This window comes from Diabrotica virgifera, chromosome 4, assembly GCF_917563875.1.
Source record: "Diabrotica virgifera virgifera chromosome 4, PGI_DIABVI_V3a".
NCBI classification, from domain to species: Eukaryota; Metazoa; Arthropoda; class Insecta; order Coleoptera; family Chrysomelidae; genus Diabrotica; species Diabrotica virgifera.
In genome coordinates, this window is record NC_065446.1 from 61,522,700 (window position 1) to 61,666,878 (window position 144,179).

Genomic DNA, 144,179 nt, shown 5'->3' on the forward strand with positions numbered 1-144,179 from the left:
ACAGAACAGAACCATTTTTCTTATAACACCTAGCATAGGTGTAACCAGGGGGGTTTTAAAATATTTAAATGTAGTGTACATGTATTGTTTAAAGTATTTAAATACATTAAATTGGAAATTAAATGTATGTATTTAAATGAATTGTGAAAGTAGCATTAAAAACCGTGACATTCCTCAATCCCATTAGTCTAGTACTTTCCTCAATATATATTTAGAATAGCTGTTGAACATTAATGGGATAGTATGCAGCTCTGTCTAGTTCCATTCATTGTTTTCAATGCATTTAACCCGGAAGCAGTCGCGCCGTTAGAAAAAATCTAACATTTTATAACAAAAAACGTGAACAAATTTTGTAACATAATAACTTTCCACTCGTTAGTGCCTCGAGGAAGATTGTAAGTAGTAATGCGTAGGCATTTAAAAAAAATTTAATTTAAAAAAAAATTTTAAATTTTTTTGTGGGACTTCATGGCTTTGGTGAGAACAAATTACCTTTCAAATTGTTAGAAATAAATTTTTAACATACAAAGTAAATAAAAATATTATTAAATAAAAATTTGTTTTAAATTCGTATTTAAATCCGTATTGTTAAATAAAATCTAACGCGCGACTGCTTACGTGACAGAAGAAAGTGCGACTGTTCCCGGGTTAAAAATTATATTCCATGTACTTTAACTTTTGCTGAGTTTTAATCATACAGATATCTTATCAGGTTAAGTCGGTGGTTATGTATTCTCCTATGTTATGTTATACTCCAAATGGGATCCCATTTTACTGAATTGAAGGCCTTTATGGGATCTACGAAAGGAGCAGCAATGGTATATCGTACTCCCTTGCCTTTTCTATTATCTTGTTCAATATCTGATCACGCATTCTGCATTCTTTTCCTGGTACTAATTCGCATTGTTTTTGGTTTTCTCTGTAAATAGAAAGTTTTAAGTCGTTGATTGGTTGTATCTAGCAGGATTTTGCTTGCATAAGGAATATAGGCAAAGGTTCTGTAATTTCTGCATACAGTTAGTGATCGTTTTGTATAGATAGGGATAAAGGTATCCAGTATTACATCTACGCCAATCTCGCCCCTTCCTTTTAAATTTATCCGCTGGTATGCCACCGATCCCTGCGGTTTTTTGGTTCTCAGTTAGTCCTTCTTAGAGAAGGGCCCCTTTCTATTTCTGCTCTTAAAATGATTGGTTTAGCCCCTCGGCACGTTTCTTGTATTCTGAGGCTGACGTATCTTTTTAAGTAATAATTTACTGCCCAACGTCTGGGCAGTTGGGCAGTAATTTTACAAGGTCTCTGCAATGCTCTCTATGTCTGTTTTTACTTCTTTATTATGGTTTTTAAAGGCTTGAAGTTGGAACTTGAACTCTCAGGCCAAATATTTAACTTTTTTTTTTAAATAATTCATGACTTTTATGGCAGTTGTAGGTTGCTATATCTGGTTGTGTTTATCCCTGATGCACATACATTTTTTACCTAATGTGCACTCTTTTCCGCTGAATGTATCCTGCGTTTTAATATATTCCATGTTGTATTTACGTCTTCTAATATTTGTGGTTTTTCCTTGATTGTCAATTTCACCTGGAATTACTTTGCATTAATTACCCTTAGCTGTTTTGTCTGATGTACTTTTCTAATTATGGGTCTGCAGTTCATTTTTAGCAGCTTATGATCTGGAGCTACAGTATGCTACAGGCATAGCTTTTACGTTTGTTACTGAGGTTTTACGTCTTTTATCAGCCTGTCGACGTGTCCTGCCCAGTTCCATTTGAGCCTGGTGATACGTTCTACAACATCTGCGATACCGGTTGTTTGTCTGAGATCTTCATTTCTTATTTTATCCCGTAGAGTTACGCCCAGCATGGATCTTTCCATGCGCCTTTGAGCAACCCGCATTTTCGACGCTGTTGCCTTGGTTAGAGTCAGTGTCTCTGCTCCATATGTCATTACCGGTAGCACACATTGGTCAATCACTTGTCTTTTTAAACCGATCGGTATACTGCTCCTAAATATGTCTCTCAGAGCTCCGTAGGCTGCCCAAGCAAGAGTTAATCTTCTTTTTATTTCGCATGTTTGGTTATCTCTGCCAATTCTAATTTCATGACCCAAGTAAATGTACTTTTCCACTAGTTCTACTTCTTGTTCGCGTATAATCAGCTACAATGGTTTACAATAAATATCTGTGCAGGTATTTTTGATATTGTATTAATTTTCGATGATTGTGTTATTTTCGATATGGAAATTGATAACGAAAAACTGATATCATTCACGTGATGTTCAAAGTAAATTGTGGTCGAAAGTTGCAGAAGAATTAGGTACTAGTGATGGGCGGATGTAATTTCGGCCGGAAAAAGGGCAGGTACTAAAAGCCGGTAGGTAAATTCGGCCGGAGGTTTTAAGTTGCTTCTTAATTACTTCTTATTCGTTTTGAACCGAAATTTTGCTAATTTTAAAAAATTAATATATTATATTATATATTACACAGTACAATTTTCAAAGGAGGAAGACCTAACGCTTCGTCAAAACCTAACTTTCGGGTATTAGAGTGTAGAGTACCCCAGGAGTGTAATTACCAATATTTTAATCTCATCGTAAACATCAACCCCTCGGCCGAAATTACCCCTGTCATAAATGGTACCCCTTGATTTATGCAGGTAGGCCAAGGGATTACCGGCCGAAATTACGCCCGCCGCTAGTGATATGAGTTTTTAATATTATCATTTTATAATACATAATTACAGTGTAAAGGAAAAATAAAAAAATAGAGCGTGGCACTTGCGAGTGCCGACCGAGATGAATACTTATAGTTTTAGGATTAACAAACTTTCGAAAGAATTTTTATCTGAATTTTTTAAAATAATAAACGTCTTACATCTAAACCAAGTAAATATAAAGTTATATAAATCTTTAAATTATTTTTATTAGCAAATTACTTAATGTTTTTTTTTCAATTTAGTGTAAAATGTAATTATGTGAAAAAATATTTCGTGTAAATTTGAATCGCCAACAATATATGGAAGAGTTGATTCCCGTAAGGGGAGGCCATTGTACAAAGGTACAAACCTTTTTAAAGTTGTTAATAAATAACATACATATTTGTGTAATAAATTATTCCTTTGAAACTATGCTTTCTGTGTATATTTTACGATATTCACAAAAATACACTTTCTTTTGATGACGACAGTCGCGAACTAAGTAGTATACAGTCGTCTGCAGTGGATGATACCAGTCGCTCAGTCGCATGATCGCACATACACGGACGTATACGCGCTACCTACGAGTCGCGCGACTACGCTTCCAATGGACGACCGGCCTTAGTTCTACGATATTACCACATTTCGAACGCATCTAATTTGTTCATACAGTGCGGTGGAATAAGTGTTGCCCCCCCCCCTGTTAACTTGTTTATTTTAAGAATATAGGCAAAACGCTCGGACAGGTCGATTTTTAAACTAACCATAGTATATTATAGCATCAACGTTTCGAACTTTACGCGATCCCTCTTCAGGTGACAGCCATAACTTTGATTTTTTTAAATGGTAAGGTACATCATGTGATACCTCATTTAACAGATTTTAAAATACTGATTTCAAAAATGTATAATACTTTAATCCTTTTTGAGATCGTACGGGCAAAATTTCGGTCGAACTCTTTTTAAACGCATTAATTTTTTTCGAATTCTGAGGAAACTAATAATTATTTTTGAAAAATTTAAACGCAGAATGAAAGATTAGAATATTACCGAGGGCTGACAGCCCCTTAGAATAAACAAAAAGTTTCTTTTGAATGATATATTTAAAATTAAAAATCACACTAAATTTTCTCTTTTTCACCACTGTGACTTATTAAAATAAACATTATAGGAGTTCTCAAGGACTTTGGACCATCGAGAATACCGTAATATTTCATTCTGCGTTTAAATTTTTCAAAAATATTCATTATTTTTTTAAGGATTCGAAAAAAATTATTGCATTTAGAAAGAATTCGGCCGAAATTTTGCGCCTACGCTCTCAAACAGGATTAAAGTATTATACATTTTTGACATCAGTATTTTAAGAGCTTTTAAATGAGGTGTTACATGATGTACTTTCTTGTTTAAAAAAATCATAGTTATGGCTGTCATCTGAAGAGGGATCGCGTAAAGTTCGAAACGTTGATGCTATAATATACCATGGTTAGTTTAAAAATCGACCTGTCCGAGCGTTTTGCTTATATTCTTAAAATAAACAAGTTAACAGGGGGGAGGCAACACTTATTCCACCGCACTGTATATTAACCTTTATTATCTAGGTTTCATATCTTGATTTCACATCTTTTACAACTTGATTCTTAGTTGAATGTAAGTTCTGCTGAGAGTTGCACAGTATACCCAGATTAAGTTTTATACAGGGTGGTTCATCTTATTCGCCTCGGTGTCTGTACGGAAAACCACTTGATATTTTAAAAAAATTTCTTCACAGAAATATGCAAAGCCATAAATACTACAATCTAAAAATAATGTGAATTATACAGGGTGCTCCAAAAAAGGGTGGTATATCAAAGTTATATTTTTTCTTATGGAATACCCTATATTTGATGACATTATTGAATTGACCTTAAAAAATAAGCTATACTTTCATAAGGGTTCCCTATACCTAAATACAGGGTGTTTTGATTTATTTCGATTTTTATGAATATGTAAGGTTTCAGAATGTAAGGGCCGGACATGTGATAAGAATGGGAGGGGATAGGCTACCAAAACGAGCACTGAATGCTAGAATGCAAGGAAAGAGACCGGTTGGGAAGCCACGAAAGCGCTGGGAAGACACAGTAAACAGCGACGCACAAGCCCTTTTAGGAGTCCGTGTATGGAGAAGAGCAGCCACAGACAGGCAAGGGTGGAGGCAAAAAATAAAGGAGGCCAAGGCTCAATTTGGGCTGTAGTGCCGTAGAAGAAGAAGAAGAAGGTTTCAGAAAAAAATAAATATCTACGAATCTAAGAATCAGTAACAAATTCTTTCTTGGATATTAATAATAGACTATTTAGCATACTTAAACAGATGCTTATTGTAACAAAGTTTCTTACAGGGTGGTGAAAATATGAGATTGTTCTATTAACAAATTCAAGCTGTAATACCTTACTTATTTTAAATAGGACACCCTGTATCTTACTAGTCTGTCGCGTAGAAAATTTACTTAGCTTTCAATTTGTATTAGGGTTTTCTATACCTATCTTTTTACAGGGTGGTCAAAATATTAGATTGTTATATTAACAAATTCAAGCTGTAATAACTTACTTATTTTAAAAGGAATACCCTGCATCTCACTAGTCTATCGCGTAGAAAATTTATTTAGCTTTCAATTCCTATTGGGGTTTCCTATACCTATCTCCCTTAATTTTTTTAATTTTTAAAGATTTCCAAATTTGTAAGCTTTAAAAATTAGAATTAAGTACCTATGTCGTGGTTATGTACCTATACTTAGACAAGATACTGTCATTAATAAAATTTTCATTGTTACCATGTAATCACACAGAGTGTTGTATTATTTTAGTTGATTTTGGCCTATATGTGACATTGAATAATATGTTTATATGTATTAAAACCACTTTTTGTTTGAATAGTTGAATCGCAATTACAAACATTTAAATGCAATGGCTACTATGACGAAAACGAGCCTATTGTACAAAAATATGTAGGTAAAAATGGGTATTTACAGAATAACATCGGAATTTATATTTACAGAATAACATGTGTATTGAGAATGTTTATATGGAATTAAAGAGATTTTAAATATTTTCCATTATAAAGAATAGAATATCGAGTATGTCATTTAAAATAAGAGGACTCTGTGTGATTAAATGATAAAAATGTGAATTTTATTAACGAAAGTATCTTGACAAAGATATTTAAGTATATTGCCGGTGTTGGTGATGTGTTGTACATAACCACGACATAGGTACTTAATTCTAATTTTTAAGGCTTACAAATTAGGAAATTTTTAAATATTTAAAAAATGAAGGGAGATATGTATAAGGAACCCAAATATAAATTGAAAGCTAATTAAATTTTCTACGCGACAGACTAGTAAGATACAGGGTGTTACATTTAAAATAAGTAAGTTATTACAGCTTGAATTTGTTAATAGAACAATCTAATATTTTGACCGCCCTGTAAAAAGATAGGTACAGGAAATCCTAATAAAAATTGAAAGCTAAGTAAATTTTCTAGGCGATAGACTAGTAAGATACAGGGTGTTCCATTTAAAATAAGTAAGTAATTACAGCTTGAATTTGTTAATAGGACAATATCATATTTTAACCACCCTGTAAGAAATTTTGTTGCAGTAAGCATCTGTTTAAGTATATTAAATAGTTTATTATTAAGATCCAAGAAAGAATTTGTTACTGTTTCTTAGATTCGTAGATATTTATTTTTTTCTAAAACCTTACATTTTCATAAAAATCGAAATAAATCAAAACACCCTGTATTTAGGTATAGGGAACCCTTATGAAAGTATATCTTAATTTTTAAGGTCAATTCATTAATGTCATCAGATATAGGGCATTCCATAGGAAAAAATATATCTTTGATATACCATTCTTTTTTGGAGCACCCGGTATATTTCACATTATTGAAGATATACTTCTTTAGCGGCGAATCGATTGAGGGTAAAATTTGATTGATCCGCGCGCATGCGCACATCGACAGTATGCTATTAGTTGCTATACGGGCTCTGATTGAGTGTTGAAATTTTGAAATGATCTGTCAATCATTGTTCAATATGGAGGTTATCGGTAAACAAAAATATTGTATAGCATTAGTTTTTATTGTTGTGAGGACATAAATAAAATCAAATTTATAATTATAGTGACTTTTTAAATAGTTTTGAAAAGCCGCAAGTACGTAATTCTAAATGTTTCAGTTGGAAATACCTAATAGTTTCAATACCTATCTATTTGGAAAATGTAAACAAAATAATGTAGTTACCTATTAGTAGGCAATGCTTTAATTTACATAATCTGATTACGAACAAACTTTCTACAAATCTTCATCTCATATATCGTTTTCTTACTCTATATTTTGTTGTATTTTATTTCGACAAAAATCAAACTAATAATTTTATTAAATTCATATAAATTTATGGTGTAAACGTTTAGTTTGTGTATATTCCCACATGACGTATACGAAAGTTTAGTGCAGTTTGAAATTGCGTCAACTTTCGTACGGCGCGGTAGACGTGAAGTGGATTCAAGCCCCAAGCAAGTTATTATTTTTTTATTTTTTTTTATAGATTTTATGATTGTAAGTATATTATTATATAATTTTTGAAGATATTCTTCTTTTTTGAAAGTGGTAGATATGAAAGTTAGTTTGATTTTTAAATAAAATAAGTACAAATAACCTTTTAAGTATATTTACTTCGTTTAAATTACCTATTATATAATAGAAGAATATCTTCTTACGTACGTAAAAAGTACACACACATTCTTTATTTTTAGATTGTAGTATTAAAGACCCTGTATATTTCTGTGAAGAAATTTTTTTAAAATATCAAGTGGTTTTCCGTACAGAGACCGAGGCGAATAAGATGAACCACCCTCTATAATATGCTCCTTTTATAATTTCTATACGAATTTCAATTTTTGTATCCAGATTTATTGTCTCATTTATTCAACATCCTAGATATTCTTCTTCTTCTTATACCTGTTGCAGATATGTCGATCTGTTAATTTCAACGTTGAAGTATATCTTGAGAGGTAGACTGCCAGCTATCTCTCCATCTTTTTGGTGGTCTCCCCGATAGACCCTTGCCAGCTGGTTTTCCTTCTAGCGCAATTCTTGGTAGTCTGTGCTCCTCCATTCTTTTTACATGACTGAATCATTCTGTTCCTAAATATTAAATGATTAAATTTTATAAGAGGCTCCTAAGAACTCTTCTAAGGCATCGTTGAATATTATGTCCGAGTACACGTTAAACAAAGTTGGGGATAATACACAACCTTATCTCAGTCCTCTTTAAATGAAACTTTATTTGTCTGTTTCTTTGCCGTTTACCTGTACAGAACCGTTTTGATTCCAATATACGAGCAGGTGTTGTAAAGGTGTCAAATTTTTATCATCTATTTCAATGATACCTAGATTCTCACACAGCATAAATATAATGTTGAATCCCATCAAACGTCTTCTCAAAATCTATAAAGCATACGTAAAGTGGTTTCTGTATTTTCCATGATATGTGAAGTAATGGTACGAAGAGAGAGGCTTCCCTTGTTCCCAATACTACTCTAAAACCGATTAGTTTGTCTCCCATTATATTTTAACATTTCTGTTTAATTCTATTAAGAATTATTATCTTAAAAAGCAATTTGAGAGAGTGATTAGTTTAAAATCTTTACAAGGTGATAAATTAGGTTGTTCTTGGGAGTGAAATAAACGTAGACTCCAACCATATTTTTGGCATAATTCCAGTTCCAGTTCACGATCATCTGGAAATTACAGGTATAATATAATCGTCTTCTAGGCTGCTCAAACAAAGTATTTGTTATAATGCATTTCTCTTCTTGGCCGACATGTATTAGTCTGTGACCCCTTTCGTTCTTTTTCCAAGTCCATGCTGTTTGGTTACGTCTATTTCTATGTACATTTAGGCCAAGTATTCCGACTTCTTTTTTAACGAGTGAAAAACTATTGTGGCGTATTCGATGGTCATTTCGGTAAAAGGATTTTTTTGAAATGGTTTTTATATTCGTTCGTAATCACTTCTGTTTTCTATATAACAGCAGGTGTATACTGATATTAAAAACCCTGCGTATTATAATATGTTTCTTGGATATCTACTTAACTGTCTCTACACATTTCCTGTAGTTAGCCAGGGTCGACCCTATTGTTTTCCTTGCCTGTGTTCAACAACACTGATAAATATTTTGTGGGAATATGGCATAATAATAAAAGAGTGCATTATGTTATTAAGGTTTATTTATTCATGGAACGTACAATATCAACACTAGTGATAACCAACTGTTGTGTGACCAGCTGCAACAAAAAATAATAATATAAGTAGATATACAACGTTTGCCTCACTACAGAGATAGGGAAATCAATGTGTTAGAGAGAGAAGTACCTTCCCAATGAGTAAGAGTGAGATAGATGCTGACGTCACAGCGATGGAATCTACCATAGTTATTTTCCGCTAGATGACACCAATCCGCCATTTTTATTCCATTTCAGTATTTTTAGATGGCGGCATAGCCAAAACGGCACTAAAGCATATCTCCGTTGTTATTGGTCCGATCGTGACATGTGAGGTATCATAGGAAAGGGGAGGGGCTAACGAATACGTTAACATAAAAACAAAGATGGCGGCATAGCTAAAACGGCACTAAAGCATATCTCCGTTGTTATTGGTCCGACGTGTGAGGTATTGGAAAGGGGTGTGTTGGATCGTGACGTACAAATGGATCGGTGGAAAGGGGCACGTTGCATATACTATATTTTATCTACGACCATAACATAATATGTTATTTAAACCAATCACGTGCAGAAATCTAAGCATTACGAGTTGTATACTATATTTTATCTACGACCGTAACATATTCGGCATTTTTATTCAAATTCGCCATTTTTATTCAAATTCACCATTTTTAACCCAATTTTCCTTGACATTACGTCGAAGAAATCTACCATAGTTTACCTATTAGCCGCTGAATGACGCCATTTTTAGTCAATTTTTATTCAAATTCGCCATTTTTATCCAATTTTCCTTGACATTACGTCGAAGAAATCTACCATAATTCAGCTATTATCCGATAGTTGGCGCTATACATCTCGTTAGCATTGGTCTGATTGGAGATTGTGGTACGTTAAAGGTGTGGGTAGTAACGAATATATTCATCGATATGAAAAAGAACTTCGACTGAGTTGACAAAGACAAAAAAAATCTAGAAGGAAGATATTTAATAGAAAAAGATTGCAAATTTTCAAAGCAAAAGTCTTTTAGAGTAATTCGATTGAGAAAATTATATATACACAAGTAAAAAGAGAGGCATAGACAATAAAAGTTGTAGGTATGTAGTACCTAATGACAAAGACAAAAAAAAATCTAGAAGGAAGATATGTAATAGAAAAAGATTGCAATTTTTCAAAGCAAAAGTCTTTTAGAGTAATTCGATTGAGAAAATTATATATACACAAGTAAAAAGAGAGGCATAGACAATAAAAGTTGTAGGTATGTAGTACCTAAACGGCTTAACGTAGAGAGGCATATATTTTATCTACGACCGTAACATAATTTATGTGTAAGCGATGGTGACATCTCATTAGCATTGGTCTGATTGGAGATTGTGGTACGTTAAAGGTGTGGGGAGTATCGAATATGTTATTTAATCCATAAACTAACCGTTACGAGCTGCATACTATATTTTATCTACGGCCATAACATTTGGTGCCACCAATTCGCCATTTTTATTCCAATTCACCATTTTTATTCCATTTCAGTATTTTTAGTTAAACTCGCTATTTTTATTCCAATTTGTCCTGATACAGATATTACGTTGAAGGAATCTACCATAATTCGTTCTAAATGTGATCTCAAAATCCCATACATAAAACAAATTGAATTCATCGATATGAAAAAGAACTTCGACTGAGTGCATTATAAATGACAAAGACAAAAAAAATCTAGAAGGAAGATATTTAATAGAAAAAGATAGCAAATTTTCAAAGCAAAAGTCTTTTAGAGTAATTCGATTGAGAAAATTATATATACACAAGTAAAAAGAGAGGTATAGACAATAAAAGTTGTAGGCATGTAGTACCTAAACGGATTAACGTAGAGAGGCATAGACGTAAGGAGAGACGTGGACAATAAAAGTTGTAGACATGCCTAAATGGCGTAACGTAGAGAGGCATAGACAATAAAAGTTGTAGGTATGTAGTGCCCAACGGTATGGGCGCACAAAAAAATTTCCTAGATCTACTGACAAACTGGGCATTTCGCAACATCTAGCAACAGCGCCTCCCATAAGAGTCTGTGTATTAGAGTTAGATAGAAAATCAATTTTTCCCCAGATGCTGGGGGAAATTAAAAAAAATTTAAGGTCCATTCTGCTCATTTTTGTCTCGTTTTGTGGTGGAGGCCCGACTTTTACGTCACGATTGGACCAATAAAACAGAAGATATAACTAATGCCCTTTTGGCTGTATCCTGAAAATACGTAACTAATGCCCCTGATAACGTATAAGATATAATAGAAGCAGTATTTTGATATGTCCAATCCATCCCTCTCTGAGAGATATGCGAGGTATCATGTGATTTAACAAATTGAATAATATAGAAAAAATAAACATAACATCATGCCATAAAGACATTAGATACAAATGATTTAACCACCAGACACAGAAAAATCAAATAGAGCAGAATGTTAAAAAGGAGTTCTGTATCTTCGGTCCTCTTGGTGCAATAGGGACATACGAATTCTCAAATGATACGATTTAACCAATAGAGTTCAGTGACAGAAAAATAAAATACATCATGTCAAAAGGGTCTTAGATACGTATTTTCCGTCCAATCGTAACTTACAGTACCTCAACCAATAAAATACAATGGCATAAAAATCAAATACATCAGCATGTCAAAAAGGCTTTAGTATTTTCTTTTCTACTGAGAAACATCCAAATCTTTCGTAAAATATTATACACGGGCGTTCTTTCTATATGTCCAAACTAGTAAACCTCTTATTTTTAACACGCAACTCTCAATATTTACATTATTTCTTCCTAGAAAATATCAGTGTATCAAAATGGAATACAAATATATGCAAACCACCAATTGCTAAATCTATCATTATATCGCTAATACCTAAAATACATATCAGATAAATTCTTTCGCTAAGTCCAAACCACCGATATTTCTCACATTATTTTCAAACCAGATTTAGAGTTCTAGTCAAGCATAAAAATCAAATACATCAGCATGTCAAAAGGGTTTTAGTATTTTCGTTTCTATTAAGAAACATCCAAACTTTTCGTATACTATCGTGTTGTATACTTTTGTACACTATTGGTTTTTATAATTTGTTTAAATTTTTTTAATAAATGTAGCAATAACTTCGAAATTATGGCATTTAGTTGTAGGGAAAATAACATGAAAAATAATCAGTATTTCTTTAGGACTTCAAAACTCAAATAACGACTTCTTGTCCTATTAGAAATACGGAATTGGATTTCCAGAAAAACGGAAAATCTGACAACAATGTAATTGTCACTATAATATAGACCGCCTCAGAAAATTAATACCCATCAAAATCTATAAAAATCTTGCAAGCCGTTTCCGAGATAATTGAGTGTTTCCATACATAAAACTCACTCTGTATGCAAACCAGATTTAGAGTTCTAGTCAGACATAAAAATCAAATACATCAGCATGTCAAAAGGGCTTTATTATTTTCGTTTTTACTGAGAAACATCCAAATCTTTCGTACTCTATTATACACAGGCGTTCTTTCATTATGTCCAAACTAGTAAACCTCTTATTTTTACCATGCAACTCTCAATATTTACATTATCTCTCCCTAGGTGCAAAATGTCAGTATATGAAGCATAAATATATGCAAGCCACTAATTGCTAAATCTATCATTATATCGATAATACCTACAATACATATCAGATAAATTCTTTCGCTAAGTCCAAACCACCGATATTTCTCATATTATTTTCAAACCAGATTTAGAGTTCTAATCAGTTGGAGAATACAAATTTTTGTTATAAAGTACGTTTTAAATGTGATCTCAAATAAAATCCCATGCATAAAACAAATTGAATTCATCGATATGAAAAAGAACTTCGACTTAGTGCAATATAAATGACAAAGACAAAAAATATATCTAAAAGGAAGATATCTAATAGAAATAGGTCGCAAATTTTCAAAGCAAAAGTCTTTTAGTATAATTAGAGTAATCCGATTGAGAAAATTACTTATTATGGGTATACACAAGTTAATAATAAGCAAAAAATCGAACTTCTATTGATCCAATCAAAAAAATCAAATACATTTGTACTATGAGAATGATCTCCGAAAGGGAAATCGATAGGTCAAAATAAACTAATTTTAAAGTAAAAATGTGGCTTATTCACAATAAAAATAATAAATAATAAATTTTCTTGCGCTCCTTATTGTTTTACGAAAGATACAAAAAAAAAACACGAAAAATACACGATACGTAGGTAGAAAATAATGTCATTATTAATTATGACTTAATCATTCTTTCGAATGTTTTTAGTACGCATGACTCTAAGAATTTACCCTGGTATGATTCTGGTTTCGAAGGATCTTTGGACGGTTTTAAAATAATTCGAACTAGGTTTCGAAGGATCTTTGGACGGTTTTAAAATAATTCGAACTAAATATATTCTTACCAACCATCTGGAAACTTAAGGTGTGTGTCGATATAATTCTTTATTTGCACTAACGCCATTACTACAATCGGAAATTTTCTTAATCATTCTATAAGTACAGTATTTTAATTGCATTTTAAACAGGTTTCTAATTCACTTATGGAAAAATTAGAATTAGAATCAGAATCAGATTAGAACTTTCATATTGTGATACATTTGTATATGGAAGAAAATAATACGGTATGTATAAGATACAAAATTCAAGCATTGGAAAAGCCATACAAGAGGCACACCAAATTCAAAAATCTTGACTATTTCGTCTAAACATGAATTAAAATTTCTAGTTCTATCTTCTAGCTTCTCATCCAGCTTGAAATAGGATATTAGTATTCATATTTATTATTTCAAAAAATTTTAAGATATCGTGTCTTTTGTTGTAGGTATACTGTCACATTTTCAATACATATTACCCAATTTTTACTTACCCATCATCGAGTTAATTTATAAATGCAATAAGTAACTCCTTAAGATATTATGCTTTCAAAAAACGCTACCAACCAATCTCCTTCATATTGGCTAGTTTCAAATGTATTTCTACAATGACACCATTATTTGCCGAAATATTTTAAAGCAGTGTTGACAACGTCTAAAAAACTGTACATAATTTGGTACATAAATATCAAAAATGATGATCAAAATTGCTTTTATTAGATGATTATTAGCTCTCTTTATCCAGCTTAACAAAATGAGAAAAGTGCTCTGCACAAGAGATCTAAGGTTAGAGCTAAGAATAAGGTTGGCTAGGTGCTACGTTTTCTCGACTCTGTTTTACGGAATGGAAGCTTGGACCTTGAATGCTGCATCAATGAAAAAACTGGAATCATTCGAGATGTGGGTATATAGAAGAATTCTAAAAATATCATGGACAGAACACGTCACAAACAAAGAGGTTCTGAGAAAGATGAACAAAGAAATGGAAGTCTTAAATACAATTAAAACCAGAAAATTGGAATATCTCGGACATATTACACGTGGAAAGAGATACAACTTGCTCCAACTCATTATGCAGGGAAAGATTCAAGGAAAAAGAAGCATAGGGAGACGCAGAATATCGTGGCTGCGCAACCTGAGAGAATGGTACGGATGTACATCAAACGAACTTTTCAGAGCAGCTGTCTCCAAGGTCCGAATAGCTATGATGATTGCCGACCTCCGTCGCGGAGATGGCACTTGAAGAAGAAGATCCAGCTAAAATAAAATAAATAAAGAACTTACATCGTCATATCCATATACTGTTTTGAAAACCGAGGACTTGGAAGCTCCAATAAGTCATAACTCGAAGTTTGAAATAGTAAATAGTATATCAGTGAATGTTTATGCTTTGGAATTAAATCAAGTTAAGGAAAAATAATTTTACGAATTAGTGCCTGCTTGCCTAAACAAAACAAACTTGATAGACATGTAAATTTGAATCTTATTCAGGATAAATATTTTCTAAAATTAAATGATTACCTACGACTCTCATCGTAGTGACGATGGAAATATTGAAATAAAATATCATTACTTCTGGAAAAAAAGGTGTCTAGGTTGTTACACTATATAACCAAAAAAGAAAACTAATTCACCCAGATTTATTGGAAAAATTTACTGTTTCACCGTATCATTAAAATCTTACAAAAAAAGAAATATCGAATTAAATAAACAATACATAATAGAACTAAGAAGTAAATTACGAATATCAGAGTGCATGAGATACGAAATAAACATCTTACAAGCAAAACTATCGATACAACAAATACATATTATATACATTATTCACTTGAAAATTTTAAAGTAATGTTGGCTGAATGTCCAAGAAACTGAGTATATTTAGCCTCTTTTACAATATTTCTGAAAAACTTCAACGAATTTGTCTATTTAGCGAAAAAAAAATCTAATTCACGCAGTTTTATCGGAAAACTTTGCTATTTACCATTTTTATTCACTGTCTTTTTAATCTGTTGAGTAACATCTTTAATTTATTTTGATTTTTAAGAAGTTTTCTAACCTCCTCTAATTACGATTTTTTGTAGAATTTGGACTGGTTGTATTGAATTATGATAGGTATGTGTATCTGATTACGCAATAATTTCAAAGAGACATTCTTTGTAGCTTAGTATAAATTGGTCTTCTAATACTAAAATATTATAAAAAAATAATAGAGTAAAGCAATACAGGAGACTTAAAAAAGGTTTAAAATCTCATGAAATCTTGTTTATTTAGTCTAAACATGAATTAAAATTTATATTGTTCATACTTATTATTTCAAGAATTTTAAGATCGTTTCTAATTATCCATCATCCAGTTAATTTATAAATTATGAAATAGGTATCACTATGATATATTATGCAGCAATAACTATGTTTTCAAAAACTATACCAACCAATCTCTTTCATTCTGACGATGTATTTATACAATTACAACATTATTTACTTAAAAAGTTTAAAGCAATGTTGGCTGAATGCCCAAAAAACTGAGTATATTTAGCCTATTTTACAATATTTCTGAAAAACTTCAACGAATTTTTCTATTTACCGAAAAAAAAAATCTAATTCACACAGTTTTATTGGAAAAATTTACTATTTCACCATTTTATTCACTGTCTTTTTAATCTGTTGAGTAACATCTTTAATTTATTTTGATTTTTATGAAGTTGTCTAACCTCGTGTAATTACGATTTTTTTGTAGAATTTGGATTGGTTTTATAGGATTATGATAGGTATGTGTATCTGAAAACACAATAATTCCAAAGAGACATTCGTTGTAGCTTAGTGTAAATTGGTCTTCTAATACTAAAACATTATAAAACATAATAGATTAAAGTAATACAGGAGACTTAAAAAAGTGTTAAAATCTCATGGTACAAAAAAGAAAATGTCTCGAGTGTGAATTTAAAAATGGAGTTACTACAAAAAAGAAGATGGTACATACCTTTGAATATTAAAAAATATTTGAAAAATTTTAATTTTTTTTTTGTAGATTGTGTAGTTAATACTAAAAATTAGTAAGGAAATAAAAATGATTATAAATTAAAAAAATCTTCGACGTTTGTTCTTAGAGCATGTGAAACATTAATAATTACCAAAAAATTTCAGTAGGTACCTTTAAATATTAAAAGTATTTGAAAAATTTTAATTTTTGTAGATTGTGTAGTTAATACTAAAAAATTAGTATGGAAATAAAAATACATATCAATTAAAAAAAATCTTCAGCGTTTGTTCTTAGAGCGTAGTTCGAGTATGCCCGAACTTTCCCGATCCCCAATATATCTACTTCTTCTTGTAGTGCTCATCCATTTTGGATGTTGACGATTATCCTAGAAATATATACTTTGCATACTAATGTACTGAAAAGATTTGTAGTTGTTGTGCTGCACCACATATATAGATTTTTTAGCCAGAAAATCCTTCACCTTCCTGGTTTTCTTCTACTTTTCTCTGTAAAATTAGTTGCAGCAGTTCATATCTTCGCTCTTTCTTACAATGTGTCGGATGTATTCGATTTTAACTGTTTTATTGTGGGTACCAGCTCTTTTTCTTTTTTAATTCTTAATAAAATAATCTAATTAGTTATGTGATCTGAGTAAGATATATACAAAAATAAGAAAAAAATGTTTTATTTCTTTGGAATAAAATAAAAAAGCCAAGTTGGTTGACTGGTTTAAAGTATTGCAGTGCAGGGGATTTGAACCTATGATCCAACACTTACTTATTTTCAATGCAATGTAACAAAGTCTTAAATCGCTCGACCAACGTGGCTTTGGAACTTTGCTCTAAAAAACAACGATGATATTCACATGTTATGACATTCCTATTGACAATAAAAAGAAATAAAATGTTTTTCAAATAATATTTTATTCAAAATACTGTTATTTAGAGTGTGAGCTTTATGATTATAAATAAAAAAATCTTTGACGTTTGTTCTTAGAGCATGTGAAACATTAATAATTACCAAAAAATTACGGTACCTTTAAATATTAAAAGTATTTGAAAAATTTTAATTTTTGTAGATTGTGTAGTTAATACCAAAAATTAGTGTGGAAATAAAAATAAATATCAACTAAAAAAAAATTTTCAGCGTTTGTTCTTAGAGCGTAGTTCGAGTATGCCCGAACTTTCCCGATTTCCCAATATTAGCTGTGAGTTTTGGCTTAGGATACCCATATAAAAAGCATGGAAAACGAAAAGTTTCAGCGTTTGTTCTTAGAGCGTAGTTCGAGTATGCCCGAACTTTCCCGATTTCCCAATATTAGCTGTGAGTTTTGGCATAGGGTACCCATATAAAAAGCATGGAAAACGGAAAGTTTACCTTGGACAAGTGACGGCGTCACTGCAATACTTTAAACCAGTCGACCAACTTGGCTTTTTTATTTTATTCCAAAGAAATAAAACATTTTTTTCTTATTTTTGTATATATCTTACTCAGATCACATAACTAATTAGATTATTTTATTAAGAATTAAAAAAGAAAAAGAGCTGGTACCCACAATAAAACAGTTAAAATCGAATACATCCGACACATTGTAAGAAAGAGCGAAGATATGAACTGCTGCAACTAATTTTACAGAGAAAAGTAGAAGAAAACCAGGAAGGTGAAGGATTTTCTGGCTAAAAAATCTATATATGTGGTGCAGCACAACAACTACAAATCTTTTCAGTACATTAGTATGCAAAGTATATATTTCTAGGATAATCGTCAACATCCAAAATGGATGAGCACTACAAGAAGAAGTAGATATATTGGGGATCGGGAAAGTTCGGGCATACTCGAACTACGCTCTAAGAACAAACGCTGAAGATTTTTTTTAATTGATATGTATTTTTATTTCCATACTAATTTTTTAGTATTAACTACACAATCTACAAAAATTAAAATTTTTCAAATACTTTTAATATTTAAAGGTACCTACTGAAATTTTTTGGTAATTATTAATGTTTCACATGCTCTAAGAACAAACGTCGAAGATTTTTTTAATTTATAATCATTTTTATTTCCTTACTAATTTTTAGTATTAACTACACAATCTACAAAAAAAAATTAAAATTTTTCAAATATTTTTTAATATTCAAAGGTATGTACCATCTTCTTTTTTGTAGTAACTCCATTTTTAAATTCACACTCGAGACATTTTCTTTTTTGTACCATGAGATTTTAACACTTTTTTAAGTCTCCTGTATTACTTTAATCTATTATGTTTTATAATGTTTTAGTATTAGAAGACCAATTTACACTAAGCTACAACGAATGTCTCTTTGGAATTATTGTGTTTTCAGATACACATACCTATCATAATCCTATAAAACCAATCCAAATTCTACAAAAAAATCGTAATTACACGAGGTTAGACAACTTCATAAAAATCAAAATAAATTAAAGATGTTACTCAACAGATTAAAAAGACAGTGAATAAAATGGTGAAATAGTAAATTTTTCCAATAAAACTGTGTGAATTAGATTTTTTTTTTCGGTAAATAGAAAAATTCGTTGAAGTTTTTCAGAAATATTGTAAAATAGGCTAAATATACTCAGTTTTTTGGGCATTCAGCCAACATTGCTTTAAACTTTTTAAGTAAATAATGTTGTAATTGTATAAATACATCGTCAGAATGAAAGAGATTGGTTGGTATAGTTTTTGAAAACATAGTTATTGCTGCATAATATATCATAGTGATACCTATTTCATAATTTATAAATTAACTGGATGATGGATAATTAGAAACGATCTTAAAATTCTTGAAATAATAAGTATGAACAATATAAATTTTAATTCATGTTTAGACTAAATAAACAAGATTTCATGAGATTTTAAACCTTTTTTAAGTCTCCTGTATTGCTTTACTCTATTATTTTTTTATAATATTTTAGTATTAGAAGACCAATTTATACTAAGCTACAAAGAATGTCTCTTTGAAATTATTGCGTAATCAGATACACATACCTATCATAATTCAATACAACCAGTCCAAATTCTACAAAAAATCGTAATTAGAGGAGGTTAGAAAACTTCTTAAAAATCAAAATAAATTAAAGATGTTACTCAACAGATTAAAAAGACAGTGAATAAAAATGGTAAATAGCAAAGTTTTCCGATAAAACTGCGTGAATTAGATTTTTTTTTCGCTAAATAGACAAATTCGTTGAAGTTTTTCAGAAATATTGTAAAAGAGGCTAAATATACTCAGTTTCTTGGACATTCAGCCAACATTACTTTAAAATTTTCAAGTGAATAATGTATATAATATGTATTTGTTGTATCGATAGTTTTGCTTGTAAGATGTTTATTTCGTATCTCATGCACTCTGATATTCGTAATTTACTTCTTAGTTCTATTATGTATTGTTTATTTAATTCGATATTTCTTTTTTTGTAAGATTTTAATGATACGGTGAAACAGTAAATTTTTCCAATAAATCTGGGTGAATTAGTTTTCTTTTTTGGTTATATAGTGTAACAACCTAGACACCTTTTTTTCCAGAAGTAATGATATTTTATTTCAATATTTCCATCGTCACTACGATGAGAGTCGTAGGTAATCATTTAATTTTAGAAAATATTTATCCTGAATAAGATTCAAATTTACATGTCTATCAAGTTTGTTTTGTTTAGGCAAGCAGGCACTAATTCGTAAAATTATTTTTCCTTAACTTGATTTAATTCCAAAGCATAAACATTCACTGATATACTATTTACTATTTCAAACTTCGAGTTATGACTTATTGGAGCTTCCAAGTCCTCGGTTTTCAAAACAGTATATGGATATGACGATGTAAGTTCTTTATTTATTTTATTTTAGCTGGATCTTCTTCTTCAAGTGCCATCTCCGCGACGGAGGTCGGCAATCATCATAGCTATTCGGACCTTGGAGACAGCTGCTCTGAAAAGTTCGTTTGATGTACATCCGTACCATTCTCTCAGGTTGCGCAGCCACGATATTCTGCGTCTCCCTATGCTTCTTTTTCCTTGAATCTTTCCCTGCATAATGAGTTGGAGCAAGTTGTATCTCTTTCCACGTGTAATATGTCCGAGATATTCCAATTTTCTGGTTTTAATTGTATTTAAGACTTCCATTTCTTTGTTCATCTTTCTCAGAACCTCTTTGTTTGTGACGTGTTCTGTCCATGATATTTTTAGAATTCTTCTATATACCCACATCTCGAATGATTCCAGTTTTTTCATTGATGCAGCATTCAAGGTCCAAGCTTCCATTCCGTAAAACAGAGTCGAGAAAACGTAGCACCTAGCCAACCTTATTCTTAGCTCTAACCTTAGATCTCTTGTGCAGAGCACTTTTCTCATTTTGTTAAGCTGGATAAAGAGAGCTAATAATCATCTAATAAAAGCAATTTTGATCATCATTTTTGATATTTATGTACCAAATTATGTACAGTTTTTTAGACGTTGTCAACACTGCTTTAAAATATTTCGGCAAATAATGGTGTAATTGTAGAAATACATTTGAAACTAGCCAATATGAAGGAGATTGGTTGGTAGCGTTTTTTGAAAGCATAATATCTTAAGGAGTTACTTATTGCATTTATAAATTAACTCGATGATGGGTAAGTAAAAATTGGGTAATATGTATTGAAAATGTGACAGTATACCTACAACAAAAGACACGATATCTTAAAATTTTTTGAAATAATAAATATGAATACTAATATCCTATTTCAAGCTGGATGAGAAGCTAGAAGATAGAACTAGAAATTTTAATTCATGTTTAGACGAAATAGTCAAGATTTTTGAATTTGGTGTGCCTCTTGTATGGCTTTTCCAATGCTTGAATTTTGTATCTTATACATACCTTATTATTTTCTTCCATATACAAATGTATCACAATATGAAAGTTCTAATCTGATTCTGATTCTAATTCTAATTTTTCCATAAGTGAATTAGAAACCTGTTTAAAATGCAATTAAAATACTGTACTTATAGAATGATTAAGAAAATTTCCGATTGTAGTAATGGCGTTAGTGCAAATAAAGAATTATATCGACACACACCTTAAGTTTCCAGATGGTTGGTAAGAATATATTTAGTTCGAATTATTTTAAAACCGTCCAAAGATCCTTCGAAACCTAGTTCGAATTATTTTAAAACCGTCCAAAGATCCTTCGAAACCAGAATCATACCAGGGTAAATTCTTAGAGTCATGCGTACTAAAAACATTCGAAAGAATGATTAAGTCATAATTAATAATGACATTATTTTCTACCTACGTATCGTGTATTTTTCGTGTTTTTTTTTTGTATCTTTCGTAAAACAATAAGGAGCGCAAGAAAATTTATTATTTATTATTTTTATTGTGAATAAGCCACATTTTTACTTTAAAATTAGTTTATTTTGACCTATCGATTTCCCTTTCGGAGATCATTCTCATAGTACAAATGTATTTGATTTTTTTGATTGGATCAATAGAAGTTCGATTTTTTGCTTATTATTAACTTGTGTATACCCATAATAAGTAATTTTCTCAATCGGATTACTCTAATTATACTAAAAGACTTTTGCTTTGAAAATTTGCGACCTATTTCTATTAGATATCTTCCTTTTAGATATATTTTTTGTCTTTGTCATTTATATTGCACTAAGTCGAAGTTCTTTTTCATATCGATGAATTCAATTTGTTTTATGCATGGGATTTTATTTGAGATCACATTTAAAACGTACTTTATAACAAAAATTTGTATTCTCCAACTGATTAGAACTCTAAATCTGGTTTGAAAATAATATGAGAAATATCGGTGGTTTGGACTTAGCGAAAGAATTTATCTGATATGTATTGTAGGTATTATCGATATAATGATAGATTTAGCAATTAGTGGCTTGCATATATTTATGCTTCATATACTGACATTTTGCACCTAGGGAGAGATAATGTAAATATTGAGAGTTGCATGGTAAAAATAAGAGGTTTACTAGTTTGGACATAATGAAAGAACGCCTGTGTATAATAGAGTACGAAAGATTTGGATGTTTCTCAGTAAAAACGAAAATAATAAAGCCCTTTTGACATGCTGATGTATTTGATTTTTATGTCTGACTAGAACTCTAAATCTGGTTTGCATACAGAGTGAGTTTTATGTATGGAAACACTCAATTATCTCGGAAACGGCTTGCAAGATTTTTATAGATTTTGATGGGTATTAATTTTCTGAGGCGGTCTATATTATAGTGACAATTACATTGTTGTCAGATTTTCCGTTTTTCTGGAAATCCAATTCCGTATTTCTAATAGGACAAGAAGTCGTTATTTGAGTTTTGAAGTCCTAAAGAAATACTGATTATTTTTCATGTTATTTTCCCTACAACTAAATGCCATAATTTCGAAGTTATTGCTACATTTATTAAAAAAATTTAAACAAATTATAAAAACCAATAGTGTACAAAAGTATACAACACGATAGTATACGAAAAGTTTGGATGTTTCTTAATAGAAACGAAAATACTAAAACCCTTTTGACATGCTGATGTATTTGATTTTTATGCTTGACTAGAACTCTAAATCTGGTTTGAAAATAATGTGAGAAATATCGGTGGTTTGGACTTAGCGAAAGAATTTATCTGATATGTATTTTAGGTATTAGCGATATAATGATAGATTTAGCAATTGGTGGTTTGCATATATTTGTATTCCATTTTGATACACTGATATTTTCTAGGAAGAAATAATGTAAATATTGAGAGTTGCGTGTTAAAAATAAGAGGTTTACTAGTTTGGACATATAGAAAGAACGCCCGTGTATAATATTTTACGAAAGATTTGGATGTTTCTCAGTAGAAAAGAAAATACTAAAGCCTTTTTGACATGCTGATGTATTTGATTTTTATGCCATTGTATTTTATTGGTTGAGGTACTGTAAGTTACGATTGGACGGAAAATACGTATCTAAGACCCTTTTGACATGATGTATTTTATTTTTCTGTCACTGAACTCTATTGGTTAAATCGTATCATTTGAGAATTCGTATGTCCCTATTGCACCAAGAGGACCGAAGATACAGAACTCCTTTTTAACATTCTGCTCTATTTGATTTTTCTGTGTCTGGTGGTTAAATCATTTGTATCTAATGTCTTTATGGCATGATGTTATGTTTATTTTTTCTATATTATTCAATTTGTTAAATCACATGATACCTCGCATATCTCTCAGAGAGGGATGGATTGGACATATCAAAATACTGCTTCTATTATATCTTATACGTTATCAGGGGCATTAGTTACGTATTTTCAGGATACAGCCAAAAGGGCATTAGTTATATCTTCTGTTTTATTGGTCCAATCGTGACGTAAAAGTCGGGCCTCCACCACAAAACGAGACAAAAATGAGCAGAATGGACCTTAAATTTTTTTTAATTTCCCCCAGCATCTGGGGAAAAATTGATTTTCTATCTAACTCTAATACACAGACTCTTATGGGAGGCGCTGTTGCTAGATGTTGCGAAATGCCCAGTTTGTCAGTAGATCTAGGAAATTTTTTTGTGCGCCCATACCGTTGGGCACTACATACCTACAACTTTTATTGTCTATGCCTCTCTACGTTACGCCATTTAGGCATGTCTACAACTTTTATTGTCCACGTCTCTCCTTACGTCTATGCCTCTCTACGTTAATCCGTTTAGGTACTACATGCCTACAACTTTTATTGTCTATACCTCTCTTTTTACTTGTGTATATATAATTTTCTCAATCGAATTACTCTAAAAGACTTTTGCTTTGAAAATTTGCTATCTTTTTCTATTAAATATCTTCCTTCTAGATTTTTTTTGTCTTTGTCATTTATAATGCACTCAGTCGAAGTTCTTTTTCATATCGATGAATTCAATTTGTTTTATGTATGGGATTTTGAGATCACATTTAGAACGAATTATGGTAGATTCCTTCAACGTAATATCTGTATCAGGACAAATTGGAATAAAAATAGCGAGTTTAACTAAAAATACTGAAATGGAATAAAAATGGTGAATTGGAATAAAAATGGCGAATTGGTGGCACCAAATGTTATGGCCGTAGATAAAATATAGTATGCAGCTCGTAACGGTTAGTTTATGGATTAAATAACATATTCGATACTCCCCACACCTTTAACGTACCACAATCTCCAATCAGACCAATGCTAATGAGATGTCACCATCGCTTACACATAAATTATGTTACGGTCGTAGATAAAATATATGCCTCTCTACGTTAAGCCGTTTAGGTACTACATACCTACAACTTTTATTGTCTATGCCTCTCTTTTTACTTGTGTATATATAATTTTCTCAATCGAATTACTCTAAAAGACTTTTGCTTTGAAAAATTGCAATCTTTTTCTATTACATATCTTCCTTCTAGATTTTTTTTGTCTTTGTCATTAGGTACTACATACCTACAACTTTTATTGTCTATGCCTCTCTTTTTACTTGTGTATATATAATTTTCTCAATCGAATTACTCTAAAAGACTTTTGCTTTGAAAATTTGCAATCTTTTTCTATTAAATATCTTCCTTCTAGATTTTTTTTGTCTTTGTCAACTCAGTCGAAGTTCTTTTTCATATCGATGAATATATTCGTTACTACCCACACCTTTAACGTACCACAATCTCCAATCAGACCAATGCTAACGAGATGTATAGCGCCAACTATCGGATAATAGCTGAATTATGGTAGATTTCTTCGACGTAATGTCAAGGAAAATTGGATAAAAATGGCGAATTTGAATAAAAATTGACTAAAAATGGCGTCATTCAGCGGCTAATAGGTAAACTATGGTAGATTTCTTCGACGTAATGTCAAGGAAAATTGGGTTAAAAATGGTGAATTTGAATAAAAATGGCGAATTTGAATAAAAATGCCGAATATGTTACGGTCGTAGATAAAATATAGTATACAACTCGTAATGCTTAGATTTCTGCACGTGATTGGTTTAAATAACATATTATGTTATGGTCGTAGATAAAATATAGTATATGCAACGTGCCCCTTTCCACCGATCCATTTGTACGTCACGATCCAACACACCCCTTTCCAATACCTCACACGTCGGACCAATAACAACGGAGATATGCTTTAGTGCCGTTTTAGCTATGCCGCCATCTTTGTTTTTATGTTAACGTATTCGTTAGCCCCTCCCCTTTCCTATGATACCTCACATGTCACGATCGGACCAATAACAACGGAGATATGCTTTAGTGCCGTTTTGGCTATGCCGCCATCTAAAAATACTGAAATGGAATAAAAATGGCGGATTGGTGTCATCTAGCGGAAAATAACTATGGTAGATTCCATCGCTGTGACGTCAGCATCTATCTCACTCTTACTCATTGGGAAGGTACTTCTCTCTCTAACACATTGATTTCCCTATCTCTGTAGTGAGGCAAACGTTGTATATCTACTAATATAAGATGGGGATGTGTACGAACTTTTAATTCTATTTAAATGGGATTAATTTTTTTCGAATCCTGATAAAACTAGTAAGTATTTTTGAACAATTTAAACGCAGAATGAAAGATTGCGTTATTACTGAGGGCAGAAAGTCCCTGAAAACTGCTATGTTTATTTTAATAAGTTACATGGGTGAAAAATTAAGAAAAAATTTGTGTGATTTTTAATTTCAAATATGTTATTCAAAAGAAACTTTTTATTAATTCTAAGGGACTTTCGGCCCTCGGTAAGAACGTAGTCTTTGATTCTGCGTTTAAATTTTTTCAAAAATACTTATTAGTTTTCTCAGGATTCGAAAAAAATTATTACATTTAAAATACATTGAAAATTTTGCATCTTGTTCCTTTCCCCTTAACACTAATAATACCATTAACGTATTATATAAAACGATTTTGTATTACATATGTACTTTAAAATTTTAATAATTATGATAATAAAAGTGATAAAAGAAATTCCGAACGGCAATAAATGAAGCCAAACGCTTATAAGAGATAAAACACGCAGATACCTACGATAGAGAAGTGGAAGTAAAAAATAGTATTATGGCAGTAAACATGAAAATTTACAATAGCTTGTGTACAAGAGCAAATGGGCTAGCACTTCATATTATAGAACGTGGGTTTTGAAGAAATTATAGATTTAAGAGAAATACCGCTAGTGTGGACATTTGCAGGTACATATATTTAAGATTTTTAACAATATAAAAAAGAACTATGAAAACTATGAACTATGAACTTCTTCCTATATAGAACCTCGACATCCAAAATTAAAACTGGAAACAAAATATCAAAATGTTTCCTGGTCTCTAATAGAACTAAGGCTCTTGTGTATAGTAGGAATCACCAGTATTATTTAATATTCTAGGTATTAATGAAGCCCTGAGACAGTGGGAGAAGAAATGCAGTAAAATGGGACGACGGATATGGGATAAAGTATTCTACACGCTGCACTACGCAGATAAGCAAATTTTAATTGCACATGACGAGGAAGACCTTGAATATAAGACTTCCACTATAGTGAGAATAGAAGAATACATAAATTGGGATCGAGAGATAAATACCAAAAAACAAAATGTCTATGCGTAGGAAGGGAAGAAACGGAGAACCTGAATCTGGAAGAGGAGAAAATTACAAGCTGCAATGAATATGTATACCTATTACAGGACAAAATAGAGAAAATATTAAAGAAAGGATGGTAAACGGAAGCCAAATTATAGGAGCTCTGAATTCGGTAATGCGGCAAAAAATATAAGAACAGAAAATAAAAAATGAATTTACAACACAATATTAAAATCAGTATTAAAGATGAAGTCTGACCATTAACTGAGAAGTACAACACTAAATTATTAGCCACTGAGGTGGATTTTTGGAGGTAACCAAGAAGATCTAGACTAGACCGCATGATAAACGACAATATTTGACAACAAATGGGAATAGAAAAAACCAACATAGATGATATCAAAAGACAACAGCTAGTAAAGTACGAACATGTAAGACGAATGGAGAAAAGAACAACTATTCCAAAAGCATGTGTTAGAGTAAACTCCACAGAAAAATGAAAACGAGGAAGAATAGCTAGAAATCATAATGGATACAGGCAGTTTGTATTCTAGAAGACTGCCATAATAGAAAGGTGTGGTGATTAGGAACCGAAATGCGTATAACGCTATAAAACCGGTTTAGTACACATATTATAACAACTTAAATTATGTATTCACTATTTATATATTTATAGTAAGTATGACTGCGGTTTTTTAATAACCTATTACAATTATTAATAATACCGTACTTACGACAGTCCGAATCCTCAATCTTGACACACCCTCTTTTAGATGCGCTCCAGTAGAGTTCTACTGGACATTGGATAGGTCCCTCCCACTGGTTACTTTCACAAATATAGAAATAATGACAGCTATTAACATCAGCTTTCATATCACCGTTTGTGCAGGAAGCAGCTAAAAATAATAATCTAGGTTTATTTTTATTGTTACAGTTTGAGAAGTGCGATAAATTTAAAAATACAGCAATACCTATCACACCATAGTTGGTACAATATAAATCTCGATGCATATCATTATCTACTTCAGAGATCCTAAATTGACATTGTTGTCAAATTACAAAAAAATTTAAATTTATTATAAATCAAATATATCACAGTCATTGCAGAAGTGGATTATACAGCAAAACAAATTTGTATACTATGTAATGTAAATAAATAATTATTTACATTAAATACTATTAAAACCACTTTTAATTGATTAAATAAGATAATTGACACGTGGTAATAATATTATGGAAAAAATATTTAGTCCAGAGAAATAAGATTTTTCTCGTGACACATTCCCCTCCAGGCCGAAACCAAATTTTTTGAGTAGTTCGGACATCTATATTAATAACCTATATGTTTTCTGCAGCCGATTTTGATGATATACATAGTTATAGACAAATGAAAATCAAAAAACGGTAAATTTTCGCTTTTTTCGTCTATAATCAAAAAGTTAAGCATTTTAAAAAAATTTAAGAGTACGAAACTCATAAATCGTCTAAAAAATTTCAATATGGCATCTGCTGAATATGTCTATCCTTATTGATTGCTTAGAAAATTGCAAAATAAATCATAAATTTAGGGTTTTTATAAATATTCATAACTAATGTAAAAATTAACTTAGAACCTTCTTATTACAAGAATTGCTGAGACTTCTGGTGCTTAAATTATATTTTAAATTTCAAAGCAATTGGTCGAATAGTTTAAAAGGTATTTAATTTGTTTATCCCAAATTCATTTTTTTTTTGAAACACTATAAGTCAGAAAATTATGAGGTTAGAGTAAGATTTCTGACAGTTTATGGAAGAAGAACATTTATACTATTGACAATTTAAAAAAATGACAAAAAGTAATTTTAAACAGTGTAAGATTATTTTGCAAAAACACGTCGATTTTTTGCTTACTTATAAACAATTAGAATAACTTTTTAACCGTTACCCGTAGAAAAATTATTTTTTCATATTTGGAAAAACTGCATTTTTATACACATTTAGAAAGAAAAACAATTGTCCTAAGACAATTAGGGACGAAGTTAGCCCCCCCCTTTTTTAATTCACATGTTTTTGCAAAATAATTTTGCAGTATTCAGAATAATTTTTTGTCATTTTTTTAATTTAATTAATAATATAAATTTTCTTTTTTCATAAACTATCCAAAGTACAAGTGTGTAACTTCATCATTTTCTGACTTATAGCGTTGCAAAAAAATTAATTTGTGATAAACAAATTACATACCTTTTAAACTATTTGTCCAATTGATTTGAAATTTAGGGTATGATTTAAGCACCAAAAGTCTCAGCATTGCGTGTAATAAAAACGTTCTAATTTAATTTTTACATAAATTATGAATATTTATATAAACTCAAAATTTATGATTTATTTTGCAATTTTCTTAGCAACCAATAAGAATGGACATATTCAGCGAACGCCATATTGAAGTTTTTTATATGATATATGAGTTTCTTACTCTCAAATTTATACTTAACGTTTTGGGTATAGACGAAAAAATTGAAAATATACCGTTTTTTGATCTTGATTTGTTTATAACTATGTATATCATCAAAATCGGCTGCAGGAAACATATTATAGGTTATTAATATAGATATCCATACTACTCAAAAAAATTGGTTTCAGCCTGGAGGGGGTTGTGTCACCAACAGGATATTTTTTTTTCTTATTTCTCTGAACTAATTCTGTAACCTTACTATAGCCATTTATAAAAATATGTGGTGGATTTTACAAATAATGTTCAAAATATCTAGATAAAAATTGGCCCTAAAAGTTTTAAAAACATTGTGGTTAACTGATGGTACCACAATAATAAATTAATTGGAACGTACAATAAATATTTGGGGGGGCGGGAGGGTTAACAACAAAACCCCAATAATATTTTTATAGGGTGCACCAATTTCGCTGTTGGTTTTTTTAACCCGGCACCTGCCACGTGGGGTGCTACCAGCACCCCATAACACATTTTTATCAAATATTTGGTATTTCAAGTTTGGTAACGGAGCTGTGCGTCATAGTAGCTTTCTATAATATTATATAGCATAGATGTGTTAGTGTTTGAAGTGGTTATTTAGTGTCATTTTGAACTTATAGCACTAAAATCGAATTGGGGTGTCATCATCTGGCACTTTAAGTTTTAATTTTTTTTTTGTATTTTTGATAAACAGGTCAAATTTACATTTTTTATTGAAATAACTGATTTAAATTATTAATATAGACCCTATACTCACTAAATCTTAACTTTTTTAGATATTTTACTTGACTTCATTTATTATGGCTTGGTACTTGCTAATTTGCTTATAACACCTTTTTCATTTTATTTTTTAACTTTTATAACATATTAGTGGCTAATAAGTTAATAAAACATGTTTTTTATATTCTTGTGTTACTCAACACATTATTTTGTTTTTTAAACAAGTAGATCACAGAAAATTTTTAAGGGGTGCTGTGAGCACCCCACGTGGTAGTTGGCGCCTTGCAAAGCCACGTGGCAGGTACCGGGTTAAATGGTCCTGCCATAAAAATGCCACATGTTCATTTTCAATAAAAAATCTCTGATAGTTTTGGATATATTGAAAAAAATAATTTTCATTTTGTAAATTCAAAGGGCTGTAACTTTCTCTATGTGCACATTTGTACTAAGGTAAATTAGGTTCAATCGAACTATTTTTACTCTCAAAATATGTGATTTAATCTGAATATCCAACTTTTTCTAAATGTAATAATACTAATATGAATATTTATTAGTACTTACGTGTTGTTGATGTTTCAATTTGCGCTAAAACAAATAATCCATTATTAAATTTTCATTGGTCCTGTTGGTTACAATAATTAAAAGAAAATGTAAACAATAATCTACCAATATAACACTAAAATTTGTACAGTGAGATCGTAAAGGTTAGCATAAATTAATTTTTTTCATGATTGGGCGATTTTGGAAATAGATCCCGAAACACGTCGATTTTTATTTTTAAATTATGATTTTTTTGCACAAGTTTATATACAATTTAAACTGTATCAACCTTTAGTTACTTGGGAGTAACAATAGGGAAAACCGGAAAAGAGAGAACAAAGGAATGAATTCTGAAATGCAAAAAAACATATGGAATGAATAGAAATCTGCTGAGAAGCAAGACTATGAGTAAGAGAGCAAAGATGAACCTATACATATATAAACTTAGTACGACCTGTTGTTACAAATATGGGATGGAGACAACAACGGTTACAAAGAAAGAGGAAGATAGCCTTACTGTAGAGGGAGATCCAGTGATCACCCTCTTTTATTATATTTAAAATATTGTTATGGTTTAACAGCCCTAACTTATCACATTTATACACCTAGTATATAATACCTAGAAATATAGAGATTATAAATATACACTATACCCTGAATAGTAAAAAGTACCTAGGTTCAGCAAGAATCAGATATCAGTAACCAATTAACCATACTATATTATATTAAGATTGTCAAATATGAGGTGAATAATTTGTACCCTGAAGTGTAAAATACCTATTTCTGTAAGTCTAACGGTGAAATTAACTAAGTAGAAATAAATATATGCCCTGTAATTAGTCTGTTAAATTTAATATCTTCGTATAGCGTTATCATAGCGCTGCTATGTTCCGGTGTACAACGAGGGTAACAAGAAGGTCCGAGATCTGTACAAAAATGGTAGGTACAGACACACTATGGAATATAAATATGGGATATTTCTATAAAAAGAAAGATATTTAAGGGTACTGACTTCCTCTGTTCTTGCTTACTCTGGTACTACATGTCGGTTACTAGGGCTAGATACTGGTGCTGGTTACGAGGTACTAGTTGCTAGGTGTCGTGGTGACTACTTGCTAGCGCTGGTAAAGGTCCCCAAGAAATTGGCCTGAGTTTTTAGGTAGCCAACAAGAGAATTATTTTTCCTCAAACAAATGCGTCTTTCCTCAAACACCGCCAAAGGTGGGAAAGCCCGTAGAGATTATGTCCTGTAACTAGGTCAAAATTTCCATCAGTCTACACACACATTATGGCCTATATTTCCGTATTTGGCCTACGCCTAATTATACGATGGTTTTTCATAAAACCAGACCATATATTTGCCGATGGACTTGGGTTCTGGAAAACTCTTTTTCCGACCGCATTATCAATCCGGAATCAGTGGCGGCTGGTCCTATGAGGTAGGTGAGGCAGTGCCTCACCAGTATACCAATCGACTATTTACGTTATTTCATCATCAATTCTTTAAATACAATTTAACTGTTTGAAATTTGCTAAATAACTTTATTTTCGTTATATCATCATTAATAATTCTTTAAATACAATTTAACTTTTTGAAAATTGCTAAATAATTTAATTTTTATTATAAAACTTTTTTTATTAACTTTATTTTTATGATAAAAAAAATTAGTACGGCCCTGACCCGTTCTTCATAACACACCGATATACCTACTCTACAAGGTACCATTGGAGGCACTGCCTCTGATGGTACCTCGTCTAGCATATTACGAAGCTGACGGAGATCGGCCGGCAGCATGACTGAGAATAATTTTTGGAAGCGGGATTAAGTATCCTTTCAGAGGCAGGCAAAAATATGCCTCTAGCGTGGTTTTGCAGTTTTAGGTAGTTTGTTAGAGCAGTTTGTTCTAGTTACGTGTACTTACTATTAGTATAAGAGATACAATAGATGTTTAGAATATGTTATTATGCTCTGACTGGCTGAAAGTCATTTGCCAATGTCAATTAAATAAATAAATTAATAAAAAAATTAGAAATTATGATTTCTTTCATAATAATTCATTTACTTTTAAGTACGCTGTTTATAAAATAAATAAAAAACGAAAAAAATAAAATTTAACCCTTAGTTTATTTAACATAAAAAAACAATCTTATAATATAACCGTAATTTGCTTACTTGCTTGTTTCTATTTGCATATATGCAATACATTTACAATATAATAAAATTGGCTTGGAGGGACGCCGGTGTTCAACATTCCTCCATGGAGAGTTTGGAGTAGTTCCAATGTCTCTTTCCAGCGTTTTGCACTTGCAGTAAGTTCAATGTGTCGCTAAGCCTTCGATAGCTAAGAGGAGAAATTTTAATGAACCGTAAGATGCTGTAATTCTGGCCTGTTGAATTGTTTATGTAAATAAAACACTTTCTATTTTGCTATGACTGTAATGAATTTGAAAAAGGGCAAGAAATAGAATTTTACATGTGAACAATTGAGTTACAACTATCCGTGAAAGACGCCACCACACATAATTTTACACTTCATGTACCGGCTTTTTGCTAATTGCCGCGTGAAGAATACTCTTCGAAAAAGCGTAATGAAAAAGTGCGTTCTTAAGAAGTGTCGATAGTTGACTGACTGTTGCACCTTTGCATCCCGTTAACAAAACTTTCCGTTGGGGGTGCTTTGAGTAAAAAGAAGGCGGAGAGTAACATTCTTGGAAGATTCAGGCACTGCGTAATGGAATTATTTTATGGTTGTTACAGAGGCGGCGCGGAAATTTGTTGTTGGTGAAATAGAGTTTATTTTGGGTGGAGAATACAGTTCTCCAACATTCCCCCCGGCGTTAGAGCCTTGTGGTCTAACCTACTCTTCTATACCTTGATTAGGGAGAACCGAAATTTTAGAGATTGCCCTTGTGAATTGACCATCGATGGTCTTCAACTTGACCACTCTGACTTTGCCAACTTGCCCGGGCATTGTATCAACACCCGTGCTAAAGGCCATTTTAGAGGAGGTACATTATCCTCTCTCAGAAGAACTAAGTAATTGACTTTAACGTTTTCCCTTGGTCGGGACCATTTTGGAGAATTTTGTAACCGGTTCAAGTAATCAACAGACCACTTTTTCCAGAAACTTTGTTGTATTTTTGCAATTTGCTGAAACATGGATAGTTTATTTTCCGGAATTTTTTGTAAGTTTTGTTCAGGATGCGCTGACAGGCTGGAGCCAATTATAAAATGCCCAGGACTGAGAAAGGTGTAATCTGAAGGGTCGCTGGACATGGAACAGATAGGCCTTGAATTCATCACAGCTTCAATTTGAACCATGACAGTGTAAAACTGTTCGAAAGTGAAAGAAGAACAACCTATTAGCCTACGCATATGATATTTTGCGCTTTTTACTGAAGCTTCCCAGAGCCCAGCCCAATGAGGAGATCTAGGGGGGATAAACTTCCATGAGGTTTGATTTTCAGAAAGGTATTCCATATTGGTTTGAGAATTAGACTTATTTTGAAAAAATTTGTATAGTCATAGAGTTGGTTTCTTGCACCAGAAAAACATGTGGCATTGTCACTGTAAATGACGGTTGGGTTACCACGTCGGGAAATGAACATCTTAAGTGTTAATAGAAAGGAAGAAGTTGTTAGATCAGAAACAACCTCAATGTGCACAGCTTTGGTCACCATGCACACGAAAATGGCTATGTATGCCTTGATTTTTGGCGCTTTTCGGAGTGAAGAAGATTTTAACAGAAAGGGTCCACCATAATCTACACCCACTTTTTGAAAGGGTCTTGTTGTAATGGACAACCTATCTTCAGGTAAATTACCCATAAGCTGTTGTGCAGGAGCACACGAAAATCGGAAACATATGGTGCAGTTGCGAATGACTCGTTTTGCTTCCTTTAGACCATTGAGAGCCCAGAATTTCAAACGAAGATTTGAGAGAACTGATTGCGCACCAGCATGTCACAATCTGAGATGTTCATTTTTGATGATAAGATTGACGATAGGATTATTGGATGGGAGCAGTATCGGATGTTTTTGCAAGTAGTCTATGTCGGGACAGTTCGTAAGTCTGCCTCCAACTCTGAGAAAATTAGAAGAATCTAAAAATGGTTTTAGTGAAATGATGTTTTTATTTGAAATAAATTTGTTATTTTTAAGCGCCGAAATTTCTTTTGAAAATGCATCACCCTGTATTTGCTTGATGATGAAATCCATTGCATAATTTAACTCCGCAACAGAAAGAGGTTCAGAAATTTTTTGTTTTTTACAATTAGAAATAAAACGAAATACGTACGCTACTGTACGTTTTAAGCGTGAAATATTTGAGAAACGTGAGAAAATTTTTATCCAGAAATTTTCCACATTAGAATTTACCACGAGGCTTATTTTTCTTTCCTTGGGCAGGTTTTCGAGAACTTTGTCATTTACTAGATTGGAAACATTGAAATTTTTATCTCGCAAGCATTTGGGACCTTGCCACCAGAAGTCGCTATTGAGAATTTCAGAACCAGACATTCCTCGAGAAAGAAGGTCTGCGGCATTTTGCGCAGACTTTATGTGAAGCCATGTAAAGTTTTGAGTCAACTCTTGGACAAGAGCTACCCGGTGCGCCACGAAAACCGACCACCGACTTGGATGACTTTTACACCACGACAGAGCTACTTGGGAGTCTGACCAGAGGCTGACTGAATGAAATTTTATAGATTGATTTTCAAAGATAGAAATTATTTTTGCAACAAGTTTTGAAAGAAGAACCATTGCGCACAGCTCAAGCCTAGGAAGTGTTACCGTCTTTAACGGAGTTATCCTTGATTTGGAAGAAACTAATGCACAAGAGATGGTCTCATCTGAATAGAAAGTTCTTAGGTATACGCATGCGCCATAAGCTGCCATGCTGCTGTCTGCAAATCCATGAAGCTCAACCTTCAGAACTATTTTTTCAGAAAAATAGAAACGAGGAATTTTTAATTGTTTTAATTGTGACAAGTCCTGTAGAAAGTTGTTGCAATCGTTTAGAATAGTTTTGTCCGAAATTTCTGTGTCCCAGTGAATTTTTTGCAGATAGAGTTTCTGCATAAGCATTTTGCCTTTAACAATAAACGGATTGATGAGTCCCAGAGGGTCGAAACATTGCGCTAACGCAGATAGGATTTTTCTTTTTGTTATTGGTGAGCAGAAATTATTTTCGGGGACGGAAATTGTTATTTGGTCTTCTGCAGGGTCCCATTTTAGGCCTAGAACCTTACTGGAAGTGGAATCGAAATTTAGGTCATATTCCTAAGTAGTATTTTTTGAATGTTCTGGGTTGATTTGTTGTAGGAATATGGATGAATTTGAATGGAATTTATGTAAAGTAAACCCATGGCGGTTTAGAACAGAATTTAATTGCTGAAGTGTTTCGAGCAATTCTTGAATATTATTTGACCCACATAAACCATCATCTACGTAGAATTGGTTTTCGAGAAAATGCGAGGCCAATGGGAATTGAACTTTATTTTTATTTGAAATTTCTTGCAAGACTCTCGTCGCAAGAAACGGGGCGCTATTCGTCCCGTATGTGATAGTATTTAATTGAATACATTTTATAGAATCGTGGGTATCATCCCTCCACAGAATATTTTGTAGAAAGCGTTGATCTTTTTTGATCCACGTCTGTCGAAATATTTTTTGAATGTCACAGGAAAATATGAATTTGTATTGTCTGAAACGAACCAGAATGTCGAATAAATCGGGTTGAACCTGATACCCTTTTAATGAAATGTCGTTCAGACCTTTTCCTGTAGAGCTTTTACAACTAGCGTCCATGACGACACGCAAAGTTGTACTTTTATTTTGTTCGTTGATGACACATAAATGTGAAATAAAATATTTTTTGTCCGAATTTTCATTTACGAACGAAAGAGGTACATATTCAGCATGCCCTAAAGAAATATATGTGTCAATGAAATTTTTGTACTCGAAAAATAATTTTTTATCTTTTTGGAATTTATTTTCGAGCGACAGAAAACGCCGTTTGGCTATAGAAAATGAATCACCCAGTAATTGGTGTTCTTGTGCACTTTTTAATGGAATATCTACTTCAAAGCGTCCATTTTCAAGGATATTTGTTGTAGTTTGAAATATTTGTTCGGCCAGCTCGTCAGCTTCCGACAGAATAGGTTTTTGAGAAAGTTCTTCCATGTTCCAGAATTTCGTGAGCAGCTCGTCCGTGCTACACGTAGAAAGTAGAGTAACATCTCCAGAAGCATTGTTTGCTACTGTAGGTGCCGTCAAGTGAGGAGCAATCACGCTGGCTATTAGGTGCCCCAGATGAGAAGCCTGCAAAATTGGAAGCCTAGGGCCCAGAGGAATTATGTCAGGAAGAATTAAGTCGTAGTACAAATCAGCCCCAACCAAGATGTCTACCTGACTAGGTTTGTAATATGAATCGTCGGCGAGAAAAACGTCCCTTGGAATTGGTAATTTTTTTGTAAGAATGCGGAACTGTGGAAGATTGCAAGTAATATTCTCTAAGATGGCACATGAAATTTTGAAAGACTTTTTATTATAGTTAGAATGCATTTTTATGTTGACCATCTTTTTTGAAACCGAATTACTTTGGCCTATGCCAGAAATGTTTAGAGATATGTCATATGGCTTGTAGCCCAGCCTATCAGCGAGACACTGGGTACAAAAGCTGTTTTGACTTCCCGTATCGAGTAACAATCGGGCCGTTAAAGGTTTCCCGTTTTTGTCGAAAATGGTTACTTTGGCCGTAGCTAGAAGTATGTTTAAATTTTTTACGGACAAAGCAGAAAAGGAATTTGTAAAAGGTTCTTGCCCTTGAAACGAAGGACCTTGAAAGTTTGAATTTGACGAATGTTCGCGTTCGTAATTGTTTGAATTTGTAGAAGTAGACGGACTTTCATTTTTATGGGTCGTAGAAAAAATATTATGTTTACCCGAATTATTATTTGGTGCCAGAATGTGCAAAATTGTATTATGGCGCCTTTTACAAACGGTACATACATGTTTTGATGAACAATCTTTAGAATTATGCCTACCTAGGCAGTTTACGCAGAGACCTTTTGAATTCACGAATTTTATTTTGTCATCATGCTGAATGTTTTTGAAAAAGTGACATTTGTAAATTTTATGACCTTGCTTTTTGCAGAAAATGCAATAAAAGTCAGAAACTAAATTATTTGACATATTATTTTTATCTGAATCCTCTGATGTGTTATTACTGGATGCATGATGTGAAACTTTTACGTTTTTGGCTTGCCTAGGATTTGTATTTTCCAGGTTTTCCAGAACAATGCACCTTTTTTCAAGAAATTTAAGAAAAACATCTAATTTTGGTACATCTGAATGATTTCGCTCAGTTTCAAAAAGTCTCCTTGTTGAAAAATCTAATTTGCTTTCTAGCAGGAAAACTAAAATTATATCAATGAGCTCTGCACTTGAAAATTGCAAATTTTTTAGCAATTGCATATTTTTTGTTACGGTAGTTAGAAAATTTCTGAGGGCTTGCGGTGAGCTGTTTCTCAGTGTAGGAATGTCTATAATCTCTGTTAAGTAAGAATTTATGATTGTGACCTTATTCTGATAGCGGTTCTTTAGAATATCTAAAGCAACCGAAAAATTTTCATTTGTGACTTTCAAAGAATCCACCAACTTAAGAGAATCACCCTGTAGGTAACTTTTCAAATAAAGAAACCTTTGGATGTCAGAAAGGGACTGATTTTGTATTATCAGTGTGTCAAAGAGCTCAAAAAAACTTTCAAAGTCCCCTATTTGCCCGGAATATTTGCATATGGTTATTTCCGGGAGCTTTACGGCCACTTGCTTAGCGGCAGCGACGCTCCCTGTATTGGTAATATCCAATGCTCTAATCGAACGTTGTATTTTTGACAGAACCGCAAAATAATTTTCTTCAAATATGGCACGACCACATTTTTGAGAATCGTCCAGGAATTCAATTTCATCCTGTACGTTATTGTAGTCAGAGAACAGGTCTTGTAATCGACCTTCTCTTGTTTTGAATGAGAAAACCTATTTTTCCGAGTCATGGTTTGCTTCTAGCCACGTTTGAATTCTATTAACAGAATCTAGAATGGAATGCTTTTTGTTTACTAATTTATTTAAACCTTTTTTGCTCATTGTAATAACTTTAATTTGTTTATTTTTGAATGAAATTATTATTTATTTTTGAATTTTAATAAGCATGCAATATTTAACCAAAAATTCAACCCTGAATAGTTCTTTAAATAGTGTTTAACTTTATTAGAGTATCATTTCGCAAGACATCTTTGAAAATTAACTTTTTGAATTTACATATAGAAAAGATTATTTTGTACGTCACCCCTGGGCTCTTGGTACTTGAATGTGGGCTGCTTTTCCTGGAATCAGCTAGTCCTTGAACACCAATTCTTGAAGTAAACTATTATCACTGTTTTTGTTCACAGAATGTTTATTTGTCCGTAGAATAAATAACGCAATCACTTTGTCTCTTGGAATTATTGTCTATTCGACGAGAATATCCGAAAAACGCGACACTTTTAATGTCTTTTAGAAAGAGTTGGCATTAGCCAGAAATGTTTTTTAACAAATAATAGAATTAGATAGAAACTTGAATTGAGTGTTTTTAGGCCAGGAAAGTTCGGTCGATGGATCAAATGTGGCTCTAAGGGCCGAATTCGGCTCTTAGAAACAAAATCCGGTCTCGGAGGAACAAAATGGAGGGACGCCGGTGTTCAACATTCCTCCATGGAGAGTTTGGAGTAGTTCCAATGTCTCTTTCCAGCGTTTTGCACTTGCAGTAAGTTCAATGTGTCGCTAAGCCTTCGATAGCTAAGAGGAGAACTTTTAATGAACCGTAAGATGCTGTAATTCTGGCCTGTTGAATTGTTTATGTAAATAAAACACTTTCTATTTTGCTATGACTGTAATGAATTTGAAAAAGGGCAAGAAATAGAATTTTACATGTGAACAATTGAGTTACAACTATCCGTGAAAGACGCCAGCACACATAATTTTACACTTCATGTACCGGCTTTTTGCTAATTGCCGCGTGAAGAATACTCTTCGAAAAAGCGTAATGAAAAAGTGCGTTCTTAAGAAGTGTCGATAGTTGACTGACTGTTGCACCCTTGCATCCCGTTAACAAAACTTTCCGTTGGGGGTGCTTTGGGTAAAAAGAAGGCGGAGAGTAACATTCTTGGAAGATTCAGGCACTGCGTAATGGAATTATTTTATGGTTGTTACAGAGGCGGCGCGGAAATTTGTTGTTGGTGAAATAGAGTTTATTTTGGGTGGAGAATACAGTTCTCCAACATGGTTCTAAAATGAAATTATCACGTGTTTGCAGGTATATTGTTTGCGTACCATAATTTCATTTTGGCAAGTGATTAATAATAACAGAATCAGTCAACGGTTAAACCAGAATGATCCTAAGGGGGGCTACAACTGGTGGGTCTCTGGGGGTATGGATTTAAGGCTTTAAGGATTTAAGGCATTTAAGGCTTATAACCCCCAACCCCCCCCAGTTACGCCACTGGAATCAGTTGTCCGTTGTTTTCATGTAGTATATAATGTAAATTTTGCTTAATATGGCTGTTCAAGTGTTCAACGCTGATGAGCCAACGACGAAACATCTGATTCATGCTGTTTTGATATGTGGTATCATATTAATTATTATTTTTAGCTAAAAAAAACAGCTACTATGATTATGAACCTGTTAGAGACTTAGAACTTTCGTAGCTATTCTTTTGCGAATAAAATTGTTATTTAATATCGTTTGCAAACCTTAAAATAAATACGGTGCCGTTCTGTGACGTTATGACGTCACAAAATCGACCTTCCGGCTATTAAAGAAAATCTAACCATAATAATAATAATCCTCAAGTGTAGTGTGCCTCACCATCTTGTACTATCACGAGCCGCCCCAGTCCGGAATCAAAAACAGGATGTCAACTGTCTGTCTCTTATTGTCATTCCACCCATAACCCAGAACGACACATCGAAACACGGAACCACTAATTGATTTAGTCACATGACAAGAACCGATGTCCAAAATCATGAATAAAAGAAGGATAACACAACCATTACGACGATCTCAAACATTCCTAAACAAATCAACAGAACAGAACCATTTTTCTTATAACACCTAGCATAAGTGTAACCAGGGGGGTTTTAAAATATTTAAATGTAGTGTACATGTATTGTTTAAAGTATTTAAATACATTAAATTGGAAATTAAATGTATGTATTTAAATGAATTGTGAAAGTAGCATTAAAAACCGTGACATTCCTCAATCCCATTAGTCTAGTACTTTCCTCAATATATATTTAGAATAGCTGTTGAACATTAATGGGATAGTATGCAGCTCTGTCTAGTTCCATTCATTGTTTTCAATGCATTTAACCCGGAAGCAGTCGCGCCGTTAGAAAAAATCTAACATTTTATAACAAAAAACGTGAACAAATTTTGTAACATAATAACTTTCCACTCGTTAGTGCCTCGAGGAAGATTGTAAGTAGTAATGCGTAGGCATTTAAAAAAAATTTAATTTAAAAAAAAATTTTAAATTTTTTTGTGGGTCTTTATGGCTTTGGTGAGAACAAATTACCTTTCAAATTGTTAGAAATAAATTTTTAACATACAAAGTAAATAAAAATATTATAAAATAAAAATTTGTTTTAAATTCGTATTTAAATCCGTATTGTTAAATAAAATCTAACGCGCGACTGCTTACGTGACAGAAGAAAGTGCGACTGTTCCCGGGTTAAAAATTATATTCCATGTACTTTAACTTTTGCTGAGTTTTAATCATACAGATATCTTATCAGGTTAAGTCGGTGGTTATGTATTCTCCTATGTTATGTTATACTCCAAATGGGATCCCATTTTACTGAATTGAAGGCCTTTATGGGATCTACGAAAGGAGCAGCAATGGTATATCGTACTCCCTTGCCTTTTCTATTATCTTGTTCAATATCTGATCACGCATTCTGCATTCTTTTCCTGGTACTAATTCGCATTGTTTTTGGTTTTCTCTGTAAATAGAAAGTTTTAAGTCGTTGATTGGTTGTATCTAGCAGGATTTTGCTTGCATAAGGAATATAGGCAAAGGTTCTGTAATTTCTGCATACAGTTAGTGATCGTTTTGTATAGATAGGGATAAAGGTATCCAGTATTACATCTACGCCAATCTCGCCCCTTCCTTTTAAATTTATCCGCTGGTATGCCACCGATCCCTGCGGTTTTTTGGTTCTCAGTTAGTCCTTCTTAGAGAAGGGCCCCTTTCTATTTCTGCTCTTAAAATGATTGGTTTAGCCCCTCGGCACGTTTCTTGTATTCTGAGGCTGACGTATCTTTTTAAGTAATAATTTACTGCCCAACGTCTGGGCAGTTGGGCAGTAATTTTACAAGGTCTCTGCAATGCTCTCTATGTCTGTTTTTACTTCTTTATTATGGTTTTTAAAGGCTTGAAGTTGGAACTTGAACTCTCAGGCCAAATATTTAACTTTTTTTTTTTAAATAATTCATGACTTTTATGGCAGTTGTAGGTTGCTATATCTGGTTGTGTTTATCCCTGATGCACATACATTTTTTACCTAATGTGCACTCTTTTCCGCTGAATGTATCCTGCGTTTTAATATATTCCATGTTGTATTTACGTCTTCTAATATTTGTGGTTTTTCCTTGATTGTCAATTTCACCTGGAATTACTTTGCATTAATTACCCTTAGCTGTTTTGTCTGATGTACTTTTCTAATTATGGGTCTGCAGTTCATTTTTAGCAGCTTATGATCTGGAGCTACAGTATGCTACAGGCATAGCTTTTACGTTTGTTACTGAGGTTTTACGTCTTTTATCAGCCTGGCGACGTGTCCTGCCCAGTTCCATTTGAGCCTGGTGATACGTTCTACAACATCTGCGATACCGGTTGTTTGTCTGAGATCTTCATTTCTTATTTTATCCCGTAGAGTTACGCCCAGCATGGATCTTTCCATGCGCCTTTGAGCAACCCGCATTTTCGACGCTGTTGCCTTGGTTAGAGTCAGTGTCTCTGCTCCATATGTCATTACCGGTAGCACACATTGGTCAATCACTTGTCTTTTTAAACCGATCGGTATACTGCTCCTAAATATGTCTCTCAGAGCTCCGTAGGCTGCCCAAGCAAGAGTTAATCTTCTTTTTATTTCGCATGTTTGGTTATCTCTGCCAATTCTAATTTCATGACCCAAGTAAATGTACTTTTCCACTAGTTCTACTTCTTGTTCGCGTATAATCAGCTACAATGGTTTACAATAAATATCTGTGCAGGTATTTTTGATATTGTATTAATTTTCGATGATTGTGTTATTTTCGATATGGAAATTGATAACGAAAAACTGATATCATTCACGTGATGTTCAAAGTAAATTGTGGTCGAAAGTTGCAGAAGAATTAGGTACTAGTGATGGGCGGATGTAATTTCGGCCGGAAAAAGGGCAGGTACTAAAAGCCGGTAGGTAAATTCGGCCGGAGGTTTTAAGTTGCTTCTTAATTACTTCTTATTCGTTTTGAACCGAAATTTTGCTAATTTTAAAAAATTAATATATTATATTATATATTACACAGTACAATTTTCAAAGGAGGAAGACCTAACGCTTCGTCAAAACCTAACTTTCGGGTATTAGAGTGTAGAGTACCCCAGGAGTGTAATTACCAATATTTTAATCTCATCGTAAACATCAACCCCTCGGCCGAAATTACCCCTGTCATAAATGGTACCCCTTGATTTATGCAGGTAGGCCAAGTGATTACCGGCCGAAATTACGCCCGCCGCTAGTGATATGAGTTTTTAATATTATCATTTTATAATACATAATTACAGTGTAAAGGAAAAATAAAAAAATAGAGCGTGGCACTTGCGAGTGCCGACCGAGATGAATACTTATAGTTTTAGGATTAACAAACTTTCGAAAGAATTTTTATCTGAATTTTTTAAAATAATAAACGTCTTACATCTAAACCAAGTAAATATAAAGTTATATAAATCTTTAAATTATTTTTATTAGCAAATTACTTAATGTTTTTTTTTCAATTTAGTGTAAAATGTAATTATGTGAAAAAATATTTCGTGTAAATTTGAATCGCCAACAATATATGGAAGAGTTGATTCCCGTAAGGGGAGGCCATTGTACAAAGGTACAAACCTTTTTAAAGTTGTTAATAAATAACATACATATTTGTGTAATAAATTATTCCTTTGAAACTATGCTTTCTGTGTATATTTTACGATATTCACAAAAATACACTTTCTTTTGATGACGACAGTCGCGAACTAAGTAGTATACAGTCGTCTGCAGTGGATGATACCAGTCGCTCAGTCGCATGATCGCACATACACGGACGTATACGCGCTACCTACGAGTCGCGCGACTACGCTTCCAATGGACGACCGGCCTTAGTTCTACGATATTACCACATTTCGAACGCATCTAATTTGTTCATACAGTGCGGTGGAATAAGTGTTGCCCCCCCCCCTGTTAACTTGTTTATTTTAAGAATATAGGCAAAACGCTCGGACAGGTCGATTTTTAAACTAACCATAGTATATTATAGCATCAACGTTTCGAACTTTACGCGATCCCTCTTCAGGTGACAGCCATAACTTTGATTTTTTTAAATGGTAAGGTACATCATGTGATACCTCATTTAACAGATTTTAAAATACTGATTTCAAAAATGTATAATACTTTAATCCTTTTTGAGATCGTACGGGCAAAATTTCGGTCGAACTCTTTTTAAACGCATTAATTTTTTTCGAATTCTGAGGAAACTAATAATTATTTTTGAAAAATTTAAACGCAGAATGAAAGATTAGAATATTACCGAGGGCTGACAGCCCCTTAGAATAAACAAAAAGTTTCTTTTGAATGATATATTTAAAATTAAAAATCACACTAAATTTTCTCTTTTTCACCACTGTGACTTATTAAAATAAACATTATAGGAGTTCTCAAGGACTTTGGACCATCGAGAATACCGTAATATTTCATTCTGCGTTTAAATTTTTCAAAAATATTCATTATTTTTTTAAGGATTCGAAAAAAATTATTGCATTTAGAAAGAATTCGGCCGAAATTTTGCGCCTACGCTCTCAAACAGGATTAAAGTATTATACATTTTTGACATCAGTATTTTAAGAGCTTTTAAATGAGGTGTTACATGATGTACTTTCTTGTTTAAAAAAATCATAGTTATGGCTGTCATCTGAAGAGGGATCGCGTAAAGTTCGAAACGTTGATGCTATAATATACCATGGTTAGTTTAAAAATCGACCTGTCCGAGCGTTTTGCTTATATTCTTAAAATAAACAAGTTAACAGGGGGGAGGCAACACTTATTCCACCGCACTGTATATTAACCTTTATTATCTAGGTTTCATATCTTGATTTCACATCTTTTACAACTTGATTCTTAGTTGAATGTAAGTTCTGCTGAGAGTTGCACAGTATACCCAGATTAAGTTTTATACAGGGTGGTTCATCTTATTCGCCTCGGTGTCTGTACGGAAAACCACTTGATATTTTAAAAAAATTTCTTCACAGAAATATGCAAAGCCATAAATACTACAATCTAAAAATAATGTGAATTATACAGGGTGCTCCAAAAAAGAGTGGTATATCAAAGTTATATTTTTTCTTATGGAATACCCTATAATATATTTGATGACATTATTGAATTGACCTTAAAAAATAAGCTATACTTTCATAAGGGTTCCCTATACCTAAATACAGGGTGTTTTGATTTATTTCGATTTTTATGAATATGTAAGGTTTCAGAATGTAAGGGCCGGACATGTGATAAGAATGGGAGGGGATAGGCTACCAAAACGAGCACTGAATGCTAGAATGCAAGGAAAGAGACCGGTTGGGAAGCCACGAAAGCGCTGGGAAGACACAGTAAACAGCGACGCACAAGCCCTTTTAGGAGTCCGTGTATGGAGAAGAGCAGCCACAGACAGGCAAGGGTGGAGGCAAAAAATAAAGGAGGCCAAGGCTCAATTTGGGCTGTAGTGCCGTAGAAGAAGAAGAAGAAGGTTTCAGAAAAAAATAAATATCTACGAATCTAAGAATCAGTAACAAATTCTTTCTTGGATATTAATAATAGACTATTTAGCATACTTAAACAGATGCTTATTGTAACAAAGTTTCTTACAGGGTGGTGAAAATATGAGATTGTTCTATTAACAAATTCAAGCTGTAATACCTTACTTATTTTAAATAGGACACCCTGTATCTTACTAGTCTGTCGCGTAGAAAATTTACTTAGCTTTCAATTTGTATTAGGGTTTTCTATACCTATCTTTTTACAGGGTGGTCAAAATATTAGATTGTTATATTAACAAATTCAAGCTGTAATAACTTACTTATTTTAAAAGGAATACCCTGCATCTCACTAGTCTATCGCGTAGAAAATTTATTTAGCTTTCAATTCCTATTGGGGTTTCCTATACCTATCTCCCTTAATTTTTTTAATTTTTAAAGATTTCCAAATTTGTAAGCTTTAAAAATTAGAATTAAGTACCTATGTCGTGGTTATGTACCTATACTTAGACAAGATACTGTCATTAATAAAATTTTCATTGTTACCATGTAATCACACAGAGTGTTGTATTATTTTAGTTGATTTTGGCCTATATGTGACATTGAATAATATGTTTATATGTATTAAAACCACTTTTTGTTTGAATAGTTGAATCGCAATTACAAACATTTAAATGCAATGGCTACTATGACGAAAACGAGCCTATTGTACAAAAATATGTAGGTAAAAATGGGTATTTACAGAATAACATCGGAATTTATATTTACAGAATAACATGTGTATTGAGAATGTTTATATGGAATTAAAGAGATTTTAAATATTTTCCATTATAAAGAATAGAATATCGAGTATGTCATTTAAAATAAGAGGACTCTGTGTGATTAAATGATAAAAATGTGAATTTTATTAACGAAAGTATCTTGACAAAGATATTTAAGTATATTGCCGGTGTTGGTGATGTGTTGTACATAACCACGACATAGGTACTTAATTCTAATTTTTAAGGCTTACAAATTAGGAAATTTTTAAATATTTAAAAAATGAAGGGAGATATGTATAAGGAACCCAAATATAAATTGAAAGCTAATTAAATTTTCTACGCGACAGACTAGTAAGATACAGGGTGTTACATTTAAAATAAGTAAGTTATTACAGCTTGAATTTGTTAATAGAACAATCTAATATTTTGACCGCCCTGTAAAAAGATAGGTACAGGAAATCCTAATAAAAATTGAAAGCTAAGTAAATTTTCTAGGCGATAGACTAGTAAGATACAGGGTGTTCCATTTAAAATAAGTAAGTAATTACAGCTTGAATTTGTTAATAGGACAATATCATATTTTAACCACCCTGTAAGAAATTTTGTTGCAGTAAGCATCTGTTTAAGTATATTAAATAGTTTATTATTAAGATCCAAGAAAGAATTTGTTACTGTTTCTTAGATTCGTAGATATTTATTTTTTTCTAAAACCTTACATTTTCATAAAAATCGAAATAAATCAAAACACCCTGTATTTAGGTATAGGGAACCCTTATGAAAGTATATCTTAATTTTTAAGGTCAATTCATTAATGTCATCAGATATAGGGCATTCCATAGGAAAAAATATATCTTTGATATACCATTCTTTTTTGGAGCACCCTGTATATTTCACATTATTGAAGATATACTTCTTTAGCGGCGAATCGATTGAGGGTAAAATTTGATTGATCCGCGCGCATGCGCACATCGACAGTATGCTATTAGTTGCTATACGGGCTCTGATTGGGTGTTGAAATTTTGAAATGATCTGTCAATCATTGTTCAATATGGAGGTTATCGGTAAACAAAAATATTGTATAGTATTAGTTTTTATTGTTGTGAGGACATAAATAAAATCAAATTTATAATTATAGTGACTTTTTAAATAGTTTTGAAAAGCCGCAAGTACGTAATTCTAAATGTTTCAGTTGGAAATACCTAATAGTTTCAATACCTATCTATTTGGAAAATGTAAACAAAATAATGTAGTTACCTATTAGTAGGCAATGCTTTAATTTACATAATCTGATTACGAACAAACTTTCTACAAATCTTCATCTCATATATCGTTTTCTTACTCTATATTTTGTTGTATTATATTTCGACAAAAATCAAACTAATAATTTTATTAAATTCATATAAATTTATGGTGTAAACGTTTAGTTTGTGTATATTCCCACATGACGTATACGAAAGTTTAGTGCAGTTTGAAATTGCGTCAACTTTCGTACGGCGCGGTAGACGTGAAGTGGATTCAAGCCCCAAGCAAGTTATTATTTTTTTATTTTTTTTTTATAGATTTTATGATTGTAAGTATATTATTATATAATTTTTGAAGATATTCTTCTTTTTTGAATGTGGTAGATATGAAAGTTAGTTTGATTTTTAAATAAAATAAGTACAAATAACCTTTTAAGTATATTTACTTCGTTTAAATTACCTATTATATAATAGAAGAATATCTTCTTACGTACGTAAAAAGTACACACACATTCTTTATTTTTAGATTGTAGTATTAAAGACCCTGTATATTTCTGTGAAGAAATTTTTTTAAAATATCAAGTGGTTTTCCGTACAGAGACCGAGGCGAATAAGATGAACCACCCTCTATAATATGCTCCTTTTATAATTTCTATACGAATTTCAATTTTTGTATCCAGATTTATTGTCTCATTTATTCAACATCCTAGATATTCTTCTTCTTCTTATACCTGTTGCAGATATGTCGATCTGTTAATTTCAACGTTGAAGTATATCTTGAGAGGTAGACTGCCAGCTATCTCTCCATCTTTTTGGTGGTCTCCCCGATAGACCCTTGCCAGCTGGTTTTCCTTCTAGCGCAATTCTTGGTAGTCTGTGCTCCTCCATTCTTTTTACATGACTGAATCATTCTGTTCCTAAATATTAAATGATTAAATTTTATAAGAGGCTCCTAAGAACTCTTCTAAGGCATCGTTGAATATTATGTCCGAGTACACGTTAAACAAAGTTGGGGATAATACACAACCTTATCTCAGTCCTCTTTAAATGAAACTTTATTTGTCTGTTTCTTTGCCGTTTACCTGTACAGAACCGTTTTGATTCCAATATACGAGCAGGTGTTGTAAAGGTGTCAAATTTTTATCATCTATTTCAATGATACCTAGATTCTCACACAGCATAAATATAATGTTGAATCCCATCAAACGTCTTCTCAAAATCTATAAAGCATACGTAAAGTGGTTTCTGTATTTTCCATGATATGTGAAGTAATGGTACGAAGAGAGAGGCTTCCCTTGTTCCCAATACTACTCTAAAACCGATTAGTTTGTCTCCCATTATATTTTAACATTTCTGTTTAATTCTATTAAGAATTATTATCTTAAAAAGCAATTTGAGAGAGTGATTAGTTTAAAATCTTTACAAGGTGATAAATTAGGTTGTTCTTGGGAGTGAAATAAACGTAGACTCCAACCATATTTTTGGCATAATTCCAGTTCCAGTTCACGATCATCTGGAAATTACAGGTATAATATAATCGTCTTCTAGGCTGCTCAAACAAAGTATTTGTTATAATGCATTTCTCTTCTTGGCCGACATGTATTAGTCTGTGACCCCTTTCGTTCTTTTTCCAAGTCCATGCTGTTTGGTTACGTCTATTTCTATGTACATTTAGGCCAAGTATTCCGACTTCTTTTTTAACGAGTGAAAAACTATTGTGGCGTATTCGATGGTCATTTCGGTAAAAGGATTTTTTTGAAATGGTTTTTATATTCGTTCGTAATCACTTCTGTTTTCTATATAACAGCAGGTGTATACTGATATTAAAAACCCTGCGTATTATAATATGTTTCTTGGATATCTACTTAACTGTCTCTACACATTTCCTGTAGTTAGCCAGGGTCGACCCTATTGTTTTCCTTGCCTGTGTTCAACAACACTGATAAATATTTTGTGGGAATATGGCATAATAATAAAAGAGTGCATTATGTTATTAAGGTTTATTTATTCATGGAACGTACAATATCAACACTAGTGATAACCAACTGTTGTGTGACCAGCTGCAACAAAAAATAATAATATAAGATGGGGATGTGTACGAACTTTTAATTCTATTTAAATGGGATTAATTTTTTTCGAATCCTGATAAAACTAGTAAGTATTTTTGAACAATTTAAACGCAGAATGAAAGATTGCGTTATTACTGAGGGCAGAAAGTCCCTGAAAACTGCTATGTTTATTTTAATAAGTTACAGGGGTGAAAAATTAAGAAAAAATTTGTGTGATTTTTAATTTCAAATATGTTATTCAAAAGAAACTTTTTATTAATTCTAAGGGACTTTCGGCCCTCGGTAAGAACGTAGTCTTTGATTCTGCGTTTAAATTTTTTCAAAAATACTTATTAGTTTTCTCAGGATTCGAAAAAAATTATTACATTTAAAATACATTGAAAATTTTGCATCTTGTTCCTTTCCCCTTAACACTAATAATACCATTAACGTATTATATAAAACGATTTTGTATTACATATGTACTTTAAAATTTTAATAATTATGATAATAAAAGTGATAAAAGAAATTCCGAACGGCAATAAATGAAGCCAAACGCTTATAAGAGATAAAACACGCAGATACCTACGATAGAGAAGTGGAAGTAAAAAATAGTATTATGGCAGTAAACATGAAAATTTACAATAGCTTGTGTACAAGAGCAAATGGGCTAGCACTTCATATTATAGAACGTGGGTTTTGAAGAAATTATAGATTTAAGAGAAATACCGCTAGTGTGGACATTTGCAGGTACATATATTTAAGATTTTTAACAATATAAAAAAGAACTATGAAAACTATGAACTATGAACTTCTTCCTATATAGAACCTCGACATCCAAAATTAAAACTGGAAACAAAATATCAAAATGTTTCCTGGTCTCTAATAGAACTAAGGCTCTTGTGTATAGTAGGAATCACCAGTATTATTTAATATTCTAGGTATTAATGAAGCCCTGAGACAGTGGGAGAAGAAATGCAGTAAAATGGGACGACGGATATGGGATAAAGTATTCTACACGCTGCACTACGCAGATAAGCAAATTTTAATTGCACATGACGAGGAAGACCTTGAATATAAGACTTCCACTATAGTGAGAATAGAAGAATACATAAATTGGGATCGAGAGATAAATACCAAAAAACAAAATGTCTATGCGTAGGAAGGGAAGAAACGGAGAACCTGAATCTGGAAGAGGAGAAAATTACAAGCTGCAATGAATATGTATACCTATTACAGGACAAAATAGAGAAAATATTAAAGAAAGGATGGTAAACGGAAGCCAAATTATAGGAGCTCTGAATTCGGTAATGCGGCAAAAAATATAAGAACAGAAAATAAAAAATGAATTTACAACACAATATTAAAATCAGTATTAAAGCTGAAGTCTGACCATTAACTGAGAAGTACAACACTAAATTATTAGCCACTGAGGTGGATTTTTGGAGGTAACCAAGAAGATCTAGACTAGACCGCATGATAAACGACAATATTTGACAACAAATGGGAATAGAAAAAACCAACATAGATGATATCAAAAGACAACAGCTAGTAAAGTACGAACATGTAAGACGAATGGAGAAAAGAACAACTATTCCAAAAGCATGTGTTAGAGTAAACTCCACAGAAAAATGAAAACGAGGAAGAATAGCTAGAAATCATAATGGATACAGGCAGTTTGTATTCTAGAAGACTGCCATAATAGAAAGGTGTGGTGATTAGGAACCGAAATGCGTATAACGCTATAAAACCGGTTTAGTACACATATTATAACAACTTAAATTATGTATTCACTATTTATATATTTATAGTAAGTATGACTGCGGTTTTTTAATAACCTATTACAATTATTAATAATACCGTACTTACGACAGTCCGAATCCTCAATCTTGACACACCCTCTTTTAGATGCGCTCCAGTAGAGTTCTACTGGACATTGGATAGGTCCCTCCCACTGGTTACTTTCACAAATATAGAAATAATGACAGCTATTAACATCAGCTTTCATATCACCGTTTGTGCAGGAAGCAGCTAAAAATAATAATCTAGGTTTATTTTTATTGTTACAGTTTGAGAAGTGCGATAAATTTAAAAATACAGCAATACCTATCACACCATAGTTGGTACAATATAAATCTCGATGCATATCATTATCTACTTCAGAGATCCTAAATTGACATTGTTGTCAAATTACAAAAAAATTTAAATTTATTATAAATCAAATATATCACAGTCATTGCAGAAGTGGATTATACAGCAAAACAAATTTGTATACTATGTAATGTAAATAAATAATTATTTACATTAAATACTATTAAAACCACTTTTAATTGATTAAATAAGATAATTGACACGTGGTAATAATATTATGGAAAAAATATTTAGTCCAGAGAAATAAGATTTTTCTCGTGACACATTCCCCTCCAGGCCGAAACCAAATTTTTTGAGTAGTTCGGACATCTATATTAATAACCTATATGTTTTCTGCAGCCGATTTTGATGATATACATAGTTATAGACAAATGAAGATCAAAAAACGGTAAATTTTCGCTTTTTTCGTCTATAATCAAAAAGTTAAGCATTTTAAAAAAATTTAAGAGTACGAAACTCATAAATCGTCTAAAAAATTTCAATATGGCATCTGCTGAATATGTCTATCCTTATTGATTGCTTAGAAAATTGCAAAATAAATCATAAATTTAGGGTTTTTATAAATATTCATAACTAATGTAAAAATTAACTTAGAACCTTCTTATTACAAGAATTGCTGAGACTTCTGGTGCTTAAATTATATTTTAAATTTCAAAGCAATTGGTCGAATAGTTTAAAAGGTATTTAATTTGTTTATCCCAAATTCATTTTTTTTTTTTGAAACACTATAAGTCAGAAAATTATGAGGTTAGAGTAAGATTTCTGACAGTTTATGGAAGAAGAACATTTATACTATTGACAATTTAAAAAAATGACAAAAAGTAATTTTAAACAGTGTAAGATTATTTTGCAAAAACACGTCGATTTTTTGCTTACTTATAAACAATTAGAATAACTTTTTAACCGTTACCCGTAGAAAAATTATTTTTTCATATTTGGAAAAACTGCATTTTTATACACATTTAGAAAGAAAAACAATTGTCCTAAGACAATTAGGGACGAAGTTAGCCCCCCCCTTTTTTAATTCACATGTTTTTGCAAAATAATTTTGCAGTATTCAGAATAATTTTTTGTCATTTTTTTAATTTAATTAATAATATAAATTTTCTTTTTTCATAAACTATCCAAAGTATAAGTGTGTAACTTCATCATTTTCTGACTTATAGCGTTGCAAAAAAATTAATTTGTGATAAACAAATTACATACCTTTTAAACTATTTGTCCAATTGATTTGAAATTTAGGGTATGATTTAAGCACCAAAAGTCTCAGCATTGCGTGTAATAAAAACGTTCTAATTTAATTTTTACATAAATTATGAATATTTATATAAACTCAAAATTTATGATTTATTTTGCAATTTTCTTAGCAACCAATAAGAATGGACATATTCAGCGAACGCCATATTGAAGTTTTTTATATGATATATGAGTTTCTTACTCTCAAATTTATACTTAACGTTTTGGGTATAGACGAAAAAATTGAAAATATACCGTTTTTTGATCTTGATTTGTTTATAACTATGTATATCATCAAAATCGGCTGCAGGAAACATATTATAGGTTATTAATATAGATATCCATACTACTCAAAAAAATTGGTTTCAGCCTGGAGGGGGTTGTGTCACCAACAGGATATTTTTTTTTCTTATTTCTCTGAACTAATTCTGTAACCTTACTATAGCCATTTATAAAAATATGTGGTGGATTTTACAAATAATGTTCAAAATATCTAGATAAAAATTGGCCCTAAAAGTTTTAAAAACATTGTGGTTAACTGATGGTACCACAATAATAAATTAATTGGAACGTACAATAAATATTTGGGGGGGCGGGAGGGTTAACAACAAAACCCCAATAATATTTTTATAGGGTGCACCAATTTCGCTGTTGGTTTTTTTAACCCGGCACCTGCCACGTGGGGTGCTACCAGCACCCCATAACACATTTTTATCAAATATTTGGTATTTCAAGTTTGGTAACGGAGCTGTGCGTCATAGTAGCTTTCTATAATATTATATAGCATAGATGTGTTAGTGTTTGAAGTGGTTATTTAGTGTCATTTTGAACTTATAGCACTAAAATCGAATTGGGGTGTCATCATCTGGCACTTTAAGTTTTAATTTTTTTTTTGTATTTTTGATAAACAGGTCAAATTTACATTTTTTATTGAAATAACTGATTTAAATTATTAATATAGACCCTATACTCACTAAATCTTAACTTTTTTAGATATTTTACTTGACTTCATTTATTATGGCTTGGTACTTGCTAATTTGCTTATAACACCTTTTTCATTTTATTTTTTAACTTTTATAACATATTAGTGGCTAATAAGTTAATAAAACATGTTTTTTATATTCTTGTGTTACTCAACACATTATTTTGTTTTTTAAACAAGTAGATCACAGAAAATTTTTAAGGGGTGCTGTGAGCACCCCACGTGGTAGTTGGCGCCTTGCAAAGCCACGTGGCAGGTACCGGGTTAAATGGTCCTGCCATAAAAATGCCACATGTTCATTTTCAATAAAAAATCTCTGATAGTTTTGGATATATTGAAAAAAATAATTTTCATTTTGTAAATTCAAAGGGCTGTAACTTTCTCTATGTGCACATTTGTACTAAGGTAAATTAGGTTCAATCGAACTATTTTTACTCTCAAAATATGTGATTTAATCTGAATATCCAACTTTTTCTAAATGTAATAATACTAATATGAATATTTATTAGTACTTACGTGTTGTTGATGTTTCAATTTGCGCTAAAACAAATAATCCATTATTAAATTTTCATTGGTCCTGTTGGTTACAATAATTAAAAGAAAATGTAAACAATAATCTACCAATATAACACTAAAATTTGTACAGTGAGATCGTAAAGGTTAGCATAAATTAATTTTTTTCATGATTGGGCGATTTTGGAAATAGATCCCGAAACACGTCGATTTTTATTTTTAAATTATGATTTTTTTGCACAAGTTTATATACAATTTAAACTGTATCAACCTTTAGTTACTTGGGAGTAACAATAGGGAAAACCGGAAAAGAGAGAACAAAGGAATGAATTCTGAAATGCAAAAAAACATATGGAATGAATAGAAATCTGCTGAGAAGCAAGACTATGAGTAAGAGAGCAAAGATGAACCTATACATATATAAACTTAGTACGACCTGTTGTTACAAATATGGGATGGAGACAACAACGGTTACAAAGAAAGAGGAAGATAGCCTTCTGAAATTTGAGAGAAAAATAATGAGAAAAATAATACTGGTTGACGATGTAACAAGTGAGGGGGAAATACGAATGAAAACAAATGCCGAAATTGAAAAAGAATTAAACAGAGAAAATATAGTCAGATACATAAAATCTCTTCGCTTAGAATTACTAGGATATATACAGAGACGCTCACAATCAGATACGTTGAGAAGGATAACTAACTGGACACCATTATGGCGTAGGTGTAGAGGAAGATCCTGAAGAAGATAGCTGGTTGATCTAGAAGAAGACATAAAAGCAATGAATGTGAAAGACTGGAAAATTTAGTCCAAGGACAGAAAGAACTGGAAAATAGTCACAACAACAGCAACGACACACAGCAAGCTACAAATGATAGAGAAGTAATCCTCTGTCGTTATGGGCCATTCCACGAACATACGCCTGTTTTGGATTACTTCGACAACGAATATTTTACTGTGCAACATAAGAAGTACGAAAGTAAATGGCGCTAATAATTATTCCAATAAACAACAATGTAATTTGCAATTTACTTTCGTTCTTCTTATTTTGCACAATAAAATATTCGTTGTCGAAGTAATCCAAAACAGGCGTATGTTCGTGGAATAGGGTATAGCTATAATCCGTAGATATTGTAATGCTTAATAAAAGAATGGATATACAAGTATCCATTGAGGTTTATTTTAATATGAAATTCAAACTTACAGCAGTCAGAGCTCTCGGTACATCCAGGTAAATGAACATTCCACAAAAGAGGATCAGGGCAGATCATATGCTGTTTTACGTTGTTAATACATTCGTAAAATGCTTGACAATTCGTTGTATCTGGAAAATATTCGCCGTTTACGTCACATCGAAGCCATGGAGGTATTGTTGTTCCAGTTGGGTTTGCAGTAGTTGGAGCAGGTGTTGGAGGTGCAGTGGACTCCGTAGCTAAAAATTGACAATAACGTGTTTTGGTAGTTAATTTTTTTTTCTTGTTGTTTTGCTTTGAGCATGAGCAATGATGCAGTCGGTATTGCGTTAGGACTAGTAAGTATGGACTATCAACGCAGATCTGAAAAGAAGGCTACTAGCCGTAGAAATGGACTATATAAGAAGAAGTGCAAGAATTGCAAGATTGGAAAGGAAAACTAACGAAGAAGTAAGAACAAAAATGAACGCTGGGGAGACGGTAGTAGATAGAATAGAAAGATGATCATTGAAATGGTTTGGACACCTGTTAAGAATGCCCGAAGAACAAATATTTCAATGGAGACCACCAGGAAGAAGAAAGGGGGTAGACCGCGAGGGTTGTGGAATAAGAGCGTCAGAAAATCGATGTATGACGGCAATTTACAAGATGACGTTTGGCAAAGGATAGCGGGAATACGGCAAGATGCTGTTAACAATTGAATAATTGTTGTAACGTAATTGTACCTGTAAACATATTGATAGATAGTTTGTTTTTTGTTATATTCAGTACATACATTTTAAGATTAAATTTCATTTAGTGAAAGAGCCTAAATTACTAATGTAAGATATTATATTTAAGTTTTTCAATAGGGAAGGGGAGCAGTGAAAGATCTTATTGAAAATGGATTCTCAGAAACTATCTAAATACGAGAATATTACTTAACAGTAAAACAATGAGCCACTTTCATTTTCGATACTGTATTACCACTGTTTCGTGAAAGGTCTCAAGCGATTTATTTTACTATGCGTCTGCACATTAGTCTCTAACTGAATATGCTGAGGAGGGAGGGCTGTTTGTCTCAAGTGGATCATTCAAAATTATATCTGTATTTTGATTAAAAGAATGACTATGATCTAGAAGGTGAACTGAGCAAGTAGAATCTTTTTTTTTATATCATTGAAAGACCTTTTGTGTTCTCCTAGACGTTTGTCAAAGTTTCTGCCAGTTTGACCGATGTAAGTTTTGGACCATCCCGATCTGCCAGTGTGTATACATCACTTTGTAATTGCTTCTTATTTTGGATCTTATTGTTCTTAACGTATTTGCTTATAATTTGGTCTGAAATGTGGTATTATTCTTTTATTTTTTACGCGTTTGGATATTTTTGATAATATCTTTTCTTTATAATATGTAATAGAGCAGAAACTACTGTGTTTTTTCCTATGGTGGTGGGAAGAACAATTTAAGGGCTTTCTTAGGCAGTTTTTGGTTTAGAATTTTGTTAATTATTTATTCGTTGTTCCCATTGTTTACTGCTATTTGCTTAATGATATTCAATTATATCTCGAAGTCAAATTTTGACATGGGAAGTTTTATCAATCTTTTAGACTGAAAACCTTTTACTAGACTTTTTATCAATCTGTGTAATATCCTTTGACAGACTGGTAATTTATGTTTTGTAGGAAGGGATGATGAATTGTGTATAGTTGTTTCAGTATGGAAGGCTTATGAAATATGGAGAACTCATGTTTCTGTTGCAACCTGTTAATACGATAATATCTAAAATACTATAACGTGAAAGTAAAACGACTTCTATGTAATAGGTATAATACAATAATAAAATGTATAATAAAATCCTAAAAAATCCCAATGGATTGTATACAATGTGTTCAGAAAGAACGTTCTGAAACAAAAGAATATTTCGCGAAATAAATGACAGATCGAAAAACTTAAAAATACGTGCTCAATATTTTTCAAAAATCTATCGAATGATACCAAACACGACTTCCCACGGAGATAGGTGGGGGGTAAATCTAAAATTTTAAATACGAATCCTGCGATATTTCTCGAAATGGATATCAAATCAAAATACTGAAAAATACACTTGTTCAATATTTTTGAAAAATCTATCGACTGGTACCAAACACGACCCCGCACGGAGGTAGGGTGCGGGTTACTTTAAAATCTTAAATGGGAGCCCCCTTTTTTAATGCAGATTTGGATTCCTTACGTAAAAATAAATAACTTTTATTCGAGATATTTTTCGAATTATGGATAGATTGCGCTATAGTCTAAAAAAAATTGTTGGAAATGGAAAATTAAATTAAAATTGGACAGTCCCCACTAAAATGGAAAACTTTACTTAAATGTTTTTGGTTTTATTTCCTACTTTTCACAACCCAATAGGTCCCCATAAAGCTCGAGTGACTGCACATTTAGCATACTTTGCTTCCCTACCATAATAATGGTATTATTTTTTTAAATCATAAAATAAAATAATTAAACTGTATTATACTTACGACCAACAGTCCATGCTGAAAAAGAAAATATTCGTTAGTATTATAATTTTTAATTATCATCAAATGTTGATTTTTAAATAAAATTGATTTTTCAAGAGACAATTCACAAAATTTATAAAATGACGTATCAGGTAAAATATTGATAAAGAAATAGCCGTTGTAGTGAGATAGATTAATTGAAACGATTTCTTCTATTATTTTTACCTGATTTGTACTTTTGAATTTATTTACGAGTAAAATGATTCTGAAGCTGATTTCTTGCATTATCTCTGAAGTTAATTATTATGTTTACGTGAAATTAAGTCACAGTTGACTGTATTAAAAATTATAGTTTTAACTATTTGACGTTTGGATTTCCAATCCGGTAATCGTTTTCAAAATAGATTATAATTAACAAATTCGGCAAAACTTAAAAAAGTTAAAGTAAAAATTGTTAAGTAACTATCTGACTGTTTTATCTATTTTAACTATTTAATATTTTAATATTTTAAATTCAAAAATTCTTCTAAAAGGACATAGCCTGCTAAAAACTTTGTGGATTATATATTTTCGTATATATTTTTTTTAAAACGATTTCAGAGTTAAAAATGTTATTTTCAAGTCGATGGTCTCCAATTCACCCTGTACGCAGCCTACTCTGTCTATTGGATAACACCGGCTAAGTAGGTGGTCACTTCAATTCGCCTCGTAATTTGAATTTGTTTTAGAATTATTTTCGGTTGTAAGGTAGTTTTTGTTTTTCAAAGCTTATTAAAAGAAACGTTTTTCTACGGCGGCGGCGTGACGTTGCACAGCGCTTAAAACAGCTTTCTATTTGTTTTAAAAAAAGTTTTCAGCATCAAAAGTGAACAAATTAAGCTGAAAATAAACTAAGACTCTTTTTTTTTGGTAAGAAAAATCGTGAAAATCACCCCCTATGTAGCATCCCAAATGAAATGCAATTAATCATTACCGCTTCACAAGTTTGTGTAACATTTTTATGGTTTTGTTCTGAAGCTATTTCCTTGTGGCATTTTTATAATCAACTGATTTCAATGGGAAATAAGCCACAATTTTACCAAAAAAATGATTTTATTAACGTTTCGACGGCCAAGTCGGGTGTCGTTGTCAAAATACAAAATAATACTACATTAAACAAAAATGTTGTTGCTTAGTAAAAAATTCTTCTAATAATTTATTTATTCTAACTCATTGACATCGGCAATTCAGACATATAATATATATTTTATGGATCTAATTATGCTAAATGAAACCAATTGTGTCTCAAATTCCTCGATAGAATGTAGTAGGATGTCGTTACCATACTTAAAGAGAAAGTCAATAGAAAGAAAATACCACGATTAGTAAGTAAGTAACATATCGAGTTAGTACATATTTTATATTGTACATAGTATTATGTATGTAATATCTATCTATTATTAATATTATTTATAATGTAAAATAGCATATACTATATTAAAGTCGGAATTTGGTATTAGATTTGAGATAAACTAAATGTAAGCTCAAATACTTACGATGTCGGGATAGTATCACAAGGTTTTTCCTCGTTTTCCCTCGTGATTTACTATCGAGTCTCTAGAGCGAGAATTTTACTGCCACCGTTGCATTTGGCTGTCTTTTTAAAGACAGATCACATGCTATGATTTTTTGTGGCGGATATTCTTGAGTTGGGTTGATTTCATGTAATCACATGAAATCTGTAAATAAAAATATATTTTAGTAAAGTCGTTCCAGGAACGCAACTCATCAATATTGGCAATATCATTTTAAAGTCTTCTACTTTAAAATATATAATACTTGTCTGAATTGCCGATATAAATGAGTCAGATTAAATAAATTATTAGAAGAATTTTTTTCTAAGCAACAACACTTTTGTTTAATTTAGTAGTATTTTGTATTTTGACAACGACACTCCACTAAGGAGTCGAAACGTTAATAAAATCATTTTTTTTTGTAAAATTGTGGCTTATTTCTCATTGAATTCTCATCTCTCGTTGACTATTTTTATGGTTTGTAAGTTTTATTCGTTTAAAATGCTTACTTTTGAAAGAGCTATAGTTGAAAGGGCTTGAACGAGTCACTAATCACGATTGTATGCCAATTTTAAGCGGCCATGTCTTAACCAATTTTTGACTTGCAAAAAAAAACAAAAAAATCAAAATATTCAAAGCAAAGCCTACCTTTTTACTGTTTTAGATTTTTAGTATCACTAATATTTTTTATATGTTATAGAGGAACTAATTACCCGGGGTATTTAAAAAAAAATGTATATTTACTTACAACAGTCAACGTTTTCTGGGCGATCACAAGTCAGAAGCAGGGGGTTCCAGTAAAGACCTGATGGACAACTCATTTCAACCTTCTCACCCTGAGTATTACATTCGTAGTATTTTGTACAGTCGTAGACATCAGGCCAATATTGTTGTTTTTCACAATCAGGATCCTGTGCTAAAGAATATAACTCTCTTTAATAACAATAATAAGTAATAACAACTCTGTTAAAATGGCTGAATCACAAACTAGAACTTATCTAAACAAACCACTTCTTAACATTAAAAATTTCAGGGTATAACAACAGGTGTAATTTGTATTATAATATAAATAAGGTAAAAGTAAAGAAAAAACAAACGCTAATCTTCTTCTTAAAGTCCGTCTCCTATCGGTGGTTGGAAATCATCACAGCTATTCTTATTTTACTGGCGGTCGCCCTAAATAGGTCGATGGAACTGCAGCCGAACCATTCCCTCAGATTTCTTAACCAAGATATTCTGCGCCTACCGATACTTCTTTTACCCCTGATTTTACCCTGGATGATCAGTCTCAGCAGCGAGTATTTGTCACCTCTCATAACATGGCCAAAGTATTCAAGCTTTCTTCTCTTAACAGTAAGTACAACTTCACATCCTTTTCCGATCCGACGTAAAATTTCGGCATTCGTCACGTGGTCCACCCAAGATACACGTAGCATTCTACGGTAACACCACATCTCAAAAGCTTCAATGTTTTTAATGCTGCCCATCTTCATGGTCCATGACTCAACTCCATATAATAAAGTGGAGAAGATATAACACCGCAGCATACGCACTCTCAGATCAAGATTTATGTCACGACTACAGAGAAATATTTTCATCTTATTAAATGCTGATCTAGCTATTTCTATTCTTGCTCTTATTTCTTTTGTTTGATCGCGTGTATGATCCAGGCAAGCTCCAAGGTATTTATAAGAGGATACCCTTTCTATAATGGTGTTATTGACAACCAAATTATTCCTGGTGTGTGGATCTTTTGTTATTACCACCCATTTAGTTTTTATGGGGATTAATGTAAGTCCGTAGCTGTTGCAGTAGTGGTTAATGCGTTCCATCAGTCGTTGCAGATCTGCAAGATTGTCTGCTAATATCACTGTGTCGTCAGCGTATCTCACATTATTGATTGTATTTCCGTTGATCATTACACCACAACTACTAACCTCCGACAGAGCTTCTTTAAATATGACTTGGCTACAAAAATTAAACAAAAGAGGAGACAGAATACACTCCTGTCTTACTCCTCTACATATTTTGATCCTCTCAGTCATTTCATCATCGACCTGACTTGTGCTGTTTGATTCCAATACAAATTAGTTATTATTCTAATATTTTTTCATCAATGTTCTTTTCGATTAGAAGTTGTCTCAGTCGGTCGTGTCGGACTCTATCGAAGGCCTTCTCAAAGTCTATAAAGCAGGCGTATACATCCTGATTGATATCCAAACACCGCTGAAATAGTACGCCCACACCAAAGAGCGCTTCCCTCGTACCAAGACCGTTCCTGAAGCCCATTTGTGTTTCACTTATATCTTCTTCAAGTTTGCGGAAAATTCTATTATGAATGATTTTTAGAAAAACTTTAAGTATATGACTCATCAAGGCAATCGTTCTGTAATTCGAGCACTCTTTTACATTTGATTTTTTAGGTATTAAAATAAATGTGAACCTTAACCAGTCTTGTGGTATTATTCCAATGTCATATGTGTTGTTAAATAACTCGAGTATTATCTTCATCACTTCTTCATTAATAAGTTTTAATACTTCAACCGGTATTTCATCAGGCCCTGGTGTCTTACCATCTTTGGTGTTTTTAAAAGCATATTCCAGTTCTTTGTTCAAGTATCCTTAAACCCTTCGTTTCTTCTCGTTTCACTGTTATTAATTCTCTTTCGTCGTCAAAAAGTTATTTTACGTATTCTTTCCATGTTGTGAGTTTTTGTTTGAGATCTATTAAAATCTTGCCTTCTGAATCACTCACCATTCCACTATGAGGCTTCTTCTTTGTACCAGTATTTTCTCTGATCTTCTTATGCATGCCGAAACTATCGTACCCTCTGTCACATTCCTCAATATCCTTGCATTGTTCTGACAGCCATTTTTCTTTTTCCTCTCTAATCATTCTCTTTATGGTTCTATTTATTGCATCATATTGTTGTTTGTTTTTGTTCTTATAAGCACGTCTCTCATCCATTAAATTACCCATTAAACGCTAATATAACCCACTAAATTCGAAACTACCAAAACATATGAAGGCCCAACAAGGTATATCAATTTTCATAGGCAGAACATTAAGAAAGCACATAACATCGTGGGAAACAATAAATGAAAGGATGATAGAGGTCAGCATAACCATCTATGGCTGTAAAATAACTAGTCTTGGAGTATGTATATGGTGTAAACGAGGACGAAATAGTAGCTAACGAAGATGAGTTTTATCAACAGCTAAACGATGAAATCTCCAAAATAGGAAATTCCAGAGAAATTATATTATTAGGAGACCTAAATGGTAGGACAGGTAATAAACAATAGGATGACATAGTCGGCAGATACGGCGAGGAAGTACTCAACACTATTGGAACAAGAATAATGAACATCTGTATACAGAACAATTGAAGAATTATGAACGGCTTCTTCCAGAGTAGATGCATTTATAAAATTTATTTTTTTATATATATATATTTATATATATATATATATATATATATATATATATATATATATATATATATATATATATATATATATATATATATATATATATATATATAGTATGTCCCTGTAAGTTGTATCCATATGGAAAACTTTTTTATTATTAATTTTACGAAAAAAAGTTATTCTTTATAAAAAGCTCTGCATGATCCATGCAGACCTGAGATTTAACCATCAAATATCAAATTTTTTGAATATTATACGAGGTATGTCAAAAAGTTTGAATTTCACTCAAGAGTAAAGTAGCTTTATTTTTCACAATATTGAAAATTGCTATTACGAAAAGTTGTTTGGAATTAAAAACTGTATTCTAGTATGCAATTACATCCTTCTAATTGAAAAATTTTTTTTTTGAAAAATTATGGATAACTAACATTATTTTCAGTTATTTTAATTCAAATACCTCTTTTATTATTAACTTTACGAAAAAAAGTGATTCTTAATAAAAAGTTCTGCATGGTCGAAAATCTAAAATACAACCATCTTTTGTCAAATTGTATCAATTTTATACGAGGTATGTCAAAAAATATGAATTTCGCTCAAGAGTAAAATATGTTTATTTTTCACAATATCGAAAATTGTTATAATGAAAAGTTATTTAGAATTAAAAACTATGTTTCAGTATGTAATTACATCCTTCTAATTGCAATATTCTGAACTATAATGGTACTTTACTTTTGATCTAAATTTATTTTTTTGACATACCTCGTATAAAATTGATAAAATTTGATATAAGATGGTTGTATTTTAAGTTTTAGACCATCCAGAACTTTTTATTAAGAATCACTTTTTTTCGTAAAATTAATAATAAAAGAGTTATCAGAATTGAAATAACTGAAAAAATAATGAGATCCATAATTTCTCAAAAAAAAATTTTTTTTTCAATTAGAAGGATGTAATTGCATATTAGAGTATAGTTTTTAATTCCAAACAACTTTTCATAATAGCAATTTCCAATATTACGAAAAATAAAGCTACTTTACTCTTGAGTGAAATTCAAACTTTTTGACATACCTCGTATAATATTCAAAAAATTTGATATTTGATGGTTAAATCTTAGGTTTTGGACCATGCAGAGCTTTTTATAAAGAATAACTTTTTTTCGTAAAATTAATAATAAAAAAGTTTTCCATATGGATACAACTTACAGGGACATACTGTATATATATATATATATATATATTTATATATATATATATATATATATATATATATATATATATATTTATATATATATTTATATATATATTTAATATACTCGGACCTAACCTACTATTAACCAGAAAAGTATAATTGATTATCTTTTGATAAAATAACGGAGTCGAATGAAAATTAACGATGTAAGGGTTTATAGAGGAGCAACATGTGGCAGTGAACATCATCTTCTAAAAGCGTAAATATTGTTCCCTTTATAAAATCACAAAAAAGATCTGAACCCAAAAGGACAAGTAGAAAACGTGGATCCAAAACGAAAATACAACCTAGAAAGCATACAACAAACAAGCATAAGAACGCTATTCCAAAACCGATTGGACGAGAAACTGAAAGGGCAATAATAGGTATATTATATTTACAAATACAGAATATCTTCGGGTGATTCCATTTCAAATCACTCAAATTTGGATCAAAAAAACTTTTGGACCTCCGATTTGTCTGAAAATTGGTATATAGCATCTGCTTCTTCTTTTAGTGCCTATTCGTTTCGAATATTGGCGATCATTCTGGCTATAATTATTTTATTAACTGATGCTTTAAATAGATTAGTTGTTGTGGAGAACCGTTTCCTCAGGTTCTTTAACCATGGTATCCTTCTTCTCCCAATTCCTCGTTTTCCGAATACTTTACCTTGAAGGATTACCTTCAGTAATCTGTATTTAGTGCCGTTTCTCATTATGTGTCCGAGATATTCTAACTTTATCCTTTTAATGGTATACATCACCTCTTTTTCTTTACCCACTCTTCGTAATACGGTCTCGTTGGTTATCTTTTCCGTCCATGATATCCTTAGGATTTGCCTGTATAGCCACATCCCGAAGGCTTCAAGTTTTTTCTCCATTGCTTCAGTGAGTGTCCAGGATTCAACTCCGTAATACAATATTAAGAAGATATAACATCGCAGGAGCCTTATTTTTATCTCCAGATTAAGGTTGTTGTTTTTAAAGAGTTTGGCCATGTTATTGAATGCACTCCTAGCCTTCTCTACTCTACATTTTATTTCTTGTGAGTGATCCGGTTGTTCGTTTACTATTGTTCCAAGATAGTTATACTGTTTTACCCGGTCCACTGGTGTATTATTGATAAGTAGTTGGGCGTCTCTAATTTTATTTTTGCTGATGATCATAAATTTAGTTTTTGATATTTACTTGAAGTCCAAATCTTTCACTTACTCCATTTACTTTGTTTATTAGTTGCTGTAAACTGTTCAAACTGTCTGCAAAAATAACGGTGTCGTCTGCGTAGCGGATGTTGTTTAGGCGTTCTCCATTTAGAAGTATCCCATATTCGCAATTTTCCAAGGTTTTACTAAATATTTCCTCTGAATATAGGAAAATAATATAGGTGAAAGTATCTGCGGGATATAGAAATAAAACATTTACGGTAGAATTGTCTTCTTCTTTTTTTTTTTAATGAGATTTTAAGCGATTTTACAGTGATTTGGTATTTATTTAAACAAAATTTGCATTTTCTATCGTAAGGAATCAATGGAAAACATAATATCTTTATAGAAGGGGCTCAAAAATGTCATTTTATCGCATTATAACAAGATATTTTGATTCAAAACAAGTTTTTGATCAAATTTTACATTTTCCTCCATTCCCAAAATATATCTTAATCGATTTGGCTGAAAATTTCCCCACAAATAGCCAAAAAAAATAGGAATTTAGTGATTAGAAGGATTTGAATTAGATTACAATACCAAAAAAGTTACATGCAATATCATAGTCAAAAATATAGGCTTCTACTGTAAGTACAATTAACTCGGAAAATATCGACCTTACGACAAAAATTCTTAAAAACAAATCGTAATAATTATTGTAAATACAATTTATTTGGAACAATTTCAGTTCCTACCATTTTTGTCGAAAGGTTAAAAATGGCGGAAATATTGAGCGAAAACGGTTCTCCTTTAAAATCAACATAGCGGCTAACGTAACGGTGGAATTCTTTGGCGATTTTAAATTTAGACTACTATTGACCCCCCTAAAGATTAAAAAAATAAAATTTTGGACAGTTCGGTATGCAAGGTCAAATGCCATCCCGACTGGACTAATATACTTTTGAGTCTGATATTATTGCATGTAACTTTTTTGGTATTGTAATATAATTTAAATCCTTATAACCGCGTAAAGTCCTATATTTTGGCTATTTGTGGGTAAATTTTCAGCCAAATCGATTATGACGTATTTAGAGAATGGAGGAAAATGTAAAAACGTATTTTAACGTTTTCTACAATATCAAATTTGATCAAAAACTTTATTGTTTTGAATCAAAATAATTTGTTACAATGCCATATAATGACATTTTTCAGTCCTTCTATTAAACTATTATATTTTCCATTGACACTTTACAACAGCAAATGTAAATTTGTTTAAATAAACACCAAATCACTGTAAAATCGTATAAATAACATTTTGGGAATAAAAAGAAAAAGATTTTTGACCTTAAATATCTTATTTTTACGTCTCGCAGAAGCTATACACCAGGTTTCAGAAAAATCGGAGATCCAAAATTTTTTACCTGAGTGATTTGAAATGATTTGAAATGGAATGTAACCCTTCACGCACATATTATAATACCGGGTGTCCACTTATATTTTTCCCCATTTTAACTGCCTATAGTTTCTAAACGGCTCAAGATATAAATATGCGGTTTTCACTGAAATGTTGTATTTTAGTAAAAGTTTTGTCTGAATGGATGGAATTTTTTATATCGCCTTCAAATACGAAATAAAAAATGGCGGATTTTTGAAAAAACTTTGTTGACTTTTTTTTAATGGAACACCCAGTATATTCTGTTTTAAATTGAAAGAAAGGTCATTCACCTATTTAGCGATATAAATTTTTTCAATATTGGTTGTCAAATCACTGAGTAATTAATTTTTAAAATGAGAGGAACAACGTGGGTATCTTATACCTAAATAACATAACTAAGCAAGTTATGTGATTTCCACATTGCAACTCTCATTTTAAAAATTAATTGCTCAGTCATTTGACAACCGATTTGAAAACATTTTATATAGCTGGATAGATAAATGATCATTTTTTCAAATTTTTAGGTAAATGACAATTTTTTATATCGCTTTAAATAAAAAATGGCGGATTTTTGAAAAAAAAATGTTGTTGACTTTTTTTATTAAAACACCCAGTATATTTTTTTGTCTCTTGAAAAAACGGTCATTTACCTATCCAGTGATATAAATTTTTTTAAAAACGGTTGCCAAATGACTGGCCAATTAATTTTTAAAATGAGAGATGCAATGTGGAAATCACATAACATAATATCGTTTTGCTCAGTTATGTTATTTAAGTATGTGATATCCACGTTGCACCCCTCATTTTAAAAATTAATTACTCAGTGATTTGACAACCGATTTTGAAAAACTTTATATCGCTGGATAGGTCAATGACCTTTCTTTCAATTTACAAAAGATATACTGGGTGTTCCATTAAAAAAAAGTCAACAAAGTTTTTTTCAAAAATCTGCCACTTTTATTTCGTATTTGAAAGCGATATAAAAAATTCAGTCCATTCATACAAAACTTTTACTAAAATAAAACATTTCAGTGAAAACCGCATATTTCTATCTTGAACCGTTTAGAAGTTATAGGCAGTTAAAAGGGGGAAAATATAAGTGGACACCCGGTACAATATATACACGAAGCTGCAAAAGAGGCATTAGGGGAGTACAAAGACAACGTAAGAATTAAACCATAGTGGTGGAACAGATGATAAGAAAGGTACCGAAAATATATGAGTACAGAGAAAGATTCGCTTGAGGTTTTATACAAAGAGGCACAAGCAAGAATGCGGAAAAAATTACACTGAAGAAAAACTAAACTTGAGCAAAAAGTGCAATAAACTTAACGCCTTTATATGGGTGATAAGAAGCACAGAAAGCTCGAAACAGAAGTGTAAGATCAAGTGAATAGAGCAAACAGAACCGCAGGTTGCCTGAGTAAAGCAATATGGAGAAATAAAAATATCGGAAAAAAAAATTAAAGACAGAATTTACAAAACAGTCATCCGAAACAGTCATGAAAACCCTTCGAAAAATCGTTGCTAAGACATTATGAGACAGAGCTAGAAGTACAAATATACGACAAAAATAAAAGGTGGAGAACCAGGTAAGAACCATAAGAGTAGAATGGAATGACCATATAAGCCAAATGACAATAAATAGAGTAGTAAGGACGACGAGAGACGGTTCCTCAATAGGAAGGTGATCAGTGGGAAAACTACGAACACAGTGAAACGAAAGCAGAAAACAGACAGAGCCATGTCTACACGAAAAGAAGAAGAAGATCTAATTATTTTTCTTATTACACACTGTATAAACAAATATATAATACTTCTTTACTTACCGATGGTACCGCCAACAAACAGGACGGCGACAAATATTATACTTGAACCTGAAAAAACAAAAATGCTTAGAGATAAACTAAAAACATTGGCCATATTTACTTACAATGCATACTGTGTATCACTTGGTCACTTTCAAAACTAAAGTGAGAAAACTATATGGAAACGACCTATTTATATGCTGAACAATTACACACTGATTTTTTCTATAGTTAATCTATAAGTTTTATTGTAACTGTAAGTGATTTATCCACTCCGGATAATACCACTTAAACATTAGTATTAAAAGATCAGTTTAAATATATTTATCAGGTATGTATAAAGAATTATTAGAATGATTTTTAATAAATTGCCGTTCAGAAATTCTGAGAAATGAGATATACTTTTGAAAACATCTATGTATACATTATTCCACGAACATAAGCCTGTTTTCCATTACTTCGACAACAAATATTTTACTGTGCAAAATAAGAAGAACGAAAGTAAATTGCAAATTATATTGTTGTTTATTGGAATAATCATTAGCGCTATTTACTTTCGTACTTCTTATGTTGCACAGTAAAATATTCGTTGTCGAAGTAATCCAAAACAGGCGTATGTTCGTGGAATGGCCCATATAGCATCATCATCATCATTATCATAAAGCATTACACTCCCTAGGGATTACAGCTAACGCCATTGCGTTTAAAATCCTATTCTTTGGTGAGGTGGATTACTCCTCTATACTCTATATCATTTACAGCTTCCTGTGTGTCTTTGCTGATGTCGCGACTCTTTTTCATTATTTATTCCTGTCCTTGAACTGAAGTTTCCAGTCTATTCTAACATTCATTGCTCTGATATATTTTTCTACATCATCCAGCCATCTTCTACTTGGCCATTCTCTCCACCTGGATCATAGTGGTGTCCATTGAGTTATCCTTCTCAATATATCTGAGTGTGGGCGTACCTGTATAGGTAATAAGTACTTATTATTTTTGTTTCAAATTTCAACAGGTTATCTTCCTCTTTCTTATTATTTGTCATTGTTTCCATCGCAAATGTAACAAAAGGTTTTATTAAGTCTTATATAAATTCACCTTTGTTCTTTTACTTAGAGTCTTGCTTTTCAGCAGATTTCTATTCATTCCATAATATGTTTTTTGTCTTTTAGAATTATTTCCGATGTTCTCTCTTTTACAGTTTTCCTTGTTGTTAGCCCCAAGTAGCTAAAGGTGGATATAGTTTCAAATTTATGGTTCTGTGTTATTAGATATTTCGTTTCGATATTTCGAGTTGTGTTGTCGTCCTTCCCTATCGTCATGTATTTTGTTTTGTGCTCGTTTATATCTAGGCCTAGGCCTGTAAGTGTCATCTTTGTCTTTGCTACGACGACCAGATCATCTGCATATGTTATTACTTGAAGTTGATCTGTAATAATATTTTTTTTGCAAAGTTTGTCCTCCTTATTATTGTTTCCAATGTCAGGATAAACGGTGTCAGGGAGGTAGACTCACCTTGTTTCACGCCTATGTTTACTTTGATCTCCTTAGAAGTTGTTCCATTTAAACTGATTTTTGCTGTAGTGTTCTTTAGGCTCACTGTTATCATGTGTCTTAATTTTTCTGGAATTCTAAGCTCTTATATCATTTTCGTTCGATTAATTGTATCAAAAGCGTTTTTAAAATCTATGAACATTACCTATGATAGAGATTTTCATTAGGATACAGATTTTTAACCAATAGAGTCGCGATATGGCATTCGCGATAAATGTGGTACACGTGCAGTGACCAAGAGCGAGTAAAATACATACGCTTTGACAGTTCTCAATATGTAAACAAACCGTTAAACTGACAAACTACTGAATTTATTTGTGTTACAAAATTAATAAATTTGAATATATTTGTTGTTGTGAATGATCATGGAAAAAATAGTGAATACAACTTGCATTTAATTATCATTATGAAGCTCGTACACTATACGAAACGAGCCGTATGCGGCGAGTTTCGTAACCCTCATACTCGCTTCATAATGACCATCATTAAATGCTCGTTGCATATTATACTATTAATTAACTACAGATTCAGTGCCAAAACGAGACATTTTTATAGAAAAATATTTACAAATAGATGAAATGCCAAACTGATATATTAAATAAACAAAGCCGTTATTAGTATGTGGTTGTCAAATTCAACAACTAAAAACAGGACAGTGCAATTTTCGATTTCAACTATGCAATTATCAGTAGTAATTGCACAAGAGCACTAAAATTATTGAATTTTTCCCGAGTGACACTTTGACAGTTTTAATTTCACGAGCCAAAGGCGAGTGAAATTATGTCAAAGTGTCACGAGGGCAAAAATTCTATATTAATTTTAGAGTTCGAGTGCAATTTGTTGCGATTATTTCATGAATAAGACTGTTCAAAACCAAAATTTTATTGTAATTTATTTGTACAAATTAGTACAATTAAACACAAAGTTTTTATAAATATATGACGATTGAAAGTCATCACTTTTAAAATTTTTAAAACATTAATTGTCATTAATGTCACTGAATGTATTTTTTCGTAGCAACGAAGGGCATCTGACGTAATATGCTTAACGACAGGCAATTATCAAAAATGATCAATTTAATTCAGATTTCTGTAGCTTTCTATTGGTCAGAATCTCCTATGAATGAAATAATCGTTGTAATCAAGCGATAATTGTCGAGAAGACAAATGGGTGAGTGTATTTTTCTCTGTAACTTTTATTTCTGTAGCTTTCTATTGGTTAGAATCTCTATGAATGTAATAATCAGTAGTAATTGCAAAAGAGCTCTAAAATTCTATATTAATTTTAGAGTTCGAGTGCAATTTGTTGCGATTATTTCATGAATAAAACTGTTCAAAACCAAAATTTTATTGTAATTTATTTATGTTAGTACAAATTAGTACAATAAAACACAAAGTTTATATAAATATTTTTGACGATTGAAAGTCATCACTTTTATAATTTTTAAAACATTAATTTTCATTAATGTCACTGAATGTATTTTTTCGTAGCAACGAAGGGCATCTGACGTAATATACTTAACGACGGGCAATTATCAAAAATTATCAATTTAATTCAGATTTCTGTAGCTTTCTATTTGTCAGAATCTCCTATGAATGAAATAATCAATACAACCTAAGGCACGTATCTCATTATTTTAAAAACCGACGTATACTCTGTTTAAATAATGTTTGTTACTATTGTTCCAATAATTATTTAACGGCATTTTGTATTTCTTCATCCGATTGTGACCCAATCTAACGTCTTTTTCAGTGGCCTAAAGATGTGAAAATCACAAGGCGATAAATCGGGACTATAGTGTGGATCATCTAATAATATAATATATTTTTGGCGTTGTAGATTTTATTTTTTGGGAAAACTTGTTCAAAAAATTATTTAAAGAAACTCCTGTCTCGTATTTCCTTAGAATCCAAAGACTTTGATGGACATGTCCTCTAATAAGTACATATTAAAAATGAAGATAATATTGCCACGAGGGGGACACTGAAAATATGGAATCAATCTAAAATCAGATCTTGGAAGCGAGTGGAATGAGATTGGTTATTTTGAAAGATAAAATTGTAGGACAATACTTAATTTAAAATTAACCTTCGGATGACCAAGCGGGGGAAATTGTGACCCCAGCGTATGTTTTTCTTGAATAAATTCAAAAGTATTTTTAATTTTTAACTCATTATTTTTTTATTTGACTTTAATATCATTCTAGATATCCTCATATTTTGAAATAAAAAAATTCCCTATATTTTACGAATAAAAAATATATTCTGAAGTTGATGTTTAGTAAAATACCGTCTCCTATGTGTAATTCCAAGTAGTTTTACGCTAATGACGTCGACTTTGCAAAGTAACAAGACACTTACTCAACATACACACTACACATGACACTAATACTTATGTTGTGACTGGCTGAATGACATGAAGTTCATGCCATAAAAAAAGAAGAAAAAAAACTTCATTTTTTTTTTGTTAATTGCCATTTTTGACCTGAGGTCATTTTCCCCCCTTGATCATCCGTGTAACAAAAAAAGGTTGGTCATCGGAAGGTTAAAGGATTTTAGTAAAGAAGGATTTTACTTAAAACATCTTAAAAAATTGTTTCAATATTCACTTGATGACAATTTATATCCAAATAAAAAGAATCACACTTACCTTCAGCGATTTTTACTTATAAAACAATGGAACAACATCGTAGCAAAACAATGTTAGAAAATATTAAAAAAGATTTTATCATGAAAGATTATCTGCTTTAATAACAAATATTACAGTAAAATAACACAACAAAATGTTTTATTAAATAGTAAAAATAATTTCTAGTGTATTTCTACTCTTTAAGTGAAAATTAACATATTATTTAAATATAAAAGGAATGTTGATTTTAAATAGTTTAAATAATTTTACTACGGCCAGCTTTATTTAAGTATAAGAAAATGAGGAGAAAATTTCCACTAAAACTTAGTGTTATAAACACATAAGGTTACATAATTCCACTAAAACATATACAGGGTGTTTCATAACAAACTTACACCGTATATATCGGAAACTACTTACACGATGTTTATAAAAATTGGTTTATGGTTATTAAAAGTTACGGCAAACGAAATATTTTGACAGACATGCCAGTTCCGGATATACCGAAAGTGACCAGCTTTTTGTTATTCATTTGACCAGAAAACCGTACTTATCTATTATTGAATATTTGGATACTCTGTAAGATTTTAGACAAAATCTGTTAAGGGGATGAAAGTCACTGAAAACTTCTATAATGTTTATTTTAATAAGTTACAGGGGTGAAAAACTAGGAGAAAATGTAGTGTGATTTTTAATTTCAAATTATCTTATTCAAAAGAAACGTTTTATTTATTCTAAAGGACATTCCACCTTGTTTACTTGGTAGGACTTGTAAATTGTTTAAAAATATTTATTAGTTTCTTCAGGATTCGAAAGAACTGGACACCATGTCCGTGGTGCTATGTTCCAAATCGAACATTCGCTATCTTTGTCATACAACGCACTGAGTTGAATAGAATATGGTGACAAGACACTGATAATTTTAAATATTTGACATGACATCGGGAATATTTTGAGTTTTGATTAAATAATATTGATAGTGTATTTGATAAATAATTGATTTAAGACGTGAACTTAATAAATAGTATATTGTACAAGTGAAAAAAAAGACACATTTCTCACGAGCGCAGAAGTTTGTTGTGCTATATCTGAGAATTCTTAAAATCCCATGGACTGATCGGGTAACAAATGAGGAGGTTCTTAGAAGAATGGGGAAGAACCGAGAAGTACTAACCACCATCAAATCTCGAAAGTTGGAATACTTTGGACACATTATGCGGAATGAATCCAGATATGCCCTGCTACAAGCCACCCTGCAAGGAAAAATATTTGGAAAGCGAGGTCCACGAAGAAGAAGAACATCCTGGTTAAAGACCCTCAGAACCTGGTTCAACACAACATCTGTGCAGCTTTCCGCGTTGCTGCAGATAAGGTGAAGATTGCTATGATGATCGCCAATATTCGTCACGGATATGCACATCAAGAAGATAAATCATGAATGACATTTGAATAGCTTAATTATTTTTTGAAATGTAGATCTTGGTTTCTCTATCCAACATTAATTTGATTTTTAAGGAATACTCCCAATTTTCATTGACGTTCGTACCAAGTTAGGTGTATGTTATTACTGTTTCTATTTGTTGACCATTTAGATTGATACGTCCAAATTGCTGTTCCTTAAATTATCATACATTCAGTTTTCTGAATATATTTTTAGTGAAAGTCGATATCGCTGACATATAAAGTAACCCCCACCCCACTGAGGTGGGGTGGGGGTTACTTTAAAATCTTAAATGGGAGCTCCCATTTTTTATTGCAGATTTGGATTCCTTACGTAAAAATAAGTAACTTTTATTCAAGACATTTTTTCGAAGTATGGATAGATGGTGCTATAATCTAAAAAAGCGATTGTTGGAAATGAAAAATTAAATTAAAAATGGAAAGTCTCCGCTAAAATGAAAAACTTTGCTTAACTTTTTTGGCTTTAGGACCTACTCTTCACAACCCAATAGGTCTCCATAACGCTCGAGTAACTGCACGTTTAGAAAATTTTGCTTCCCTACCATTAGATTTATTTTTATTTAGTAATAATTTTTATATAGATATATAAAAATATATATAATACATAATATATATAATACATATATAAGAAATTTATTTTAAGTCTGCTTCTCTAAATTGGTAATTTTGAGGTCACTGGCCTGGGGTCGTCATTTGGTTCACTTTGGAACTGCATAATTGGTGGGTATATTGGTAACTTTCCATTTTTATAGGTGAATAGTATGGTTTCTGTAATTTTAAAAAAGCGTCCAATAAATTCTGTACCTGGTGCCAAACGTGTATTATTCCTATTGTTTTGACAAATTCGGTAATTTAGGTACACTGTAAAATCTACCCCATCTCAACGCTAGCTCGCAACACCTGTTCTGTCACCTCCAAAGAAATTTGTTGAGTTATGAAGTGGGTGGCAATTATTACTCACCACTCATCTCTTCCTTGAGCATGAGCTTCCTTGGTGCATCAACGGTTATTACTCTTGTTTCCTGAATGTTTATCTTAACGCTATCGTCTTTATCTATCAAGTTCATGTTATTCTGTAAGTACCGTGCCTAAAATTTAGGCGTGGGTAGCTTCCATGACAATTTGCCGATATTGTTCTCGATCTTGCGCGGCATATAATAATTATCTGTTTAAAAGCAAGTCCATTGACGAAGGTTTCGGAGCCTATTTCTTCCTACCAATTACTCTTTTCCGTCGATCTATCCGTTAAATATTAACTTCAGTATCCTATACCTGCTACCTCTCATTATACAGAGTGAGTCATGAGGAACTGTACATACTCCTACCTCGTATAGAGGCCTCTATGGGGAATAACAAATGACCATTAAAAAGTGTCTGCTCCCATTGTTTAATAATATACAGAGCGAGTTTCGCATTTTGACAGAAATTTTTATTCGTCATAATTTTTTAATCGATGTGTCTCCTATTTTGGTCAATCGTTACACTATTACCACCTAATCAACTGATTTATTCAAACTAGAAAAAAATCAGGTCCGGCTTTAAAAAAATTAGTTCGTTTGGCTCTTAGAAAAAATTTTACAATTTAGACAAATGGGCAATTATAATGGCATATTTATTTTTTTCCGCACACGATTGCTTAATTTTTTATAAAAAAATTAAATTTGACTATGAATTAAAAGTTTGGTAAAGTGAACCATATATTTAACAAAATTAACTTTTATTACCAAAATTAATTTTTTTTAACAAATATTTAATTTATTTTACCACCCAATCAACTGATTTATTCAAACTAGAAAAAATCAGGCCCGGATTTAAAAAATAAATTCGTTTTTATCTTCGAAAAAATTTCACCCTGTATACGCTTTTTGAAAACTCTAATATGAATTTTACAAATTAGACAAATAGGCAATTAAAATAACATATTTATTTTTTTCCCCACACGATTACTTAATTTTTTATAAAAAAAAACAAATTTGACTATGATTAATTAAAAGTTTGGTAAAGAGAACCATAGATTTAAAAAAAAAATTAACTTTTATTACAAAAATGAATTTTTTTGAACCAATATTTAATTTATGTTACCACCCAATCAACTCATTTATTCAAACTAGAAAAAAATCAGGCCCGGATTTAAAAAAATAGTTCGTTTGGGTCTTAGAAAAAATTTCACCCTGTATACGTTTTTTGAAAACTCTAATATGAATTTTACAAATAAGACAAATAGGCAATTAAAATGGCATATTTATTTGTTCCCACACGATTACTTAATTTTTTATTAAAAAATCAAATTTGACTATGCATAAAAAGTTTGGCAAACTTTTGCATAGATTTAAAAAAAATTAACTTTTTTACAAAAATTAATTTACAATAACAACGTTTTTCTTATAATTAAAAGTTTTACCATTTTTTTTTTTCTATAACACGTCTAGATCTAAAACTCCCCATAACATTTCTTTTGGACTCTATAGTTTAACATAGACGTAATCAAATAGATAAATTTTAAATTTTTTCACTGATTTTTGCGATTTAACTTTGTAATTCACGAATCTGCACCATTTATTTTTAAAAATTCATAACTTTTACGAGAAGAAGACTGAAAGCCTACAACAATTTTCATAGTCTTCAAAATGGTAAGAGATGTGTGCTGTAAAAATTTCAGAAAGAAAAATATTTAAATGGAACAGAGTTGTAGCGAGTTAAACCGTGATTTCATTTTTTTTTTCATTTTTAGGTTAAAATTCCGATTTTGACAAATTTGATTTTTTAATAAAAAACTAAGTAATCGTGTGAGGAAAAAAAATATGCCATTTTAATTGCCTATTTGTCTAATTTGTAAAATTCATATTAGAGTTTTCAAAAAGCGTATACAGGGTGAAATTTTTTCTAAGATTAAAACGATTTAATTTTTAAATCCGGGCCTGATTTTTCTCTAGTTTGAATAAATCAGTTGATTTAATGGTAACATAAATTAAGTATTTGTTCAAAAAAATTAATTTTTGTAATAAAAGTTGATTTTTTTAAATCTATGGTTCACTTTACCAAACTTTTAATTCATAGTCAAATTTGATTTTTTTAAAAAAAATTAAGTAATTGTGTGCGGAAAAAAATAAATATGCCATTTTAATTGCCTACTTGTCTAATTTGTAAAATTCATATTAGCGTTTTCAAGAAGTGTACACAGGGTGAAATTTTTTCTAAGACCCAAACGAACTAATTTTTTAAAGCCGGACCTGATTTTATTCTAGTTTGAATAAATCAGTTGATTAGGTGGTAATAGTGTAGCGATTGGCCAAAATAAGAGACACATCGATCTGACCGTTCAAACATTATGACGAATACTGTCAAAATGCGAAACTCGCCCTGTATATTATTAAACAATGTGAGCAGACACCTTTTAATGGTCATTTGTTATTCCCCATAGGAGCCTCTATACGAGGTAGGAGTATGTACAGTTCCTCATGACTCACCCTGTATGCCTCAGAGATTCAAGTTTTCTCTTTTTTGTCATCTTCGTTAAGTCACCTTCGCTTTGACCTCCTCTGTTTAAGACTTCTATGTTTGAAATGCGTTGATCAAATGATATTCTGAGCATTCTACGATATTATCACATCTCGAAGGCTTCTAATTTGTTCATCACGTTAACCTTCATGATCCAGATTTCACATCCATATTTATAGTAATACACTTAAAATTTCAGGAACTTGATTCTTACCTAATTGTAAGTTCAGCTGAAAATTTCTCAGAACAGATCATGTCTATATAGTCGTAAAATGTTCTAGTTTTCTCTTAATAACGCCAATATTACAGTATTGTAAGGGTAGAAAAGATTGCTTATTTTTCATTTTTTTCGTTCACCTTGTGGTATTATAATATCACCCTGTACAAAATATGTTTAAAACTCATTCAAAGTCATTAATCCATGTAGTATCTGTTCTTGTATCAATAACCGCAAGTAACATTGAATTGTCATGTTTTGTTATTATTTAAATGTGTATATAAACATTAACTCGGTGGAGAAAGATTATTGTACTCAGTAATTATTATTGTAGTAGGTCGTTACGGTTATATGTAAACACGTTGTTATAGTTAGTCATTGATGGACTTGAGTGTAAATATAATGTATCTGAACCAAGAAAAAGAGTTTTAATTAGTTTGGACCTAAAAGGCATTATACATCACACTATTTAATACATGGCTGATCCTGCAGACTAGTGGAGAATCTTCTGTAAGGAACAAAGATGGCGGCACCAGCTTGGAAGTATAGACGGCGAAAACAGACCAGGACAGGAAGAATGCAGAGAACCCAGTGAACAAAGACACAAGTGGAAATAAAATGTAAGTAAGAATGTCTATCTTTATTGAAAATGCTTCCCTCGTTTTTATATTATTATTGAACATTGAATATTTATCTTTGCTGATTTTTGAATAATTTATGAAGTATCGATTTTTTTAATCTATGAATTTTGAAATATGAAGTGATTTTTGAATTGAATATTTTTATAGAAGTTTATTATATATGCTATTCTTGAATTTTTATTGAATTTTGAATTTTTATTGAATTTATTTGAAAAATCTATCCGATTTCGATTTTTAGTACGGTTATTTTTGAATATTTTATGGAATATCGAATTTTTTTTTTTTCAAAAATTTCTATCGAATTTTGAGACAAACTTATTTTGAATATTTTTATCTAACTTTTGCATATGCTATTATTAAATTTTTATTGAATTTTTGTCGAATATGTATACCATTATTGAATCTTTATTAGCCAGTTGTTTTATTATTGATATTTATTGAGTATATTTAGTACATTTTCATCGATTTTGTGTTAAATTTTGTATGATATGAACCTGAATTAATAATTTTTTGTGTGATAAATGATATATAAATGATTTTTTTAATGAATAATGATTAGTGATGACATACGTTGATATAAGAGCTTAAGACAAACATTGCTATAAGCAAGAGATTTATTTTTAACGAACCGACCTGATGCGTCGAGATAAGGAATTTGGAGAAGAACTATATAGATAAGAAGAAGAACTAACAATAGTATAAGCTAAATATTATGAGACAACTTGAGACAATAAGAAACCCACTGCTCTTGTCAAATTGGGAAGGTACTAAATGATTTATAGAAGCTTGAAAGCTTATTAGAGACCCACTCTGTGTTTTGAGAGTACCTATTTTATTCATGATTATTCGTGAATAAACAACGGCCTCAAAGCAAGGGATTGAGGTTGTGAAATTTGTAAAAGAATTTGATCTAGCCAACGATGTTATACCCGCTTCTGTTAAGGTAGATTGTAGAGGTTTCGTGGCTAGTATTGAGTATTATGATTGTTATATGGAATATGTAGAAGAATTGGAACTTTTCTCTCGAGTAAAGCCACTTTGATTAGTCGAACGTAGGCATTGAGGGATAAGTAAAGGAAGTGATTATTATGATGTTATATTATGAAATGATATATTGATGATTAAATGGCAAATGATTGTTATATGAAGATGAATTATGTACACTGTAGAAGTGTTATTATGTGGAGAAAAATGAAGAAATATAGTTATAGTACCAGACAAGAAGAAGAGAGAGAGAAAAAAAAATAATTTTATTAAAATATGTGGGAAAAATGAAATAAGAAACATAAAAAATGCCAAAATAAACAAGCAAAATTAAGAAGATACTAAGCAAATAAGTAGCTAATCATTGAATTTTTGTCTAAGAATTAAAGTTGTAATTTTTTTTCTAAAGTAACGTAAATTATAAATAACTTATTTTCAAATGTATATAATGAATTCAGGTTAAATTTTCGCGGAAAATGGAAGTGTTTGAATTAAGGATAGACAATATCTTACAATAGTGTTAGTAGATAGTAAGCAAAGGGACACAAAAAGTGAAGTTCTTAGAGAGATTAAATCTTTATTATAGATACAAGAGAGTTATTAGAAATTTTTTTAGAGACACATTAGAAGTTTTTTAGAGAGATTACATTTTTATTATAGGTACAATATTTTAAAGTTAGTAAGGCGTATATAAATAAATCAAAATAAGACTGAAATAATAAGATGAAATAGCAAAGTAACGTTAAATTATTTTTTTATACCATAATATATATACTATTTAATAGAAGTTTAGGTAATATTTAGCTTAGCTTAGGAAGTATTAAAGTCGAGATTTTATCACAATTAAATTAGTTACGGCTTATAGGCACTAAAAGACTATTTAAAAGTTAGGATCAACTTCATTCACTGTGGACACTGTTTTGATGAAGTGAATTAGTGAACGAAAAAAAAAAGGACGAAAAGACACGACGTGAAAGTACGTGAACTAGTAATAGGTTATAAAATACCAGTTTTAGTATAGGGAAAATATGAACTTTTGTGTAAAATAGGAAAAAGAATATACATGTTTAGGGAAAAATCGATTGATCTGAAATGTACCATGTTACAGTTAGTTAGGATAGTTAGGAAATTTAATTTTTGAAAATAGTATTAGGTAATCATAAACACTCTGTGAAAGGGAAAGAGGGATATACACTCAGATATTCTTCTTCTCTTCTTAGGACTTTCTTTTTTTTTTAAAAACGGCGATGATAGACAATCAATCTTATTTTAAAAATATGTAATCTTAACAAAACGGGGAGGTGTGGTATTATAATATCACCCTGTACAAAATATGTTTAAAACTCATTCAAAGTCATTAATCCATGTAGTATCTGTTCTTGTATCAATAACCGCAAGTAACATTGAATTGTCATGTTTTGTTATTATTTAAATGTGTATATAAACATTAACTCGGTGGAGAAAGATTATTGTACTCAGTAATTATTATTGTAGTAGGTCGTTACGGTTATATGTAAACACGTTGTTATAGTTAGTCATTGATGGACTTGAGTGTAAATATAATGTATCTGAACCAAGAAAAAGAGTTTTAATTAGTTTGGACCTAAAAGGCATTATACATCACACTATTTAATACAACCTGTCAATTCCTTAACCCTTAAACGCCCAAGGGTGTAACATATTTATAACTTGTAACATATTTATTACGTGTTTAAAAATTTTTCAAAAATTATTTATTGTTAAAAAGACAGTCTTTTATCGAATGTTAAATTGTTTCTACCGATATTTTTGAAAATAAAAGTAATAGCTTAAGTTAAATATGGGTTGGCATAAAAAGTACACCCTTGGTAAAACTTGTTACTCAAGGTTTCTATATAATTTCTCGTTGGTAGCAACATAATCCATATAATTATTGACGTATAATTACATAATCGACATAATTATCCGCCAATGAGGAGGCTGAAAGGAAGAGTATGGAGAAAATCGACAAATTTTAATTACTGCCTTTTACTGGTATGTTAATTTTGATGTACATTGTAATTTTGTTGTGAGATTTTTAAATTGTTTGTATTAATATTTTACAAAATTCTGTGCTTATTAAGCATAAGATCCTTAAGTTTAATCCATTTCCAACAACTCTCAATAAATACATTAGCTATTTTCGAGGTGGACATTTTTTACCCACCCTTGGGCGTACATGGAACCTAAAAAAGGTTGGGCGTTTAAGGGTTAAAAACTAATCGCATAATTTGTTCATGTACACAAAGCGCTTACCACTTTAAGAGATAAATCTAATGTGTCCTGTAGAAAAAAGGATCTGTACAGTGTAGATATAAACTAGTTTAAAATATTATAGTAAATAAGTTAATCTCTAATTTTACGTTTATAAATGTAAATTCTGGTTCCAATCCGCTCAATACATTATTTGCCTACGCGAGAGAAGGAGAAATACGAGTTTTTTTTTATACGGCAATGACAGAAATTTATGAGTTTCTTAAGGCAACCCTAAAACTTTAAATCTCACGGCTCAGAGGATGTCTCGGCATTTTTAGTGCCGCTTTTGGAAGTCTAACGCCAAAACTTGCCATAGATTTTACATTTAAAGTTTTTAGATTTCCTCGCAAGAGTAATAACCGTAAATTCACGAGGTGTGTATAGAAAAAGCAAATACAAAGGGCAAAACAACATATTTTACAAATAAAATTTAGGAATACCCATTTTTGGCTTAACAAAACATAAAATAAATATAGAACAAGCTGAAAATACCAGCATTATCATAACGAAAACTTTGTTTACGGTTAGCAAACATCATTTTTATATTACTATATTGCCGTCCTAAGCAAGAAGGCAGTATCTCCAATTTTTACAATTTTCGAGTTTGGTCTTTTATATGGGTTATTATACAATTATACACTGTGTCCGTAAAGTATGGAACAAATTCTTTTTTAGCTAAACAGAGCATTTTAAGAAATAATCCTGAAACACGTCGATTTTTGGTTTTAATTTACCGTATTTTAAAATAATATTCTAATATACAGGGTGAATTACTTTCGAGTAATGACGTCACCGTCATTTTTTTTAAATGGAACACCCCCATTTTGTTTCAATTTTCGGATTACTCTAGCTGAGCTGATTCCAAAAATGTTTCACATGTTGATTCAAATTGGTACAGGGTGGACAAAAATACAATAGCTTTGTGTGTGTTCATAAAGTAACGCGTTAGTTAAAGTAAAAATATTATCAAAAATACTTATTGTATTTTTGATATTTTAATTAGTTTTTGATTTTAATTAATTTTTGGTATTGTTTAATTTAATATTTTAATTTAATATCAAAAATTAATTAAAATTTAATATTATGAGTACACACAAAACTATTGTATTTTTGTCCACCCTGTACCAATTTGAATCAACATGTGATAGATTTTTGGAATCTGCTCAGCTAGAGTAATCCGAAAATTGAGACAAAATGGGAGTGTTCCATTAAAAAAAAAATGACGGTGACGTCATTACTCGAAAGTAATTCACCCTGTATATTAGAATATTATTTTAAAATACGGTAAATTAAAATCAAAAATCGACGTGTTTCAGGATTATTTCTTAGAATGCTCTGTTTAGCTAAAAAAGAATTTGTTCCATACTTTACGGACACAGTATATATTAATATAACTAACAAAGTTAGAAAGCAGTAAGCCTTCATTCATGGGTCTGGTAGACTATTGAAATTGCAGTAACTCAACTTGTTGTTTGGCATTACTTAGTTAAAAGGCAGTAAGTATTTTATACAAGCCTAAAAAGCAGTATCTCCTTCAGAAAAAAATGGAGATACTGCTTTTTAATTTAGTAACTGCTTGACTGCTTGACTGCTTTCAAGCGAGTGTGTAATAACATACCTTGCTTAAAAGCAGTAACCGCCATTTTCATTAAAATTTATAAAAATATCTTATAAAAAAATAAACTTATCCAATGATATCAAAAAGAACTATAACGCAGATAAACAATTCCGAAATCCATAAATATTTTCATGGTGGCTCACCCCGTTTTTTAAAATCTACATTATCTCGAAACTTACATTTGTGGAGATACTGCCTTCTTTCTTAGGACGGCAGTATAATATTGGGACCGTGCAAATTCGGAAAAACGACACCTGGTTTCATAGCTCAGCAACTTTTTTCGCACTTTTAATTATATTTGCCAATCATATTGGTCCTGGTTGCTGGATAATTGTCAAGGTCATAGCCCAAAAAATTATAAGAAGAAAAAGTAAGACTGAAGTTATGTTATTAAAAGGTAAACAATTGTATCTAGCAAATAAAATTAATTATTAAAATGCAGTACTGCAAGCAAACTACAATTAATAAATTTACTTTTATATAATAATCCCATAATAGTCGAGGCATTGAAGGATTTAAGTGTCGATTTTTTTGCAGTAAGACAGATTTTAATGCGGATTGGTGCGTTGGATTCGTGAGAATGTCAGGAAATTTTGTGAACTAATTTAATGAATAAGAAATCTCAAATTGCTTTTGTGCATAAGAAAAATGCATTTCAAAAATGCATTTCGGTAAATAGTGGGAAAAATTGACTCAATTTTCTTACCCGGGGGTTTTTGGGGTCGCTGAAAACGAATATGAGGTCGGCGAGAGTGTGCAAACTACCTGGTGCCTGTAGCGGGTGTAATAAACGTCTACCTCTGGAGTATTATGGTATTTTATCATATAATTAGTTTAAACTCGTTACTCGGGGGTTTTTGGGGTAATCTATTTTCTTCGATGTAACTATAGTGATCGAAAAGGGTGGTATTTTTATTATAAATAAACATAAATTTTTATTATTATAATATATTTATGGTTAAAAAAGTTCAATATACAAAATTGATCGTACATTATTTTTAAAATTCATTTTCTTCATCCTTATCATCTTCTTCTTCATTATTGCCTTCCTCTCTCGAGTCCAATGCAATATTTGTGCAATCAGAGCCTGCACAATTTTTGCAGGCTAAATTGCAAACTAACCCATGCTTCTTGTACCCGCATGAGTAGCCGCAATCTGACTTACAACTACAGAATATTAAATGTAAAATGTTTGGAGGACCAGGTGGCTGAGTCATTCTAACTGGAATTAATACATTATTTTGTATATTCCCATTCCCAATCGGTTGGGTTCATGTTAGTGTCCTCTCCATGCAGCCAAATTTGTGTTTGTAAATATACCCTTTTTAAATGCTGGGTAAATGCATCAACAGATGAAAGAATTTTTCCAATGACAATCTTTTTATTTTTGGCAATAGCTATTAAGTACATTCTGTATCTAGTAATTTTCTCTCAAGGCAAAACCACATCATCCACTTGCGCCTTAATTCAAACTGCCTTAAATGATATGAAATTAGAATTTAGTCTTTGCGATATTTTTTTTGAGTGACCCCAAAGACCCCCCGAGTAGCAAGTTTGGGCCAATTATTTAACAAATTACCATAATAGTCCAGAGAAAGACGTTTATTACACCTTCTGCGGGCACCAGGTAGTTTGCACACTTTCGCCGACCTCATATTCATTTTCAGCGACGCCAAAATCTCCCGAGTAATGAGTTTAAGCGAATTATATGATAAATTACCACAATACTCCAGAAGAAGACGTTTATTATACCCGCTTCAGGCACCAGGTAATTTGCATACTCTCGCCGAGCTCATATTCGTTTTCAGCGACCACAAAAACCCCCCTGTAAGAAAATTGAGTCAATTTTTCCTACTATTTACCAAAATGAATTTTGGAAATGCATCTTTCTTATGCACAAATGCAATTTGAGATTTCTTATTCATTACATTAGTTCACAAAATTTTCTGACATTCTCACGAATCCAACGCACCAAACTGCATTAAAATCCGTCTTACTGCGCCAAAAATCGACAGTAAGGCCTATTTTTGTGCTTCAATGCCTCGACTATAATATCATATTAATATTGTAAAGTAACATATAATTTTTCTTCTTCAATGACATTAGGTATGAAATATACGTCAATTTGACAATTTCAATTGACAATATGAATTATTTAAGAAAGTTGCAACATTTTTCCGGTATTCCCGGAATTCCATATTCGTATCCGCTCCTCTATGTTTTTCCTCTTTGTTTTTTTAACCAAGAGGAGTGATTCAAATTTACCGCGCCGTAATGCTTGTTTCTAATTGGTCCAACCGCAGGCAAGTTTACTCAACTGTTATTAAATTTTGACACTAAAGACATTTATAAAATTTTTGCACTTCTGTCACTTTATAGGTTAATTAAGTACATATATCGGTGATTTTTTGTGTTTTCTGCATTATTCCTTTAATTTTTAGATCTTTAGTCTACTTTTATATAAAAACAGTTGTTTTTAGATCTCTTTAGTGATGTGTTAGTATAATATAAAATGTAGGGTAGGGGAGCTTAAGCAGGGATTTTTGCAGTTACTCGAGAGCGTCAGATTATCATATGGGGAGAAACCTGGTACCCTGAAGATGTACCAAATCTATTGAATGGCACCAAACACGACTCCCCACGGAGGTGGGGTGGGGTTTACTTTAAAATCTTAAATAGGAGCCCCATTTTTTATTGCAGATTTGGAATCCATACGTAAAAATAAGTAACTTTTATTCGAAATATTTTTTCGAATTATAGATAGATGGCGTTATAATCGGAAAAAACGATTGTAGGAAATGGAAAATTAAATTAAAAAAAGGCAAGCGCCCAGTAAAATGGAAAACTTTACTTAACTTTTTTTGGTTTTAGGACCTACTCTTCACAACATTTAGCTGCACATTTAGCATACTTTGCTCCCCTACTAGTATGGATTATCATCGAAAGCTGATATGATCAGCGAAAAAAGAAGATGAATTTGGTGACTTTTGTAGTAACTTTCTTGGGTGTGAATCTGTCTTTTTAGTTTACTCCTCATGGTTAAAAAATCAACTAAAATATTTGCACACCGCGAATAGGCACACTTCTCCAAGAAACTAACGCACCACCTTAAAAATGGGCCATCTTTGATGTCTCGTATTTCCTAAACCTGTTGTCCGATTTAAGTTATTTTTTAACATGATATAGCCTTATTCTTTACCAATATCGATGTAATAATATTGTTACTAGACAGTTATTTTCATTGTGTACCGGGTGTACCAGTCAAACTGTCATTTTTTCTTGAAGTTTCCGTCTCCCTGTGGAATATTCTAGCATTTATAAATACCGAAGTTAAAACCCAACTAGAGCCTCATGTCTTCTTAACATTCTGATTTTTGATTATCTCGCTTATGTTGGATAAAAAAAAGTTAGGTACTTTGACAACTAGCCTTGTTATTCATCAATAGAGGGTTAAATAAGTATGGCAAACTTAAGGGGTCAGTGAAGCGTAAGTTTCACTGCACGAAATAATAATGAGAGTTTGCTTTATAAACTTATGTCCGCAAAAGCTTCGTTTCCGAGATAGGGGGTGTTGAAATTTTTCTTACAAACTCACGATTTATTTATTGCTCTAAAACTGGTTAAAAATTTGGTGGGTTTTAAGAGCAGTTATTATTGCGCATTTTTGATATACAATAATTAGGAATTCAATATTCACCACTGGCGCGCATACGGGTAATATGACGATTATGTGTGGCAATGGACTTTAGGACTTTTAAATTTAAGAACGGTACATAATATATTTTTCTACTTAATATACGAATGTTGTTAATGAAAATTATGCAGACTTTTCTTTGTAAAAATTAAGATTAATAGATGTAAAATAAACTAAATTTGTTATAACTGCCATAAAAGAGCAATACATACTTGAAAATAATATCTCTTTGACTCATCTTTGTCGACGGGCGTAATTTCGGCCGGTAATCCCTTGGCCTACCTGCATAAATCAGGGGGTACCATTTATGACAGGGGTAATTTCGGCCGAGGGGTTGATGTTTACGATGAGATTAAAATATTGGTAATTACGCTTAACAGTTTCTGTAAAATATTAATTGTGTATTTATTTGGAAATACCTAATCCTACGCCGCTGTAAAATTCACAAATAACAGGTATAAAATTATTATAGCTAGTCAGTATTGTTTTTCTTGAAGCTACTAGTCGATAGAAAGCATAAAATATATTATTTGTATACGATGGCATCTGTTTCAGTAATTAAGAGTTCACGCGGTTGTGACTTACTAGTTGTAGAAAAGTTTCAGTTTTGTAAACAGGACGTATTAAAAAGTGGTGAAGTACGTTGGAGGTGTATAAAGAAAAATTTAAGATGTTTAGCCAAACTGTACACTGTTGGTGCGGAATACACAGTTACTAGAAGTGAATTAATCCACAACCACGAGTCCGATGAAACTACGTTGGAGAGAAAAATAGTGACGACTTCATGCAAGCGCAAAGCTGTGGAAGACATATCGGAGAAACCTTCAAAAATTATTAAAAGCGTTCTTTCAAATCATTTGCCAGAGATAATTCAAATCATTGAAATAAAGAAATATTTTAATATAAAGCATTCTGTTATTTTATTTGATTTGCGGCCGATAATACCTATGAGATAAGGAAGCAACTTAAAACCTCCGGCCGAATTTACCTACCGGCTTTTAGTACCTGCCCTTTTTCCGGCCGAAATTGCATCCGCCCATCTTTGTCTACGATTATTACGGTATTTATTGGCTTTGTGTGAGGTTACAACTAACATACCTTTCGCCAATTCTTCTATACACGAAGTTTCGTCAATCTCTCTTCCATATGGCGTTCTCTGAGATAGAAAGACATAAATAATTCAAGGTTTTCCATTTTTTCAAAATGGGTGTAAAAAAAATGATTAGGCAAACAGTGTTTGCCTGATATTCTGCTTTAGTCATGCAGATCAAAAATTATGTCTGCTCTAAGACTCAAAACTCGAGTGTTTCTTAAAGCGGGTTCTCAATTGTCAGTTTCGCTCACGCAGTCTAATAGATTCAGTGGTACTGAACGAATAATGAACATGAGAACACATTTTCATTTTAAATGTTCAGTACATTCATACTTTCAGTTAAAGTGAAAACCAGTTCTACTTTTATCATTTTTGACTGATCATCATTGCATAACGAATAGAATCTCTTGAAATTTGTTTTCGTTCATTCTTAAGTGGTTTGTATGTGAATTACAATCTTTCAAAACTTATTCTTTCAATATAGTTTCACTGGCACCCCATTTATTTCCGCGCAATATCCAGGACCTGACCCTCCACGTTTTCTTTTCTTTTGATTCACTAGAATACTCTTTAATTAATTTTAATAATTGCAAACATATTTCGCGAATAGCTGGTTTCATTATTTTAAACCATTTTCATCACTACGATATAAAATGTTTGGACTAACTGCGTACTGAATGTAGCAAAACATGAAACGTGTGAATAGAAACGTCGCTTTTTAGTTTTCATGAATCAGTCAAACTGCGTCAGCGAAACTGACAAATGAGAACCCGCCTTTAGTTACAGATCTTGAATATGTCGATTTTTGGTCCATATTTTAAAATTATGAATTTGGACTTCTTTAAAACATTATACCTACATATTATATTATTATAATGACGATTATTATCCTGTATTATTAATACATCCAAACAGGATGCAAGTTAATTTACTTAATATTATTATTTGTGCCTAGAATTACTTTGAAATTAATCTTATCATTAAATTATCCAAAGTATCTTATCCACTTGCGTAGTAGGTGATTTCAACATTATTATGTAGGTATTTCCGTTTAACATTAATCACTATACTATCTGTATCGTTTTCCGTTCTTCTAATGATATCTATATAATCAGAATCAGTGTCGTCAAGGACTTGCACAGACTTGTTAGGGAAAAAATTATTAAGTAGGTATTTCCTTTCAACTTAAATTAATATACTATCTGTAGATATCGTTTTCTCTTTAAGTCCAGTCAGGATAGCATTTGACCTTTCATGGCGAGCTGCCCGAAATTTTATTATTCTAACCTTTAGGGGGTTAATATAGTGTACATTTAAAATCGCGACTGAATTCGGCCGATACGTTAGCCGTCATCCTGATTTTAAAGGATAACCGTTGTTACTCAATATCGCCGCCATTTTTAAGTTTTCGTCAAAAATGGTAAAAAATGAAATTGTTCCAAAAGTTATTTACTACAAAATCAGCAAATGACTCTAGGCAAATCCATCTACCTACAATAATTAAAATACTTTGGACGTGCTATGGGAGGAGACACAGAAAATAGAATGAAAGCCCGAATATCACGAGAAAGATCCCCAACAAGATAAATCGATCAAATTACAGGAATAGGCAAACACATATGTATGAGAGAGAGAGAGAGAGAGAGAGAGAGAGAGAGAGAGAGAGAGAGAGAGAGAGACAGCGAGAGAGTGAGAGAGAGAGAGAGAGAACACAGTTTTTATTCACTATATTTACTATTTTATTTACTTAATATGTCGCGGTCCTCTATTTTTTGTCTCCATCTTGGCACTTTCAATATTTTTACGTCCTCCTATACCTGGTCTTCCCACCTACTTTTTGGCCTTCCTTTCGCTCTTGTTATATTTGGGTTTCACATTGTAACCTTTCTTACACCTTTTTCTTCTCCCATTCTTCTTAAGTGTCTTTACCACAGTAAGTGTCGATACCACAGTAGTCGCTGGGTTTTTATACTTTCACTATATATTCGCCTCCTAGTACGTCTCTTATTTCTAAATTCAAGAGCCTTTCATGATCTCCGTGCACTGTTTTCTTTGGTCCATAAATTCTTATTACCATTGTTCGTTCAAATATTTTTAACATTTCTTCTTCCCTCTTTGTTAGGCTCATGGTTTCTGCCCCATATATCGCCACTGTTCGAATTGCTGTTTTGTATACTCGGATTTTCGTAACCCTGCTGATTTTTTTGTTACTTTTTTTAAAATACTTTTGTATTTACAATACGCTCTATGACCCGCTTGTAATCTGTTGGTAATTTCTATATATCTTTAATTTTTGTTGTTAATTGTGACTCCTAGGCATTGAAAATTACTGACTATATCAAAATTATAATTTCCAATTTTTATTTCTTTCCTCCGTATCTTTGTTTTTCTTCTCCATTTTCATATATTTAGTTTTCTCTTCATTTATTGTTAAGCTGCTTTTTACCGCTTCCTTTTCAATTTGTCTGGTTATGTCATCTAAGGTCCTTTTGTCTGTCGCCAGCACCGTTAGCTCGTCAGCATATGCTACTATCTGGACTAAATTGTCAATTGATGGTGATCGTCCCATTGAGTTTGCACGTTTTATTATGGCGTGTAAAGTTATGTTAAAGAGCGTAGTTGACAGCCCATCTCCTTGTCATACTCCTGCATTGTGTTCGAATTCTTCTGTTGTTCTTTCCTGCGTTAATACGGATGCCTTTGATTCTTCTATATCCCTCATATCGTCTAGTACTTCTGGTCTCTTAATGTTGTCAAATGCTTGCTTGAAGTCAATAAAAAGGATATGCAGCCACATGTGATATTCATAGAAATTCTCGACTGTCTGAGTCACTATGTGTATGGCATCTACGGTAGATCTTTCTTTCCGAAAACCATTTTGATAATCCCCTATTTTTATATCTGTATGCTCCATCAATCGTTTATTTATCATTGTGGTCAAAAATTGGGTACCATTGGGATACCATTCATCTTCGATTAATGGTATCCCAAGGTCATTATGGATGGTTATATTGGAAATGTACCATGGTGCATTCCCTATCATCGGCAGCGACTTTGATTGCAAAGTTTGCAATATTTTAGTGTTGCTCTGTTTGCTGCAGCCCCATAACTCTATACCATAACTCCATATCGGCTTTAGTATAATTTTGTATAATAATACTTTGTTCTCTAATGATAACCGGGATCTTTTACCTAGCAGCCAATACATTTGTCTGACTTTTAAATTTAGTTGAGCTTTCTTGGTTTTGATATGGTTCTTCCATGTCAGCTTTCGGTCCAAATGGAGTCCCAGGTACTTGACATCTGATTTTAAGGGGATAGGAATGTTGTTAATATGAACCTGTGGGCGGTCGATCATTCTTGTTGTGAACGTAATTTGTGAAGAATTTTCACCGTTTACTTTAATCTTCCATTTTGTTAACCAAATTTGAAGTGAATTTAAGTAGTTTTGCAGTGTGTTAGAAGCTCTATCTAGGTTTTCGTCTGATGTAAGGATTTCTGTATCGTCGGCAAATGTGGCCATAGTAATGTCATCATCAGCAAGTATATCAGCAGTGTAAAGGAGATAAAGGAAGGGACCAAGGACACTACCTTGAAGTAGTCCGGATTGTATAGGATGATATTTGGAAAGTGAGGTATTTACTTTGATTTGGAAAAATCGCTCGCTGAGATATGATTTTAATATCAGGTATATTTCATTAGGCATAATCTTTTTCACTTTATACAACAGGCCTTTATGCCAAACCTTATCAAACGCCTTTTCCACATCAAGGAATACTGTTGCACACGTTTTCTTTCCCTCTAAAGTTCCTTTTATATAATTTACAATCATATGGCACTGCTGTATTTTTGAGTGGTTCTGTCTAAAATCAAATTGATGGTCAGGTATTATGTTATTTACATTTATTCTTTCGAAAATTCGGTCTAAGAGAAGTCTTTCGAAAATTTTTGACATTATTGGTAGGAGGCTTATAGGACGATAGGAGGAGGGTTCTGTAGGCGGTTTGCCCGGTTCCGCAATCATAATGATTTGTGCGTATTTCCATTAACCCTTTAATGCTCTCTGGTAGCTATACCATAAGCTATTACGGCTTATTTTGTCATCAGAGTTGCGGTGAAAACAATCCTTATAGGCGCAGTCGATACACTGAATGCTTGCTGGTAGGTGTGAATACCGAAAACCTGTATGCGGCGTGGTAACGACGTGCTTTTCACAAAACTGGTATGATAAGCTACCAGCGCGCCTTTCTGCAACAGTCTATGTAAAAAATCCTTAAATTTTATTTTTGTTTTTTGCACAAGTGTCATTTGGAATAAACTGCTTGGACAAAAATTGAAGGTAAGTGTCAAATGTACTTTTTTATTATTTTTAACTAGCAGATAATTCTTTAAAACACTGGAATAGTTTTTGCAAGAATACATATGTTTTATGATAATTCTAACCCCAAAATTCATTGTTTTAATTTATCTCGGCGTACAAACAATTTTTATTTCTTAATTTTGAAACTTATGCCAGTTATTAAACAATATTGTGGCAACAAATTTCTATAAAAATCTTGTTATTTGACATTAGCGATAGGAAAATATTTTTAATCATTTTGAGGATTGTACCACATACTAAATCAACAAAATCTCGAGATCGTAGTTTACGCACCATACTAAATTTTTTCCGGATACATTAAAGCAAAGTTTAGTATTTATTTGCTAGACAAGGTTCTATAAGACTTTAAATTATTTATTAGGCCTATACATTTTCCAGTACTTAAGTACAGCTCTTGAAATGGGTGCGCCAATGTACTCTTACAAGAAAGACAAAAATAATTCTAGAGGAAACGAAGATTTTGGTGATTCGGATCAAGATCCTGACTTTGATCCAGATGACGGATTTGGTTTCAAACACAACAAGTTGGCTAAGTTATTTCCTGAAAACTTTTTTCTGATGAAGACGACGAGGATGAACAACTGCTAACATTACCTCAAGCAACAAATTCCCTAACTCCTGCCGATAAAGATGAGAATGCGGAACAAGCTCCTGTTCCTTCAAATCAATCTTTTGTGTGGTCCAAGAAAAACGCCCCCAATCTTCTTTTCAAATCATTTGATTTTACTGAGTCTTCCAGCGTCAATGTTGACATTAATTTGAGTAAGCCAATCGACAAATAATCAAACCTCTACGCTACCCAGACGAATTCAATACCACTTATGCAGAAACTACTGGAAAAGAAAACTTTTACTTGTGGCACTGTAAGGCAAACAAGAAAATATTTTCCAAAACAAATATTAAGTGTTGATAAAGAGCTTTCCCAAAATCAGTCAGATTCGGTTAGTTCTGGGGAAATATCTGTTTAAAAGTGGAAAGATTGAGGCATAAAATGTGTTGTCAGCAATCTACATAATTTTCAACAAAAAACTCAGGTTTTGAGAACAAACAAAACCGGAAATAGAGATTATGTACCATGCCCTCAGGAAATAGCGGATTATAAAAAATACATGGGTGGAGTAGATCTATTCGATCAATATCATGCTAACTACTCCATCGCATGGCAATCAAGACTGGTGGGTAAAAATATTTTACTACCTTTACAGCTATATTTTAGCTAGCCTAAACAGCTATATTTTATATAAGGAGACTCTGAAAAAAAAACTCAAGTACTAAGCATATGACTGCATTACAGTTCCTAGCATTACATTGAACTAGCTGATAATTTGATTAGCACTTTTACTTTCAGAAAAAAGGCTGGACCTCCATCAGACTCAACTTTGAATACTGGCTCACACTTACCCACCAAAGGAACTTATAGGCTCTGTGCCCTTTGTGCTTCACCTTAAAAGAAACAAACGCGCAGAAATTTGATTTGTCAAGTGTTTAACGTTGCTCCATGCAAAGACTGCTTTGCACCCTACCATAGTAGATAGAAAGTTCTTAGATAATAAATTTAAAATATTCCTCTATTTAGTTTTTTTTTATATTTTCAAAATAAAGTATTTTTTTATAAATTTTTGTAATTGATTTTACGGTCGCTATATATACCATTGCCCACTAAGTATTAGTTGTTTGTCAACATGCACAGTGGTAGCTATATATACCACCCTTTCCAGCCCTTCTGACACTGAAAAAAAAATTTAAACATTTTTTGTCTTACTAATGATGCTTTTTTGTTTTACTATTCAAAAGTATAGTTTTACAAAAACAATAGTTCTGCCCGTTAAAGGGTTAAATATGAAAGTGACACAGTCATCACCATTAATTAAGTCATAACCTGGAGCCTTATGAGGGTTTATTTTACTTATCGCCTTCCAGATCTCTGTTGGTGTACATGGTTTCAGTGGTAACCATGTACACCAATGTAGTAATAACTAAAATTATTAATAAATAATCAAGCAATATTATGTAAATTTAAATAAATCACCAATTCCGATAAAGTGTATTGAAAAAAAGTGAAACTGATATCTTTGATCCCACTCAGGTATTTCTATTATGTTAGAGATAGCAGAAAATGATTTTTGTCAAACTAGATTAATTCACTGATATTTGGTTTAAAAATATTTTTAAATTTATATCATTGTAAGTGAATAAACAAGGTCAAATAAAGTGTTCCTTTTTGTTTCAAATCTATCGGATATCTTAAAATAACATAAAATTCAAATAATTTTCACCTAGTGATTTAAATATCCACTATCGTTATCTTTGTCTTTATTCATATGTGAGATAGACGCCGCCCGTCTAGTCACAGATCTCCATACGTTTCTATCTCGTTTCTTATCAATGTCATTTCTCTTCATATATCCTGCCTAGGCATCTCCCAACAAGTTTTCTTTGGTCTTCCTCTTCTACTGCTTTCAGAAACTAGCAACTACCAATTTTGTGTATTGGGTGCTTATCATTTCGACGTTTAACATGTACGTTAACTATACTACTAAGCAGTTTAACCTTATGCTCTTATGCTCTATTATATTGTCATCAATTGTGGCGAAATCTAGATTTCTGCTAATATTTACTGTTAATTTTACCATTTAATTCATGTATTTGAAGTCATGGATATGACGCAAAATTTTTGCTTTCAATCTTCTAATTTACTAATTAGATTTTTTTTCAATAACTAAATTATTTAATTATTATCCTTTGCTTATCACACATGAACATATTTCCAATTCAATACTATTTAATTCACTAACTTATCTGTAATATAAGATTCAATTAAAATTACTCCCTTAGAGGTCATATACATTTTGTTAACTAACTTAAAACTACCCATCGCCTATCTTGAAGGTATGTTACTGCTTGTTAACCTAGTAGTGGTCATGCCAGAACCATATAATAGTCTCCATAGTCTCAAACATAATAGTCTCCATAGCTAAACCATAAATCTATCAATTGTCAAATTAATATCATAGCGGTAATGATGGCACTTCCCTTTGGGGACATCTTACTATAACCACAAATTCACCTATTGGTCTAGGACTCTAGAAAAAATCCATTGTATAATATGAAAATTTGATCAATTTGTAAACGACAATAACAAAAAGGATTAGAGAAATAGTCAAACAAAACAATCAGTATATCAACTACCGAACGTATTTCATTCACCGGATGTTGAAAAGAAGTTGAGAAAAGCAAAAAGACGTCGGAGAAACGATTTTTTAAGCAACGTCTACTAACAGTATTTATTATACCAAGTAATATAATCATTGAAAATGTATGTGTGAATAAATATTTAATAAATAAAAATAAATTTCGACCACGAGTCAGGATTCTGTTAACCGAGATACGATAGTACCAAGCGGCGCCGCTAGGAGGAGCACTCCAACAATGCGTCTCAGAATACTTTAACGAAACGTGGTCATTTTGTACTCTAAACCGAGTAAGGTATGAAAAAGAAAAGAAAATAATCGTTTTCGTTTTGATTCAATTCGAGTCTCTTGCCATCCTCTGACACCGTGTTTCGGGGTCTCTACCCCTTATCAAAGAGGCTATGCAAGTAGACTAATAAATATTTAATGTGTTTGGGAAGTGTGTCTAAAATGATCTTTTTTATTGCAACAATTTAAAAAAATTTCCGTCGACCGTCCATTTATGATCAATTTTAACACCCTTAAAATCATTGATTAGTGACCCCTATTAATGAATGATTTTCTATTAATGAACGATTCCATTATAGGCAACACAACATACATTGCTTGCATAAATTAATTAAACGCTCTGTGATTGGCAGTGCCTGTGGTGTAGGCAACCAAACATATACCTATTTATATTCCCACTAAAAAATTTAAAATCAAGTAGCCGCTGTTAGTACTATCTGTCATTGTATGTCATTATTTACTTTATTGTTTAAAATTCTGTGTATTTGAAAAATCAAAAGATGGATATAACTTTATTTCTGAAAAGTACCGTCGACGGAAAAGTTTTGTAACGAACTCGTGAATTAAAATGGCGATTAACAATCTCGAACATTAATGTCTCAATAGGTCTCAAAATATCTCAGTTGTTAATCGCCCTTATTAATACATTTGTTAGTTAAATAACTATTACTCTCCTTGTTAAAAACATGGATATTGTCAATTTTATATGACTTAGGAGCGTCTGGACACTTGGGTGTTGCAGGTGTCGGGTGGCCCAGAGCCGGCGATAACGGGCCTGAAAGGGATGCGCTGTATTATTTGAGGGGCCCCAAAATGACCTTTTTTGTGCTAGTGTTTATACACAATACTAATTTAAAAATAAACCGCGAGCGACTAGGCCAGTTTTGCAGGCGAGAACATTAAGTGGCATTTAGACGCCGCGATAAATCGCAGCAATTTATTGTGACGATAAATTGCTGCGATTGATTGATTATTTTAAAACTGTTTAGACGCTGCGATAAATTGTTGCGATTGATTATAAACTGAAACAACTCGATCGTTACAATAAATTGATGCAATCCGAAACCAACTCCAATCCAATTCCAATTCCGATAAATCGCTGCGATGTACCGTTTACACACAACGATAAATTGAAGCAACTCGATTGATATCGATAAATTGCTGCGATTTATCTCTACGTCTAAACGCTGCCTTTTACTCTAGCGCCGGAACTGAGAAGCATACACAAACTGTTCTGCATATGCATTTAAAACAAATCAGTATTCTACGAACATAAATTTTATCAAGAATGTTTATACAATAACTTTCAAGATTAGTATTATATAAAATTATCTGATAAAAAGCAACTCAACTAATTTATTTAAATCTTAGTACCTTTTAACTGTTCCACTCCTTATATATAAATATATAGATATAGAAAATTTTCTAAAATTATTATTTTATTGTGATTATATTGATTTAGATAAGAATTGTGTTATAATTAATGTTAATATTGTGATATAATCTTATATACACAGTGAGCAAATGAAATCAATCCAGCCAAATATTTGGCAAATGTTTATTAAAATTTTCGAAATAGTAATAATTAAAACATATTTATACATATATCAAATCTGTCAAATGCCAATGAGCTCACTTCCAGGTTCATTAATAATTTTGAACAGATAATAAGACATTCCAACATGCTGTCAAAATTAAATCAATATGGCGGCTGAGAGCGAAACATCAATGTTATTCTGTTAGTTCTTATGTGTTTTAGATCAATTTAGTTGTGTATGAAAGGGTGGAATGCGAAGAAATCGTGATAAAGTCTTATCGATTACCATCAGTGCTACATTTTAAGCATAATACTGAATTAAATAAGTTATCATCTGAGAGACAAAAGCAATGGTTAAGTGCCCTAAAAAAATGCTAAATAACTACCTATGTCCATGTTACTTACGCTTGGAAAACTTTCTGCACTGTAGTCTAATTTAGACTTCTTGGCGGAAAATGAATCTATATTATTTATGTTGCCAATATTTTGCTTGTACAACACTTGTACCTACTGGCAATACCTATATTGTCTACCAACAATTTTCCTTTCGAAAATATTCACTGATGTTTATTTATTCACAGGTTAATACTAAATAAAGTCGTTCAAGTAGTTATACACTAAAAACTACACAAAATCAACAACAAAATGTTCGGAAAATAGACAAACAATAAGTAGAATGCAAATTTGTAGTTGAAGTAAAAAAACACAGACTTACTCACAATCATTTAATAATACTTCGACGACCGGTTTCGATCTCTACACTATTCAGATCATCTTCAGGTCGGCGTTACAAGTTACAATAAGTTAAATGCTACAATTAAAGAAAGCCAGAGTTAGAACATTGTCTGGTTGTATCAAAACGCAAATAGAAAGCCCAAAAATTTTTGAAAAGTATGCAACTGTTGACATTTCAGAACAACAAACTGATACATATGTACGCACACATATAAGAAACAGGTACTTATAAGGCACGCATACGCAAATAGATGCATGCGGTTTATGACTATTTGTTGAATTAAGTTAAATTTTAAAATTATTAAAACTTTTTTCTAAAAAACTAAAAAACTATATAATTTTGATCCACTTACATGCCGTTACAAGGGATGCTTTGTAAGTTCAACGATAACATATTTAAACGTCCAAATTATGCTAATAGGATATCTAGGTGAGGGACTGGGTAAGCGGCCATGCTTCGTAGGTCAAAACACAGTGAATTGGAATGGATCCTGAAGGCAGATGTGTGTTGTGAGACAGAGACAGATGTATTAGTTATGAGAAAGACAACGTTCGGGTGGGAATGTTCATAAATGCAGCTGAGCTGTAAATAGATTTATTGTAAACACTTGTACGATTGTGAAGGTCTTTGCTCTTAGGTGCTTTGAGCTATGGGCAAAGGTAGAAGTAAGGAAAATGACAAATAGGAATAAATATTAAAGTTTGTATGGTTCCCGGTCATAGGACTACGGGATGTCAGTTATTATGTATCATTGTAGGTGCCTAACACTTGGAAATCTATGAAATATAGGGGATTAGAAGAAAATTAATTAGATAAAAAAGATGGTCAGATTAAAAATTGGTTGAAAAACTGTAGAATATTAAAGGTGATCTGAGAAAGGAAGGGGTTTGTTTAAGCTATTGTATGATAGTGTATGTTCAGAAAGAAATATTGAATAGATAATTACAGGGTGTCACTTACATTGAGAAATTATTAAAATAAATAAATAAATTAACACAGAACACATAGGATTTTTATAACTACACAGACAAAACAACAAGTGGTTTAAATTTTGATGGGAAGTAGCACTACATTTGTAAAATCTCATATGTGTGCATACATATGTATCAGTTTGTTTTTCTGAAATGTCAACAGTTGCATACTTTTCAAAAAATATTGGGCTTTCTATTTGCATTTCGATACAACTAGACAATGTTCAAACTCTGGCTTTCTTTAACTGTAGCATTTAACTACTTGTAACGCCGACTTGAAGTTGATCTGAATAGTGTAGAGATCGAAACCGGTCGTCGAAGTATTATTAAATGATTGTGAGTAAGTCTGTGTTCCTTTACTTCATTTAAAATGAACTCACATATGCAACCCATTCAACATTTGAATAATGCAAGCAAATTTATAGGTTTTTGTCGCTAAATCTCCCACCTCCACTAGTTTCATTTCTTTTTATCTCACAATGTGTTTTCCATCTTTTGCGCTATTTTGCCAGTTATTAGCGCGCTCATCACTGTATAGTAATAAAAAATAATCGTATTTGTCTGGAAATTATTTGTGGGTTAGGCCTGCTGGGGATACCACACAAAAAAACGCGCTTCGATTCTCTATCTCATAGGTGACGGGTAAAAGAGTCAAAAATAGGTTAGTAATAGCATAGGAATGTTAATATCATAATAAATTGTGTGAATAAAAAAATATGTAGATAGAAAATAAAGCCTATCATTTTATTTTTATTGTATTCCCACGAACATTCGATAATGTGGTCAAGTTTGGAGCGCTATAAACCATAGATAAATAAATAAAATTAAACAACTTTATATTGACAATTGTTCGTTGAAAAAATCCTCTACAAAATTGCTGTAATATAGTTTTATTGTAAAATGGACTGAAAAAAGGGTCATAGGAAAGTTGGTCGAGAACACTTCGTCGACGGAAAATTAGTCGATAACATTTGGCGACAAACAGTTGGTTGGGCCGCATATGAAATGCCTCCCGAAATAGGATTTCTTACCTGTCGCTAAAATGGTCACATACGAATTGCATCCCAAGGTTTAAATAAATTACATGGTTCTAATCTTTATGTGAAGGTGAGACGTTGCCGCATCTTCGTCCCTTTGTAAATTTTTGGCAAAATTGGTATTTTGTTATTTAATTTATTTTATTTTTAACCTTTATGTAATAAACATTATTGAAACTAGGCGGTATTTATAAATTTTAACTAACTTATACATACAGAGAGAGTCTGTAAAGTGGAATAAATTCAATATCTCAAATACTAATTGTTTTTTTGGAAAATGCTCAGACCCGTCGATTAGTATTTCAAATTGTCCTTTTTGACATTCAATAATAATGTATACAGGGTGTCCCAATTTAGAGATATGACGTCATCGTCGATTTTCTTAAATGGCAACACTGTCATTTTGATAGCTAATTTGATAGGGTTTGTAAAGTTATACATAACTGCAAAATATCAAATTTTTATTCTCTACCATTTACAAGATAATATAAAATAACCAAGTTATATCTGTAATTTGGAATATATTCAATAATTAAAATACTAACTGTTTTTTTGAAAAATGCTCAGACCTGTCGATTAGTATATCAAATTGTCCTTTTTGACATATAATAATAATGTATACAGGGTATCCCAATTTAGAGATATGACGTCATCGTTGATTTTCTTAAATGGCAACACTGTCATTTTGATAGCTATTTTGATAGGGTGTGTAAAGTTATACACAACTGCAAAATTTCAAATTTGTATTCTTTACCATTTAGATGATAATAAAAACTAACAAAGTTATGAAAAAGAAGTAATCAACTAATAATTGAATTTAATTATTTCAATAAATTAAGCAAAAACTCATAATGTTGCCCTCAATTATTGTCAAATTGTCAATGGGCAACGTTATGAGCATTTGCTTAATTGAAATAAATAAATTCAATTATTATTTGATTACTTCTTGTTCTTCATAACTTTGTTATTTTTTATTATCTTGTAAATGGTAGGGAATAAAATTTTGAAATTTTTCAGATGTGTATAACTTTACACACGCTATCAAAATAGCTATCAAAATGATAGTGTTGCCATTTAACAAAATCAACGATGACGTCATATCTCTAAATTGGGACACCCTGTATACATTATTATTATATGTCAAAAATGACAATATGATATACTAATCGACGGGTCTGAGCATTTTTCAAAAAAACAGTTAGTATTTTAATTATTGAATATATTCCAAATTACAGATATAACTTTGTTATTTTCTATTATCTTGTAAATGGTAGAGAATAAAAATTTGATATTTTGCAGTTATGTATAACTTTACAAACGCTATCAAATTAGCTATCAAAATGACAGTGTTGCCATTTAAGAAAATCGACGATGACGTCATATCTCTAAATTGGGACACCCTGTATACATTTTTATTGAATGTCAAAAAGGACAATTTGAAATACTAATCGACGGTCTGAGCATTTTCCAAAAAAACAATTAGTATTTGAGATATTGAATTTATTCCACTTTACAGACTCTCTCTGTATATAACTAGGTTTATAACCATTATAATATATATTTTATTATAGCCATTATTTTTTATAATTAATAACTTAACAAAAAATACAAAAACATAATAAGTATTTTATAGATTTATTAAAAATAACATAACAAAAAAACTTATTTGGAAAATAATAAAAAAATGTGTATGGAAATATAAAATTACAAAATATTTTTCCTAAATTTATATGATTATTTCATTCATAGGATATTCTGACCAATAGAAAGCTACAGAGATGCAAATTAAGGTGATAATTTTTGATAATCTCCCGTGGTTAAGCATATTACGTCAGATGCCCTTCGTTGCTATGAAAAAATACATTCAGTGACATTAATGATAATTAATGTTTTAAAAAGTATAAAAGTGATGGCTTTCAATCGTCAAATATTTATAAAACTGTGCGTTTAATGGTACTTACATAAATAAGTTACAATAAAATTTTGGTTTTGAACAGTTTTATTCATGAAATAATCGCAACAAATTGCACTCGACCTCTGAAATTAATATAGAATTTTTGCTCTCGTGACACTTTGACATCATTTCACTCGCCTTCGGCTCGTGAAATTAAAACTGTCAAAGTGTCACTCGGGAAAAATTCAATAATTTCAGAGCTCTTGTGCAATTACTACTGATTATTTCATTCATAGGAGATTCTGACCAATAGAAGGCTACAGAAATCTAAATTAAATCGATAATTTTTGATAATTTCCCGTCGTCAAGTATATTACGTCAGATGCCCTTCGTTGCTAAGAAAAAATACATTCAGTGACATTAATGACAATTAATGTTTTAAAAATTATAAAAGTGATGACTTTCAACCGTCAAATTAATATTTATAAGAACTGTTTGTTTAATTGTCCTAATTTGTACTTACATAAATAAATTACAATAAAATTTTGGTTTTGAACAGTTTTATTCATGAAATAATCGCAACAAATTGCACTCGATCTCTAAAATTAATATAGAATTTTAGAATTTTAACTATAATAGAATTTTAGAGCTCTTGTGCAATTACTACTGATACTACTTTGACAAATTCTAATTTATGTATTTTACATTCTCTTAATTCTAAAATTTTTTCATTTAGAATATTTATTTTTGCTGTACGTTTCGCAACAATTTTTTTTGGCGTCGAAACAGAATTCATTTTAATGTAGGTATTTATTTGAAATTGTAAAATTACATTAATAAAATTATTAATGTTAGGATGAGGGCAGTAGAAAGAAGAATTATACTTGGAATGAAAACTTTCGCATGGGTTTGTGGTTCTTTGAAAGGATGAAGAGTGCTCAGCCCAAAGATGTGGAGAAAATGTCGGATTTTCAGATATGTAATTATCAACAAGATAATCACAAAACTGGGTGGCTCTTTCATCGACTGGTTTCATTTCTGCCAAATCAATATAAAAAAAATCGCTACCATCTTTAGGATGTAAGAATGAAACACCAAAAATATAAATAAGAAAATGCGTAATTTCGGTTGAGTCAACACCTTCTTTCTGGTATTCTGGAGCTAATCCCAGTGCTTGAACCTCTCTATACCATGCCTGGCCCAAATGAAAACGACATCCATGAAGATCTGCTTCAGGGAATCCCATACGAATACCATTATGAATGGAAATTTCAAAGTCTGAAGTTAATACTTTAGGGGATACAGGACAATTAATTTTAAAACATTCTTCTATGATATATTTAATAGAGAGATAATATGAAGATGACTTTTTATCTTGAAGTAAACAAAAGACAAGAGGAATATAATGTCCATTTTCCAAGCCATGTATACTAAACAATTGAGTGAAAAAACGAGGACAGTATTCAAAAGTTCCGTCAACATATCAATTGGAAACAGTCGAAAGAAAACGAAGATTTGAAAAACATGTTAATATAACAATATGATTATCTTTGTCATTTTTAATTATAAAATTTTCATTTCTATTTGTAATAATAGATGATAAATCGAGAGCTTTATGAAATTCAGATATATTTTTGGGAAGTTTAATTAAAGAATTTGTGGTTCTAGCATAATATAAATTTTGTCTCACCCTGTTGACATCATTGATAGTAAATGTCTATATATTTGTCTTCTTAAGTTCTTTACAGATAAGCTTCATTGGTTTTTCGCTGAGATCTTTCACGGCTGCTCTTTTTATTGAATTGTTTACTGCTTTTCTATTGTAAACTTCGGCAGACAACTTCTCGTGGTTATGATCTAATATTGATTCAATTATCATATTTTCACATCCCTGTGTTTTCACAAAACTGGTTTTCAGGTTTTTTTAGTACATATCCACCGTTTTACTGTATCTTTGGCCAACATTTAAAAAGATTAAGGTAAAAGTACATATTCATGGAGTCGTTAAGAAGAGATTAGAATCGCAAAATTATAAATATGGAAATGATTAGAATCGGAATTGGAATTACCCAGAAAAGCTGGATATTAGATTGTCGGGTAACAACTTTCATGTGTATTCAACATGTGGATGTCGTACTGTGAAATATTTATGTGAAACAAATTTTATGTAGGTACACTGCAATAAGAATTAGAAAAATCAAAATAAATAGATACCACCTATTTAAATTATGATTTGGCAACATTCTGTCATTATACAGAGATTAAATAGACAAAATATCAGCCTAAATGATTTAACGAAACGGAGGCATTTCGATTGTACCTGGGAGGCATTTCATGTATGAAAATATTTACCTGAAAAAGTGGGAGGCATTTCGATAACGCCGGTTGGTCGAATGCACAATTCATCGAATGTACAATTCGTCGACGAACACTTGTTCGAATGGAGTTTTCGTCGACAAACTGTTTTTTGTCTTTAGGATAAAGGGATTAATGGTGGCAAACGACGGATTATTGTTTTTTATTTTGGTAACTGGAATATTGTATTATAGATAATCTGAATTTTTTTTGGGTTTTATTAATTTTTTTCTAAATCTTAATTATTTTTAAATTTAATGAAAAAATTGGCTGCGGTGGGAAAATAGACAGCAAATATAAACCGATATTTTACTTAGTGTCATTGTGCCGTTCTTCTTTTTGGTGTCGGCGCACTTGCGAACGGAGCATTCCCGGACAAGTCAAATTTGGGGGCACTTGCGGACAAGACGAAATATGCGAGATGCTGAGGTAAATAAATTGTTAGGGAATCGAGGCCTTTCCGTACAATATTTTTGACTGCAATATTCAGTCAATATCAATAAAAGTAAAGAAATCGTGAGAATAAACTTCCCTTCACACTTTTTCAAAGGCTTAGGACTGGCAATCTGTAAAATATTTTTTTGATATGGTACCTACAAAGAAATTAACTTTATATATTGGCATGTTTCCGCCATGTATTATTCCCTTTGGGCCTTTGTCGACGAAAAATCCATTCGATCAACTGTTCATCGACGAATTGTACATTCGATGAATTGTGCATTCGACCAACTGTTTGTCGACCAAATGTTGTCGACTAATTTTCCGTCGACCAACTTTCCGACACCGGAAAAAAAGTTATAACCTCCAAAAAGATACTTGTTATAACATTTTCACTTATTTTGTTTATACCTTTTTTGTTGGTCACTTGACGGTAAGAAGTAATAAGAATAAAATTGTAGAAAATTAAATTTACTATATTGTATGTTTGATTAAATTATCTGTAGGGTTGCTGGTTTACGAGATACAGCGCGAAAATCCTTTGCACATTTTTTTTAAGATGGCGGCCGGGGGACAAGGGTGGCGACTCAACAAACTTAAGCTTCTACTGACCCTTCTCCTATACATTAAAAAAATAAAATTGCATCCTCTAACAAATGCAAGTTAAGGCTAAAAAAATATTTTTTAATGGATTAAGAGAGTGTAATGATAACCCGTAAATATCCTTGCTAAGACCTCTTTTGCTGTGTGGTTTTCATCTATAAGTACTACCCCCAAATCTTCTTTTACTACTTCGAAGTTGTGGTTATTAATAGTTTAGTATGTCCTGCTTAACTCTTGGTGGAGGATTTTGGTTACTAGTATGTATTTTGTCTTCTATTCATTAGTCATTATTCGATTTTTTTCAGTTTTGAATTGTTTATTACTCGAAAACGATTAATTTTGGAGAAAAATTACAAAAAAATTTTGTTCCCAATTATCCAAAGAACGTAAAATATGTCTCCGTGGGCCGAAAAGAAATTATTTTTATAATTTGTTTAAACCTTTTTTTGTAATGAATGTTGCAATAACTCCGAAATTATGGCATTTGGTTATAGGGAATATAACATGAAAAATAATCGGTATTTCTTAGAGACCTCAAAACGCAAAAAATATACAGGGTATTTCATTTGAAATAAGAAAGTTTATTAGATTTCCTAAAAAAACGGAAGATCTGACAACAATGTAATTAGCACTATAATATCGGCCGCATTAGAAAACCCCTACCTACCAAAATCTATAAAAATTGTACAAGAGGTTTTCGAGATAATTGAGTGTTTCCATACATAAAACTCACTCTGTATATAAACTACAACCTACACATTGTACACATTACCATTATCAAAATTTAATAGTTTGGGAAAAATCTATCTTATTTTTCTGCCTTGATGCCTCTGAACATATATGGATATAATATTATCCTTTTCTATAACTATTAAAACTAAAAATAGTATCTTTCTTTTTAAAATCAAGGCATGTATCTATGGTTGTCTGCCTATCTTTACTTAATTAATACATTTATTTGAACCCTACTGACAATTATTAGTTTTAAATAACTTTACTTCCACACCTTACATTATTCATGTTAGCTTAATATGGAATACTTTTAATCCCAACACACTGATGTTTTTCGTTGTTATTGAATTTTTTTACAAACATTTTTTTAAAACTAGTGGCTAGTGTTCTTAACTATATATCAATTTACAAAACTTCAAGCATTGTCTTTCTCGTTCTGTCATCAGTCAGAAATGCTTTTACACCTGTACTTCAGTTGGCTTTTAACTTTCTCTATGTGAAGACAGAGAATTCGACTCAACAACCCACGTGCTTCTTGGAAGGTTATAATATAATGCCTTAGGGTAGGTTCTTAGGAATTTCATCCATCATCGGGATTTAGCATTTACTATTCTAATGTAAGAACATTTAGTCACCCGTGTTGAGCTGGCCCCCCCCACTTGCAAAAATTAAAAAACAAATAGCCCTGATTTATGAGCTATTTATGAGCTCTCATATTCCGCAAACTAAAAATTTTGAGCTCGTTCCACTGAGCAGGAATTTAATAGCCTAGTGGGGGGGGCTGAGTCAGCCCCCCCCACTACTTAAAAATAGGAATATTGAATCGGTTTTTGCGGCAGAATTACGAGCTATTTATGAGCTCTTGAAATTATATAGTTTTGATTTTTGAGCTCATCCCCTTCACCCCCAAACAACCCTTTAATTGATTTAACTTAAGAGAAAGATGCTGAGAAAACTTAAAATATATCGTATTGCGGATATAATTCCTATAGCTTATATACTCTAAGAATAAACTATTAAATCAAGGGCATTTCGATTATTGAGCTACAACCCCTTCGCAAGAAAACCACCCTATCTTCCCGGCTTAAGAGAAAGTTGTACTTAAAATGCGTTAAACTAATTATTTGGCGACTACATATCATTTAATAATTTATAAGCTTCCAAATTACGCGCAGTTAGATCAGTAAATTGCAATTTATTTTGTATAGTGCAGTCACTGAAGATAAAAATTAACGATTACCTTCAATTTCGGTGAACCTTTATCGATTTTCACGAAAATTGGTCAGTGGTTAGAGGATACGTCAAGAAACAAAGGTGACATGGTACCACCTTGCGCCTTTACCCTGAGGGTGGATACCGCCCCTTCTCGGGGGTGAAAATTACTTTATAAAAAATAACTGCACAAATCAATAAAAGAACAAATTAAAAGCAAAATTTATTATATAAAGTTAATAAAATAAGTCAATACTTTTTAAGTTATTAAAGATCAAAAATTTTAATTATTTGTGAAAAAAATGCATGTTTTGAAGAGGTTTTTTTTGTAAATCACTGAAAAACTGTAAGTTTTTACAAAAAAGTTAATAGTAGTTTAATTCGTATAGCTTATATTCTAAGAATAAACTCTAAAATCACGCGCCTTTCGATTATTGAACTACAACCCCTTCACAAGAAAACCATCCCATATTCCCGGCTTAAGAGAGGGTTGTACTTAAAATAATTTAAATTAATTATTTGTCGACTATATATTGTTTAATAATTTATGAGCTCGCAAAATATACGCATCTCAATTATTGAATTGCCATTTTCTTTCTATAGTGCAGTCACTGAAGGTAAAAATCAACTATGACCTTCGATTTCGGTAAATCTCCATTCATTTTCACGAAAATATGTGAGCGGATTTTGATACTATCAACTTTTTCTGTATCTTATTTTTGATGGGTATTTCTAAGTACTTTGACAAGTATTTAGTACCTAAGTGTTATAAAATGCATCTTTTTCCCGTTATTTAAGCTTGAACCCTTAGATTTGAACAGTCGCGGAAAAAAATATATATTTAGTTACCAATAACTTACTTTAAATTAACATTAAAGGTTTTTCAAGTAAGCAATTTATTATATTTTTTATGAGCTTCAATTTTAGTGATGAAAACTTTTTTGTAAAAACTTACAGTTTTTGAGTCATTTATGAAAAATCGCTATAAAGCATGCATTTTCTTTCCAAAAATTAAAATATTTGATCTTTAATAACTCAAAAAGTATTGATTTATTTTAATCACATTATATAACAAATTTTGCTTACAATTTGTCCCTCTCTCGATTTGTGGGGTTATTTTTAATAAAGTAATTTTCACTCCCGAGAAGGGGTGACATATACCCCAGGCTAAAACCCCAAGTTGTTATTGTCAATTCGTGAAAATAAATGGAGATTTACCGAAATCGAAGGTAATAGTTGATTTTTACCTTCATTGACTGCACTATAGAAAGAAAATGGCAATTCAATAATTGAGATGCGTATATTTTACAAGCTAATAAATTATTAAACGATATGTAGTCGCCAAATAATCAATTTAAATTATTTTAAGAACAACTCTCTCTTAAGCCGGGAAAATGGGGTCGTTTTCTTGCGAAGGGGTTGTAGCTATATAATCGAAAGGTGCGTGATTTAAGAGTTTATTCTTAGAATATAAGCTATACGAATTAAACTACTATTAACTTTTTTGTAAAAACTTACAGTTTTTCAGTGATTTACAAAAAACCTCTTCATAACATGCATTTTTTTCACAAATAATTAAAATCTTTGATCTTTAATAACTTAAAAAGTATTGACTTATTTTATTAACTTTATGTAATAAATTTTGCTTTTAATTTGTTCTTTTATTGATTTGTGCAGTTATTTTTTATAAAATAATTTTCACCCACGAGAAGGGGCGGTATCCACCCTCAGGGTAAAGGCGCAAGGTGGTACCATGTCACCTTTGTTTCTTGACGTATCCTCTAACCACTGACCAATTTTCGTGAAAATCGATGAAGGTTCACCGAACTTGAAGGTAATCGTTGATTTTTACCTTCAGTGACTGCACTATACAAAATAAATTGCAATTTACTGATCTAAATGCGCGTAATTTGGAAGCTTATAAATTATTAAATGATATGTAGTCGCCAAATAATTAGTTTAACGCATTTTAAGTACAACTTTCTCTTAAGCCGGGAAGATAGGGTGGTTTTCTTGCGAAGGGGTTGTAGCTCAATAATCGAAATGCCCTTGATTTAATAGTTTATTCTTAGAGTATATAAGCTATAGGAATTATATCCGCAATACGATATATTTTAAGTTTTCTCAGCATCTTTCTCTTAAGTTAAATCAATGAAAGGGTTGTTTGGGGGTGAAGGGGATGAGCTCAAAAATCGAAACTATATAATTTCAAGAGCTCATAAATAGCTCGTAATTCTGCCGCAAAAACCGATTCAATATTCCTATTTTTAAGTAGTGGGGGGGGGGCTGAGTCAGCCCCCCCCACTAGGCTATTAAATTCCTGCTCAGTGGAACGAGCTCAAAATTTTTAGTTTGCGGAATATGAGAGCTCATAAATAGCTCATAAATCAGGGCTATTTGTTTTTTAATTTTTGCAAGTGGGGGGGGGGGGCAGCTCAACACGGGTCATTTAGTCAACATTTTAAGGGTTTAACCCATGTATTTTTGGTAGAGCTTAGCATGTAGAGCTTGTAAGTATAACGTAACTTAATTTTTAATCTTGGTCAACTTTTAAAAATTTTACCTTTGTCTTCACTAATTATGGTTATACTTATTTTAGGCAAAGGACACTGATGATGCTCTCTTTGGAGCTAAAATATTCTGTATTGTATTTGCAACCCTTTTTTGGGGGTTTTTAAAATAAATATACCTCTTACGCAGAAGATTTTTGTTCAATTTTTCCTTTTCCAATGGTTTTCATCGCTGTTTGTTCTATAACTGATGCTACTCGCTGCCATGCTTGGCTTAAGGCTACATTATGCTCTTCCTTTCACAACAATTGGAATCTGTTGCTTATGCCTACTTGATAGTCCAGTTCTTCATGTGCTGTTTGAAGTGCTTATATGTATATGTCCCAACTATTTCTTTGACTGATGTCCACCATCCCATTAATTTAAATTATTTATTAACATTAAAAAATAATGAGGAGTTTTTATACCGACTATTGTATAAACATATTTTAGATATCAAACTTAGATTCTAAGTGTAAAATATACAGTAATTATTTCTTGTAAATTGTTATATGTTAAAATAAAAAAGAAAAAAGAAAAGAAAAAAATTAAAAAAATTAAAAAAAAGAAAGAAAAAATATAAAACAAAATATAAACAAAAAGAAATATAAAAAAATAATAGAAAAAAAATATATAACTAAAAAAATAAATAAAAAAATATGTAGATAAAAATGAATGACGAACTTGGACAGTCCATAGTAAATAGCTTTCGAATTAAGTAGAGGGCTAAAGAAGAATGTTGCAGTTTTTGCTGTGGAACTCTGAGAACATCATTTAGAAAAAAAAAATAAAAAAAATATATTAAAAAAAATTATTAAAAAAATACAAAAATAATTATTTATTAGTAGAATTGTTTATTAGAGATTAATATTAGTATTAGTTTTAGGATAAGATACGAAAAAATGACTAATTAAATAAAAAATAGTAAAATTGGCGAATGGATTTAGTATCCGCAGTCATATAAACCCAAACAAACAACAACAACTATTTCTTTGTTCTTTAGTATGGTATAACTAGACCCAAACCCAGACATCCAAAGTGAAAAATATCCTCCAACACGAAATTGTTCTATAACATGGTCCACATAATGTTCAGAAAAAAGTCACACCATTTTGAGCGTCGGGTTTGGGGAGCAGAGGAGGGAGAAATCGGTAAATTCGTAGTTTTTTACGTTTTTCGTCAATATAGTCCTGTCGTCAGTGGGGGTACAACGTCCTCCTTAATACCCAAGTTTTTTTATGTATTTTGACCCGTAGAACACGAATTTTTTGAGTAACATTCGATCCGGATGTTGATAAGGTTGTTATAAACAAAGAACTTGAGGAATCACATAACAGCGATTTTTTGCAAAACAAAACATTTTTTTGTATTTTTTGGGTCATTCTAAGCAAAAAATGTTTTTACAAGTTTTTTCGTAGAATGTATAGTTTTCGACATAAACGCGGTTGAACTTTCAAAAATCGAAAAATTGCAATTTTTGAACCCGAATAACTTTTGATTGAAAAATAAAATAGCAATTCTTCTTACCGCATTTGAAAGTTCAAGTCAAATTCTATTGGTTTTGATTACTTTCATTGCTAAAAACTAATTTTTTTATTGTTAAACAAAACTATAAACACTTAGTGATTAAATGATGTTTTCAATGCATTTCACATTTGAAATCGAACAAGTAGGCGCGCATACAGACAATTTCTACGTAGATTACGTACATTAAAACGCATGCATTAGGCACGGGAAATACTATGTGTTTATGGCTTTGTTTAACAAATAAAAACTTAATTCTTAACAAATGCAATTTATCAAAACCGATAGAATTTGACTTGAACTTTCAAATGCAGTAAACAGAATTGCTATTTTATTTTTTAATCAAAAGTTATTCGGGTTCAAAAATTGCACTTTTTCGATTTTTTTTAAAGTTCAACCGCGTTTATGTCCAAAAATTATGCATCCTACGAAAAATACAAAAAAAGTTTTGTTTTGCGAAAAATCGCTGTTACGTAATTTTTCAAGTTCTTTGTTTATAATAAGAATCTTATCGACATTCGGATTAACTTTCGTTACCCAAAGAATTCGTGTTCTTCGGATCAAAATACATAAAAAAAACTTGGGTAAGTCCATCTGAATTAAGAAGGCCGTTGTACCCCCCTGGCGACATTACTAATATTTCCAAAGCTATGCGGTTTAGTATAAACAGCCTTCTATAAAAAAGTGTTCTACATAAAATTTGAAATAAAAAAGGCCCTATCCATAATCCCTCTAAAATGAACGGTTTCAAAGTTACGGAGGTAGTATAAAATAATTGGTCCAAAAAAAGGCCTAACCCAAACATCCATAATATAATTGGTCCAAAAAAAGGCCTAACCCAAACATCCAAAATAAAAGTTTTCCTCCAACACCAAATTATTCTATATGGTCCACATAACGTTCAGAAAAATGTTACACTATTTTGAGCGTCCGGTTTGGGGGAAGCTGGGGGAGAAGTCGGTAAATTAGTAGTTTTTTTACGTTTTTCGTCAATATTTCTAAAACTTCACCCGTCATCTACGACATCTAGACATCTTCGTCCTACACACAAACGATCTACATAAAATTAAAAACAAGAAAGGTTCAATACATAATTTTATAAAATCAACGGTTCCAGAGTTACGGAAGGTGAAAAGTGGAAGTTTTCGATACTTTTTATATTTTTTGGTCAATTTATAATATTATTACTGATGAAAGAAATTTTCTTCAACAAGATTGTGTTTTGTAAATAAAATTTGCTACTTCAGTGGCCGATAATATGTTAGTGAAAAGCCCTTGAAGAAACGTCAACCTCTCCACCCAAAATCATCATGAATTTCCCAAAAAATATAAAAAGTATCGAAAACCTCCATTTTCACCCTCTGTAACTCTGGAACCCTTGATTTTTTAATAATTATTTATAAGAACTTTTTTGTTTTAAATTTTATGTAGAACATTTTTGAATAGAGCATTGTTTACGTTAAAGGATAGTTTTAGAAATATTGACGAAAAACTTTAAAAAACAACTAATTTACCGACTTTTCCCCATCTTCCCCCAAATCGGACGCTCAAAATGGTGTACCTATTTACTGAACAATGTGTGGACCATATAGAACAATTTGGTGTTATAGGAAAACTTTTACTTTGGATATCTGGGTTAGGCCTTTTTTTGGATCAATTATACTAAGCTACCTCCGTAACTGTGGAACCGTTTATTTTAGATGGGTTATGCATAAAGCCTTTTTTATTTCAAATTTAATGTATAAAATCATTTTTGGTATAGAACGTTTTTCATGCTAAACCGCATAGTTTTAAAAATATTGACGACAAACCTTAAAAACTACGAATTTACCGATTTCTCCCCCCTCTCTTCCCAAACCCGATGCTCAAAATGATGTGACTTTTTTCTGAACGTTTTGTGGACCATATAGAACAATTTGGTGTTGGAGGATAACTTTCACTTTGGATATCTGGGTTATGCCATCTTTTGGATCAATTGTATTATATTACTTGTTTCTTCAGTTTCTGTACTGATATTCGTGTTATAAAGTTAAAGTAAAATCTATAAGAAATAGGGTGAAACTAATATTGCTTTACTCGTTCTACTTTAGTATGAAATAAATAATTAAAATAAATTTTCATCAAGAAACGATTCTAATGATTGTTTTTGAAATTTTGCTAACTAGATCATGGAAAGCTTTCCTAACTTCGTAGCTTCATATTTCCTAACTCCTCCCAACAAGTTATTCGCAACAAAAAATTCCCAAACCGCATAACTTAACTCTGGATAAGACAAAACATACTGAAACTCCCATCTCTTTGTTTCAGGATCCGAACGGCAGCCAAGAAAACTGCTTAAGGCTACGTCAGCGTCCCAAGTCCGTTATCCTTATTTTACAAGATGCAACTCCCAACTTTATATCGAAAACAAACTTGAAGCGGTAATCTGAACGAATAAACCATTCCATATCGCTTGCAGAGGGTCAGAACATGCTACGCAGCCTATTTACAAAAGACCTCCACAATTGACGGAATAGAAGGAATATACATAAACGTTAACGGATGCAACTGAGACATTTCAAAAACTTATTCATATTTTATTTTGAAATTGATTGGACGTACTACTACTACTAATGACAACACGGCAACAATATTTAGTGAATTTAATTATTGGTAAGTTAGAATTAGAATTATAAATATGCTTTATTGTCATGGAAAATTGTACAATTTTATCGGCAAATCTTATGAAATGCCACGAAAACAAAACGATAACAATACAATTATTTACTAAAATTTCATAGATCATCAATTAAATAAAAAAATGATAATAATAAAGTAAAGAGAAACAATTAATTGCAAAATTTAAATAAATTGCAAATTGCATAGTCTACCTTAGTAAGTAATAAGTTTAACAAATTAGGCTACTGCATATGACACCCAAATATACAGTGCTAGTCAAAAGTCCGTACCCGCCCCTCGTATCTTTTGAACGGTTATACGTGGTTATACCTATAATCGTGAAATTTGGTGGGAGGAAATCAACGGACGTAAGCTTCTTAACTATTCATGACTGGTGACGTAATAGTGACCGATGACGTTACAGAGCCACTGTGACCGATAATTTTTAATGGGACCTTATAGCAAGTGATACCTCGTTTGAAAGGTACCTATTCAGTCATAATATTTTTTTTTTTGGGTTTTAGCTAATTTTGATTTTGTGAATAAATAAATTAAATATAATATTGTAGTTTCGCATTTAATTAATAAAAATTAAAATGTCCGCCTATGATTTTCTTTTGTCAAAAACTTGACGTTTTTCAATTCTCTGGTAGTTTTTACGTCAACGTCAACCTTTTTGACAAGTAATCATATGCGGAATTTTGAATTTTTATTAACTAAATGCGAAACAACAATTTTATATTTATTTCATCAAAATTAGGTTAAACTCAAACAAAATTAGTATGACTGAATAGGTATTTTCAATACCTTTCAAACGAGGTATCACTTGCCATAAGGTCCCATTTAAAATTATCTGTCACAGCGGCGCTGTAAAGTTATCTGTCATAATTACGTCACTTGTCATGACTAGTTAAGAAGCTTACGTCTGTTTATTTCTTCCCTCCAAATTTCACTATTATAGGTACACTTCGCGTCAAAAAAAACTGGTACACTTTTTTTTCCCAATGTAAACCAGTGTTCAGACTGGACACAATGGCTCGTGAATCACGGCGTTGTTGCCAGCACAGATAATGGAATTGCACTAAATCTAAATACAAAAAATAACGTCCAAAAATCATGGTGGTGAATCGTAAAACTCTAAAATGTAAAATTCTAAACTGTTAAAGTCCTGCTTCCCTAATCATTTTACAACAAAAATCATGAGAAGCTATTTGTATGGGATTAAAATCTGTATTAAAAACAAGAGCTAAAATTGTTCTAGGATTTAAACACATTGCAACATTTTGAAAATTACCTACATTTGCCACAGTAGGCATGTGTGTAAAAGTTAGGCCCACGTTATTATTTACCTTATTGTTCGCACACTATTGACTGAATAAAACATCTTTATTATTATTACTTTCTCCTCAACTGAGGCTATCTTATCAATTTTATTATTTTTTTAAACAAGAAATGATAAAATAAAAATTTTGACAGTTCAAATTGTCAATATTTATAATAACTTCACTGTGCCGGAACGCAACCGATACACATTATGGTAATGTGTGTGGCCTAACTTTGGCGTATTTCTGTGAAAAATTCTTATTATATTTCTCATGATTCGAAAAAAAAAATGAATACATTTAATAAAACACATTGAACATTTTGACAGGCGACATTTTTCAACAATTTGCTTAATATTTCAGCAGTTTCGAATTTTATTGTAATACATAATATTTAAGATTCACATTTGTTCGCTGTAAAAGTTATTCATTTTGTATTAATTTCAAATTTTAATTTTTCCAATGTGTTTTGTTTATTAGTATCCCACAACTTTACGAGAATCCCTTCACATTTCTCGATTTTAAATTAAACATAATAATTTAATGTCATGTCTAGAGTTATTATCTGTCATTAATGTCATATCTGTCATAAATTATAATAGAACACGGATTAATTTATGGGTACTTAATTGAGACGATGGAACATTACAAAATTAAAGAGAGAATTTTTTAGGATGCATGTTTAAATAAATGTGACTGACTAATCGAGAATGCTCGATGTTGTTTTAATTTTTAGTAAACCTACTAAAAACTTGCGGTCTTCCTCACAGCCCTGCTTTTGCCTGGTTTGATATAATATTTTAGTTGAACTGGCAACGTTGCCTAGAAATAAGAATGACATATGTGATAAGACCAATTTACACAACTAGAAAAACACGATTTTCGGTCATAAGACTTGTACCAGTTATTTTTGACGCGAAGTGTACAATCGTTCAAAAGATACGAGGGGGTACGGACTTTTGACTAGCACTGTAGATAAAAAATATAGATAAAAAAATACTACTTGTACAAAGGGTACAGTAATTTCTTAGTTATTGATTAAAACATTCTTCTACTGAATAATATGGTCTTTCAGATAGGTAGGCTTTTGTCATTTTACGGAATTTGGAGAAAGATGTAGCAGATTTAAGTTGTAGAGGGAGATGGTTGTACAGTTTTTTTTTGAGGAATATAATATATATTTCTTTACTAACTCCAGAGGATGGGGTAAGTAAATAGACATCAAAGGTAGAATTTCTCGTGAAGTAGTCATGATTAGGTCTTGGTGAAAAGACTTGTAGATGTTTACGAATTAAGCAAACAATTTCTAAAATATACAAAGAGGGAAGGGTTAAAATTCCGTGATCTTTAAAGTAAATTCTGCAATGTATTGTTCTTCTGAGGCCAAACAGATATCTTATTGCTCTTTTTTGGAATTTGAAAATAACATCGAATTTGGCAGCTGTACCAGAACCCCAAAAAGGAAGACCATGTCAAAGATGCGACTAGAACAAAGAAAAATATGTCATTTTGTAAGATGCTAAATTAAGTTCCTAGCTTGAGTTCCCAAGTTTAGTCTAATATTTAATATTTCGTAGGGTATACAATACATATAATATAAGTGTATTTACACATTTTACACATATTATGTGTAGAAAATTGTTTAGACAAGATATTCTACTAGAAAAATAAAATAATTTTTGTAAATAATATTTCAGTAAGGTTACGGTGTTTGCAAATAAAAAGGTAGACCTGTAAAATAGTAACCCATTTTTTATGTTTAGTTCTGTTAGTCTTTGTTTCTTTGAGTTTCCATTTTGATACTCTATGTATGTTTAAATATGTACTATGTTTATATGGAATTAAGCAACAATTGGCTGTTATGAATATAACATCTTTTTAACTAATATTTAAGATGATAGGCGCAAAATTTCGGCTTAAATTCGATTTAAATGCATTAATTTTTTTCAAATCCCGAGAAAACTGATAAGTAGGTATTTTTGAAAAATTTAAATAATGAAAGAATACGTTCTTACCGATGACCGAAAGTCCCTGAAAACTTCTATAGTGTTTATTTTAATAAGTTACAGGGGTGAAGAAAAAAGGGAAAAAATGTATAAACATTTTCAATTTCATTGCAACACGAAAATGCAGCAGCTGCATAATGCTCTGATTAAATCTGAGAGTGCAGGAAGAGTCTATACTGGTTTCGGAGGTCTTTTCCCCCTCATCAGTAGTCCCATATCATCTTTTCTCTGATTTCCCCAGGCATCACACTTTGAGCCTGGTGCCGAAATTCTTCGTGTTTGGTGCCATATTCGCTAGATTTCTCAAATATATTGAATAAGTGTATTTTTCAGTTTTTGGATCTGATGTTCATTTCGAGAAGAGACTTTCAAAGTATTTCGAATACTTCGTATTTAAAATTTTAAATTTACCGTCACCCCTCTCCGTGGGGAGTCGTCTTTATTATCATTCGATAGATCTTTGACCAATGTTGAGCACGTATTTTTTAGTTTTTAGATCTATCGTTCATTTCGCGAAATATTCGCTTTCTCCTTGTGAAACTTTGTGACTCACCCATTTCCTTACGCCCCGCCCAAATCGTCCGATTTTTTAAATATACGCTGTTTTGCATGTAGTTAATTTACCTTTTTGTAGTTAACTTACGATTTCGAGTTTTTCTAAGGATAGATTTTTTTTCGGCCCCCCCTTAATGAACGCCCCTGTGTTTAGAGCCAATATATGGTAGTGGTACATCTGCAGGGTACCAGGTTTCTCCCCATATGATAATCGAAAAAGTTCGAAAATGCGAAATACACGCATCTTCAAATTTTAAATCGTTTATGAATTAAAACTATCAACTTTTGAGAAAAATGACAGGAAACCTATTTCCTTTAGAATGTCGCGAAGAGTCTAAAAAATATATTTTTCAGAGGAAAATAGAATGTTTTTGGAAATAGTGCGCACCGAACCGGCAAAAAAATCGGATGGAAACGCACAATTTACAATTAAATAACAACGATGTAAATTGAAGTTAGACCCTATCATTCTACAGAATCTTGAAAATAAATGTTTAAACTACAATTTAAGTACTTGGCAACCCGAAAAATACTAATTTAAATATGAGTTTTTTAGCATTGATTATGTGTATTTTCGCATTTTTCATTTTAAATCGCCTATAACTCGAAAACTATAAATTTTTGAGAAAAATCACAAAATACCTTTCTTGTTTAGAATGACCCAGAAAATCTAAAAAAATATTTTTCGTGTCAAAAAAAGGTGATCTTTTGTATTTGTTTAAAAAAATTTTAAACAATTTCTGCCCAAAAATCCCGCCCGCCCCTCTTCAGATTTGTTTAAAGGTTCAGATTTGTTTAAAGGGGACATTTTTTAAAAGGAATCCGCAAATAAACCGAATCAGAATTTTTTTCAGACGGGAGTGGTCTCACCACATAGACTATTTATAGACCTGCTGTTGGTAGCGGATCATGGGTACTAACGGAACAACAAAAGAGCAAGATACAGGCTACATACATGAAGTTTTTATGATGAAAAGTTGAAGGTGTTACTAAAATAGATATAATAAGTAAAACTGATTTAAGGAACGAACTGAAAATTCCATACAAATTGGATTTTCTAGAACAAAGACAACTGGGTTGGTGGGGTCATTTACTCTGGATGAAAGTTACTATACCAGTGAGAAGAGTAAGAAGAGTACTATCCTCTTCTTCTTTTTCAGGTGCAGTGTCCGTATTCAGGCGTTGGTTGTCATCATGTTTGCAAGTTCCTGACACCTCTCTCTATCGGCTGCTGCGCGAAATAATTCTTCTACCGTGGAACCACACCATTGTCTAATATTACGCAACCATGAAAGTTTCGTTCGACCAATCCACCTTTTCCCTGCACTTTTTTTGTATTATAAGGCGAAGTATTCTGTTTTTCTCCTCTTTATGATGGTTATGAGCAGACGTTGAAGTGTAAGAAACCCACGATATCTTTAGAATTCGTCGATAGCAACACAATTCGAATGCTTCTAGTTTATTTAGCATTGTGGTTTTTAACGTCCATGTCTCACAACCATACAACCATATAGACCACACGTAACATTTTAGGACCTTCTTGCGAATATTCCTCGACAGGCTTCGGTTAGGTACATAAAACTGGTTTCCAGGTCATAAAAGCCTTACGTGATATTTCAATCCCGGTTATTATCTCTTCATCACAGTCGCAGTTTACATTTAACCAATTGCCAAGGTATTTAAAATGGCTTACCCGTTCTATCTTCTCTCCATCAAGAGAAAGCACACCTTGATCTACATTTATCTTTCCACTTTGCCATCCACTTTGTCTTTGAAATATTGATTTTTAGGCCTCTCCGATAACTTGCTTCACTGACTATATTTACTAATGTCTGGAGATCTTCTTGGCAAAAACAATAAAGCACCTGGACCAGATCAAATCCCTGCTGAGCTACTTAAACTTTTGGATGAGGAAAACATTACCTACTTAACCACTTTCTTTAACAAAGTTTACAACGAAGAAAAAATACCAGATGATTGGTTGGAGTCATTATTTATAACATAACCAAGAAAAGCAGGCCCACCAATTGTAGCGATTTTAGACTAATCAGTTTGATGTGTCACGCACATAAAATATTTTTACGAATTGTACAAAACCGAGTAGTCGTTCTGTGTGAAAGTAGAATGGGTAATAAGCAATTTGGATTTAGATATGGTCTAGGAACTAGAGAGGCACTATTTTGTATTCGCGTTCTTTTACAAAAAAAAACTGTAAATTCTGAAAAAACGTTTTGTTTGTTTCGTCGATTTCGAGAAGGCATTCGATCGAGTGCAACACGATACACCTTTATTTCAATTGCCTACAGGCAGGAGGACTTGACCACTACGATAAAAGACTGCTAAAATACTTATATTACAATCAAGTAGCATCTATCCAAGTTGGACATAGTCGTACTGAAAAACTACCCATCAAACAGGGTGTGCAACAGGGTTGTGTTTTGTCACCCAGTCTCTTTAATCTGTACTCTGAAGAAATCTTTAGGGAGGCTTTGGACGACAGACAAGAGGAAGTAAGACTGGGCGGAGAAGTAATCAACAATATCAGATATGCTGACAACACAGCCATTCTTGCAGAAAATTTAGAAGATCTCTAGATTATTAGTAAATCTAGTTAGTGAAGCAAGTTATCGGAGAGTGCTAAAAATCAATATTTCAAAGACAAACTGGATGGCAGTTGGAAAGATAAATGTAGATCAAGGCGTTATTTCTCTTGATGGAGAAAAGATAGAAGTAAACCATTTTAAATACCTTGGCAGTTGGTTAAATGTAAATTGCGATTGTGGTGAAGAGATAATAACCAGGATTGAAATATCACGTAAGGCTTTTATGACCTGGAAACCAGTTTTATGTAACCGAAGCCTGTCGATGAAGATTCGCAAGAAGGTCCTAAAATGTTACGTGTGGTCTATAATATTGTATGGTTGTGAGACATGGACGCTGCTGCTATCAACTAATCCTAAAGATATCGTGGGTTTCGCACACTTCCGATGAAAATGTTCTCCAAGTGATGAATTCAGAACGTCTGCTCATAAACATGGTAAGGAGAAGAAAAACAGAATACTTCGTTCATATAATGCAAGGAAAAGTTGTGGGAAAGAAATGGATTGGTCGAAAGAAACTTTCATGGTTACGTAATGTTAGACAATAGTGTGGTTCCACGGTAGAAGAATTATTTCACGCAGCAGCCGATAGAGAGAGGTTTCAGGAACTTGTAAACATGATGACAGCCAACTTCTGAATACGGACACGGCACCTGAAGAAGAAGAAGGAGATCTTCTAAATTTTCTTCAAGAATGACTGTGTCGTCAGGGTATCTGATATCGTTGATTACTTCTCCGCCCAGTTTTACTTCCTCTTGTCTGTCGTCGAAAGTCTCCCTAAGGATTTCTTCAGAGTACACATTAAAGAGACTGGGTGACAAAACACCACCCTGTCCCACTCCAAGTGTTATGGGTAGTTTTTGAGTATGACTATCTCCAACGTAGATAGATGCTACTTACTACCATCCGCTTACACACGTCTATAGTTATTTTATGATACAGGTGTCTAGATATATATTTGTAAATAAAAATTGAATATTCAATTTTATTTATCCTCACAACGATCGCTTATTTGCCTCTGCAAATCCAAATAACTTCAAGCTTCCTAAGATTTTATACCGAGGCTTTTAAAATTTTATTTGTTTATTAACGAATCGTGACAGTCTCTTAGTACGAGAGTAAGTACACTACGGATTTGTCTTTCGGGTTTACGAAGAATGCGTAGACATATTTTATGGCGGTGTGTTTTTCTCGGATTTAATGTGGCCGTTACTTTGTTTGCTTTACTTTATTTTACTCTGCTTAAAAAGAGCGAAAATTTACGGCTTTGCAGGACTGTTTATACGTTTCTTTATTGTACGTGTTCTTTGTGTTTAAGGTCGTGCGTGGGGTAAATAAAATCTGAACTTTAAGGGTTTGTGGACTCACTTATTACAGCCGCACATAAAAATTTACACCGAAAGGAAGCATTGCTATAATTTACATTGTATTGGTGTAAATGGGTGCTCTGAATATCTGAATTTTAGAGTAAATGTTTTGTTTCTATCTTGTAGAAGTTGTACATTGGGGGAGTCAGTATAAAACGAAAACATACATTTTTTCGGAAAAATCCAAACAGGCTTCTATTTTTCTACAACTTCTTTCGTCAGTTTATACAGGGTGAGTGGGGAGGAACGCGTCAAACGTTAAGGCTGTATAATATATGTAAAAATAATCAAAATAACTCATATGTTGTTATTCGATTTTCATTTTTTTCCGAGATATGAGGTGTTAAATTTTTTCTTACAAACTGACGATTTATCTATTGCGCTAAAACCGGTTGAGGTGTGCAAATGAAATTTGGTGGATTTTAAGTCAGAGTTAGTGCGCATATTTTGACACAAAAATAAGAATTGTATATTCACCATTGACGCGCGTACGGATAAAGGTCTGAAATTTAAAAAAATAGTACGCCAGTGAGATATTTCAAACTAAAACTTATTTTTGAATGCCCTGTTCAATTTTTGAAAAACCATCTATCTTCATGTTTGTTCGTACGACCGAGGCTTCGTTTTTGTGCAAAAAATAAAATGTCTTAGCGCTTACAAAGTATTCGAAATAAGTTTCTACACATTCGTATAGAAACCTCGTCGAAGCCTTTGTAAGCGTTAGGATGTTTTATTTTTTGCATGAAAATTAAGCGTCGCATGAAAAAAAGGTAAGATAGATTTTTTGTCACAGATTGAACGAGGAATTTAAGAAAGATTTTTAATTTGAAATATTTCAGTAGCGTACCGTTTTTATCCTTAAAGAATTTCAGACTATTACCAGTACACGCGCCAATGGTGAATATCTTCTTCTCGTTGTCCTTATGCCCTATAAGAGCGTCGGACTTTGGTATCACCTATCCATCTTTTACCCATTTCTTCCACGCCTTCCGGTCTCCTGCCATTTCCTTCATCTGTTGCACTGTTTTCCCTCTATTTGTCCCGATTTCCTCGATTTGTTCCATCCACTCCTTTCTAGGTCTGCCCCTTCTTCTTTTACCCTGTCTTTTGGCATCTGTCACCTTCTTTACTAGTCTGTTCTCGTTCATCCTAGTTATATGTCCAAACCAATTTAGTTTTCTTTTTTCAATTTTTTTCTCTATTGGTTCCGGACTTAATGTTTTCGTTCCTTTCTCTGTCCATCTTCGTCTTTCCAGCTATTTTTCGCAGCTCCTTCATTTCTGCTGCATTTATGGCACTTTCATGTTTTTTATTTGTGACCCATGTCTCGCTTGCATATAGAAGAGTTGGTACTGTGATTGTATTATATACATGCATTTTTGTTTCCTGGCTGATTTCCCTTTTTCCCAGTATCGTATTATTAATGGCATAGTATATTTTCGTAGCTTTCTTTGTCCTATTTGCAATTTCCATGTCTAGCTTTCCGTCATTCGATATTATCGTGCTCAGTTACTCGTAGGCCCTCACCCTCTCCAATTCTTGTCCTTTACAGAGCACTCGTGTTTCGCCTTCAATTTCCTGCTCCTGCTGACCTATTTTCATCGTCTTGCATTTGCTGATGTTTATTTCTAATTTCATTTTCTCTATTTCCTCAGTCCATATATCAATTAATCGCTGCATCTTTCTCGGGTTGTCTGCTAGGAGAACGACGTCGTCGGCTTACAGTAATCCTTCTATCATAACTGGTGTTAGGTGCGTGTAGTCTATTATTGTTTTTAAGTGGTTTGTTCTTCTATTTACATTTTTAAATAATTTGTCCGTAATTATGACGAATAGGAGTGGGCTTAGGCTACCTCCCTGTTTTATCCCCTTGTTCATCCTAAATTCTAGTGATCTGCTACCTCCCATTTGCACTTTTCCCACCACTCTGCTGTAAGTACTTTTAATTATCTCTAATAGTTTCCTCGGTATTCCCAGCTCCTCTACAGTATTCCACAATACTTTCCGGTCTACTTAGTCGAACGCTGCTTTAAGGTATATGAAAGTCATATAGGTATATGTTTGTTCCCCGATCATTATTTTTTTCTATTATATTTCGTAATATGCTTATGTAGTCAACTGTTTAACTTTTGGCTCTGAATGCTGTTTGTTCGTCTTCCAGTTTTTCTTCTACCTCTGTTCTTAATCTTCTTTCCTCTTTCTTTTTTCATATATCTCTCTAGTTTCCACAGGTGGAATCTTCTCCTTTCTTGTGAATTGGGATCAGTAAGTTTTCTTCCCACTCTCTCGGCATTTTGTTTGTTCTCCATGCTTCTCTCATTATTTCCAGCAACCATTTTTTCCTTCTTTCCCTATCCATTTTATCATTTCGGGATCAATTTTATCTGCTCCGCTCGCTTTTCCTACTTTTATTCTACTTATCGCTTCTTCCATTTCTTCTGTACTTATTTCTTCCATTTGGTTTTCGTCTGCTGCTCTCTGTTCTATGGTTCTCTTTGTCTCTATTTCATTTCTCTTCATAATACTCCCCCCACATCTCTAGTATCTTTGTTGTATTTGTCTTTAGTTTGCTGTGTTTGTCTTTTACTCCTCTGAGTTTTCTTTCCTCTTAGACTCCTTACTTTATTCCAGAAGCATCTGTTGTTATCTCTGTAATTTTGGTTTAGTGATTCACCGAACTTCTTCCAACTCTCTTTTTTCCTTTTCTTACTAGTTCTTTCACTACGTTTCTGTGTTTTTGGTATTCTTTTTTATCTTTTTCCTCTCTTGTACTATTGTATTTTTTCCATACCTTTTTCTTTTTCCTCACTTCTTCCTGTATATCTGCATTCCACCATTCCGGTTTTTTGTTTAATTTTCTGACTGTTAGATTTCCGCATATCTCTTGTGCCTTCTTCATTATTACTTCTTTGAATTTTTTCCATTTTTCCTCCATATCCATTTCTATTTTCTTTCTCTCCTCCATTTTGAACTCCTTATCAGTTTCTTCTTGATATCTCCTTTTCTTTTGTTCATCTTTTAGCTTTTTTATTGCTATTCTGCTGTATTCTATCTGCTATTGGTGTACCGGTTTTCGCCATGTCATCTCTGCCATTACCAGTCTGTGATGAGTTCCAATCTCTGCTCTCTGTTCTGTCCAGACTTGTTTTATATTTTGTTTCATTTCTTGCGTGTAGACTACGTAATCTATTATACTTTTTGCATCTCTGCCTTCTGCTACAAATGTATACTTATCTTGGAGTACTTGCTGTGTAAATGAGTTTCCTATTAATAGGTCGTTTGTCTGGCACAATCTGATCATTTTAATTCCGTTTCTGTTTAGTATCTCTTCACCATGTCTTTCCATGCAACCAAGTCCTTTGTTTTCATCTTTCCCTATCCTTGCGTTCCAATCACCCATTATTACTATTCTTTCACATTTTTCTCTTATCTCATCTATGGTATTCTGTAGGTCAAAATATGCGCAATAACTATGTCTTAAAACCCACCAAATTTCATTTGCACACCTCAACCAGTTTTAGAGCAATAAATAAATCGTCAGTTTGTAATAAAAATTTTAACACCCCATATCCCGGAAACAAATGAAAATCGAATAACAACGTACCTATGAGTTATTTTTGATTATTTTTACGTAGTCTTAAAGCTTGGCGCGTTCCTCCCCACTCACCCTGTATACATTGTTAAAGTAAAAAGTTCTACTTACACATTTTGCCGCTAATTGTTTATTAATTATTGTTTAAACGATAACAATTGATGTATAAATAATTTTAACAATATTGTCGACTTCATGATTTTAATTCGATCACAAATATTTCTATTTTGTTTTTATTTATGCTGAATCCGAATATGACTTTACAATTTGAAAACTCAAAAAAAAATTGTTTTTTTGAGCTCTTACACAGTATGTCTGCGTAATTAGTAACCATATCGGAAAATTTTTATTATTAATTTTACGAAACAAAGTTGTTATTCTTTGTAAAATGTAGAGCATGGTCTAAAATCTTAAATTCAACCATAAGATATCATGTGTTATCAATTATATAATATTTTATTTTTATTATTTTATCTTATTTTATTTTATTTTAATTAAATTTTATCAAAAATAATATTTTACGAGGTATGTCAAAAATTGTTATTTTTAAAAGTTGTTTGGAATTGAAAACTATGTTTTAATATGAAATTACATCCTTCTAATGAAAAAAATGCAAATTGTTTGTCAACTATTTTAATATCGATTTTACGAAAAAACGTTATTCTTTATACAATGGTATAAAATACATCTGGTCTAAAATCTAAGATGCAACAGGTATCAATTTTCAGTATAAAAAATATGAATTTTGCTTGAGAGATAAGTACCTTTAGCCAGGCCGCACATCAAAGAAACATGAAACGTAAATTACGTTTCATGGAAATAAACCACTGCTAAACAAATATACGTCCGATCATTTATGAGACTCTCCGAAAATAAAAATGTGTCATGAACATGAATCACACTCGTTTCATTGATAGGCGGACTTTGAGATTTGCTTAACAGTGTTTTCTTTTCATGAAACATGCTTTTCGTTTTATGTTTCATGTTTTTCGTTTCATGTTTCTTTGGTGTGCGGCTTGCCTTAGAGTTCACAATATTTTAACTAGAAGGATGTAATTGAATATTTAAACATGGTTTTTAATTCCAAACCAATTTTCTTGATAAGACTTTTCGATATTTTGAAATATAAGGGTACTTTACTCTTAAGCGAAATTCATATTTTTTGACACACCTCGTATAAAATTATTAACATTTGATATATGATCGTTGCATTTTGTATTATACAATGCAAAGCATTTTGTGAAGAATAATATTTTTCTTAAAAATTGGTAATAATGAAATTGTCAATAGGTTGCACAGACATGTTGTAAACGAGCTCAAAAAAAATTGTTGAACGTTTATTATTGTTTAAGATTGTTATTAAAAAATATATTTTAGGTAAATTGTACAGAAAAAAGTTTTGATGACTTTGTACAAACATTTTTTAACTGATAATTTTCGGTTTTTGCATTACATTTTTTATCGTTCTTAATTTTTTCAAAAAGAAGTGTAGTGGTTTATTTCATTTTTTAAAGATTAATAATTCAGTGCATTTTAAAGACTATATCTTACGCTTTAAAAAAACATCAATAAAAATGTAATATCCGTTTAAAATGGTAGTAATTCTGTAAAACTACTTAGTTTTCAAAAATTATATTTTTTGAGACGTGTCGTGTTATGTGAATTAAATTTTTGGGATTTTTATAATGAAACATTGTTAAGTAGGATGTTTGAAAAGAAAATTATACAAATTTTACAGTTTATAAATTTATAGGTAAAATTATATTAGTTACATATTTTTAAATCATTTTTAAACAAAATTCATGCAAGTCGCATTTTCCACCCACACCGTACTTATGCCCATATTTTTGTTTTCATTTTATTACAACTATAAGATAGCTTTAATGTTCTTATTTCATTTCCGATTTGTAAAATTTCATTTGATCAATTATTTAAACAAATATAATAAATTAACCGAAACGAGCGCTGCGTCGAAAGCTACTACACAGTGCGTCAATGTTTGTGAGAGGGGTGACTTGAGCGTTATAAATAAAAAATTATAGAAGCTGTAGATTTAATTTTATAAAAATCTTCATATAAGTTTTTTGTGTAAAGTTTTCTGAATGTTTTAATGGTCAAGTCAGTTTTTTTCTAAAATTTATATTTTCGTAGGTATTTGAAAAACAAATCATTTGATATGTTGAGGAGTAGAACTTTTTGATATGTTGTTTATTAAACATATTCCTAATGAAATTACAAAAATTTCTATCTTCCGTAAGCAAAAACTCCATTGACTCCCCTAGGTACATATTTTTAAAATATTTAGGATTGGTAACTTGTTCTATTGGGGAATACAGAATAAACAAACGTATGTAAAGGGAAGAAAAACTAAATAATTACCTTATAAGAAGAATGGAAATTAAAAATGTGAGTAAGAGTGATGTAAAATTAAAAATTTCTACAAAAGGGAATTAAGGGTTAAAATTCCTTATATCCGTTTTTTTTATATCTAACAGGTCCTACTCGCTAAGTTTTTGTATTGTTACTTATGAGTGTATCTCTTTATTATATCCACACCATAAATAAATTTAAAGAAAACTCAAATGTGTACTTATATTTCATGCTTATTTTCGGATAGTTTTTTAATTATTGCAGATATTCGTGCAATTTAATTGTAAACATTGAAAGTATACAGGGTGTCCAGAAACTCTACCGACAAATGAATACAGGAGATTCCTCAGATAAATTTAAGACATTTTAACCCAATTCTTCTAGTCCGAAAACGCTTCCTTAGGGAGCTAGAGCTCTTTGAAGATGGCGTCTTGTAATTAGTTTTTCTTAAATAACTCCAGAACACTTTTATTTAGAAAAATGAAAATTGGTACGCATATTTATCTTCCAGAGATAAATCGATTACATGTATTGTGAACTTCTGGTACCGATCATAGGCGTCCGTTTTGGGTAGGGCAACGGTTATTTTATCGCATAACTTTTATGTCCTTAACTGTTAAGCATTTTTGACGCTGGATTATTAAATTATTAGGTATAGTAGTACTAAAAGGTACTCTTACTTTAAGTCGGTAAAACACACCGTTTTCTAGAAAAATCGATTTGAAAATTTTTCGTTTTTGAATTTCCAAAAAAAAATTTCCAAAAAAAACATTTAGAAAAGCGAAAACTGGTACGTTTATTTATATTCCAGAGATGAATTGATTTTATTAATTGCGAATTGCTAGTACCGGTAATAGGCGTCCGTTTTGGGTAGGTCAAGGGTTATTTTCTCGCAAAACTTTGTTGTCTTTAATTTTTAAGAATTTTTGACTTTAGATTATTAAATTATGAGGCATTCTAGTACTAAAACTTACTCTTGGTATAAATTGGTAAAATAGACCGTTTTTTTTATTTTCTTTTTTTTATTTTTTCCCAATTGCAAAAAAATAAAAAATTTCGAATCGTTTTTTCTAGAAAACGGTGTGTTCTAGCGACTTAAATCAAGAGTATCTTTTAGTACTAGAATATCTCACAATATAATAATCCAGTATCAAAAATGCTTAAAAGTTAAAGACAAAAAAGTTATGCGATAAAATAACCGTTGCCCTACCCAAAACGGACGCCTATGACCGGTACTAGAAGTTCACAATAAATGTAATCGATTTATCTCTGGAAGATAAATATGCGTACCAATCTTCATTTTTCTAAATAAAAGCGTTCTGGAGGTATTTAAGAAAAACGAATTACAAGACGCCATCTTCAAAGAGCTCTAGCTCCCTTAGGAAGCATTTTCGTACTAGATGAATTGGGTTAAATTGTCTTAAAATTACATGAGGAATCTCCTGTCTTCGTTTGTCGGTAGAGTTTCTGGACACCCTGTATAGTAGGGGAGGAAAGTATGCTTTTGCAGTTACTCGAGCGTTATGGGGACCTCTTGGTTCATGAAGATTAGGTCCTAAAACCAAAACAAGTGAAGTTATGTTTTCCATAAAGTGGGGGACTGCCCATTTTTAAATTTAATTTTCCATTTCGAAAAATCGTTTTTTCCGATTATACCGGCGTCTATCCATAATTAGAAAAAATGTCTCAAATAAAAGTTTCTTATTTTTACGTAAATAATCCAAATGTGCAATAAAAAAACGCTGGACGGAAGGGCCGCCCGAGAACTTTATCGTACCGATCTATTATCGTTATGGTACTAGATACTGGAATTCTATAAAAATAACAAAGTTACTCGTTATTTTGATATTTTAGAAACACCTACTGTACTTAAAAGTATTTTATGGTTCTACGCATCATTAATTCCTGCATTTGAGAAAATGTTCGATGCCATATTTCGGGGACACACTATAGATGTGTAGGTTATTGCATAAAGCAATAGAATATTATAGTCATAATTTCATTTCAAATTAGTTCATTTTTCTGAGAAATTAATCGTTTACAATATTTGCATTTCATTCTATTTCGATTACGCCAGTCAATGCGCGAGATTAAGAACAAGATATTATCTCCAAATTCTATCCTACTGCATGGATTTTAATGAAATTTTGGGAGTAGCCCAATCTCCTAATTCAAAGTCTATCCTATATACTATGGCGCTTTTATCATGGGGGAAGTTCCCACCACTTCTCAGGGGTGAAATATTTTTATTTTCGAATTACATGGAGAAAAAGGAAGATTTTTAAGAAAATTTAAAAATTCATTCTATAATTTGATCACATTTTTTACAAAAACCATACATTTTAAACCCGTTCAACTTTTTGAAAGTAGAAATAACACTATATATATTAAAAGGTATTGTAGAAGGAAACAATGCATTTAAATTATGGTGGATGGGGAGTTAAATGTATATACTTTTCATTTTTCCTTAAAGTACATTAGTCATATATTTTTTTGCATCATATCTCGCTTAGTTTGTAAGTAACCGACATTTAACGGTGCTCGTTTTTAAGGCCTTTTCAAACACTACAAAAGGTGTTGGTAGCATTATACACCTAAAACCTACCGTTCCTCTGTTATTTCAAGTTGAATACACCAATTTGAGCATGCACCAAAAAACAAACTATTTTCACCTACCATCTCTTTTTGTATTATAAATAGAACATTTACGAAGGAACGAATCTCTTTATTATTTATAATCTAAAAAATGTTTTATATAGTGTTTTTAGTTCGATGCATAGTTTTTAAGGTATTCACAAAAAATCCGTCCGAAAAGGTGTCATTTTTCAATGAAAATGGCCAATTTTCAAATACGCATAACTCAAAAAGTATTGAGTTCTCAAAAAAAAGTATAGACCAGTTTTTGCTTAGAAATAGGTTCTTTAGCCACTTCCGTGCTTATTTTGACCAACAAATTTTCCACCCCCTTGAAGAAGTGGGAACCGCCCCAAGATAAAAGCGCCATAGTATATAGGGTAGATTTTGTTTCTTGAGCTATTCCCTACTTACTGTGAAAATATCAAGTACATCAATGTAGTAGGATGGAATTCGGAGCCAAATACCCTCATTGACTGCCCTACAATAATGCTCTGCTATGAACGCGTGAGAGAGGACACATAAGATTATAGCAAAATTTCTATTTACCGTAACTTTTCGAGTTTTTGAGCTACAGCAATGAATTTTATGTCACTGGAAAGGTAATTTTGCATTCTTTCAAAATATGTTAAAATATATAGGGCGTATCTAAAAAAATTAAGATTTTTTATTCATTTCCGGTTCAACCGGAAGCCATATTTTTGGTAAAATTTATTGTGACAATAGGTAATAAAGTACCATATATATCTGCAAAATTTCAAATTTTAATTTCTATTAAGAAGGAAGTTACGGGCACTCGAATATTTTTTTATAAATAATTCATAACTCCCCTCCTATGGGGAGTTAAGATATATGACTAATGTCATTCAATTTACTGATAGGATGTCAAAAATATATCAAAAAATAAAAAAATTCCTTGTAGCCATTTTTGAGAAAATCTAGTTCAAATTTATGTCAAAATTTGACCCCTTAAATATAGGCAACCCGTAACTTTTTCTGAAAAACGATAACAGTCTTCTTATAGCCCTATCTTTAGGCTATATAATGACTTATTCAAATTAAACTTATCTTAAACAAGTTTTTAGATAGATAGGGAAATGTGTCGGGTGGGCGGTCGGCCATGTTGGCCGCCATTTTGAATTTGGAAATGTCAAATTCCGTATTTTTATTTACCTATCGATGAGCTTACTTTGAGTTGAATTTCATTCATTTTGGTCAAAATTTGCAAAAATGGGCCCTAAATAACCCCCCTATTTGGTCCCCCCTTTGAGAGGTTTTTTTTAAAAGCTTAGTTTCTCGACAAAATTCTCTTAAACTTACTCATACCGAATTTCATCAAAATCGGTCCAGTAGTTTTTGCTGGGCGGTGGCGACATACGTACGTACGTACATACTTCCGACATGTTTTTTTTATTTGCTTTTTAGACTCGGGGGGACTCAAAACGTCGAAAAAAAGTGAAATCTGAAAAATTTTTTTTTGCACGATCCTATAACTTTATCTATTATACTCATACTACGTATGTAGTACGATAAAGTAAAAATGGGTGATCCTATTTAAGATTTTAAAGTAACCCCCCACGTCACCTCCGTGGGGGGCGTGCTTGGTACCATTCGATAGCTTTTTAATAAATTTGAATGCGTGTAGTTATTTTGCAGTTTTTTGATCTGATGTTCATTTCGCGAAATATCGCGGGGTTTTTAAAATTTTAAATTTACCCCAAGCCCTCTCTGTGGGGGTCGTGTTTGGTATCATTCGATAAATTTTTGAGCAATATTGAACACGTTATTATTTAGGTTTTCGATCTGACGTTGATTTCGCGAAAGAGTTGCTTTTTTTTGTGAAATCTTGTGACTTACCCATTTCCTTACGCCCCGCTCAAATCATCAGCTTTTTGAAATATACACTGTTTGGCATGTACTTAGCTTATCTTATCTTAATCTGACGATTTGGAGCTTTTCTAGGGATAGATTTTTTTTCAGAGCCAATATGTATATGGTAGTACATTTACAGGGTACAAGGTTTCTCCCCATGTGGTAATCTGATGCGCTCGACTAACGGCAAAAATCCACGCTTGGGCTCCCCTACCATAGTATATTGCGGTATGTTTAATAATTACATAATATAATAATGTTATATTATGTAATGTTAATGTTAATATAATATGCTTATTAATTACTGTTTAGTAATTAACATTTTCATTTCCAATAATTTCAAACCATTGAAGTTTAGTTAACAAAATTTTATTTGATCCCGCCCTAAATGAGGTTAGTGTTTAATTATAGTTTTTTAGTGAGACGGATTACAAAATATAATTATTGGTTGTTATGCCCAATCAATCTTTATAAATAACAACGGGATGTTGAACGGATTTTAATTAAATTAATTGGTTTAGATTGAAATAATAAAATTGGTAAACGAGCTTGTTACACTAGTGTAAATAATAATTTTTTAAAACAATATACACTTTTTTTTAATATCATTTGTATAATTTCTATTGCACAATTTATTAACCTTTGTCTTGTAGTGACTATCCGTTTCTGATATGGCCGACCTTCATGGCAATCTGTACTCTGCATACTGCTACTCAGAAAAGATTTGTGGTTGTTGATGAATGACGTACATAGATTTTTCATCCAGGAAATCCTTAACCTTTCTGGTTCTCGTTTTTCCCTGTAAAATCAGTTGGTCTCCATCACCGCTGAATTCTGGTCTTTGTTCTATTAGTAGATTTTTATAGTGGTTCTCCCTCCCACTCGTCGTTCTCTATGTATTGTATAAAATGTTTCTCTTTTCTGTTAGTTTCTAATGCTTTCAAAATTTTCCAGGCTTCTGAGCTTCTTGTTCCTCCTATATTCTACTCAATACGTCTATATATTTAGGAATGGGAAAAACCTACCGATTATGACCGAAAACCCGTTTTTACTCCAAAACAATCTGTTTTTTCGGTTGCTTTTTTGTCCTCGTTATAACCAGTTTTTTCTTGTTAAAGTATTAACCGGTGAAAACCGGAAAATTCTGTAAAGCACTATAACTTCACAGCAAAAATAGGGAAAATAATTTTAGACCCGCGCGCGCGAATAAAAAATTTTAAGCTGAACGAAGCCGATTTGACAACAGTCATGACTGATTTCTATTTTCGAGACTAATTGGCTTGTTGTTCTAACATCCAGTTTCCCTTTCACCATCCCATTACCAAGTACGCAATACATGCCGACGCCATTTATACATAGATTGATTACGTTAATATCGATATCTTCTTTCGATAGTATCGATATCTATTCGAATGGAGAATCGCAAACTAAAGTGTAATGTAAATGTAACATTGTTACGTATTGGATATTGGCTATTGATTAGAAAACCAAACAGAGGTTTTTAAAGTAAAAATTTTTGGACCGGTTATAACCGCCCGATTAAACCGTAAGGAAACAAAAAACGGTATAACCGAAAACCGGTGTTTTGTCCGTCATTCCTATACATGACCTTTCCCATTGTTGACTTTTTTCATTTGTGGTAATCGCTTTAACTTCTCTGTTCTCCTCTCTATATTTCCGCATATCTTAGGATTTTTTTTCTTATGTATTCATGGTAAAATTCCGTTTTTTATTTTATTTTCTCTACGGTGTCTTCGTGAAATTCCCATTTGTAGATGTTATGTTAAAAAAAACAAAATGTTTACAAAATATGAGACTACAAAATACTATCAATGTATACCCACCTCTGTACCTTTTCCTTTCTACAGGAGGTCTCAAACTTTTGTTTTGGTTAAAACACATATTCAAGAATAAAACCGTCTATTTTCTTTGTTTATAAAGACATTCAGAAAGCAAAATGTTTACAAGACATAAGACTACAATACAATTCTGATGTATACTCACATTTGCACCTCGTCCTACCTACAGCGTGTCTCAAAATTAACATCAGAAAAAAATTTCTTTTCGTCTACCCGGTATAAGTACAAAAAAGAGGTATTATGAGTAAACCTTTGCACAAATGTGTAAATACAAAAAAAAACTAAAGTACTAAAAAAAACAACGAAATCCGTTAATCTCTGAAAGAAAAAATAAACTATGAAAATGAGCATAATTTTTTACATCCCTAACTTATGCCTCGGAGAATTGGTTGTTTGAATGAAAATAATCCGTCCATTAATTAATAATAATCTACAGAGCATCTGTAGTTGTAGGTGTTCTGTATAGTGTATACTTTGAAATTCAAGTACTTAGGAAGAGTATTCTTTTAAATTATAATATCTAATACAGGAAGTGTACAATAATTAGTTTCGAACTCTACATTAAGTTACATGCTCATACATATATTTCATCATCATCATCATCATCATCTTCATCATCATCATCATCATCAGTGGCGTTACAGCTCTTTATGAGTCAAAACCTTCTTCAGAACAATCCTCCATTCGCCCCTGTCTCTGGCAACTCTTCTCCATGTTCTAATTCCAATAGATTCTAAATCAGTTTCTATGTTGTCTTGGTACCTAAGTCTCGGTCTTCTTCTTGCTCGTTGTCCTATCGACCCTCTTCGGTCAAAAACTTTTCTGACTATGGCATCTTCCTCTCGCCTGATTACATGACCTGTCTATCTAAGGCGTGCTACCTTAATGAATTGTACAACGTCAGGTTTTCCAAAATTTCTATACAACTCAAAGTTGTAACGCCTGCGCCACGAACCTTGTTCTTTTATGCCACCATATATTCGTCTTAGAATTTTTCGCTCAAAATGTTTGAGTAGTTCTTGGTGATTCTGAGTATGTGACCAAGTTTCTGAGCCATATGTTATCACTGGTCTTATTAGTGTTTTGTAGACAGTGAATTTAATTTTTCTAGGTATTTTTGAGGCCATCTGTCTTCTTAAGCCATAGTAGCACTTATTGGCGAGCACTATTTTTCTTTTAATTTCTTCACTGACATTGTTATCTCTAGTTAGCAGCGAGCCTAAGTATATGAAGGTGTCGATACCTTCCAGTTCTAGGTCGTCAATTATTATTCTTGTAGGTATCGGGTTGCTTAATCTAGTGCAACACATATATTTGGTCTTTTGAACATTTATATTTACCCCCACTCTGTGCAGATGCTCTTAACGACCGAAATGCTTCAGTCAGAGATTTTCTAGATCTACCTATGATGTCTATATCATCTGCGTATCCGAAATTTGTACTGATTTGTTAAAGATAGTACCATTCGTATTAATTTGGGACTCTCGAATTATTTTTTCTAATTCCAGGTTAAATAAGAGACACGATAGCCCATCACCCTGTCTTAGTCCATTTTTTCAATGGAAGGGTCTTGAGAAACCGTTCTGGATCTTTACCACGCTCTCTGCTCCTGTGAGCGTACGTTCAGTTAATTGGACAACATGAAGCGGTATTTTAAATTCTACCATATCAAGTAGAAGTTTACCTCTATTAAATGAGTCGTATGCGGCTTTGAAGTCCACGAATATGTGGTGGGTGTCGACGCCGAACTCTATAATATCGCAATTAATAGTAAACTCCATATATATAACGCAATTAATAGTAAACAGGATCTGATAGCAACAATCTTCGACATAGAAGGCGCATTTGATAACATCTCAAGAAACGCAAATGTCCCTTACCAAATTTAACAAGGAAGATGTCAGTGTTACTACATTAAGAAATCTCTTCCTAAAGCTCATAAACAAAAATAAATATAACATAGTTCTTTACACTGACGCGTCAAAGTCTGAAAGTGGAGTTGGATATTCTCTAACCACTCTTAAACAGCCTATCGAACTCTGTAAAATTTCTCCTTGGTGTATTATACACACTTGCGAACTACTAGCTATCTTATTTGCTTTCAAACATACTCAAAAATATCCAATCACACACATAGCCATATGTACTGATTTACTTTCCTCTATACACTCCATCAATACTACAATCACCAACCATCCTCTTGTCCAAGATATTCATGACATTTATCAGCTTCTTATAAATCAAAATACAAAAGTCACTTATTTATGGGTACAATCCCATGTTGGTATTAGTGGTAACGGAAAAGCCGATTGCCTTGCCAAAAAAGCTGCATCATCAATGGATACCATGCTTAATATACAAATCTGCAATGATCTAAAAGCCAGACTGAAGCTCAATCTATCCACCTGGCAAAATTCACTGGAATAAAATTACTTTAGCGCTGCATGAAATTAAACCCTCATTGAACCGATTTACCTGCCCTAGTCTATCTCGGAAAAATACGGAGACTGCGTATAGGACATACCCGTCTAACACATGGCTATTTGGTGACATCATCTCCACTATTAAAATGTCAACAATGCAATACTATTCTCCTAATCAGACATAATATACTTACTGACTGTCCTTTTTATGCCAAAGTACGCCAACAGTTTGGTATCAATCCTAACTTCAAAAAGGTCCTCAACAGCAACCAAATCAACAAGGTTATCAAATTCCTCGAGAAGAATCAACTGTTAAACCAAATATAATTGTTATTCTTTTATTTACTTAAAGTTAAATGTTAACTAGACTATTAATTTTTAATTTATAATACAGTACGTAAATCTTTCAGCTGGACATAGGGAATATACATTGAGAGCATTGTGGCAACTGCGCTAACCTGTGTTAGTTGAAGCTTCTGTTCGAGTACGAGTTTTTGGTGCGATAGAGCTGTTAGAACGAATATAATGAGTTGAAGCAAGTCTGTCCATAAATAAATCAAAAACAAAGTTTATTTTACCTAATTTTTAAAATATTTTTTTTAAAAACTAATTTCAAAACTAAACAGTTTTCCCATTCCCTTAGACCAAAAATATTTAGCTACTACATTGTCATATTTTGACGTTTATTTGTATCAGTCGAAATGAGTTGTCAATTTTGAGGTTAATTCCCCTTAACGCTAACCACCATATTGTCATAGAGAGAGCTCAGTTGCCACAATGATCTCAATATAATACAATGTATGTATTTATGCATCTAAATATATACAATGTATGTTCCCTATGTCCAGCTGAATGATTTACGTACTGTATATACTACCATGTAAATTGTAACTCGTGTTAATGACCATATAATATGTCACATGCACGTTAATTTAAATAAAAAAAAATAAGTTTAGTGGTTAATTTTAGTTTCACAGATAAATTTCATTAAGCAATCATATAATATATTTTTGCTGTTCAGATTCAATAGATAGGATATAGTGAAAGGTGGAAAAACATTACATTTTTATATGTATAGTATGTCCCTGTAAGTTGTATCCACATGGAAAACTTTTTTATTATTAATTTTACGAAAAAAAGTTATTTTCATAAAAAGCTCTGTATGGCCCAAAACCTGAAATTCAACCATCAGATATCAAACTTTATGTATATTATACGAGGTATGTCAAACAGTTTGAATTTCACTCAAGACGTAAAGTAGCTCTATTTTTCACCATATTGAAAATTGTTATTATGAAAAGTTGTTTGGAATTTAAAACTGTATTCTAGTATGCAATTACATCGTTCTAATTGAAAAAATGTTTTTTTAAAAATTATGGATAACTAACATTATTGTCAGTTATTTCAATTCTGATAACTCTTTTATTATTAATTTTACGAAAAAAGTGATTCGTAATAAAAAGTTCTGCATGGTTATATCCAAAATACAACTATCTTATATCAAATTTTATTAATTTTATGCGAGGTATGCCAAAAAACGTAAATTTAGATCAAAAGAAAAGTACCTTTATAGTTCAGAATAATTCAAATAGAAGGATGTAATTACATACTGAAACATAGTTTTAATTCTAAATAACTTTTCATAATAACAGTTTTTGATATTGTGAAAATTAAATGTGTTTATCTTAAGCGAAATTCATATTTTTTGACATAACTCGTATAAAATCGATAAAATTTGACATAAGGTGGTTGTATTTTAAGTTGAAACCATGCAGAACTTTTTATTAAGAATCACTTTTTTTCGCAGAATTAATAATAAAAGAGTTATAAGAATTGACATAACTGAGTTATCCATAATTTTTCAAAAATTTTTGAAGTTATACTTCTTTACGGGCGTAATGACGGTGAAATTTTATATGGGAAAACCTAGCGACCGGGCGCATGCGCATTATAACTTTGTTCTGATTGGATGTTCAAATGACATGACAAAAATTATCCAATATGGCAGCTGTGGCACAGCTGTGGGACTGTGCATGGTTTGGTTATAATGTATGCTTGTTGCGTTTTAAAATTTGTAGGAAGAGAAACAACAAACAAAAAGTTAGTTAATGGTTATACTGCCTTTTTAAATAGTTTTCATATTATATTTTTGGACTTATTTACATAGAAGAGATGATTGTTGCATGCCAATGTGAAAGCTCATCAAACTGTGCCTAGTATGAGTGCCGCAGATCTCGCTTATTCAAAGCTAAAGAATCTTTCACTGGTAAGTGTTTTATAAATAGTTGATCAAATTTTGTTATGATATTTGAACATAGCCACTTTGCACGACGCAAGTGATTGCGAAATTTATTAGTCGTTATACGGGCTCCAATACCTACCTTGAACCTACCAAAATACATAAGTAGTATGTAATACTTTTATTTACATAATTTGATTACCATCAAAATTTCTATCAATATTCACCTAATATATTGTCTTCTTACCCTATGTTTTGTTGTATTTTTTCAATTCTAAATAATTTCAATTCAAAATCAAAATAATTTGATTTACATAAGTTAAAAATGTCAAAAGGTTAATCTGTTTAGTTAGACGATCTTCGCACATAATGACAAGCTGTCTCTGTGGCGAAGTTTTAATGCGGGTGAATCCCAATACAACGCAACTACCAGCCGCGTGGTAAGTTGGTTCGAATCCCAATAGAAACTTTTATTTTTTTATTTTTTTTTATACATTTTATGATTGTAAGTATTAGACCTGGATCCCGCGTAAGAAAAAAAAGTTGATTAATAGCAAGCTGAAAATTTGTTAATAGCTTAACGGTGTCTAGTCGGACAAACATTGATGCACGGGAACACTGAAACAGGGGAAGTTTTAACGGTGGAGCATGATAAACGTGTCGTCCTGACAAGTTTGTGATGGTGAAAAATAGCAAGTTGTTTTTAAGTTTATTCAATAGCCAACGTTATATAATATATGAAAAAATGTTGGTCCGACAAAAAGTTTGGGCATTTTAACGAGTCCGACACGTAGAACATGTCACATCACAGGAACTATGTTGGTGATGAATAGCAGTCTGATTTTTGCATGAGAGTTTAATGAAAGGTTAAAAAAGCAATTGGAAGTTCTGTCGGATAAAATGAATGGGAAATTTTCCTAGTCAGACATTCTAAACCTGTAAGATATAGACAAAAATGTTGGTGATAAATAGCAAGCTAATTTTGATTTGTTTATGTTCAAATTATATTTTGTAACGCAAAAAGTTATATGTCGGACAAAAAAGTTTGGGCAAATCGAAGGAAATAAATAAAAAACATTTTTTCAGAATGACTTAGTCACATATTGATAAAGCTATTTTAGTTGTATGTATATTATTATTTATATTCACATATTTGTATGTGCATATATATACATGCACACTACAAAAACAGTGAGGTAAGTATCAATGCATGTATATATTGCAAAACAATTATTTTTTTTGGTGGAGTTTGTTCTAGATATTCTCAAAATGACAATAAAAAATGTCAAAGAACATGTGAAAGTAATCTCTTAGGGTGTTCTAATTAGGCGCATCAGAAAGTACGGAAAATTTCCTACAAAAAACGTTGTATACATTTTTTTCCATACTCAAATTTTAACCCTGTAAACGACATTGAAAAATGTGAAGAATCTAAAATTTCGGTGCTTATAAGAATAGACGTAAATATGACACATTATGCTTAGAAGTATGTATTAGAAGGCTGCATTTGTCAGTGTGACACTTTGTGCTATACAAAGTAGTATTTGAAAGTACATGGTCTCTGAGTTTCTGTTTGCCACGTGTGTTGGAAATTAAAATTTATATTAACTATGGAGTGTTTTTGTGTCTATTTTTGAGTGTCAACAGTTTAAATTTTAAGTCGCCAAATCAAAGTGAAACCATTCAACGGAACATTTTTGAGTAATTTTCGAACATTTTACAAAGTTAGTAAAATACTTGGTCATCAATTCAATGAGGTTCAGTTGCCAGATAATTGTGAAAGTTCAATTGAATATCATTCTTCGTGCTATAATGCTTTGCTTGATTGAAAAAGGGTACCTAAATAAATTATTACTAAAATTGTATAACATAATTTTTCTCAACTTTCTACAAATGAAATAATAATGTAATTAATATGTCACATGGCAAGAAATAATTTGCTGCCAAAAGTAATCGATTAGTTTAAATTTGAAGTTACGATTGCAATTTATTATGAATTATTGTCAAAAGTGACAGTTTTTCTTAAATGGAAATGTTTTCATAGACATAAGGGTAGACAGGGAATACAGTGCAAAAAGTCGATAGGTGGTCTATCTATCTCTTTTAACAAAGCGATCCCGCGCATGTGGCAGCCAAAGATAGCTAGACCACTCAATCCTTAATATAATTTGCCTGATCTACTATAAAAGTATTACAGTGAGGTATCTAAATGATGTTGACATAAATCGAAAGATATCGATTGTAATTGATTGCAGGTACTTTTGACATAGAATAATCACCCCTTATTGAAATTTCAAAAATAATTTTTTTAAATTGTCCGATTACAAAATCTACCCCTTATTTTTTTCCGACAACAGTCATTCTTGGTAAGGAATAATTTACTTAATTATATTTCGTCTTTGTCGGAAAGCTATTTATCACCAGCATTTTTGTCTATATCTTACCTGTTTAGAATGTCCGACTACGAAAACTTCCCATTAATTTTGTCGGACAGAACTTCCAATTGCTTTTTTAACCTTTCATTAAACTCTCATGCAAAAATCAGACTGCTATTCATCACCAACATAATTCCTGTGATGTGACATGTTCTACGTGTCGGACTCGTTAAAATGCCCAACATTTTTGTCGGACAAGCATTTTCGCATATATTACATAACGTTGGCTATCGAATAAACTTAAAAACAACTTGCTATTTTTCACAATCATAAACTTGTCAGGACAACACGTTTAGCATGCTCTACAGTTAAAACTTCCCCTGTTCCAGTGTTCCCGTGCATCAAAGTTTGTCCGACTAGACACCGTTAAGCTATTAACAAATTTTCAGCTTGCTATTAAGAGGCTACAGTAGCGAGCAACAGGTAGCAGCAAACGCGTTCCAATATTGCGGCTCTAATTTTGAATATTTTGTCGAGATATTTGGCACACATATTCGTAATATAATACAGAATGGCGGTACAGAGCCCAATTTTAGAAATATGTTAGTACGTGGAAATTACTCTATAACTAAATAAAATATTGAAAAAAGGAGCCTGTACCGCCATTAAGAAGAAAAAAATAATAAACTTTCTTCAAATAAACTTTTTTATCTCATGCCTAGATTTTGTGTAATCTTGGAACTACTAAAATTTTTTATTTCTAACAAGAAATCGAACATATTATAACTAAATAACTAATTAGGCAACATAGAGAAATTATCAGTGTCATTTTGACAAACCTGCGTCAGATTTTCTCTAATTTGTTCTGTCATCTTTATTGATATCAGGCTAGTGCAGTAGTGTGTTAATTTAAGAATTCGTTATAGTTGTTTCATAGGAAAATAGTGTTTATTGATAGTTATTTATTATATTTTTGTTGTTGTTGTATAAGTTGTTGGCCTGTTTGAAATAATAGATTGTTGTTAATTGTGTTTTAGTTGAGTTCTATGTAGGTAGGTAAGTATATTTTACGTAAAAACATTTCGAATTCTAATGCGAGTATAAAGATTTATGAGGATATTTTATTTTTAACATATTATCAATAGTTTAACGAAATGGGAAAAGTTAATCAAATGACAAATAAAGCGAATAATTCCAAGAAAAAGTCCATTAAAAGCCGTGCCAAATTTATGAGAACATCGAAATTGGAGCCACCACAAATTTTAACAATGTAAGTACCTATGAGAAGTAATCTACTGTTGTCATACATAAAAAAAGTGTGAAAAGTTGTTTCCTATGAAAATGAAATTCGTAATAAATCTATGTTTAGGTACAGAAATCCTGACTACAGTACAAATGCCAATTTTTTTTAGGTAGATATTCATAGTCCTGTCGCCAAGGGGGTACAACGGCCTCCTTTATTCAGATGGTCTTACCCAAGATTTTTTTATGTATCTTGACCCGTAGAACACGAATTTGTTGGGTAACAGTTGATCCGGATGTCGATAAGATTGTTATAAACAAAGAACTTGAGGAATTACATAACAGCGATTTCTCGCAAAACAAAACATTTTTTTTTGTATTTTTTGGGTCATTCTAAGCAAAAACTGTTCTGACAAGTTTTTTCGTAGGATGCATAGTTTTCGAGATAAACGCGGTTGAACTTAAAATCGAAAAATTGCAATTTTTGAACCCGAAAAAATTTATTTTTGTTAAAGGTGATACAGTAGCGATCAAAAGGTAGCAAAAACGCGTTCCAAGATTGCGGCTGTAATTTTGAATATTTTTTCGAGATATTTGGCACATATATTCGTAATAAAACAAAGAATGGCGGTACAGGGCCCAATTTCAAAAATATATTAATATGTGGAAATTACTCTGTAATTAAATACAATATTAAAAAAAAGAGCCTGTACCGCCATTAAGAAGAACAAAAAAATACAATTTCTTCAAATAAACTTTTTTATCCGATGCCTAGATTTTGTGTAATTTTGGAACTACTAAAATTTTTTATTTCATTAGTAGTTCCAAAATGACACAAAATCTAGGCATCGGATAAAAAAATTGAAGAAAGTGTATTTTTATAAAAAGTGCAGGAGCTAACAATGCCGAGGAAGATCTATCAGGCTGCATCTCACTTCCCGCCTGTCCAGCACGGTAAAATTCCAACAAAGCTTAGTTCCGAATACTCAGATTTCGAGTAGAACTAATCAAAATAATAAATAATCATTCCATGAAGTACGACT

At 31.9% G+C, this 144,179-nt stretch overlaps 1 protein-coding gene across 7 annotated transcripts; it reads right to left on the reverse strand.

Annotated features, from left to right (window-relative positions):
• Positions 1–8,942: 8,942 nt before the first annotated feature.
• LOC114337927 (probable chitinase 10) lies at positions 8,943–69,203 on the reverse strand. Of its 7 annotated transcripts, none has more exons than XM_050649149.1 (8): positions 69,038–69,203; positions 68,934–68,981; positions 60,615–60,782; positions 58,335–58,349; positions 55,845–56,072; positions 30,646–30,669; positions 27,632–27,793; positions 8,943–9,017 (listed from the first exon to the last, which is right to left on the reverse strand). In XM_050649149.1, the coding sequence occupies exons 1-8, from the start codon at positions 69,042–69,044 to the stop codon at positions 8,989–8,991; spliced, it is 681 nt and encodes a 226-aa protein (XP_050505106.1). In that variant the 5' UTR covers positions 69,045–69,203; the 3' UTR covers positions 8,943–8,988. The 7 variants fall into 7 exon arrangements, with proteins under 7 accessions (XP_050505106.1, XP_050505105.1, XP_050505107.1 ...); XM_050649148.1 differs by lacking the exon at positions 30,646–30,669 and adding an exon at positions 54,643–54,666; XM_050649150.1 differs by lacking the exons at positions 27,632–27,793; positions 30,646–30,669 and adding exons at positions 51,627–51,788; positions 54,643–54,666.
• Positions 69,204–144,179: the final 74,976 nt, after the last annotated feature.

Excerpts from the sequence above, each read along its gene's own strand:
- LOC114337927 (XM_050649149.1), bottom strand. Across the intron at positions 60,783-68,933 it reads GTTTGTTGGCGGTACCATCG|CACAGGATCCTGATTGTGAA; the intron begins GTAAGTAAAGAA and ends TATATTCTTTAG. Across the intron at positions 9,018-27,631 it reads GATTGAGGATTCGGACTGTC|CTGGTCACACAACAGTTGGT; the intron begins GTAAGTACGGTA and ends TTTTTGTTGCAG.